Source organism: Rana temporaria, chromosome 2 (genome assembly GCF_905171775.1).
Source record: "Rana temporaria chromosome 2, aRanTem1.1, whole genome shotgun sequence".
Taxonomy (NCBI): domain Eukaryota; kingdom Metazoa; phylum Chordata; class Amphibia; order Anura; family Ranidae; genus Rana; species Rana temporaria.
In genome coordinates, this window is record NC_053490.1 from 201,790,370 (window position 1) to 201,909,470 (window position 119,101).

The 119,101-nt window shown below is 43.3% G+C and overlaps 1 protein-coding gene across 1 annotated transcript; it reads right to left on the reverse strand.

Annotated features, from left to right (window-relative positions):
* Positions 1–6,421: 6,421 nt before the first annotated feature.
* On the reverse strand, positions 6,422–91,529 carry GRTP1 (growth hormone regulated TBC protein 1). Its single transcript, XM_040336253.1, has 9 exons — positions 91,287–91,529; positions 84,098–84,177; positions 74,784–74,935; positions 61,446–61,607; positions 58,400–58,524; positions 43,760–43,856; positions 15,673–15,845; positions 9,034–9,219; positions 6,422–6,838 (listed from the first exon to the last, which is right to left on the reverse strand). The coding sequence occupies exons 2-9, from the start codon at positions 84,136–84,138 to the stop codon at positions 6,749–6,751; spliced, it is 1,026 nt and encodes a 341-aa protein (XP_040192187.1). The 5' UTR covers positions 84,139–84,177; positions 91,287–91,529; the 3' UTR covers positions 6,422–6,748.
* Positions 91,530–119,101: the final 27,572 nt, after the last annotated feature.

Consider the following 119,101-nt stretch of genomic DNA (forward strand, 5'->3'; position numbering starts at 1 on the left):
ACAACATCAATAGTTCTGGAACAGGAGACAGAAATCTGCCTGTTAGGATTGGTAGGAAAAGATAACGTCTGGGAATGAGAACACAGCTGGGTTTATTATTATTTTATACTAGAACTTAAACTGGAAAAAGGCAGAAGCTCCCTCGATAGTATACTGGAAAAATCTAGTAAATACAAATCTGCCATTGTATAGGGAGACATACTGCAATAGAGGTCATGGGGAGAAATACAAGAGAGTATGGGAAAGCTGGATAGAAAATCCTATGACAACTTCTGGTTAAAATAAGGTCTAAGGGGAGGATAACCACACCATGGAATAAAGGAAGAAGGGTGTAAAAGGTATATGAGTTAGGTGAAATGAATGTGAAATGGAATTTTAAGGAGGCTCCAGAAGAGAGCAGATATGTGTTAAATGTATATGTGTATGTATGTTACTACTTTTTGTATGGGGGAAAAAAAAAGAAAAATAAGTAATAAGGCCGAGCAGCGGCCTGTGTTTATGGGAGGAGCCCGGGGAGCCTATATAATCTCCTCGCCTCCCTCCGGGCTCCGTCGGCTTCCTGTCTCAGCACGAGACTTCCGGCACACTTCGCCCACTTCGCCCCCCATCCCATTTCACAGGAATTCCCAGGTTCATTCCTCTCCACAACATCTATCATTTAACAGGGTATGCCCCCTTATTCTGGCGTACCGTCCATTAGGGCCAGCGCACACTTCAGGTCCATTGTATGTTGTGAGTCCTAGTCAGTCTGTGTCCATGTCCGTGTCGGCCGTAGGGCTCCCACCATAATAAAGAGATAAAAAATAAAAAAAAAAGGAAGGATCCAGTTCGTCCTGAAGCATTGTGTAGCACATAAGCGTTCAGCAAAGCCAATTGGAATAAGTATACAGACCCTTTTTCTTTTTGTACCAGCATCTGGCCTTATGGGAAATTAAGTACGGTGCTATCAATAGGTTGTTGAAGTCGACCCCTCCCATATTAAGGTTATATCTGCGTAAAGAGAGGACAGAATGAAAACAGTATTATTATCCCACCACTTCACTGTGAGCAAATGATTACATCTCAAGCAGGCTCTCTCCCCAACCTAAGATGGGATCCTACAAGCCGCTGGGGTAAGCCCTGGCGATTGGATCACACAGTGCCACATGCGCCATTTCTATGATCGAACAAGTGACTAAAAAGTGGCACACTTGTGTAATAATTGTCCATGTATCGTATTCAGGGTCACCCCGAGGACAAGAGTTTATCGTCATTAAAATGCATCAACTGCAAGATTTGCTCATATTGTTTCCTGGTCATGGAGGCAGAGAACACGGGCATATGGTTAATTGGGTCAGTGGACTAATATGACCGAAACTCACTTATGTTTTATGCCCATGAGGAGGGATAGGTCCAGGAAGGTCTTAAGTTCGGAGACCGTAAAAGGTCTCCAATCTCTGGGGATTAGCGGCGATGAATTGACCAGCATACAAATTGCTTTGGTCCACAATAGATCTATAGAGGTCTTCCGTGAAAAACAGCGAATAAAAATCAAGTGACGTAAAATCAACTGTTTCCACCTGATTTCCAGGTTGGCCAGTGAATGAGGGAAGTACAGGTACTGCAGAAGTGGCTCCCAATTAGGATTGGCATATTCTGCAGGAAGGGCACAATGGGCATGTCTTTGTCTTCTCAGTGGCTGCAGGACAATTAATTGTGCTAGCCACCTCACCAGCTTGAACTCCACTTATGGGACTCACCATGTGTACTGCAGTGCTGGATGTATGACCAGGATGTACTAGGCAGCTAGTGCTTGCTAGTTCACCAGAAGGATGAGCAGCACTAATATTGACTCTTTGCTCCATGAGAGCCCTGCAGTTCTTGCACCTCAACAACAGCAGAAGAACGGGGTTGGGTATGCCTGACTTTGGCAGGGACCACTACTCCGTCGTCAGAGCTATATGTCTGGGTGCCGCTGCTATCTACAGGATCGTATTCCGAGCCTAAATCTGACAGATGGGTGACTTCCTCTTCATTCTCATCTGTCATCATGCTCAGAAACGTGTAGGCCGCTTCACTAGTGTACCTTTGATTGGACATTTTGGCCTCTAAATTTACTAGTACAACTAGTGAGACTCACAGGACAAAAAAGCACTTCACTGTCAGCGACTGCTTCAAAACACTACCAAAAAAATGGTTAGTGTTCGCAGGGATCAGGCACTTGGGTGGGCTGGGTGGAGCTGGGTAAATGCAGGTGCTAGCTGGTATCTGGACTGATCCCGCTAACACTGCGTTTTTGGGAACCCTAAACTACTGAAGACGCTAGTATAGTTCTGATCAGATCAAAAATATTGATCCGTTCAGACACTATACTACTAAAGAAGGTGTATGGTGCGTGCGTGTTAGTGCTACTAATCTGATGCTGCCTGGGGCGAGGCAGACCCTAACTGGCACTAAAAACCTAACTGATGTCACCTTTCCGGGTGATCAGGGGGTTAAACCTTTATTTAGGTAATATACGGCGGGTACCAACTCTATAAAAAAAAAAACTAACCACAGTCACCCGTAACACTAATACGGTGATCACTGGTGACGGGGTGATCAAGGGGTTAAACCTTTGTTGGGGGGGGGGGTACCATAAAGCTACCTGGGCCTACCACTAACTTCCCTAGCGCTGATTAGTGTCACAAATGACACTAGTACAGTGATCAGTGAAAAATATGACAACTGCACTAGGTGACACTGTGACAGGGAGTGAATGAAGGGGGGTTAACTGGGGGGGGGGGTGTGGGGGTGTGTAGACAAACACTAATCATGAGTGAAAGAAATGTTTTTGTGATAGAATTCATATTCTCTGAAAAATGGCCAAGAAATCATAAATTCGGTCAGGGAATGTAAACTTATGAGCACAGCTGTGTATCAAAAAGAGGCTCGGTCCTTAATTTGTTAATGTTGCTGTAAGCTTCTTGAAGGCCTCCCTGACCAGTTTTCTTCTCATCAATTTTGGAGGGACGTCCAGTTTTTGGTAATGTCACTATTGTGCCATATTTTCTCCACTTGATGGCGGTCTTCAACCGGCTTTTGCTGAACGATGGGACTAAAAATGTCAGGAAAGATCTACTAGAACAGCTGAATTTTATTTGGGGTTAATCGGAGGCACTTTAAATGATAGCAGATGTGTACCGACATTTTAACATGAGTTTGAATGTGCTTGCTTAAAAGGGGTTGTAAACCCTTGTGTTTTCTCACCTTAAAGCGGAGTTCCACCCTCTTTTTTAACTTTAAAGCTTTATATAGCATACTGCCCCCTTAAAAATATTTGGCATGTGTTTTTTTTTTATTTTAAAAACTCACTTTGTTATCGCCGTGAGTTTCTTTCACCCGCCGCGGCGCAGCGCTGCTATACCTCCTGGGACATGTTGGTGATCAATCCCAGGAGGCAGGGCTGAAGGATCGCCGCTGTTTCAGCTCGAGCGAGCGGGCTGGAGGGGGCGGGCTGGGGGGCGGGCTGGAGGGCGGGCGGAGGCGGAGAGATGTTTAACAGCCCCGCCCACCGCCAAGGGAAGCATTGCGGTTGTCTTTGAAACATACGGCCCCACCCCCTGTCACTCTCAGCATCCCAGCAATAATCTGGCCGCTGGACGAATGTGGGCGGGGTATCAGGGGGGGGGGGGGGGGGGGGGGGGGGCCGTGCGGCAGTGTGGGCTCCTCAATGCCGGCTGGCTGGGATGAAGATGACAGCAGCCGGGGGGTGTGTGTCCAGCCTGTCATCAGTGTTAGCAGAGATCAAACCATGTGTGTGCTGCCTGCTAGAGCTACGCCAATATACAGCCCCACCCCTGCCATCTCAATACTGCCTGTCACCGATCCCTGTCATCTCCATCCTCCCCGTCACCCACCCCTGTCATCTCCATCCTCCCCGTCACCCACCCCTGTCATCTCCATCTGTCATCTCCATCCTCCCCGTCACCCACCCCTGTCATCTCCATCTGTCATCTCCATCCTCCCCGTCACCCACCCCTGTCATCTCCATCCTCCCCGTCACCCACCCCTGTCATCTCCATCCTCCCCGTCACCCACCCCTGTCATCTCCATCCTCCCCGTCACCCACCCCTGTCATCTCCATCCTCCCCGTCACCCACCCCTGTCATCTCCATCCTCCCCGTCACCCACCCCTGTCATCTCCATCCTCCCCGTCACCCACCCCTGTCATCTCCATCCTCCCCGTCACCCACCCCTGTCATCTCCATCCTCTCCGTCACCCACGTCACTTCCTCTGACACTCCTGTTGCTATTGAAACCTGATCTGAAACCATTACATTGCTTGTACAGCACTGAGCATGTGCGAGGCTGAAATCCAGGAAGTCATACAGTCTGGCTTCATGATGCCCACACTTAAGATGGCCCCAGTCAATTTCTGTTTTATAAAGTGTCTAAATGCTGTAACAACCTAACAAAATGGACCTTAATTTACAGACTAACTGTAGTAGAATACATTAAGCTTGTGTATTACAGGGGTATTTATATTTAAAAAGTTTTTATATTTAAAATTGTGGCCGGAACTCCGCTTTAAAATGCATCCTATACATTAAGGTGAAAAAACACCTTGCAGTTTCCACCCCCCCCCCCCCCCCCAGCCGTTTTACTTACCCAAGCCCCGAATTTCCATGGGCGCGATCCCGCGTCGCTTTCTCCACAGCTTATCGGCTCTACGTTTGACAGATTGATAGCAGCGCAGCCATTGGCTCTCGCTGCTGTCAATCAAATCCAATGACATGGCTGCCGGGGCCAAGTGTATGACACAGGAGCACACGCCCGCAAGGTAACCCCCTAGGGAGAGATCATCCCAGAGGGGGTTATCTAATGCAGGGAGGAGCCGTTGTGGGACCCCAGAAGAGGACGATCGAGGCCACTCTGCAAAACGAACTGCACAGTGGAGGTAAGTATGACATGTTTGTTATTTAAAAAAATCAAAGCTTTAACCACTTCAATACAATGGCAATTGCATGGTCATGCAACACTGTACCCATATGACATTTTGATCGGTTGTTCCTCTGTACTGGGAACACACCATCGGTCTCCTCTCACCTGACAGGACGTGAATCTGTGTGTTTACACACAGATCCGCGTCCCTGTGCCCGGCGGACACACGCATCGGCTCCCAAGTGACGCAGTGGGCGCGCACCCCCCCTAGAGGCTCGGGAAGCCAAAGACGTCATATGAAGGCGGCCCGGAGGGTCCCTGCAGCCGTCATATGACTATACCTCGATAGGGAAGTGGTTAATATCACTTTAATTCTGAACACCACTACATCCCCAGTTATAGAAGGATCCTAGTGCTAACAAATGGGGATTGATTTTCTGATGTTGAGGTGGGAGAAAATTTGGGATCTAGTGATCACCAATTTCTTTGGTTTGATATTAGAACATGAAGTAGATACTGCCATGGTGAGGATGGAGACTTGTACTTTAGCACTAGCAGCCATTTGCAGAACTGAATACAACTGAGCTGTAGTCACTGTTGGGGAGAGGATTTAGGCCTGCTGCACAATGACCAGTAGAATCAAGCCTTAGAACTCATACCTTCAGTCGCCTTACACTCTTGGGGTAGATCTGCAACGCTTAATAGTTCCTGTTTTGCTACGAACATGGGTACCCTTATCCATATGTTATGGTGATACCCCAAGCTTCATCACTATTGATCTGACATTTTTCAGATACTTGGCGGTATTTGTTCCACTAAAATCCCTGCTGAACCTAAAATATCTATTCTGGGTATTATCCCAGAAGATATACTTCCCACGTTTAAAATGTCCACTTTGCTGCGTTTACATGGCGCATTTGCGTTTACAAGAATTTCAATAAAAAAATAAATGTAATGGACAAAAACGCCTATAAACGAAATGCGTTTAGCATATGAAACGTTGAAATCTGCATCTGAACCCATTTTTTTTTTGCTTTCAAAGAAACACTGTTAAACGCAGCTGCCTAAAAACGGCAGTAAACGAGACTGTGTAAATGGTTACATAGGACAGTGTTTCCCAACTCCAGTCCTCAAGGCACACTAACAGGTCATGTTTTCAGGATTTCCATTATTTTGCACAGGTGATTTGATCAGTTTCACTGCCTTAGTAATTACCACAGCCGTTTCATCTGAGGGAAATCCTGAAAACATGACCTGTTGGTGTGCCTTGAGGACTGGAGTTGGGAAACACTGACATAGGATACCATTGAATGAGTTCAGGGGCAGTTGAAAAAAGCATCCAACTGCCTCTGAACGTACGTTTAGCAGCGACACATGTACATGGGGCCTTAGGGCTTTACACTAGCTGCATTTAAAAATACATTTAAGATTTTTTTTGTTAATGCATAGTTAAATTATTTGGGGGTTTATTTATACATATCTGGTTATGAAATAAACACACAGAAATAATTTCAACAAATATCAGAGAAATAAATATTTTATTACAAGTATTTAACTGGTAGTGTGTATATTATACATTTATTTCACTGAATCAGTTGTATGTTAACAAGAGATCACATAAAAAAGAAAACACACAACTGGTCACGTCTACCAGTATCAGTACAGTACAAAACAAGTGAATAAAGCACTTAGACAGGTCCAAGGCCTGTGCTAACAGTCAGTGCCGTCTGTTAACCCCTCACTGCCACGTCTTGCCAAGTACAGCATACCCACCAGACAGGGAGGGGTTAATCTGTGCAAACATTATATTGAAGGAATGCATTGCTAATAATTCTCCATCTGCCAATTATTCCTGAGTGAGTAACTGTGATCTGTGTTTCTCTCGTAACTTGATTATTGACGTTTTTGATAAACGTCCCGGATCAACAAAGATTTTCTGCAGCAAAAAAAAAAAATATTATTTAGACAGAACTAGCATAAATTTACCTCCAAGGCCTTCTCATGTGAAAAAACAAACTCTCATTAACGTGTCATACCATGCTAACCTGCTATGACATTTGGTAAAGGGGTAAAGCGTGCGCAAGATATAAAGACCTCTTGAAGGAGAACAAAAACAGTGGGGTTGTAAGTAAGAGCAAGGAGCATACTCACTTTGAAATTTCACTTAGCTTAGTGAATGAGGTGAAGCTGTGTAAAGGTTCGTGTTTTTTCAGCTTAACTCATCCTATGCATTAAGGTGAAAAAAACAACTGGCCCCAGCCCCCCGTTTTACTTACCCGAGTCAGTTCACCTGCTCGGCGCATGCCTGGAATCCTCTTCTCCATTGAGTCCTGGCGTTGATTGGATAGATTGATAGCAGCGCAGCCATTGGCTCCCACTGCTGTCAATCAAATCCAATGACACGGGCCCCGAGTCATACACTCGGCGTCTATGGACACAAGGTAACCCCCTCGGGAGAGAGCTTCCCAGAGGGGGATTATCTAATGTGGGGAGGAGCCGCTGTGGGGCCCAGAAGAGGAAGTTCGGGGCCACTCTGTGCAAAACAAACTGCACAGTGGAGGTAAGTATGACATGTTTGTTATTTAAAAAACATGGGAAACTATAGTATCATTTTAATCAACCAATCCAGAGTAAAAGAAAAAATATGATTTTTGTACTTACAGTAAAATCTTTTTCTTCAAGTCCATTGAGGGACATGGGAATTCCGAAACAGTTGGGCAATACTGCTGCTGAGGTTGGGCCACTGGCAAAACAGAAAAATGTAACTCTGTCCCTATATAACCCCTCATTTGACCAGCATGCTTCAGTAGGGTGATAAAAGCCTTACACAGGAGGGGTGGGATCTGTGTCCCTCAATGGACTTGTGGGAAAAAGGCTTTACAGCAAGTAAAAAAAAAAAAAATCTTATTTTGTCCATTATTTCTTAAGGGACACCAGAATTCAGAAACGGTCAGGACCTCCAAAAGCAGTTTAACTGAGGGGAGAGCAACAACCAGCGATAGACCCAAGGTTTTGGGTATTACCTGGACCACAGAGGTACCTGAAGGACCAACACCCAAATATGACTAGAAATCTACCGCAGCCAAGGGCGAACCCCCCAGAAAATCGACAGTGCCACAGCCCAGGATAGAAATGCCATTGCCATCAGGAATGACACATAAATAAGGAACACTGGGCCTGAGTCAGCACATGGCTATGGGACGCTACACACAGTGCACATAATAGGTGGAACAACAACCTGAAAAAGAGGAACTATACCAACCATAAAGTATGGTCAACAACAAAAGACCAGTGGAATAACTCCAGTATAATAGATTCCTGAAGAGAAATTTAGACAAAGAAAAAAATCAGATGGTCTATATGAGAAGACCCAAGCCTCAAAATATTAATAACCCTTCTATTAAGGGAAGGAGGTTCTGGGACAAGATCAAGCATTTCCACAGGCAGGCAAACAGCCTCACAGAAAGGTTACAATGAAACATAAGGGTCCTCTAAGCATGATAGCCAAATAACCCCAAAGATTGAGAGAAAAACCGCAAAGGGCACATTCTTCTAGACCAGAGGCTTTGGAGCTTATTTAGATGACAGCGGGTAGCCCATGGGAGTTAGCCGAAGAAGAGTCGTCCTCAAACGCGTACTGCTACCCCACTTTTGCAGGAGACCATCATCCACTAAGTGCTGTCCTTGGGTTGGGATTGAGTGATCCTAGCAGGAGCAGCTTTACAGCAATGAGACGGGGATTCGGCAAAGGAGAGGAGCAGTCACGTGATCTCCCTGGCTGACGTCAGAAGGATATCACGGCCCCTCCCTCAGAAGCCATCCGTCTGAGCTGGAAAGCGGCCGTGAGTCATGTGATTGTCCTGAAGACAGCTAAATATCAGTATTTACAACATTCGTTTAAAAAATGCTTAACACAATGTGCTATAACAGCCTCTAATAGAAAGGCTGGCAGAGACTTTGACAAATGGGTTCACAAACCCTTTAAGCCAAGTGAAATTACACTTTGCAAAATGTACATTGCTCTACTCCTTTAGTAAATGTCACGTACTGTGTTAACAACTATAAAATTTCATCTACAAACTCTGGAACATCAAGAGATGACGTTCATAAGAACGTATACATATGAAATACCTGCATGAAGAGGTGGCATTCTGTGACCAATTGTCCTTTGGTTATTTCCTTAAACTTGTCACACACATCTGGAAAGTTTCGGCTTTCTAATATGAAAGCTTGGTACTGTTTTATTAGTGTTAAGGCTACTCGAAAAATTATTTTTGATCCCTCGTAGAATAGACAGTCCCATATTCGTAACACAGTCTGTGAGTACAAGAACAATATTCATTATACTTTTCCAACATTTTAGCCATCTTAAATTAGAATTATAAGCTGGCAATACTCTATAGCAGTGATGGCGAACCTTGGCACCCCAGATGTTTTGGAACTACATTTCCCATGATGCTCATGCACTCTGCAGAGTAGCTGAGCATCATGGGAAATGTAGTTCCAAAACATCTGGGGTGCCAAGGTTCGCCATCACTGCTCTATAGGGTCTCAGCACCTTAGTTCAGGGAGTGCCCACCCTCTGAAAAAATTACATGAGCTATTTTTCGGGCAGATTGGATTATTTTTGGCCCCGTGGACTTCATTGGAAACATGCGACACATGCATTTTACGCACATTTTCTGGCTAAACAGCAGCCCTCCTCCCCCCAAGGCTTTTTTATTGGCTAAAAACAAAAAAGGCTTGAATCCACTTGCAAAACATTTGTAATACACTTGTAAAATGCTCATATACGCTTGCAAAAACACTCAAAACTCTTTTAAAAAACTCTCAGAAAATTGCTCTGCTCAGGTGTGAATGGAGCCTTAGTGGCAGATCCACAAAAGGATTACGCCGGCGTATCTACTGATACACCGGCGTAAATTTTAAATTTCCTGCGTCGTATCTTTGTTTCGAATCCTCAAAACAAGATACGACGGCATCTGGGATCGATCCGACAGGCGTACGTCTTCTTACGCCGTCGGATCTAAGCTGCAACTTTTCTGTGGCCGCTAGGCGGCGTTCCCGTCGAAATCCGAGTCGAGTATGCAAATTAGCTAGTTACGGCGATCCACGAACGTACGTCGGCCCGGCGCATTTTTTAACGTTGTTTGCATTCGGCTTTTTCCGGCGTATAGTTAAAGCTGCTATATGGTGGCGTACTCAATGTTAAGTATGGCCGTCGTTCCCGCATACAATTTAGAATTTTTTACGTAGTTTGCGCAAGTCGTTCGCGAATAGGGATTTGCGTAGAATGACGTCACCGTCGTGAGCATTGGCTTGTTCCAGGTTAATTTCGAGCATGCGCACTGGGATACCCCCCACGGACGGCGCATGCGCAGTGTAAAAAAAACGTTGTTTTTGTCGGGTCACAACGTATTTACATAAAACACGCCCCCATCACTTCCATTTGAATTCCGCGCCCTTACGCCGCAACAGATACACTACGCCGCCGTAACTTACGGCGCAAATTCGTTGAGGATTCAAACCAAAAAAAAGTAAGTTACAGCGGCGTAGTGTATCTTAGATACGCTACGCCCGGCGCAATAATGCGCCGTTGTCTCTGGATCTACCCCTTAGTCTTTCTGCAGCAAGGTTTTTTGAAGAATGCAGACACTCTATGCTATAATATAGATGAATACCAGGTCACCGGAAAAAAAACACCATACAGCATTGTACATAGTGTATAGGTCCTCTCTCCCTGAATTGCGGAAAGAAGCCAATACTAAAGTGTAAAATTGTTTCTACTAAAAGTAATCAATTTTATGCTTTGTTGCATAGGCATTTCACAGCCAATACTCGGTAGAATCACCTTTGGCTGCAGTTACAGCTGTTAGCCTTTAGGGGTCAGGCTCTACTAGCTTTGCATATCTGGATAGTGAAATTTTCTGTTTGGATATTTTATTGTGTTTTCAGAAGGAATAACAAGTCATAATAATAGTACCATTCATGTTTGTACAATATCAAATATGATGGGAACTGGGGAAGGGCACACTTATATATAGGTAATTGGTGTAATTACCTATAATTGATCATATACCCAGTTGGGTTCTGTTGCTGTAACCAAATTAGTAATAACTACAAGGGGAGGGAGAGAGAAGGCCTAAAGGGGTTACTTATAGCAACAATGAATGTTTTTACAATACAATTAAAAGAATAAAATTACAAAAAAATAAAAACAAGCAATTTTAACTATACTTCTCTTGTTAAGTATATAGAACCAAATGTAAGGAGTATTCTTTAGTGTAACATTTCAGTTATCATTACAATTTAGTGATGCAAGTATAACTAATAATATTAACAATCATATATAAATCAAGATAGGAGAATATAAAAGGTAATATTTAATTATAGCGAAAATGAAAGATAACGTTTGCTCGATATAGCGGGTCAAATAACCTAAATAGGAGAAATTAGAAAACTTTTCCAGGGTCAAGTTCCTGCTAATTGGCTTTGGAATTATTTGGAGATTAAGTTATATTCCAGACAACCCTTGTTTTAATTGGTTAAACTTGTTGTAAGAAAATAAAGTAAAAAACTAAAACTAGTTTTGGGTAAGGGTACGATAACGTGGAGAATGAGGAATTTTTCCAGAGAGGATATTTATAGGATAAACCCCCTCATGGAAACAACAATGTTTTATCAAAACCCGGAGGTAGGAAATGCTCAAACCACCGTCTCCACATGTCTTCATATTTGGATATATTGTCAAGAAAGATTACTTCTGATTTTGCATGGTTTCTGACTGATAAAATACATAGCGAGTCAGATTTCCATGCTGTCGCAATAGTCTGCTTTGCTGCTGTGGTTACAAAGAGCATTAGTTTAAATTGACGGTGTGAAAGGGTGTGGGGTTTACTGTTCGGGAGTGCCGTGGCTGGATCAGGTGGTAGAATTGTGTTAAACATTGTGTTAAGAATTTGAACACTTCCGACCAAAATATTTTGACTATTTTGCATTCCCACCAAATATGCATTTGTGTACCCAGGGTAAGGCAGCCTCGTAAGCAGTGGGAAGGATATTGTGGAGAAATATTTGAAATTCTGGCAGGGACCAGGTACCACCTAGTGAGCACTTTGTAGTTTGGATACTGAAATTGTCAAGCAGTCTTCTTGACCAATTATTAGATGGAAACCATTTGTGATCCATATTCCTTAAAGCGGGAGTTCACCCATTTCTAAAAAAAAATTTTTTCTTCCCCTAGATTCCTGCTCGTTCGGTCTAGGGGAATCGGCTATTTGTATTAAAATATGAGCCGTACTTACCCGTTTTCGAGCTGCATCTTCTTCCGTCGCTTCCGGGTATGGGTCTTCGGGAGCGGGCGTTCCTTCTTGATTGACAGTCTTCCGAGAGGCTTCCGACGGTCGCATCCATCGCGTCACTCGTAGCCGAAAGAAGCCGAACGTCGGTGCGGCTCTATACTGCGCCTGCGCACCGACGTTCGGCTTCTTTCGGAAAATCGTGACGCAATGGATGCGACCATCGGAAGCCTCTCGGAAGACTGTCACTCAAGAAGGAACGCCCATTCCCGAAGCCCATACCCGGAAGCGACGGAAGAAGATGCAGCTCGAAAACGGGTAAGTACTGCACATATTTTAATACAAATAGCCGATTCCCCTAGAGAAAACGAGCAGGAAGCTAAGGGGAAAAAGTGCCCTCTAAGGGTGAACCCCCGCTTTAAAGCAGAGTTCCACCCAAAAGTGGAACTTCCGCTTAATCCACTCCTCGCCCCCTTACATGCCACATTTGGCATGCCATTTTTTTGGGGGGGGGGGGGGAGTGGGGGCTTCCGGAGGAGTGGGACATCCTGTCCCACTTCCTCCTTCCGCCGAGGGGCTGCTAAGGTGATACATCATATCGCCTTTTGGCAGCCCCTCCCTGTAGGCGATCGCCTGGGACACGTGACAGGTCCCAGGCGATCGCCTGTCCAATCGGATGGCGCTCAGGCATGCGCAGTGGGTGCCCTGCTGTGAAGCCGAAAGCTGTCACGGCCAGGTGCCCAAACTTAGAATGAAGACGCCGGAGAGGAGGGGGCAAGGAGCGGACCCCCGGCCGGCGCGTCGTTGGAACGTGGAGCAGGTGTGTGTATGTTTATTAAAAGCCAGCAGCTACACTTTTTGTAGCTGCTGACTTTTAATAAACATTAACAATGAGTGGAACACCCCTTTAAGGCTTGCCACAGGTTCTGAGTTGCATTAATGCCTAGGCTTTGATGATGCCATTTTAATCACTTCAGACCCGGAAGGTTTTACCCCTTCCTGACCAGAGCACTTTTTACAATTTGGCACTGCGTTGCTTTAACTGACAATTGCCCAGTCATACAATGCTGTACCCAAATGGAATTTGAGTATTTTCCCCACAAATAGAGCTTTCTTTTGGTGCTATTTGATCACCCCTGCGGTTTTAATTTTTTGCGCTATACACAAAAAAAAAAAAAAACAATTATGAATAAATTATTTTTCTTACTTTTTGCTATAGTAAATATCCCCAAAAATGTTTTTAAAAAACAAAAAAATTCTTTATCCGTTTAGGCCAATCTTCTACATGTTTCTAGTAAAAATTTGGTTCAAATTGATTGATTTGCGCAAAAAAAGTTACAGCGTCTACAAACTATGGGAAAGATTTATGCCATTTTTATTATTATTTTTGTTTTTTACTAGTAATGGTGGTGATCTGCGAATTTTAGCTGTATTGCGTTATTGTGGCAGACCATTGACATTTATACAGTGATCAGTGCTATAAAAATGCACCGATTACTGTGTAAATGTCACTGGTAGAGAAGGGGCTAACACTAGGGGCAATCTAGGGGCTAAATGTGTGTTCCCTTGGTGTGTTCTAACTATATGGGTATAGGACTGAGTAGGAGAGGAGACATATCATGTTCCTACTTACTAGGAACTAAAGACATGTCTCCTCTCCTCTGACACAGGGATTTGTGTGATTACACACACAAATCTCCATGCTGGCGCTCATGCACATGATCGCCCTCTGGCAGCTGTTAAGGAAACCCCCTACCTGTACAGGGTTTTGCGCAGGGGAGCCCCCGTAAATGTATGCGAGCTGTTCGGAAACTGGTTAAGAACTTTAGTTTCTTAAATTGAAATCACTTCATTGTAGCTTTGGCGGTGGATCCAGGCTCATGCGCTTAAAAAAGTTTCCCTGGCTGCTGATAAAAATATTGCCTTCAACATAATGCCGTCACCGCCATGCACTGTTGCCATGAGCATGCCCTGATAAACAGGGTTGTCTTTATTTCGCAGACAGCAGTTTCTATTAAAGTGTTACTAAACCCTGGACCCTGCATTCACTATATCTGGTCTCCCGCAGTAGTAACGCACACATGTGACTTTTCTAGGTAGGGGTGCGCATGTTGTCTGCCGGCGGCTCGCTCCCGCTGTGATCACACAGTGGGAGCCTAGCAATGGGTAACCACCGATGATCAAACAGAGAGGGAAGAATGGTGGTCTGCCTATGTAAACAAGGCAGATTGACGTTCTGACAGATAGCAAGACATGGATACTGTGTCTCTGCAAAGCAGGTCTTCCCCTAGTCAAAGCACCTCCAAGAGTTTAGAAAAACACAGGCTAGGCACACAGCCCTGCATCTGATGTTAACCTCTTCCCAGCCAGTGTCATTAGTACAGTGACAGTGCATATTGTTAGCAGTGATTAATGTATTAGTGTCACTGGTCCCCAAAAAGTGTCAGAATGCCCACATGAATATCCCAGTGCCACTACAAGTTGCTGATCACATTACTAGTAAAATAAAAATAAATAATCCCATAGTTTGTAGACGCTATAACTTATGCGCAAACCAATCAATATACGCTTATTGGTTTTTTTTAACCAAAAATATGCATAACACACATTGGCCTAAATTCATGAAGAAATACATTTAATTGGATATGTTACATGGCAAAAAGTAAAACATTTTTTTAAATACCACCAAAAGAAAGCTCAATTTGTGGGGAAAAAAGGACATCAGATTTATTTGGGTACAGCGTTGCATGTCCGCACAATTTTCAGTTACAGTAAAGCAGTGCCATGTCACAAAAAATGGCCTGTCATGAAGGGGGAGGGGGGTAAATATTCTGTAGGTCAAGAGGTTAAAGCCAAATGTGTCGTTTCAGAAAATCTCTTATAATTTGCTATTTTTGCCCTAAAAATGATTTTAGTATATACATTCAATATATATATGTAGGCCCAAGGATAGCCACTGCACTATGTGTAAGGTAAATGCCCAGGTGTTCACCCACAAAGAAATACATACAACGGGGAAAATTAACAGGAGGGAGGGAGAGGGAGAGAGGGGGAGGGGGAGAGAGGGGGAGGGGGGAGGGAGGGGGAGGGGGAGAGAGGGGGAGGGGGAGGGAGAGGGAGAGAGGGGGAGGGGGAGAGAGGGGGAGGGGGGAGGGAGGGGGAGGGGGAGAGAGGGGGAGGGGGAGAGAGGGGGAGGGGGAGAGAGGGGGAGGGGGAGAGAGGGGGAGGGGGGAGAGGGGAGAGGGGGAGAGGGGGAGAGGGGGAGGGGGAGAGAGAGGGAGGGGGGAGGGAGGGGGAGGGGGAGAGAGGGGGAGGGGGGAGAGGGGAGAGGGGGAGGCAGCAGACTACAGGTCTAGGTGGAATCTGTGCAATTGAAGTTTTTGATTGGGCCAATTTGTGTAGGTCAGCGACATAAAAAAGGGGGGAATATTAGCTAAGAATCATAAGACCATAGAACACTCAGCTGACTTACCTCTACTGGAAGGACGTCTATAAACAAGCAAATAAACCAACGGGAGACCACAAGAGTCCACATCACTCCATGTTTCTCCATTAAATCAGCCACAGCTGGGATCTTCAATTTAACAAGATCTCCCAGTACTTCCTGGTCTACTTTAAGACCAATCATCGCAGGGCTGTAATAGTCTAGTGGAATGAAATAAAATTCATTAATATAGAAAATAAAAAAAAAGGTGTCTAAATGATGCATTTAACATACCATCCATGCTAAAGTTTATGAATATTAGAAGTCCCACTGAAATTCTATATAAATCCAAAAGACACAGCCCAAGTACATTAGAATGGTAAAAAAAGGTTACAGACATGTTCTAAAACAATCTCTCAACTCCAAACTTCAAGTGCCTACAAAAGATTTCTTCTGGCTTTGATTCAGGCCAGAAAACATCAGACAAAAAACTTTGCATGTCTAAGAGAATCAAAGCATTTCCCCGACCTTTACTATGATTTTCAATTGAGGAAAAAATCCATGGTGTGCAAGACTCTATAGATTTGGAAACCTTGAAAACATGAACATCTGGATCTGACCTAAGATTTCTAAAGTGTCTAGCCAGGGAGACCACACAGTTTGGCATTTACCTGGGCACCCTCTGTGTTGGAAAATGTATTTTTCTAGGCGTAGTGTGTTGCCTATTTGTACCACCCACTGCTTGCACGAGGGAGGGTCATTTGACTTCCAGTGTCAAAGAATCAGTTGACTGGCCTGAAATAGAGCCCTGGCTATAGCTTGTTTAGTGACATCTTCCACCACATACCCCAAGAGACAAAGTGTAGGATCTGTATTAAGATCAACTTGAAATACTCTAAGGCCCCATACACACGATAGAATCCATCCGCTGAAAAATGCCAGCAAATGGGTTTCAGCGGATAGATCCTATGGTGTGTACACTCCAGCGGATCTGTTTCCGCGGATATTTCTCCCCTGGGATGGATTCCAGCAGATCGAATATTTGCTGACATGCCAAACAAATCCATCTGCTGGAATCCATCCCAACGGATGGATCCGCTGGTCTGTATAGACTCACCGGATCCATCCGTCCGAAGGGATCCCCCGCATGCGTCGTAATGATTCGACGCATGCGTGGAATTCCTTATATGACAGCGTCGCGCACGTTGCCGCGTCATAATCGCGGCGACGGCGCGACACGTCATCGCCAGAGGATTTCGGCGCGGATTTCAATGCGATGGTGAGTACACTCCATTGCATAGAAATCCGCGGAAATCCTCGAGAGGATTTATCCGTGGAAACGGTCCGCTGGACCGTATCCGCGGATAAATCCTCCCGTGTGTATGGGGCCTAAGAGTATCCATGACTTTATTCCAATATAGGTGTAATTTCGGGGCATCTCCATAAAGGTTTAAAGGATAACTAAAGGTTCAGTTTAAAAAAAAAAAAAATTGCCTCCTCTGTGCAGTTGGCCCCGATCCTTCTCTTCTGGGGTCCCCCAGTGGTGCTCCTGGCTCCTCCACTTCTTGAGTGCCCTGTCGGAGAAGCGCTCACCCTTGAGGCACTAACGTGTCCTGCTGCTGAATCCATTGACAAAGACAGCAGGGCTCTGTCCCCCACACCATTGGATTTGGTTGACAGCGGAGGGAGCCAATGGCTGCCCTTCTATAAATCTAACCCATCAAGACCCAAGACACCGGCTGGAGTGGGTGCGCTTGTCCCTGGCGCAGGAACATTCAGGCTCAGGTAAGTAAAAGGAGGGCTCTGGGGGGGCTTGTGGACTACAAGAGGTTTTTCACCTCAATGCATAGAATGCATTAAGATGAAAAACCATGAAAAGTTTTACAACCCCTTTAAGCCAGTGTTCTTGTGAGCACCTGGTACACACAGGGTCCTCTCTCATGCCCATTTTTAAAAACATCACAGGGGTAAGGTGAACCCCAAGAAGAATATATAGCTGTAAGAGCAGCTGGGTGACATTAACCACTAGCCGACCAGCCGCCACAGTTATACGGCGGCAGGTCGGCTCGGCTGCGCGAGATCATGTAGCTATACATCATCTCGCGATTCAGCCGATAGGGGCATGCGTGCCACTGGAGGCACGCGCCCCCGCTCACCCCTGGTGCAGATGCGCGTGCCCGGGCGGGTGCGATCACCGCCGTGCACCCGCTATCGCTCGTTACAGAGCGAGAACCGGGAGCTGTGTGTAAACACACAGCTCCCGGTCCTGTCAGGGGGAGAAATCCTTGACCGTCTGTTCATACAATGTATGAACAGCGATCTGTAATTTCCCCAAGTCAGTCCCACCCCCCCTTCAGTTAGAACACACACAGGGAACATAATTAACCCCTTCCTCGCCGCCTAGTGTTAACCCCTTCCCTGCCAGTGGCATTTTTATAGTAATCAATGCATTTTTATAGCACTATAGCACTTTATAGCAAAAAAAATGCCAATGGTCCCAAAAATGTGTCCGAAGTGTCCGCCATAATGTCGCAGTACTGAAAAAAAAAAAAAATGCTGATCACCGCTATTACTAGTAAAAACAAAAAATATTAATAAAAATGCCATAAAACTATGCCCTATTTTGTAGACTCTATAACTTTTGCGCAAACCAATAAATGCTTATTGCGATTTTTTTTATGAAAAATATGTAGAAGAATACGTATCGGCCTAAACTGAGGAAAAAAAATTTGGGGATATTTATTACAGCAAAAAGTATTCATTTTCTTTCAAAATTGTCGCTCTATTTTTGTTTATAGCGCAAAAAAACAAAAAAACGCAGAGGTGATCAAATACCACCAAAAGAAAGCTCTATTTGTGGGGAAAAAAGGATGCCAATTTTGTTTGGGAGCCACGTTGCACGACGGCGCAATTGTCAGTTAAAGCGCCGCCGAATCGCAAAAAGTGGCCCGGTCATTGACCAGCAATATGGTCCAGGGCTGAAGTGGTTAAAGAAACACAACTGTACAGCCTGCAGGGGTTCCTCCCACTGTTCCTCCTCAAAGGATCCCACATCTTGCTCCCATCTGTACTCAGCTCTAGTGAGCAACAACATGGATATAAAACCCTTGTATACTTCCACCTCTGACATATAATTAAATATAGGGGTAGGTGACATTACCCAAATGCCTACTCTGGTCTTTGCCCTAATGGCGTGTTATAGTTGCAAGTAATAAAAGTGCATAGCTTGTGGGAGACTATACTTGGTATGTAGAATGTGGAAAGGACACAGACCATTATCAAGTGCATAAGACAGATGTGGTATACAGTAAGCTTTCCACTTGCCGCCATATTGTAAAGACTTCAACCCTGTGTAATGCCAGTTTTTCTTATGTTCTTATTCAAGAATATAATTTTTATCTACAGGCATTTTTTGATTCCTATATATTGCCTGTTCAAATATTTTGAAAAAGTCAACTATTTCCATGGGGGTGTGCTTAATTTTTCACACGACTAATCCCCCCGAACAAATTCATAGAAGTTAATTCATCCTGCACTGTGTATATTCCAGTATGAGGATGTTAATAAGCAACACATAGCGATGTTAAATCAAATGGGGGATTTTATATCGGCCTACCTTTTTGCAACACTTGTTTTTTTATGAACACATTTGAGCACAGTATATACTGCATTTCTTTTTAAAGCTTGACAACATGAACTTGTGAAAGGCACCATTAACAATTTTATATACAGGGAGTGCAGAATTATTAGGAAAGTTGTATTTTTGAGGATTAATTTTATTATTGAACAACAACCATGTTCTCAATGAACCCAAAAAACTCATCAATATCAAAGCTGAATATTTTTGGAAGTAGTTTTTAGTTTGTTTTTAGTTTTAGCTATTTTAGGGGAATATCGGTGTGTGCAGGTGACTATTACTGTGCATAATTATTAGGCAACTTAACAAAAAAAAATATATACCCATTTCAATTATTTTTACCAGTGAAACCAATATAACATCTCAACATTCACAAATATACATTTCTGACATTCAAAAACAAAACAAAAACAAATCAGTGACCAATATAGCCACCTTTCTTTGCAAGGACACTCAAAAGCCTGCCATCCATGGATTCTGTCAGTGTTTTGATCTGTTCACCATCAACATTGCGTGCAGCAGCAACCACAGCCTCCCAGACACTGTTCAGAGAGGTGTACTGTTTTCCCTCCTTGTAAATCTCACATTTGATGATGGACCACAGGTTCTCAATGGGGTTCAGATCAGGTGAACAAGGAGGCCATGTCATTAGTTTTTCTTCTTTTATACCCTTTCTTGCCAGCCACGCTGTGGAGTACTTGGACGCGTGTGATGGAACATTGTCCTGCATGAAAATCATGTTTTTCTTGAAGGATGCAGACTTCTTCCTGTACCACTGCTTGAAGAAGGTGTCTTCCAGAAACTGGCAGTAGGACTGGGAGTTGAGCTTGACTCCATCCTCAACCCGAAAAGGCCCCACAAGCTCATCTTTGATGATATCAGCCCAAACCAGTACTCCACCTCCACCTTGCTGGCGTCTGAGTCGGACTGGAGCTCTCTGCCCTTTACCAATCCAGCCACGGGCCCATCCATCTGGCCCATCAAGACTCACTCTCATTTCATCAGTCCATAAAACCTTAGAAAAATCATTCTTGAGATATTTCTTGGCCCAGTCTTGACGTTTCAGCTTGTGTGTCTTGTTCAGTGGTGGTCGTCTTTCAGGCTTTCTTACCTTGGCCATGTCTCTGAGTATTGCACACCTTGTGCTTTTGGGCACTCCAGTGATGTTGCAGCTCTGAAATATGGCCAAACTGGTGGCAAGTGGCATCTTGGCAGCTGCACACTTGACTTTTCTCAGTTCATGGGCAGTTATTTTGCGCCTTGGTTTTTCCACACGCTTCTTGCGACCCTGTTTACTATTTTGAATGAAACGCTTGATTGTTCGATGATCACGCTTCAGAAGCTTTGCAATTTTAAGAGTGCTTCATCCCTCTGCAAGATATCTCACTATTTTTGACTTTTCTGAGCCTGTCAAGTCCTTCTTTTGACCCATTTTGCCAAAGGAAAGGAAGTTGCCTAATAATTCTGCACACCTGATATAGGGTGTTGATGTCATTAGACCACACACCTTCTCATTACAGAGATGCACATCACCTAATATGCTTAATTGGTAGTAGGCTTTCGAGCCTATACAGCTTGGAGTAAGACAACATGCATAAAGAGGATGATGTGGTCAAAATACTCATTTGCCTAATAATTCTGCACTCCCTGTAGTAGAATATAATCTTTCCCTTCTGATTTGTGTGACAGGAGTTGACAAATGTTTCTAGTGCCCTCAAGTCATTCATTTTCATTGTCTACTAGTAAACCAAATCAGATTAAGCGAAGTTCAGGAAAAGGCTTCATCCTGCCACCTTTGTCTTGTCACAGGTCGGTGTAGATAAAGTAAAATGGGATTTGCACATTTGATTCCTGGTAACTTTAAACAAAAAAATAAAGATGGTTTTGCCAGAAATAGTCTGAAAACAGAAATGCTATCTGCATAGCATACACCAAGAATTGTTAGAATTGTTATGAGAATCGTGTGCCTGATACATCTAACGGAAGAGAGGATATGCCCAAGGTCCATGTTTATCTGCTACAAAACTATCTTCTCCAAGTGAGTGCCCTTGTACTTTATGACTGTTTCACAAGGTTATCACAATAGGGTCTCCATTTTTTTTTTAGAAATAGCGAAAATCTCAAAGGGCTAGCAGACTTGGAAACAAATCTGCCTATATAACTGCCACCAGTTAGCCCATTATTAGCTAATAATGAACACAAAAATGATGGGGTTTGTGCAGACTGCATTATTGAGCGGTAGGATATGATGCATACAATACAGCAGAAATGATCTGCAAATATGCAAAACTATAAGCTTGGTTTAACTGCCCCAACTGTTTTTAATAAGTTTGTTATGATAAACTACATATTAATAGTATGGTCCAACATGCATCAAAGAATATGCAAGGTGCAATCAGCCAATGCAAATACAATATTTTACTTGATAAGAATACAGGTTTTTTTTTTAATGCGTTACTGCACTTTGTATAAAATCAATGCTCTTCTACCAGGGGCGGACTGACCATTCAGGCACTGCCCGAGGGCATCATGCCACTAGGGGGCCCCATCAGGGTTGCCAGCCTCAGTAAAACTAGGGACAGTATGTAAAAATCTTTTTTTTTTTTTTTTTTACATCTGTCCCTGAAATGTCCCTTACCGACATCCTTTTGGTCTAAAAATCCCAAGATTATAGCTGCCCCGCCTCTCCAGTACCTTCTCAGCGTGTGTGTGTGTGTGTGTGTGTGTGTATATGTGTATTCTGTGTGTATGTATACATTGTGTGTCTGTGTGTATATACTGTGCATGTATGTGTGTGTGTGTGTATGTTTGTGGCCCCATAATCTTCTATTGTCCGGAGGCCCCATAATCTCCTATTGCCCGGGGGCCCCATGAGTTGTCAGTCCGCCCCTGTCTTCTACCATCTTACAGAGTAAACCCATATCACTCTGTATGGTGCAAGGGATGCAATTTCTCTCTAAACAGCATTCTGCAACAAATCCGTCTTTTCCATTAATGTGCTTATCACTGTAATCAACATGTGACCTTGCTCTATGTTACTTGGGGCTTAGGAACATGCTACAAAAAAAATAAGACCTTCACTTACTTACTAATACTAGTAATCTACTTACTGCAATCTGCAGATGAGTAGTGCCCTGAAATACAATGCTAATCTTTAAATTCCCAATTCCCTCTTGCTTGCACCCTTCCTTCTTGTTAATGACATATACCCAAAGGTTAAAGACTAGTATACTTAATGTAGCTTTTCACCTCACAAGCCTACAAGTATGAACTCATTTCTTAGCTTCTTCCTCTATGCACAGTAATATATGAATATCCACATGTGCAATCCTGTTCCTGCAGCCAATTAAAATGGTCAAAGAAAATATAAAAATGTACACTCTACCCAAACCTAAAAAAAGGGACACAACCTACCTACAAAGTACACCAAACCTCTCTCTATGCTCCTCCATCTCTGATCACAAGCAACTTGGTCCTCTGGAACTTCCTGTTCTCAAGCTTTAAAATACGGCTACTGAGAAAGTCCCAAGCTCTCTGCTAAAATTTGTTGTGTTGGATATACATTAAATCCGCATGCTCATTCTAATTATACACTTCACCAACAGTTCAAGGAAAAATGTATATCCAGTTGTGCCATCTTGTAGTGAAGTTGCACAGCAAAAACAGATAGTAAAACAAAAAGATAGATTGTTACTTAGAGGCCATAGTAAAGCACTCTTCAGTTTGATTACGGAAAAATTATATTACACGTAAACTATAGTACTGAATATGACAACTGTTGGAGGGCAACATGGTGTAATGTTAAAGTTTCTACACACCTGTTTTTACAACCAAGGTCAGCCATGCTGACACTTGCAGTCCCATGGTATTAAAAAGGCACAGAAGAATTAGGCCCCAGGCAGAATCTGCATAGCAGGGGGGCCTAGCTCATGTGTGTGTGTAAAACAATAAAGCCTACAGGCAAGCTTGAGAAAGACTGCCCTGTGACCAATGATTGGGCCAGAGGCAAATGGGTTGGCGGGGGGGGGGGGGGGGTTTGAATGGTGACTGTTTTGTAAAAATGGCTGTTGGAGGGAGCTCTTTCGCTGAAGACCTCTGCTGGTGAGGGCCTCATAGAAGCCTGTGCATGAGCCCAGACTGGCTTGGGTCTAAACACCATGCGGCCCAGGCCTTCTCTTTTTCCATCTGGAGCTCAGCCAGCAGGATTTACCTAGAGGAGGGGATAAGTATCTTTCATTATTATTGTTATAGACTTTATAGATATCTGTTGTTGGTATAGGACATTCCTATTTTTAAAGGAAATAAATTTAACTTGTTTACTAGCTAACATTATATCATTAGGCCTAGCATATTCTGGCATATTAGTTAATTATAGGGACTAGGCAAGTTAATACATATATGCAATAGCTATATAGGTTACATTATAGTGTATATTATTGCATAAGGGTACATCTACAACTCTTAAATGAAATACAGTTTAGCTGCTCCTAAATACAGTAGTGTTGTGGAAAATTCTATAAATGTATGTTGTCAGATGTCCCCCCAGTGTCGATTTTGCTGTAATGCGCTCAAGTGAGCGAATTCACGCATACAGACGTTGGTGGAAGGCCTTTGGCGCAAACACCTTTTCATGCACACAGCAGATTTGCGAGCTCCTTTTAGGCATGTCCATTTATGCCTCAGCAAGGACTGGCCACTTCTTGTCGACTGCATTAAATTACTCCGAGTGGACAGATCTGCGTACGTGTAAACTGTAGCATAACTATACGAAAATTATGGTTATCTGATCCATGATTTAAAGCGGTCCTCCACCCTAAAGTGGAGTCCCGCTGATCGGAACCCTCCCCCCCTCCGGTGTCACATTTGACACCTTTCAGGGGGGAGGGGGGTGCAGACACCTGTCTAAAGACAGGTATTTGCACCCACTTCCGGCCACACGCTACGGGCGAAAGACGGGCATTCCGTCACATCCCGTCTGTCGCCCGTTGTGTGCTGGGAACACTCGGCTCCCAACACACAGCGTGTGAGCCAATCGGCGGGCGCAGCGCGACTCGCGCATGCGCCGTAGGGAACCGGGCAGTGAAGCCGCAGCGCTTCACTTCCTGGTTCCCTGAGCGTGGATGGAGGGGGGAGCAGCAGAGAGACGAGCGATCGCTCGTGCTCTGCTGCGATCAGCGCTGGACTCCAGGACAGGTAAGTGTCCCAATATTAAAAGTCAGCAGCTGCAGTATTTGTAGCTGCTGGCTTTTAATATTTTTTCCCCGTGACACATCCGCTTTAAGTATGGTTTGCAACAATGGCAATGGTGGTTTGCACGCGGCTCTGTGCAGTGGCCATGCTTTCTGATTCCTTTGTCTCTCACAGAGCATGGCCGCTGCCCCCAGCCGTTTGTACACACCACTACTAAGCATTGTTTGAATCACATATCTGTGATTGGTTCTTTTGAAAGTATACAACATGTCTGATTGGCTGTTTTGTGAAGCCACATCTTTTGTTACTGATGTTGACCCTATATAATAAACAAACAAGCTGATGGAAGTCAGTGATGGCTGGGAGCTAGATGGAATGAGAACAATTGCTGAGGTCTCTTGACTTGTATGAATGACAGAGAATGATGGTGAGTGAATCCATTTACCTTAAATATGGATTATTTCATTAAGACGGATTCTGTGCTTAATAGCACAGGGCAAAATGGCGGTATGCTCTGCGTACAGACGATTTTGCCGCTACAGTAGATAGCCTATGTTTCCATGTTTTTCTAAATATGCACGCATAACCTTTATTGTTTTTATATTTACTGCAGTGATGCAACCCCAGAGGACTCAATAGTCCCTCACCTTGCCTGTGTGGTGAGTAGGGACCAATAGTGCTTGTATATCACTACAGTATAGCAGAGAGAGAGAGAGAGAGAGAGAGAGAGAGAGAGAGAGAGAGAGAGAAAGACAGCGACTTCTGAGCATTAAACCTGTAGTTGAAAAGACCTTTAGGGCCTGTGTAGACAAGCTCTGGGTTTGTGTCAATGGCATCAGTTTGACACGGCTCTGAGGTAATGGAGATCTTTCAGAAATCAGTGACAGGTGTATACGATCTGCAGTTGACCCACGTCAAGCAGGTTTTGCATACATATGGACTTATGTGATCACAATACTCATTTGATGCGAACAAAAGCTTGTCAACATAAGCCCCAACAGTGGTAAAAGAGTTGAGATGCCCCCCCCCCCCGACTGACAATGCTGCTGTCTGCTGTGCTTCCTGTGCCAATTACTCCAGTGTGTGGGAACTCCAATACTGGAGGCGTGTTACTGGCCAGATCACCAGTAGAAAACAGGGGGGAGGAGCAAAAATAAAAAAGAAAACGGAGAGAGCCACCACATCTGATTTGTAAGCTGCATTATAATAGATATTTGGTTTTGGGTTTAATACCGCTTTAACTTTGTTTTAGGGGTTAGGTAAAGTTAAGGTTAAGCGATAGATTAAAGCTGATCAAGTGTCACATTTTTTTTATTTTTTTATTTTTTATATATATAGTTACATTTTTCACTAAAAGGACATGGATAAGGTCAAAGTATATATTTGTATTATATTGTGTATCAACATATTACAATGGACAGGTATAAAGATCACTTGTTGAAAGTTCTGCCAGGTACATCAAAGTAGATGTAGATTGTCAGCACAGTATGCATACCTTCCTGGATCCAACAATTGCACAAAATACTAATGGACTTTTCAGTCCTTCGTATTAAAAACAGAAATCAAGAGTATAATAATAGGGACTACCAACCTGGTAGCCAGGAGTTATGGAAGAAGAAATAGAAAAAGGGACATTAAATAGGATAGGGGAGAGGCAAGAAAACAGGGATAGAAAGGAAGGCGAGTGGGTTGGTAGGTGAACAAAATCATGTGTTAAAACCAAGAGAAGCTTGTGCTCTTTTATTTTAGGGAAGCTGTGCGATTTTTCATGACTAATATTTATGAAGGTGAATTTTAAGGGAGCACTTGTACCGGTTTCTGGAGACCAAAAGGTGGAGGGGAAAGGCAGCCAAGTTAACACCAAGATAACATCACATCATGCAAAAACAAACAACAAATAGATGTCAAAAGGAGGATGCACCCTCCAAAGTGATCAATGGCCTGATCATTGCAACCAGAGTACATATAAGACAAGAGAGTCAGGCCGAACTAGCAGGCTCTATCTTATAGAACAACCTTTTGTCTAGGGCAGGGGTCTCTAAGCTTTCTAAAACAAAGTGGCAGTTTAATATCCTCCAGAATTTAGGAGGGCCAAACTGTGGTCATCGGGAGTAAACAATGCATCTTTGGTATTAGGGGGTGAAATAGCACCCTATTGCTGGTGTTAGTGGAAGGAATAGTGCCCCATCACTGGTTTCAGTGGCATTAATAGTGCCCCATTTTTGTCAGTTTGAGGACTAGTGTACCATCATTGGTGTCAGTGGGATTAATAGTGCCCCATTGTTGATGTCAGTTTGAGGAACAGAGCCCCATCATTGGTGTCAATGGGAGGAATAGTCCTCTATCGTTGGGGTTAGTGGGATTAATAGTGCCCCATTGCTGATGTTAATGGAAGAAATAATGCCCCATCATTGGTATCAGAGGGAAGAATAGTGTCTTGTATCATTGGAAGAAAAAGTTCCAAGGGCCAGATAAAGGCAAGCAAAGGGCCACATTCGGCCCCAGGGCCACACAGTCAGCAGGCCAATACAAATGCCAAGAAATAGGAACAATTTTGAAAGTAACATTGCAGTAAGCTGTGGGTCACACAACTCAAATAAATGGAGGAGAGGTAGGGAAAAGTTATTGCCGGTCATTTTGACAATTTCACTCAGTCTCCATATCTCGTGTTTTTAATATCAAGTGCATACATTAAAGCCAGCTCTGGACAACTCTTCCCAAAATCTAGAAGCTAGATACAAGATGGTAGGAACCAGTGACTGACATCTTGAGCCAGCATTAACTGAACATAAGAAAAGGGAGGGTTATAAAAAAAATAAAAATCAGGGTCCAAAAGGGTTAAAGTGGTTCTAAAGGTTGAAGGTTTATTATTATTTTTTTACTAGTAATGGTGGCGATCTGCGATTGTTACTGGGACTGCGACATTGCGGCGGACAGATCTGACATTTATACAGCGATCAGTGCTATAAAAATGCACTGATTACTGCAAAATTACTGATTACTGTAAAATGGTAGAGAAGGGGTTAACACTAGGGGTGATCAAAGGGTTAAATGTGTTCCCTCATGTGTGTTTCTAAGGCCCCTTTCACACCGAGTTTCTCAGGCGGTTTAGCGCTAAAAATAGCGCTTAAATAACGCCTGAAAAACTCCTGCCAGCATTCTCAATGTGAAAGCCCGAGGGCTTTCACACTGAGGCAATGCGCTGGCGGGAGAGAAAAAAATCTCATGCAAGCAGCCTCTTTGGAGCGGTGAGAGGAGCGGTGTGTATACAATATAAAACAATGGGAAACCGCGGTAATACCGCCCGCAATGCGCCTCTGCAGAGAAAAAAATCTCCTGCAAGCAGCATCTTTGGAGCGGTGTGTATACAAATGTAATACAATGGGAAACCGCTGTAATACCGCCCGCAATGCGCCTCTGCAGAGGTGCATTGCGGGCGGTATTAACCCTATCGGCCGCTAGTGGGGGTTAATACTGCATCACTAGCGGCCGAATCCCACGGCAATTCCGACAGTATATCGCCGCTATTTTTAGCGGCGCTATACCACCACCGCACCTCCCGCCCCAGTGTGAAAGGGGCCTAACTGTTGGGATGAGCCAAATTGCTGTTCCTAATTGGTAGGAACAGATGATCTGTCTCTCCTCTCCTGTTAGAACGTGGAAGTGTGCGTTTACACAAACCTCAGTGTTCCAGCTCTCGTGCCCGGCCAGCGGACATCGCGCCCACCGGCTGTGTGCATCGCCCCCCTCCCCCGCCGTGCAGCCATTGCCCCACCGGGCGCACACGTGCCTACTATAGCCGTTTAAAGGGCCAACGTACAGCTATAGCAGTTCGCGGGAACGAGCCGAACTGCCACAGTATAATGACAGCAGGTGATTTGCTAGTGGTTAACTGTGTAAATTTGCTGTCCCCTCATAATAACTCAACACACAGCCATTAATGTCTAAACCACTGGCAACAAAAGAGGGTACACCCCTAAGTGAAAATGTCCAAATTGGGCCCAAAGTGGCAATATTTTGTGTGGCACCATTATTTTCCAACACTGTCTTAACCCTCTTGGGCATGGAGTTCACCAGAGCCTCACAGGTTGCCACCGGAGTCCTCTTCCACTCCTCCACGACGACATTATGGAGCTGGTGGATGTTAGAGACCTTGCGCTCCTCCACCTTCCATTTGAGGATGCCCCACAGATGCTCAATAGGATTTAGGTCTGGAGACACGCTTGGCCAGCCCATCACCTTTAACCTCAGCATCTTTAGCAAGGCAGTGGTCATTTTGGAGGTGTGTTTGGGGTCGTTATGTTGGAATACTGCCCTACGGCTCAGTCTCCAAAGGGAGGGGATCATGCTCTGCTTCAGTATGTCACAGCGCATGTTGGCATTCATGGTTCCCTCAATGAACTGTAGCTCCCCAGTGCCGGCAGCACTCATGCAGCCCTAGTCCATGACACTCCCACCACCATTCTTGACTGCAGGCTACACACACTTGTCTTTGTACTCCTCACCTGGTTGCCGCCACACACACTTGACACCATCTGAACCAAATAAGTTTATCTTGGTCTCATCAGACCACAGGACATGGTTCCAGTAATCCATGTCCTTAGTCTTCAGCAAACTGTTTGCAGGCTTTTTTGTGCATCATCTTTAGAAGAAGCTTCCTTCTGGAAGGACAGCCATGCAAACCAATTTGATGCAGTGTGCGGCCTATGGTCTGAGCACTGACAAGCTGACCCCTACCACACCTTTAACCTCTGCAGCAATCCTGGCAGCACTCATATGTCCATTTCCCAAAGACAACAACTGGATATGATGCTGAGCATGTACACTCAACTTCTTTGGTCAACCATGGCGGGGCCTGTTCGGAGTGGATTCTGTCCTGTTAAACCCCTGTATGGTCTTGGCCACCATGCTGTAGCTCAGTTTCAGAGTCTTAGCAATCTTCATGTAGAGCAGCGTTTTTATTTTCTCAGATCCTCAGAGTTCTTTGCCATGAGGTGCCATTATGAACTTCTAGTTACCAGTATGAGAAAGAGTGAGAGTGATAACACCAAATTTAACACACCTTCTCCACATTCACACCTGAGACCTTGTAACACTAACTAGTCACATGACACCGTGGAAGAAAAATTTGGACATTTTCACTTAGGGGTGTACTCACTTTTGTTGCCAGTGGTTTAGACATTAATGGCTGTGTGTTGAGTTATTTTGAGGGGAGAGCAAATGTATACTATTATACGAGCTGTACACTCACTACTTTACATTGTAGCAAAGTGTCATTTCTTCAGTGTTGTCACATGAAAAGATAGAATAAAGTATTTACATTTACTTTTGTGAGATACTGTATATATGTTTTACAAGGTTCACATACAGTATATATCATATTAACCCCCTGGCCATCAGTTGGGTGACACGGAAAGCGTTAACACCTCTCTAGGTTTGCAAGCAGACCACGTCACAAAACATGTATTTTTGTTAACATTTTATCTTGTTACTTTCATTGAATTCTATATGGAACTGTAATTACTAATACAGAAATACAGCAATGTAGAAAACGGCCTCTAAAATGCATGAATTTTTATTCCCACTTTTCCTCAACTGGAAAAAAAAAAAAAAAAAAAAAGACAGAAGAGCACATGATAAATGAAGTATTTCTTGCACAAAACACTGATAAGCTGACTGTCTACAAGTTGCTCAAGTTATGTGACAAATTCAAGGACAAGATAACATTTACAGAAAAGGTCATTTTCTTAATTTACTGAGGTTTTGGCAAAATGATTAAAAAAAAATGTATATTTTGTTTCCACTTTCTGTATTTCCAGTATTGTGTACAAGAGAAATATATCTATCACATGATAGCAGTTTTGTAACCAAATGACAAACATCATATTGTAACGACAATTTGTTGCAGAAAAAAAAAAAAAAAAAAGATACACATTCCGATATCAAGCATGGAATAAAACCTGACAAACGTTTATGTTTTCTTGTTTTTTTTTTTCTTGTGATATACTCATGTGCACTTATTTAAGGAGGGGATAGATTAAAATATTTATGGTGCATTATTAATACTTGTGAGAATTAATAAACAAGATTGTAGCAGTTATTAATCCAGTTTGGTGTGCTTAGTGTCCTTTGTATGACTAAGCACTGAATTATTGTGAAACGCGTCGGCTGTCCCTTTCTTTGGCTGTATTCTGTGATGCATGTCCATTTTTACCAATAAAGACAACTTTTGAAGTTCCTTTGGAGTGAGGCTGTCCATCCCTTTTGAAATTCTACATTTTCCTTTGTATGTTTGGCGTTTATGCCGCCTACCGTCCCATGTTATATCACTTCCGCTCTACCCCTGTACTTCCTCGCTCAGTGACCTCCATTACTGGGATAAAAAGTAAGACAGTTTACCAATTGGTGTTACAAATGGCAACAATTATCCAACATAAGAAAAAGTTAGCTAGAGTTTCACATTCACAAGCAACTCTTTAAATGTGGAGGAATAAACAGTTCTATAGGAACAAGATTTTCTCCTTCATTTTGAAACTTGCACCACAGAATGACACTTTTAGCTCTGTAGGTATGTCAACGCTCCATATCTTGCAATGCTTTAACCACTTAAGGACCGAGCCTCTTTGAGATTTGTTGTTTACAAGTTAAAAAACATTTTTTGCTAGAAAAATTACTTAGAACCCCCAAACATTATACATTTTTTTCTAACACCCTGGAGAATAAAATGTCGGTCGTTGCAATGCTTCCACACTGTATTTGCGCAGGAGTCCTACAATCGGATTTGTTTGGAAAAAATACACTTTTTTTACTTAAAAAAAGACAACAGTAAAGTTTGCGCAATTTTTTTATACTGTGAAAGATAATGTTATGCCGTCTAAATTAAAACCCCACATGTCATGCTTCAAAATTGCGCCCACTCGTGGAATGGCGACAAACTTTTACCCTTAAAAATCTCCATAGGCAATGTTTAAAAAAAAAATTTCTACAGGTTGCATGTTTCGAGTTACAGAGGAGGTCTAGGGCTAGAACTATCGCTATTGCTCTACCGATCGCGGCAATACCTTACATGTGTGGTTTGAACACAGTTTTCATATGCGGGCGCTGCTCATGTATGTGTTCGCTTCTGCACGTGAGCTCTTCGGGACGGGATGAGTTTAAATATTTTTTTTTCTTATTTATTTTACCTTTTATTTTAATTTTTTACACTGTTCTTTCAAAAAAAAATTGGTGTCACTTTTTTTCCCATTACAAGGAATGTAAACATCCCTTGTAATAGAAAAAAAGCATGACAGGTCCTCTTAAATATGAGATCTGGGGTCAAAAAGACCTCAGATCTCATATTTGGACTAAAATGCAATAAAAAAAAATAAAAAAAATGGCCCTTTAAGATCTATGGGAGCGGAAGTGAAGTTTTAATGCCGCTTCCGCCCTGCTATGGTATAGAGAAGGGTAGGGGCCCATCTTCCTCTCACTCATATCCATACCCAGAAAGAAGGACCCGATCGCCTCCGCCGCTACTGACGGCTCCAGTAAGCAGCGGAGGGCACTGGAGAGCGGTGGGATGGGGCCTCCTCTCCCGTCGCCGATAACTGTGATCTCACTGCGAATCCACCGCAGAGACCATCATTATCGGAAACCGGACCGCCGGCTGAAGACGAGGATACCTGGGTTATGGCAGCTAGCTGCCATAACAGAGATATCCCTCTTCAAAGTGCCAACATATATAGTCGTGCGGCAGTCCGGAAGTGGACATAAAAAAATTAAATAAAATCACTGTAAATTACTTATGTAATGAAACATCCTCATTTTTTAAACCTTCCTGCAAAAGCCAAAATACAAAAAGAGGAACTTCGACTTATCTGTAAATTATAAATCATGGAGTACAGCACAGGACAAGGGTCATCACTAAACTCTCCTGGTTACTCTGCATTGCAAATCTAAATTCCTCTCATCTTCAATTGTACAGTTCAGGATACAGGCAAATTGTTCAAATCCGATGGGATGTCCCCCCAGCATTGAATACAAAGAGTGAGCAACAACTAGGCAAAAACGGACTAGGCCCAAGAACCATCAGGGGTTCAAGACCCAAGTTCAGAGTTGTATGCATCGAATGATACTCCGTTTGCAAGCCTTAAAGCGGAGTTCCAACCACAATTAGCATTTTTTAAATGCATGTCCTTTCATCATGCGTTTTTATAATATAAATCTGGTCTCTTACTATTTTACAATCCGCCGCCGATCCGCATAGATATTCAAAAAAGATAGTTTATGAAACTATATCTACACCGTTGTCATTTTGCTTGTGGGCATTGTGAAGCTCACAGGCACTTACTTCCTGGAAGTCTTGGATGGGGAGTGATAATTGGACAGCGCACTGCATCCTGGGAAATGACGACACACATTTCCCAGGAGCATTAGAGGGAGAGGTCAGTATCCTAGGTGGTTTCAAAGGCAGATTTTGTGGGACTGCATAGCAACAGGCATTTCCAGATGAGTAAAAAAAAATATATATATATTTTTTTTTCTTTTTTAGTCGTAAGCTACAGTTTAAAGCAAAATAGTTTTTTTGATGGAACCTCCACTTTAATTCTAAACTCTGCTTATAGATTTCCATCTACACTGACTGTTTGTATGAATATCCTGTACAAAGGATATCCTGTAGCTGCTGCACTTGTTCTGTGTGTCAATAAAAAAAAAAAAAAAAAAAAAAAAAATAATATTCTCAGCAGAATCACTGAAAGAAAGAACATCTTCAACAGGTACAGCGAGATGTGGATTTAACATAGAAACCGCAGGAATAACCTTTTTTTTTGTTGCAAATAACCCTTTTTTTTTTTGAGGGGAGGGTAAAAATCCCTTTAGGAGTGAACCAATCATTAGAAACATAAAACATATTCTATCTATTCATGAACAAGGAATGCTTTGCAAGTTTTTCTAGGTCTCTTAGCCAAAGGAACATGGTGTGATGGAGAGACAATTTTTAGAATGCCTGGTTGAGTTGAAGTTACCTCTTCAATACAGTGGCAATGTGGCGGAGAGAAATCTACAGCAGCTTTCGCCAACACCCTATTCCTTCCTTTCTGATCCTGTGTCCTATGGGACCAGCAATTCCGGTTGAGAAATGGGAGTGGGAAAAGAGGTGGGGCATTTTTGAGCCCTGAACAAAAGATGTCTGTATTAAGGTGAGGATCGGTCTGAGGAATTGTGATCGGTCTGAAGGTGCTTTAAAATCAGGTAGAAATCTGCTTATTTTTATAAAGCACAGGCACTATGACACAGGCTACCTTACAAAGGGGATGGTATAAAGATCACATAGTTTTGTAGCAGCGGAGAGGGGACCAGAGCGGTGCTAGCGAGAGCTGACAGGCAGGGAGGGGAGGGGGGAGGAGGACAGAGCGAGACAGAGGAAAGCTGCAGATAGCAGTGGATGACAGAGGCACGTAAACTGACCACAGCAGCCATGATACACAGTGGTCAGTTTACAGGGGGGAGAGCATAGCCAGGCAGGATCAGCCAGGTATTTCAGGTGACACTGGGCCAAATTACACAGCACACGCACTGTGCAACATGCTTTAAGGGAACAGGATCCATTTTTTTTCATTTTAGGGTAACAAAACACTTTAAAGTATCTGTAAAGTCACATAATTTACTAAAGGTAAATAGTCTGTGCACTGCAAGTGCACTTGCTCTAGATCTGAGGGGAACATGCAAGGGGAAAAAAACAGCATTTTTGCTTGTACATGATTGGATGACAAACATCAGCAGAGCTTCCCCTTCCTTTTAGAGCTTCCTCTCAGATCTAGAGCAACTGCACTTGCCTTTAGTAAATCAACCTCTATATTTTGTTGTATCTAAGCACATTTATGGTCTCACAGGATTTAATAGCAGCAAAAAAAAGGAAGCACAGAACTGCAGACACCAGGGTGTGAACCTAGTCTATAAAGCTCCCTCCAATTGCCAAGTTTGTAAGGGTGTATACACATCTGCATTCTTTGGACACCACTTCAAGCTGCACCCAATTACACACTGCATGCCACATCTGGACCATACTATTTTAATTTCAACTGCTTTTCCTATCAAAAAAGAGAGAACAGTCCATATGAGTCGCATTTCAGAGAAACCCGGGCTCTGAATGTTCTGCACATAGTGATGGTGCGAGTATTAACGCTGTTTCAAGGATGCTATACCCTTTGGCAAACACCACAAACAGGTGTGCCCTCTAGTGGCTACTGTTTGCATGAAATATGATCTGCTATGCCATATTGTGAAAATAGGCCATATGGTGAACTAGGAAAAAAGGAATTTTCGTTCCCACACTTGGCCACTACTTTCTAAATGCATTTTTGCATAGACAGCACCCCTATGGACTTCATGTTATAAGTTATCCAGCAATATATCCAACGAAATTTGATGGTACTGGTTTTGATTGTAACTTTATTTCTATTCATTTTAGCAACACAAAATATCTCTCAAACTGACATTTACACACGTGTGTAACATTTGAGACAGGTATTGGTATTAGTATACTCAAGAGCGAATGTAGACCATAAAATATGGCAAAGTTGTAGAAAATACGCTTCAACTTTACAGATTGGCACCAAGAAAAATTAAACCTACACATTCTAAATGTATCAAAACTGAGATGTAGTATTCATCAAAATTTTCAGTAGGCTCTGTGCAATCAAAGAAAGTTAAAAAGCAGCACACTCTGCCACAAGTTGGCCGAAATGGCCCCCCAATGCAAAATAATGCCAAAAGGTTTACAGATCCACAATAGATTCATTGCAGCTCAAAAACTACCCAAAAAAATGAACCGTGTCTTCACTCATCAGTCTCAACCCTATGGCCCCTTTCACACAGGGTGGATTTGGTCAGTGGACACTACTAGCTCAGCGGGAGATCGCTCTGTTGATCCCCGCTGAGCCAGCAGATGACAGGTCCCTCTCTGCTCACTGAGCAGGGATGGACCTGTCAGAGCCACACTGATCTCTATGGGAAGATCGGATGAAAAATGGACAGCATGTCGGAAACGGATCCCATCACTATACGTCTGTTTGCAGCGTATCTCATCAGATCTGATGGGAGGCAGTTGTCAGCGGACACATCTCCACTGATATCCGCCTGCCCATAAGGCTAGGTTCACACTGCTGCGAATTCAAAATCGCGGTAAAGTCGCGATTTTACGGCTGCGGTTTTGCCGCGATTTTGCCACGATTTAAGAGACATCTGTGCAGGGTTCAATGTATATCGCGGAACGAAATCGCAAAAAGTAGTACAGGAACTACTTTTTGAAATCGGTGCAGCGCCGCAGATGTGGCATTGCACCGATTAGGACGGTGCCATTGCCGACAATTGCCGGCAAATGCCGCCGATTTGAGATGCGACAAGTCACAGTGCAATGTACTCAAAGGGCAAATCCAACAATTGGAGCCAAAGTAACATGTCACATCCAGTCTGGCTCTTCTCTACCAGGCATAATATTGCAAAAATAGCTTCACAAGGGTAATAATAAAAGAAAGACAGTTTGTCTACTTGGACGGAGGACAAAAATGATCAATGTCCCTAGAACAGGTAAAAATGCTAGACCAATCAACACACTTTAAATGATAAATTAAATGGCATATTAATAAATATTATTTAAAAAAATTAACGTAAATGGGCGGGGCCCCCTATTGGGCTAGGCCCATGGGCTTGAGCCCAGTCAGGCCCAATGATAAGTCGGGCCCAGGGTATGCACCTATAAAAAAAAGGGGGGGGGCATTCACATCATTGTGTTTTATGTGCACTACAACGCACTACAACGCATGATAACAGCACAATAAAGCACATAACAAAATCTGCTTGCTGCACCTTTTGTGTGTTTTTTCTAAAAAAGTGCATTACATTATTATCAATGGCAAAGCCGGTAAAACACACTGAAAACTCAATGTTTTAATTAGTCACATCTCCAAAAAAAAAAAAAAAAGACAATCCACAAAATGGAGACAAAATATCACAAGAAAGAAACTAAAGAAATTGCATGCACAATGGGGGTTATTTACTAAAGGCAAATCCACTTTGCACTACAAGTAAACTAAAAGTGCAAAGTGCACTTGGAAATGCACTTGGAAGTGCAGTCGCTGTAAATCAGCAGAGCTCCCCCCTCATTTCAGATCTACCCTTCAGATCTAAAGCGACTGAACTTCCAAGTGCACTTTCACATGTACTTTGCACTTGTAGTGCAAAGTGGATGTGCCTTTTCGTAAATAACCCCCAATGTGTCTTGCATTGCAATGTGCATACAACACATTAAAAACACACCAAAAATGTATTATGCATGGAAAATGCATTGAACGCAATGGTATGACTACGTCCTAAGACAGTGTGACTGAATAAATACCTCACAAATAGAGCTGTAGTGAGAAGAAAAAGAATGGTGTAATATATAGGTAGCAGGTACATTTCTTGAGCCATGTACCAGGGGAATATATCATGAGTGTTCTGTTTCAAGCATCGGTTGTACCTGTGACAAGCTTCTTGTAGACCCAGTCTGTAAGGATGTATGCAGCAGGTTGAATGATGACTTTAACAGACAGCTTACTCAATGAATAAAGACTCCAGAGGTGTTTTCCAATGCTTCTTTATGCTTCAAGGTAACAAGGATATAAACATAGAGGCTTTTCCATAGGTAAATTTCCAATGAAGATACACAGCTCCCACACTCTGCAGACTTTTCAAGCAACTAAGCAAAGATGGGGTTTAGAGCAGAAAATGGTGGGTGGGAGCAACCAAACTAGTCAGAACAGCAGGGGGGTAAGGATCATACCAAATAACATAATAACATAACATGTAATAACTGCTAGACAGTAAAAGCTGCGTGACAGCACACTCCCCGCCTGGTATCGTGAGATACCACTATACTCTGTTTTCTTTTACATATTATTAACATTGCATACAGTAACATGCTATCTAGCCTTCTCAAGTCTATAAGCTAGCTTTATTAAAGGTCTTAAGTGGCTCCTTCACATAACACTGAATCAGAATTTTTGGAAGCAGGCATTATTAGGACTGTCTCTGTGACTGGTCTCAGGAAGGTTTTTGAAGCCCCATCCTTAACGATCCTGACTTCCACACTTCGGACTCTTCCATCATCACTGGTGATGGCCTTTGTAATAAGTCCAACTGGCCACTGAATTTGGTGAGCTTGCTGGTCTTTAAGCAGGTTTGACTTATTTAGTCATCCACCGACTCGAAGCATGCCTTCATTGTCGATTATTGGGTTCAGTTTGAATAGTGGGCTACTCCTTGAGACTGGTCTATTGCCTCTCAAGCATTTAATCTCTTCTGCAAAGACTTCTTCTTGCACAAGACGTATGACGAACAATTCTGCGTTCTCATACTCTAACGCATTGGGTGACTCCTTGCAAGTGTGCCATCCATGACAAGACGATGTCTGATTTGGCTTGCGGAAAGTCTGGGCAATATGACTCAATCTTGCTATAGTCTTCACCAATCTTTTCCAAGAAGAGAAACGTTCAAAGCGTCTTGATCCAAGTTTCTTCTTGAGCAGATGTTGGAACTCAATGTTATCACTTCAGGGCGGATTTCTGGATCAGTATCTGGATCCACCAGGTGGAAATCGATATCTTCTTTTGAGTTTGTAGAAGACTGGTCCGATAAAAACTTGGGTCCTGAAAACCAAATGGTTTGCGTGAGGACACCTGCTGGCACTGACCTCGTTGCAATGTCTGCGGGATTCAAACCAGTTGGGACATAGTTCCATTGTTCAGGTCTACTGACTTTTCTTATTCGTTCTACCCTGTTAGCCACGTACACATAGAACCTCCTTACGCTGTTGCATATGTAGCCAAGTACGACCTTGCTGTCGGTGTAGTACTTAACCTGATCAATTTCAGAGTCCATTTCATTTTGCAGGAATTCTGCGACTTCGACAGCTAGGGTTGCGCCACACAATTCTAATCTTGGAATAGTGTGAGCAGGTTTTGGAGCTAACTTGGCTCTTCCTAGTAGAAAACCGACATAGGATCTCCCGGAGGGATCTATGATCTTGAGATAAGCCACAGCCGCTATAGCCTCGGTAGATGCATCGCAAAAGACGTGAATCTCTTTTCTCAGACTTCTTGAAGTTGAAGTGGGTGAATAGCAGCATGGGATATTAAGTTCTTTCAGTACTTTCATGGAGTTTCTCCATTTCTCCCATTTAGGCAACAGGTCTGGTGCTGGCTCAACATGAAGGTTATCTAAAATCTTCTTCATAAATACTAGAAAGTGCTCTTGCATCTCAGGTTTGTTACAGAGAGTCTTCTTAAGTGCAGCAAATCTGGTTAAAGCTTGTCCTAGATTGTTAGGGAGGGTAAGCCTTGGTACTCGGAGGGGTAATGGAGCTACCCAACTGTTGGAATTGTCCTTGGAGAACTCTTCATCCATAATCTTGATGAACTCCTTATCTTCGACTGAAGGGGCAATCGTGTTGTCATCGCAAGTAGTCTGGTACACTGAATCGCCAAGGTCCTTCTGAGAAGTGAGCTTGCAGTTTATACCTTGGAGTGCTTGATATGGAACTTCGTTTTTAAAATCAAGTCTTTCCTTCACATAATGATGCAATGGACATTTCATCGACCGATAGGCAACATTGGTTTTGTAGGAAGCTACATCCAAGAGCTTGTGAGATTGGTCTAAACAGACTTCTCCTATTATCACCCATCCAAGATCAAGTTTCTGGGCCTGAGGAGCATCGTCTGGACCGTTACATAACTCTCTTATTTTATGGACTCTAGGAACGTCTCTCCCTAGTAGAATCAAGATCTTAACATCCTTGTTAAGTGGTGGAATGTAGTCAGCAATGTGGCTTAAATGGGGGTGATGACGTGCAGCCTCTGGTGTGGGGATTTCTTCTCTGTTGTTCGGTAGCTGATCACATTCGATTAGCGTTGGAAGAGGAAACTCTATGTCCTCATATTCTGATGCCACTATGAAGCCATGGGCTCTTCTTCCAGAAGTATTGATCTTTCCTGCACATGTCTGCAAGGTATAGGACCAGGCCTCTCCATGAATGTTGAATAGGTCAAAGAATTCTGGACTGGCCAATGAGCGATTGCTCTAATCGTCGAGTATGGCATACATTTTTATGGAATTTTGTGGGCATCCTTTAGGAAAAACCCTTACAGGACATATCTTGCTACAAGACTTGCTATGAAGCCCTTCTCCACATACCTCTGTACACCTTGTGGTTACGGGGTTGGCATGTTGCTCAGTTCTCTCCCCGCCATCATCTGATGTAGGCTTGGGGTTGCTGCAGGGTGAAGGTTTCCTTTTGAACAGGTCTGAATGAAGAGCGTCCACATGTTTGGCACTGTTACACAGAGAACATCTGATGGTGATCTTACAGTCTCTTGCTAAATGATCGGAGGATGCACAACACTTGAAACAGATATTATGCTCTTTGAGAAATGACTTGCGTTCTTCAATAGGCTTATCCTTAAATGCACGGCATTTGGAGAGAGAATGTGGCGCATTATGGATAGGACACTGTTGATTGAGATTGCTTGCCTTAATGCCTGTAGCCAAGACGTTGGATGCTACCTCTGTCTTCCTCATGGCAATAGGATACTTTAAATCCTTGAACTTACTGTTGGTGGCAATACCCCTTGAAGTGGTTAAAGGAGTGGTGGTTGTATCTGGATAGAAGAAGCTTGGGTCATTCTTAGATTTTGCAACCTTCCGCACGAACTCTGCAAAATAAGAAAAGGGAGGGAAGGAAACATGATGTTCATACTTATATTTTGATCCTACACTAGTCCACTTTCCCTGAAGATAACTAGGCAACCTTGCTACAATAGGATTCACGCCCTGAGCAGTGTCTAAATAGCTAAGACCTGGTAAACTAGGATCTAGCTTAGCAATTTCAAGTTCATGAAGGAGGTCGCCTAACTCTCTAAGCTTATGATTGTCCTTAACAGAGATCTTAGGAAAGTCGTTTAGTCTCTGGAATAAGGCAGATTCAATGACTTCGGGACTCCCATAGTCTTGATCTAGACGTTCCCAGGCAGCATCAAGGCCTGCGTTAAAGTTATAGATGTAAACAGATTTAAGTCTCTTTACTTGTTCTGAAGATTGTCGCCCCGAATACCTTATTAGTAAATCGAGTTCTGCTTGAGGTTCAACGGGCAAGCTCTTGATTACCGCCTTAAATGTAGATCTCCAACTCCTGTAGTTCTCTGGGCGGTCATCACATTTATACAGTCCAGTTGTGATCAATTCTTGTAAAGCCATACTCTTGCTGAGCTCCGTAGCGTTGATGCTTTCAGTTTTTATAGCCACCGGGGATACTGATGGTGCGCCGACTTGATCCATGGTTGGTATCTGAAGTTGGCTGGTTGGTGGAGCGAAATGTGTTGCAGATGGGTTCAATCTAGGTAAGGGTCTGATGTCTGAAGGTCTCTGAGCATTTGAAGTTGAAGAGAACTGTATCACAGGGGTCATAGAGTTCATCCTGTAGTCTTTTGCTGTACCCTTGTAATCTCTATTCGCATAGGGTTGCGGTGGCACGTGAGCCGCGTAGGTTGACTCACTTGATTTTGTGACATGCGGTAGTTGCGCAGTGTCTCTGTTAGCAGGTGTGTCTAGTTGACCAGCTTGATTTTGTGACACGTTGCCTTCTGGTCCACATGCTGGATGATTATGAGAAAAGTCTCCAACTGTAGGTGGGACTGTGATGTCGTGGTTCTGGCTTAAGACGAACTGTAGGGTTCTTTCAATGGGGTCTTGACAAGCAGCCAAGCTGGGACAAGCTGCTCCTTCTTCTTCCAATAGGGCTTGTTCCAAGACGGATAATTCCGCCAATGCTACTTCCTTTTCTTTACTCTTCTGAAGGATTTCTAGCTGAGCTTTGAGGCTGCTTCTCTTTCAGAGCAGACGGCTTGAACCTGGGCTGCTGCGACCTTCTGGCGAGCTTTGACTATTTGGTCGCTCAGTGTTGACCTTACAGAGCAGGACCGCAGTGACTTAGATGAGGATTTATGATAGGAGCGGGCAGATCTAGAAGATTTTCCTGAGTGTCTGGAAGAAGCAGATTTACAGGATGTAGTTTCATGTAGCTGTGCTAATCTACCTTCTATCTGTGCCTTTGCTTCAAGATATGTGCTATGCCTCTGCTGGTCAGTAGAAGTAAAGTCCTTTAATTCCACTGCGGCTTCCTCTATGCTGTAATGTGACAATAGGGAATAGAACTTTTCAGAAAGTCTTTTATAATTCTCAAATGCCTTCTTAACCCTTGAGAGAGCAGTGTTCAATTGCTCAGGATTGTTGCTAGTTTCATTAGCGGTTTTTATACAACTTAAAGTCTTATGCCATAATGCAGTCAGGTTACTAAATGTTTCTTCCTTACTTGCTTCATAAACCTCTTTTGCCTTCAAGGATGGATGAGGGCCTCTAGCGGGACGAGCAGAATGAAGTAAGGAGTCTGCTTTATCTTGATTAAATGCAGGTGACTCTGTGGGATCTCTGTCAGACATAATGACAAGTGCTGTAGTTTTGGTGTCTTGTTACAAATCTGCCAGAGCTGAGCTCTGTAGTGACTTCTGATATTAGGCAGATTGAACTGAGGAGCTGGATATTTGTGACATCTAGTGTTGCAACTGTTTCAGACTGGATGGCTCAGCTCACTATCACTTTATACAGGCAGGAATACACAGTTATTTCAGTAGATTCAGGTATTGGATTCACAACCAAAAACAGCTTGACAATGATAAATCCTAGGGACTTGATGAAGCTATGATACAGTCTTTGAGCAGTTCAAAAGGTACTTATTGCTCTCCAATAAAGGCAAAATCCCTGGCAGTGAACAGTTATGGAGCATTCAGTAGAAGGCTGCAGGAGTCACACACAGGCCTAACTCTCAGTGCACAGCCTGCAGATGGTATCCTGTGTTAGGATGTTTGTTCTTCACACACACATGTGGTTACTCACGTTTCTGAAGCTGCAGAGATAGCTGTGTGATGGATTCTTCTGGAAATTTACTGTTCTGTTTCAAGCATCGGTTGTACCTGTGACAAGCTTCTTGTAGACCCAGTCTGTAAGGATGTATGCAGCAGGTTGAATGATGACTTTAACAGACAGCTTACTCAATGAATAAAGACTCCAGAGGTGTTTTCCAATGCTTCTTTATGCTTCAAGGTAACAAGGATATAAACATAGAGGCTTTTCCATAGGTACATTTCCAATGAAGATACACAGCTCCCACACTCTGCAGACTTTTCAAGCAACTAAGCAAAGATGGGGTTTAGAGCAGAAAATGGTGGGTGGGAGCAACCAAACTAGTCAGAACAGCAGGGGGGTAAGGATCATACCAAATAACATAATAACATAACATGTAATAACTGCTAGACAGTAAAAGCTGCGTGACAGCACAATGAGCTAGAGCCACACACTTTTATAGTCATGTCTAGAGGATATGCATTTGCTCTATGTGTTAAAGTGACTGCATAGAATGCATTAAAGCGGAGTTCCGGCCACAATTTCACTTTTTAAATATAAATACCCCTGTAATACACAAGCTTAATGTATTCTAGTAAAGTTAGTCTGTAAACTAAGGTCCGTTTTGTTAGGTTGTTACAGCATTTAGACACCTTATAAAATAGAAATTGACTGGGGCCATCTTAAGTGTGGGCATCATGAAGCCAGACTGTATAACTTCCTGGATTTCAGCCTTGCAGATTTCGCACATGATCAGTGCTGCACAAGCAGTGTAATGGACAGTACAGGTGCTGAAACCTGATCTGAAACCCAAGTCACATGATTCTTCGAGACTGGGGAGTGCACAGACTCCTGGAAAGTTACACCCACTACATTCCCAGGAGTCTGTGCGGTGTAGGTTAGGAAGCTTAAGCACCTAGGTGCAGGAAGAGGGAAGATTAACTATTCTACCTAGCAACAACACTTTGAAGGCATCTAAAAAAAAAAAAATAATTCTTAAAGGACTAATGAATTTTTTTAAAAACTACTGATGTAATGTTATATTTATGGGTGGAACTCCACTTTAAGGCGAAAAACCAAGATGTTACAACTCCTTCCAGGGACACTTTATCCTTTATAAATATTAGTTGCATTGTATTCCCCCAATATAGTCACACTTCCTAGTCTGGTTCTTCTCTTCCACGGCCCAGTATCCCCGGGAGAAAGGTTACCATAGAGAATATTGAACTTACGGTATTATAAAAGATTCACGTATACATGTCCATAAGGAGATTAGATTGATCTGACAATTTATCCGACACCAAAAAGTGTTTAGCAAAAAAAAAAAAAACATACCAGGCAAAATGTGTCCAAGAAGAGCATCCAACAACCAGAAGGCCTTTTCCTCATCTTTAGTAACCAAAATAAGGTATCCAGTGAGAAAATTCATACCCTGCAAAAAAGACACATCCCATGTTTTCTTACACAAATAATAATCCTGGTAATACAAATCGGAAATATAGAGAAAATAATAATAATAATGTACACAAATACTGTTCCTTAGGGCTCATGCACACAGGGCATTTCATTTTCTCTTCTGAACGCCTTTTATTCCTGGCAGGAAAAAAGCTGCTTAAAAACACTCCTGAAGCCGTGTTTAGGCCGATATATTTTATTTTTTACCAAAAATATGTATCGCAATAAGCGTTTATTGGTTGGTTTGCGTAGAAATTATTAGCTTCTACAAAATAGGGGATAGTTTTATGGCATTTTTATTAATATATTTTTTTTACTAGTTATGGCGGCGATCAGCGATTTTTATCGTGACTGCGACATTATGGCGGACACATTTGACACCATTTTGGGACCATTGTCATTTTTACAGCGATCAGCGCTATAAAAATGCACAGATTACTGTAAAAATGACACTGGCAGCGAAGGGGTTAACCACTAGGTGGTGCTGCAGTGGTTAACTGTTCCCTGGGAAGAGATTCTTACTGTTAGGGGGCGTGGCTACACGTGACACGTCACTGATGACTGTTGCCGATCACGGGGAACGGTCATCAGTGACAGTGTCAATAGGCAGAATAGGGGAACGCCTTGTTTACAAAGGCATTCCCCCGTCTGCTCTTGCCGACCGCAAGCGAATGACTCCTGGGACCCGCGGCCCCACTCGAGAGGCACGCGCCACGTGCCCGCTGGGCGGCAGATTCAAATAGATGTACCTGTATGCCAATCTCCCTGCCCTTGCCATTCTGTAAATAGGCGTGCGGTGGTCGGCAAGTGGTTAATGCATTCAATTGGCCAGAATATTAATTTATTCTGACAATTGGAATGAATGAATCCTCAAGCGCTAAACACCTCTAGCATTTAAAGTGGTTGCATATCCTTCTATAGTGTGTACTTATCTCAATTAGGAGCACTAAGGGGGCGATTTACAAAAACTAGTGTGGCCGTGCATGGTAGCCATTCGACTTCCAACTTCAGCTTGTTCAATTAAGCTGTGACAAATAAAATGGAAGCCGGGTTGGTTTCTATGCACAGCTACACCAGATTTTGCACTTTTAGTAAATCAACCCCCAAGTGTAGTTTCTATCAGCTGCTTAGTTTCTCTGTGATCTGCGTGAATTACTTCTGACAAGTTTTCCTGACACCAAGAGGAAAAATAGGTGACAGGGGAGGGAGCTCCAGCAGATAAGCCTCAGCTCTGTTCCTGTTCCAATCAGCTCAGAGAGCTCTCCTCACTGAGCTCTGCAGAGTGCAATTTCACAAGCTTTATAAAGTCTGCACTTTGAACAGATGTAGAGAAGACAAGACTGCAGATAAACAGTACAATGTATATAGGAGGATTCATCTCCATGTATCACCTGAGGCCAGTCACTTCACTGGGTATATGTAAGGATTTACAACCACTTTAGGTGCATTTAAAAAAGGAAATTCACACATATTAAGGGGTTTTCCTAAATGTGTGAATGTTGGTTTTTTTTTTTCTGCATGTAAATGCCTATGTGTGGCATGAGGCCTTAGGGGTATCTAAAGTCAACTTTCTTTTGAGTTTTGGATAAAGTGAAGTAAGGGTGAGAACCTCTGTTACATTTTAAAATGCTAGAACAGAGATCACAGACCGTTGACAGCAATGCTTTACAGATCATTTCCCCCATTTTTTCCTATCCTGCTCGGAAAGAAGGCTATAATCCAATATCTCAATCATAGTCTACATGCACCTACACACGCCTAAGAACAATTCTAGGTTTTAACTAAGTAAACAAATACAAATATTGAGAGAACATACAAAGTACATTCCAATACAGCCCAACTAAAGATCAACCCCCAGACTCTAGTACAGTGAAGACCACAGGACTAACTACAAAGCTACCCTTCTTATTTTTGTATAACAAACAGGGGGTGATTTACTAAAACTGGTGCATCTGTGAATGGTAGCCAATCAGCTTCTAACTTCAGCTTGTTCAATTAGACTTAGACAATATACAGTGGAACCTCGGATTGCGATTAACGAGCGTTTTGCAATATGAGCACTGTATTTAAAAAAATATCCTAACTCGATTTGCGAGTGTTGTCTCGCAAAACTAGCAGGATTCAGGCCAAAGCGGTGTGCAGTACTGCATTTGGCCTGAGGCGGGGGAGCGCCGGAGCTGAACGGCGCTGTTCAGAAATGTACGGAAAGGCCTGGAGGACAGCTCGGCTGACCTCGGCAAACCTCGAAAAGGCTGGGGAATGGAGTCTTTCCGAGGTCAGCCGAACGGTCCTCAGGCCTTTCCGACTGTTTCCGTGCGCCTCTCCGGTGCCCCCCTGCCTCTGGCCGCATGCGATATTGCATGCCATGGAAGTCAATGTGGAACAAATTATTTTCGCTTCCATTGACTTCAATGGGGAAACTAGCTTTGATATGCGAGTATTCTCCTGGAACAGATTATGCTCGTAATCCCAGCCGATTGGTTTCCGTGCAAAGTTGCACAAGAGTTTCAACAGTGTTCAAAAAGAAAACTACTGAAGTAATGGAAAGTAAAACAATGGCCTTTCACCATTCACGGCTCAAACAAGAGAAAAAGCGATGATCTTCACAACTGCCAGCTTTAGTATTGAGGTAGCTTTTTACTTCCACGGCCGCTTCAACACCCAGAGACTGCATCTGATGAGATGAAGTCACTTAGTCAATTTTTAAAGAGGTGCTTGCAGGGTCACTTATGGCCAGATTAACAATCCCATGTATTCAACAGCAGAATTATTAGGGTCAGTGCGCCCTATGGCAAAGTGACTGAATCGCTCAAAGGATTTTATTCCTTTGGGTCCAAGAAAGACCTGCTATTAAGACCAGTCTAGATATTGTTTAAATGAGGTGGTCCAATGATGGCAGTGGATTAATCGACATTCTCCTTCTCCAGTTTTTTATTCAATTATTAAAAATAAATAAAAAATCATTGGTTTGCTATATGGAAATTCTTAGCACTGGTATCAGTTTGCTGAATTCGCCATCATCCCATGTACTCACTTCTGTGAGGCGAGCTAAGAGAGAGAACAACATAAATGTGTTTAGTGTTTCACTGTGAACTCTGAGGATTACATTTTCCACAGTGCCTGTACCTATTGAGGTTGGCAAGAGCTTGTTTACTACTTGATAAGAATATAAATAATGCACATCTTTAGCCTTGCTACATATTCACTTGAAGTTGTTAAAATTTACCCAAACTTTAAATATTGGTTTTAACAGATAAGGACTGCAATATTAAAATATGTAAAAGCACAGCATAACCACGCTAAATACTGGATATTATTTGGACTGGGGACTGCTGATTTGCCCTTGAACTGCTGAGAAGTGAATTTCACTGCAATGCAAGGTTTTTAATCTATGACACGATTAAGATAAGAGCACTGTTTGACACTGTGTATTCAATCCATCACCAAGAATTACATGCCAGAAGAAGTAAAAACACCAATTCTCCAGTTGCATGACAATGGGACAAATTCTACATTTAAGAGCAGATCAAATATCCTGCATTCATGCACAGCAAATAACATTCATTCTCATACCAAATAATTAAATAAGTTCAAAAGCATAGACCTTTTATTTCTAAAAAATAAATAAAAAATGATCTGCATTAGGCTTGGTTCATACCTATGCGTTTTTTGGGGCTTTTGCTAAAAACGTACTACAATCCATTTAACATGCTTTCCAATGGGACACGTTCACATCTATGCTTTTTTTCAGCCGCTGTGTTTTTGGAAAGGGTCAAGGACTTATTTTTTCTTTAGCAAAATGGTGCGTTTTTGGTTGAATAGACTTCAAAGGAGAAGCTGCAAAAAAAAGCATGTAGCGCGTTTATCCCAACCAACAACAAATTTGGCAAAAAAAAAAAAAATTTGAAAAGCACAAAATGCAGCAAAAAAACGGGCAAAAAATGTGTCAAAAACATGAGTGCAAAACCGCAAAAAGCAATGCAGAAATTGATCAAATGCAAACTGCATAGGTGTGAACAGAGCCTTATGCCGCGTACTCACGGTCGTTTTTCGGCATGAAAAAAAACAGAATTTTTAAAAACGTCATTTAAAATGATCGTGTGTGAAAAAACATTGTTTTCGGCTTTTGAAAAATTACAACAAAAAAATTCAAACATGCGGCATTTTTTAATGTCGTTTTTTAAAATGTTGTTTTTCGGCTTGTAAAAAATGATCTACGAAGTTTTTAAACCCGCGCATGCCCAGAAGCGAGTTATGAGATGGGAGCGCTCGTTCTGGTAAAACTACCATTCATAATGGAGTAAGCACATTCATCACGCTGTAACAGACAAAAAAACGCAAATCGTCTTTTACTAACAAGGAATCAGCTAAAAGCAGCCCAAAGGCGAATGGAACTTCCCCTTCAGAGTGCCGTTGTACGTGTTGTACGTCTCTGCACTTTGTTCATAATTTTTCAAAAACGATGGTGTGTGGGCAACATCGTTTTTAATGATGAAGTTGGAAAAACGTTGTGTTTTGGACATGCTGAAAAATGTCATTTTTTTTAATGCCGAAAAACGACAGTGTGTATGCGGCATTAGACCCCTTTTCACACTGAGGCAGTTTTCAGGCATTTTAGCTCTAAAAATAGCAAATGAAAAAAAATGCCTCTCATGCCTCCCCGTGTGAAAGCCTGAGTGCTTTCACACGGGGGCGGTGCACTTGCGGGACAGGAAAATAAAAATCCAGCAAGCAGCATCTTCGGGATGGTTTCAGAGCACCATTTCAGACGGTTTCTTCAGCCGCAAGTTAAGGTTAAAAGCTCCCCACTTGCGGACGAAAAACGATGACGGATGAAGGCTGCGGTGTGAAAGCAGCCTTAAAGTAAAAAAATTCCTCCCACTAGTTGTTTGCCACCCTCACCTCCCTTTATACTTACCCATGTCCGATTTCGATTTAGCAGTGTACCCCTCAGCAGCAATGCTGGTCTCTCTCTCCTCATAGGCTCAGAGAAAGCAGCAGGAGCCATTGGCCCAGCCAATGTAACTACCCTTCACAACCACTTAAAGCCCTTACAAAAAACATAAGTCTGCTGTGATGTGATGACAATTTTTAAGAGCTAAACCACACGTTACAAAGAGAATACAGTACTGTATGTCTTTGCTTCTGCAATAAAACATAGCACATCTAGAACTTGCACTAATATTTTGTAATAGTAATGTGTTGTGGATGAATGCCATGAGTTTCTCTTACAGCAGAACTATAGCTGAAAATATGACAACAATGAAAAGCACAATATTCCAGGTATTTTCCCCACAGTACTTTTTGCCATTAGATGTCCTCAGTCTGATTCTCAGCATCCTTTAACCCACTTCCTCTTACCCCAGCCTGAGACAGGACAGTGAAAGGAGAAGACGAATGGACCGAAACATGTCCCAGAGATTTATAAGGAGACCTCTCAGTAGAAAAGATAACATGAAATTAAAGTACCATCATCCTAGCATAATTTTGAATAGAGATAGGGTTCATTGGGACCCCAGAGGCCCAAAGAAGCCGAAGGGGTAGATCGGGGCAAGTGGACTATATCGGTACTAGGTAAATCAGTTAAGCAGAGAAAATATAGTAAAGGTAAAAAAGGTTCAATTTATTAAAAGTAACATAAAAGGAGATAAGGAGTACACAATTTTTAAAAAATTACATCAGTAATAATGTAAAACAGATAGATTATACGACCAGCCAACACATCATAGAGATGGTATAAAGCCCTAATCTGAGGGCGACATATAGATCAGTCAAGTATACACACCTGGCCCTGAGACATACTTGATGGTACACCTACTACAAGTGGTCTATGTCTAAATTATCCCTAGTGCTGGTACCCTTTCACTGGCTTTTCCCAGCATTGTACTTGGCGGTTCCCTAAACGGTCTCTGCACACTTATCTTACTATATTTTCTCTGCTTAACTGATTTACCTAGTACCGATATAGTCCACTTGTCCCGATCTACCCCTTCGGCTTCTTTGGGCCTCTGGGATCCCAATGAACCCTATCTCTATTCAAAATAATGTCCCAGAGGTATTCTTTTGGATTTAGGTCAGGTGAGCGTGGGGGCCATTCAATGGTATCAATTTCTTCATCCTCCAGGAACTGACTGCATGCTCTCGCTACATGAGGCCGGGCATTGTCGTGCACCAGGAAGAACACAGGACCCACTGCACCAGCGTAGGGTCCGACAATGGGTCCAAGGATTTCATCCCGATTCCCAATGGCAGTCAGGGTGCCATTGTGTAGCCTGTGGAGGTCTGTGTGTCCCTCCATGGATATGCCTGCCCAGACCATCACTGACCCACCACCAAACCAGTCATGCTGAACGATGTTACAGGCAGCATAAAGTTCTCTGCGGCCTCTCCAGACCCTTTCACGTCTGTCACATATGCTCAGGGTGAACTTGCTCTCATCTGTGAAAAGCATGGGGCACCAGTGGCGGACCTGCCAATTCTGGTGTACAATGGAAAATGCCAATCAAGCTCTACAGTGTCCGGCAGTGAGCACACTAGAGGACGTCGGGCCCTCAGGCCACCCCCATGAAGTCTGTTTCTGATTGTTTGGTCAGAGACATTCACACCAGTGATCTGCTGGAGGTAATTTTGTAGGGCTCTGGTCCTGCTGATGGGTTAAGGACCTTCTACGGGTCTGTCCAGTAACTGCCTGTCTTCTGGAATCTCCTCCATGCTCTTGAGACTGTGCTGGGAGACACAGCAAACCTTCTGGCAGTGACACGTATTGATGTGCCATTCTAGAGGAGTTGGACTGCCTGTGCAAACTTTATAGGGTCCAAGTATCGCCTCGTGCTACCAGTAGTGACACTGACCCCAGCCAAATGCAAACCTAGTGAAAAACAATCAGAAAAGATGAGTAGGGAAAAAATGTCAGACACCTCCACCTGAAAAAACATTCCTGTTTTGGAGGTTGTCTCATTGTTGCCCATCTAGTGCACCTGTTGTTAATTTCAATTAACAGCAAAGCAGCTGAAACTGATTAACAAACCCCTCTGTATACACCCCTCCCCCTCTGCTACTTAGCTGACCAGATCAATATCCCAGTTCTGATTCAAAAGTGTTCCTTTAATTTTTTTGAGCAGTGTATTTCTGTGTGTTTTGATTTTAGGATTTCCTGTTAGTTATGGCCAAAGGCTTGGAAAGATTCACAGGTTAGAGAGGTAGGGCTGTAACTGATGGAAACATTGGCATTTCCTAAGTCAGAATGCCTAGCAGTTAGTGGACCAGCTAAAAATCCCTGTTACATTCCAAACTTGTGCCAAAGTCAGGCTTGCAAGACTGTAGTAGATAAACAGCTTGAGCGTCATTACTAACGTTCCCCACATACCTATGGTAATGTAAAGTAAGCACCCAACGAATTCCTAAATCTCCATGTAAAAAGCCTTGCACACCATTAAAAAGTTTCTAGTTTGTTGTGGATAAAGTCTATGCATGTAAATTTTATTTTAATTTTTTTGCTTTTACAATTGAAAAGTTTAAGTGGACCCAACAGCTGATATTTTTTATGCAAAGTCATTTGTAAATCTCTCATTTATGCTCCATGCACACTAGACGCTGAAATACTGCTAAAAAAAATTGGATAAAAACGCTAATGTAGCAAGGTCCCAGGCCTCCCTTGAGAACCTTCATAGCCAGGAACAGCTGACATATTTCTGTATAGAGTGGGTTACAAGGCATAGTGGGTGTAATGCAAGGTAGATTCATTGGCGCCAGACACTTCTTGAATGCAGAGATTTAATTTCTCTTGAACAGAACTATGGGAGAGAGGGTTTAGGGTCAGGACACCCTTAGGTAGTTGCAATGTCAATTGGCAAACTCTAAGACTTCTACAGGTAGACAGCCATGCAGGGAGACAGCCATGCAGGGAAAGGCACCCAGCAAGACACCACACCTGCACGTGTAGAAGCAATGTCTCCTATGGCAACAGTCTTAGAACAGTTCCTAACACAAAGTTACAAGCAACAAACTCCTTTACTTTTATACAATCAATTCTTGTAGATCCTTAGCCCACTGAGCTCCCAGTCTCTCTCACTTGACTTGCTGATTCACTGCCACTGAATCCTGTGAGCTCTTCTAATCATCTTACTTTGGCATCTTCCTAAAGGGTCACCCCTGCTTCCCTGCTGGATCCCTAGCTTGGTACTCCAAATACTCCTCAAGCGTCACCCCACTGGCTGGGTTCCTGACTTGGCACCTGCTGAAATTTCCAGATTCTATACCGCCCCCGGTTTGTGAGAATACTGCTCCGGTACTTGCTTCAGCTACTCACTGTGGTCCCTGGTCACAAGCTGGATGGTCCCTTAGTGGCGACAGCTTCCCTCCTACCTCCGACCAGGACAGGTTCTCCAGCCGGCAGAACTGTCACTTCTGGTTGGACTGCAAGCCGCAATCCCAACCCTACGCTGCTCTCCTGCTTCTGGATAGGCCCTCAGACAGCCTAGCAGCCAGATGTGCCCGGGATAGGCCAAAACTCCAGCCTAGTGGCCCGGGTAGCACAACACACATCCACCTAGACAGCCGTCCATGTGGCACAGAACCCTGATCACCTAACTCACCTGAACCCCTGTCCATAGGCTGAGACAGCCCATATACTCCTAATCTGTTCATGCATCGCCCTTATCTTATCTAATGTCACCAGGTACCCGGCCACCGAGTGACAGAAGAGAGAAGTGAAGCAATTACAGACTTTGTCAGCATTTTTTCAGTGTTTAGAAGCGATAGCATTTTATTTATATATTTTTTAAGGAGGGGGCGACCATCTGCATCCTTAACAGCCAGTGAATAGCTGGTTGTTAAGAAGGGGGCTGGGAAGCCGGCCGCCGCATCCTTGACAACGGGTGACTCAGCAGGGTTCCCCGCTGACAGCTGAACGTAAACAAAACAAGTGCCAGCGTAAAGAATTGAGAATCGCGCTGTTTCCCGCATCGCTTATGTGTTAATCCAGGCTTAAAAACACTTCTAGCCTACAATAGTGTGCACATAGATTAATACTGTGCTTCTAGGGGCAGAATTTTTTTTAAAAAACATGGCTGCTAGGAGCTTAAACATAAGCTTGTGTGCATGGAGCCTTGTCGTTTTTTTAATATTTAATTCAAGCCTCCACAGTTACAATGTTGCAAACTTATCACTAGGGAGGGGGGGGTGGTATACTAAGCAAATGCCACTGCGGGTCGGCACCTGGGTTAGTTCACTCTTACAAAAGAACTGTAAAAGTTTACACCGGACCCCTCTCCACTCCTGCTGTGTTCACTACCAGCAGACCCCCCCCCCCCCAAGACCTCAGATTTTAAATCCCTGATGCGCTTTACTTCTCTGTCACGTGCTACCAGGATGGTCTTTAAGTGGTCAGTGCCATCACATGGACAGCGCTAATTTGATACCATCTAGTCCGTCCTGGCAGCACATGGCAAAGATGAGAGAGTCCAGAGGGGATTTCAAATGCCCAGACCAGTGGAATGGATACAGGAGCCCTGACAGCTGAAGAGCAGGGGGGTGGGGAGAGGGTCTGGTACTGAATTACTTTTACAGTTTTTCTATGAAGGAAAAAAAAAATAAAAAAATTTGTAACTTCACACAAACTGTTTTTATTATTACTACAAACTTAAACAGCATTAGATTTCTAAAAATACAGAAAACCGGCACCAGGGCTTATTGGTGCTAGCCATTATTAATGACTTTTTACAATATCGATCAATCAGTGGAATGTTTTCAATCATGCATAAAGAATTAAGAGTCTGAATTATGCAGCTCACAAAACAACTTTTAAATGAACCAACATAATCCACTGTTGAACTGATTGTGTATAAGGAAATGCAATCAGGTTTAATAGGATTCACATTTCAAGCTGTTTTTTCCAGAAACTTCATTGAGATACTTTGCACGGTCTGGTTCCTTCTAGGGAAAAGAATTCCAGCAAGCCATGCTTGCCAACTTTACAACTGCAGCCATAGTGACAGAGTTGCTGAGCTCCTGGGCAGAACAGAACAGGATATTTACGAAGAGGGACTTTCAGCAGCCTCTAGCCATGCATCCAAGTCCCTGGATGGCTGAAAATAATATAGACAGTTTTCTATGTAGTTAGACACACACAGGCATTGAAATTGGCTTATATGAAATGGTTTCAAAGGCAGAATACAAAATATTTGTTTGAATTTGTTTGTGCTCACCTTTGGTTGGAGTTTATTGAGGGACATAGGAAGTCTTAAACCTTTGGGTCATTTCCATGTTGGCTGGACATTGGCAAAAAAACAACAACTATAGGTCAGCCAAGGATAACCTCTCCTATCAGCGTGCCTCAGTTTAATGGCAAAGCAGTACCCAGAGCATGATCATAACCACAGTAGAGCTGCACTATTAATCGTTAAAGCATTATCGGGATTCAACCCCCCTCACGATCTTAATACAGCATTTCCCTGATTCATGTTAAACAAGTGCAGAGACATTCTCTGCTCAGAGCTGTCAAAAGAAGAAAAAAAAAAAATGTTTGTCGTGATAAAGAGAAACAACGTATCTCTGGGATGTTTTAGATCAAAGGAATGTAGTTAAAATCTGTATTTGTTGCTATATATTTACTTAGAACCCCCAAACATTATATATATTTTTCATCTGAGACCCTATAGAATAAAATGAAGATCGTTGCAATATTTTATGTCACACTGTATTTGCGCAGTGGTCTTTCAAAAGCAATTTTTTTAGGAATAAAATATACTTCAATGACTTAAAAAAACGAAAACTGTAAAGTTAGCCCAATGTTTTTGTATAATGTGAAATATGATCTTGCGCCGAGAATTGTGAGAGAATAGTGACCTTTTTTCCCCCCCAAGCAAAAAAATTGAAATTCCAATTTTATCCAGAATCGTGCAGCTCTACAGCACAGTAAACAACTCCCAAGAAAAAAAAAATACAACTGTGTGCCGCCTTCAGCTGAAAGAGCTACCTGAAGAACCTCTTGTCTGCAGCTGGCATCAGATGAGAATGTGTAAACAGAAGACCAGTTGCCAGCCCTGCATATCGGAAAAACTGTTGCCGAAAGCCAAGAAGCAATCGCAGATCTAGTAGAGTGCACTGGCATTTAGGTTGGCGATGATGCTAAATTCTTAAATTTTCTTTATTTCTTGAACAATATTTTCCCTGGGGTTGCGTTTAATTCAGACATTTCACCATGCAGTATTACAAATTCTCAGGATACCTTGGTTACATCTCTTCACACTAAACCCACTGATAGGAACACATTACTACACTATTGAAGTGCACATGCCAAACAAATAGCCTACCCATCTCATAGTTAATGAGGGTCTCACGGATCTGTTCAGACGATGACACACAACAACTTATTAAACTGTATAATAAATCCTTGGAGCGGAGATACCCTACTAAGAGACACGCTTTCAAAAGTAAATATAATGTAGGCCGACAGCTTCCTGGACACCCAAACTCAAAACAATCCCCTTAATGCCACATAAACACAGCAGGACTCTGAGATTTTCTTGTTCAGGCTTACCTCAAACATAAGTATGCAAAATCCCCACCCAGATTCTCTCAGAAAACCAGTTGTTATAAATGCCATAATTGGAACAGGTGCAAATGACTCATGCATAGGGATTTTTTTGCATCCACATAGGGGAATACAAATACTGTATAAACAAGTACCTGAACTGTAACAGAATTCTGTGTTTAGATCCTAAAATGTCCTTGCACACTAATACATGCTGGCAAAACAACTGGTCCATTCAAAAGATGCTTCTGAAGACAAAGGAGTGACTTTAGGGTGGCCCTATCAAAAGCAGGGAAGGAGGAACAAACTGACCTAAACAAACCAGTAGACTCACAAATTCAGGGGTATGGTGATCGAACATGTCACGTGACCTGATAGAGGTGCAGAACCGTGACCATCTCCTGCTCTGACAGGAGAGTACAAGGAGATAGTCTGTTCCTAGTGATCAGGAACAGCGATCTCTCTGTACTCCCAGTGAGTCAACTCCCCACACAGTTAGAATCACTCCCTAAGACAGACTCAACCCCTTGATTGGCCCCTAGTGTTAACCCCTTCCCTGCCAGTGTAATTTCTACAGTGACTAGTAGATATTTTTAGCTCTGATCTCTGTTATGTCACTGGTCCCAAAAAAGTATCAAAAGTGTCCGATCTGTCTGCTGCAATGTCGCAATCCCATAAATAAATAAAGACAAAAATATATCTGTAGCGCTCACCCCCGAAGAAGCCGCTGTTTAGTTTGGGATCGGCCTATTTAAGTTACCTTCTTGACTTGGTCTAGGGGTAATAGCTGTGAGTGTGAATAAAAAGCAAGTGTCCAGATGTCAATTGAGTTTTCAATGCTTTATTTCAAGGCCTAACATGGCCAACATCAACATGACACACAAGAGAGAAAAGTTGATGAGCGTAGAGAAACTTTAGTATCAGGCCTTGGATATAAAAGAGAGCAAGCCTGCTCTCAGCAATAATGTAACACAATTTGTCGCCACCATAATCAGGGTGGGTAAAGTGTCCCCGGACAGGCGTCTATCACAGGCCTGGAAGCCGGAGCACCACTTAAGAATCACTGGGAGGAACAGGCCTCTGCCACAGGCTCGACAATTTGAGATTTGTGAAATTAGAGTGAATCCTCACAGTCAGTTCAGATGGTGTCACCCACTGACAGCTTAAGCATACCTGTCATACCGTGTGGTGACCGAATCCCCGATGGTTCGTCTAGGCCTCCTGGACAACCTTTGATTCTAGGTTCTCCCGAGCCAATGCCCCATCGCACAGCTCCCGGCTTAGGATCATCTTAGCAGAAGGTTGGGACCCAGCCAGTCGCTGGGGCCCCTCTCTTGGTTGGGATGAGGCTCCGCATGGTGCGTGACCCCAGTAAAGCAGGCCACGGTGGCGGGGCCCATGGATGCGTGCACCCTGAAGGTGGGTACCGCACCTGGAACTCGGGCCCCGCACAGAACAGAGCGGCCAAAAGGCGGTTGCCCAGATATACCCCCCCAGCATGCCCAACAAGTGCAGAACTCCTTTGATTGGCTGCTGAGAGAAGGTGGTTCTGTCAGAACCCCTCCAGCGCCAGCTGCCGCCCAGGGGTGATAACGCACCCCCGGAGCGCAGACCGACCCACAGGACAAATCCCAAACATTGGCAACAGCCCAAATCTCCACAAACTGCGAATAGGAGCAAACTAATCCTCCCATTCCAACTCACTCTAGCGTAGCGCCCATACTGAAAAGCAAGGGGGCGCTACATATCCCCTATTTTGTAGATGCTATAACTTTTGCGCAAACCAATCAATATACGCCTATTGCAATTTTTTTCACAAAAAATAAGTAGAATACATATTGGCCTAAACAGATGAATTTTTTTTTATTTTTTACACAATGGTTGTTTTTGTTTATAGCTCAAAAGATTAAAAAAAGTTTGTTTCAGAAAATTTGCATTTGATTACCCGCTGTACACAGAAAATTGCAATAATCACAATTTTTTTCTCCAGGGTCCTTGTGTTAAAAAAAAAGAGTAATTATAGTGCAGCTGCTGACTTTTAAAAAATGGACACTTACATGTCCAGCGTGCCCGCAATGTCGGTACCCGAGGGAATCAGGAAGTGAAGCGTTGTGGCTTCACTGTCCGTTCCCTACTGTACATGCGCGATTCGCGCAGCGCATCGTAACTGGTCCCGCTCTCTCCTGGGTACAGTGTGTTTCCCAGAAGACAGCTGGGGGGGGGGGGTGTCGTGTCTATGCCCGGAAGTGGGTGCAAATACCTGACAGGTATCTGCACCCCCTCCCCCCCTGAAAGGTGGCAAAATGTGACACCGAAGGGGGGGGGGTTCCAAAAAGCGGAAGTTCCATTTTTGGGTGGAACTCTGCTTTAAGGTAAAAAAAACATGCCACACTACTTATCTTACCATACCATATTTCTAAACGCTTACCTAACTACTGTCACTGCTCCAGCACCGTCTCAGGTGCAGCACCACTCCTGTCACTTTTTGGTTTCACAGGACACCTTCAGAGCCATAGGCTCCGGCTGCTGTCACTCAAACATTTTGAGACGAGGGAGTGGCTTACCGGCACTGTGGGTCTATGGACGCCACAGCCCACCTCAGGAGTGCACCCATGGATTCCTTCTATCCATCCAGCTTAGTGGGGAGGTGAGGGACTGCTCTGTGCAAGATCATTTCACAGAGGATGGAAGTACAACTACTTTTTATCTTATTGCTGGTCCACTCTGCATGTTATATGGTTTAGTAAAACCTTAATGATACATTTCTGGACTGTGGCCTATTTGATCACAGAAGAAATGTCATTGATCTGTATTCTGTGTAATGTATGCCTCTAATGTGTTCAGTACTGTAACACCCTGTCTTTCTGCATGTTTACTGTATGCATATACAACCAAAACAAATAGCAACAAGAAAAAGAACAAAAAATAAATAAATAATAATATTAATAAAAAACACACGAGTGTCAAGTCAAATTATAGAGACCTACCTGGCAATAGCCCACACTGCTATTATGGTGGCCATAAGCCACTAAAATATTATATAGCATTGGCTGTAAACATTGGCTTGCATCTTTACGGAACTTCACATTATCAGGAAACGTTCTGTTTAGATCTGGAAGAACATAAAATGAAAACTGAATTTTGCTTGAGCTTTCTAGATCCTCCAATACAGGAAAAAAAAAAATAATATCACACAAAGCTGTTAAAGAAAACTCGTATTAAAATAACCTCCTGCACCAACACCCTAATTGTGTAGAAGGGACTCCAACAGTGCCTTCCTTTATTTACCTTTGCCACTCCAGTTCATTTTATTCATGTCTTGTGAAAACTTGGCAATTGTGAATATAGGGAAGGTGTGTATGTTCCTTCTACCCAGCTACAATACAGTACAGTATGCAAAGGATGGGGGGATGTGTAATATGGTTCAGTTGCAGTGATAATATAAAGCCAACAACACCAATGAAAAAAAAGGAGACTTATTTCAATTTTTTATAAGTGGTGTTTTGCTTCTTCAAAACAATGTTGCAACATCAGAGCACAAGTCACATGACATGTCAAAATCAATGGTTCCCCATGAGAGTCGTCTTAACTGGTCCGACTTGTGTCAATCCGACTTTGAAAATAGTCCAACTTTTTCAGTTGATTTGAATGGAAGTCGGGATAATCATCTTAACTGATCTGACTTGTGGAATGCGAATTGTGCTCCGAGGATCTTGAAGGGGAGCCCCCCCTCAAGACCATACCAGACCCTTTGGTCTCATATTTTGAGTGGAACCCCATGGCAAAAAAATGTAATAAAAAAATGGCGTGGCGCACCCCCAAAATCCATACCAAGCCCTTATCCGAACATGACGAGCAAGCGCCCCCCCCCCCCTCCTGGACCATACTCAACATGAGGGCCCCCACCCCAAAGCACCTTGTCCCCATGCTGAAGGGAACAGGGGCTTCTTCCCGTGCTGGCGACACATTTCGAAGAAGATGCCTCAAATGTGAGTTTTTAATGCACCCTTTTCCATTAAAAATTACAGTCTTTACTCAGAGGCACCCGTGTCTCTCTTTTTTGCCATTTAGTGATGCCTGCTATATTATATTGTACTTAAATAGCTCTGAAAGCTTTTCTGAATTGTGATTGACATTATGCATCAGGTTCCTGTGGCCTTAGCTTTTCCTCTTTTTTAGTAAATCTCCATTAAGGTAAATATAGATATTAACATTCAGAGGTATTTTGGCTTGTGATGAAAGCACCACAAATAGTACTTGTTATAGTCTTTTTTTTTTTTAACCAACTATAAGTGCTTAGTTTTCTAAACAAATTTTGCCAACTTTAAACTACTAAAGCTGTAGTAAATATTACCAGCAATGTTCAGTTAACATTAGCAAAGTATTAATGCTGTCTAACAAGACTTTTGAAGTGCATTGTTACAATATACACGGTGGCGTTGTTTTGATGTTCAAGTTTATGGCAGTTAAACTTTTACGCTGGTCAGATTAATTAAAATCCTATTTATGATTTTTATTATTATTACTGCTACACAAGGCATTCTGGGCCTGTAAATGAAAAATGTGATAAGTTAGTCTACAACTGCAGTTCCTTCAGTCCAGAGTGGGCAAATAAACAGATAGAAGTGGTTTCTATGGGCAGCTAGAATTTTTTGGTACATTTTCATACATAATGCCATTTGTAATTCAATGTTATTAAACAACCTATTTATTTCAATGTGCAAGCACTGCAGTTATCCACACCTGTCAACAAAAATTCTAACATTTCTACTTTGCAATATGGCAATCTAATGTATGCTGTACACTACTGATGTACAGAATGCTCACAGAAAATCTCATTGTGCTTCTTTGAATAGCTTACTGCTTTTCTCATAAGTCTGCACTGAGCTACAAGCCAAATTCCAGGCATCCTCTGTGTTAGCAATTTTATTTTCCGTAAGTAGTCTCTATGGCTGGACTACCAATAAAGAGATACAAACACTGCAGCTTTTCAACACAGAGATTGCTCTGGTTTTGATATTAAGAGTAGGCATTCCTATATGCAGTTTAATGTAAAAAGGAACATGGAAAAACAAAATGTTAGTTGTTTTAGAAAACAGAAACAGCAATATGTGATATATCTGCAGTGCATACAGTTCAATTTAATTAATAATGAATCGAAGTGTGAAGTTACACTTTAAGGTGTACTTACTCCCAAAGAAAATGCAAAGTTGAAGCTAGTCTTATGAAAACCATCTACATCTATAGCCCAGCCAGCTAACCAACCAATATGTAGGTTAGTAGGTTCCAATCAATAAGTAGGTTCTAACATACTTCAATCAATATGTAGAATAGTGGGATCCACCATATTTTAACCATATGTAGGTTGGTGGGTTCCAACATACATTACCGAAACTAAAATGAGGGTTGTTTGGTTCCAACAAACTTCCTCAACTATGTAGGTTGGGGGGTTTCCCAAAATAATTCAATATGTAGATTCCAACATACTTCAACCAATATGTCAATTGGTCATTAGCAAAAACTACGACTAGGTTCCAACATATCTTAACCAATATGTAGGTTGGGTTCAAGCATGCTTGTGTAACATTTTTATGTATTGTTCTTTTTTTTTTTTTTTTTTTTTAACTCATTCATTCATTAAAACCATAATGAGATGCTCCTTGGAAAAAAAAATTGAATTAATGCAGGATTCCGACTTTGGTGATGTTATTTAATCATGTGCGCAAGAAAACACCCAAACTCTTCCGGGTTTTTAAATGTACCTCAAATTTTGCAAACCTCAAGCTTGTTAGAATTGAGGACCAAAAAAAAAAAAAATATTTCAAAAGGTAAACTCATTATACTGGAGTGAAGAACTTCATATGACTGTCTCCAAATGGAAACATCTCTCAATCAGGTTCTCTTTTCTTTTACAGGAAAATTTATAAATGCCGATTGGTCAATATGGCCACCGACTATTCTCATTTTCTTTTTTTCTTTTTTTCAACACTAAAGCTGGAAAAGGGAGGTAGACCAATATCATCATGATGTTACCTGTAATGACAGTATCCACAAGCTTGGTATTCTTCTTTCCCTCTACTAATGCATTGTGATAGTATCCTGGGTTCTTCTCCATTCGGGCCTGTGCGCCACTCACGAACATCCACACGTGACAGCGATGTTCATTAGGAATGCCTTTCCTAATATATCTCTTTACTGAAACAAGGAAAGACTTTAAGGGGCTTTTCTGCAAATCACTGGTAATACAGCAAGACAAATGTCACAGGTATTAGTAATCCCCGTTAATCTTCTGTTTATGTATTATCAATGTATACAGAGCTCATCCTCAAAAGGTAGCTTAATAAACCAAATGAAAACACAGATCCTTCTCTTTCCACATATTTCTTGTATCCTCTGGGATATGCAATCCATTTTCTAAATTTAAAATTCACATAATCCCAAAGGAATACTTCTCAGACCGATTGATTAAACATCATTTCATATTTAGATTTATTCAGGGCTGGTCAAAGTCCAATAGTCAGGTTAGCAAATGCAACTTGGTAAACGGCACCTGCCACCCAACCTTTTATCAACCCTTCATATTTATGTCAATGAAAGAATGTGTTACCGAGCTTGTTGTGTGGCCCAAAATCTATATTTACTGGTTTCTGGAAGTCGTGTTGATTTTTCCAGTTCTTGTATATCTATCTAAAGTGATTTTCTGTTTCTCGCAATATTAAAAAGAAACAATGTAATAGGTGTTCTAACAAAATCCTGAATTTAGGCATCCTTGTAGGTCCTATCCTTGTTAAATCAAATAAATTTCTGTGTATATGGCTAGCACCCTTGAACTTCAGCTCAGGCTGTATATACAGAAACAATAGCTTTTGGCTACAATATTTTAAGCCAAAACCTGCTGGAAAACAAACTCCGACCTCCCCCAATTTGTAGCCAAGTGGCATATGATGTGCTCACAAAAAATGGCCCGGATTCACATACATTGGCGCATATTTATGCCGGCGTAGCGTATCTAATATACACTACGCCGACGTAGCGCAGAGAGGCAAGCACTGAATTCACAAAGCACTTGCCTCCCAAACTGCGCTGGGTTCCCTCGGCGTAAGCCGTCGTAGGTGGAAGTGGGCGTGAGCCATGCTAATGAGGCGTGACCCCATGCAAAGGATGGGCCGAGTGTCATACAAGTACTTAAAACGAACGGCGCATGCGCCATACCGTGGACGTATCCCAGTGCGCATGCTCAGAATCACGTCGGAACTACTCTCTAAGATACGACGGATCACTGCCTACGGCGTGAACGTAACCTACGCCCAGCCCTATTCACGTACTACGTAAACAACGTAAAATACGACGGCTGTGTTCCCTGGTCCATACCTTAGCAGGAGTAGCGCCTCATATATGGGGAACAACTTTACGCCGAACGTACGACTTGCGCAAACCGCGTATATTATGCGCCGGGTGCAAGTACTTTCGTGAATCGATGTATCTTCCTCATTTCCATATTTGAATAGGAAATCAATGGGAGCGCCACTTGCGGCCAGTGTAAATATGCGCCCACGATACGCCGGCGTAGGAAAGTTACGTCGGTGGGATGAAACCTATTTTCAGGCGTATCTCAGTTTATGGGCACGGCGCATAGATACGACGGCGCATATTTACACTTACGCGCCGTATCTCGACATACGTCGGGCCAATGTGTGCTAAAAGAGCTGTCTGGAATAAGGGACTAGCTGTGACCCTCTGGATCTCAGCTTTGTTCAGCACAAAGAAACATGGGACAAAAGCAACATAAAACCATGAGATTCAGGGGAATGCAGCATGCAAAAAATACAAAGTGAAGGTTTTTATGCTTTTTCTTTTTACCCAAACAGGTTACTGACCGGTTTCCAATTCGTTGCAAAACGTTCTTTCAGCTCTTCCTTGTTAGTACCACTTAATTTGCAAACTTTTTTTTGCCCTGCCCCAACTTTTCTGAAGACTGTTGCTGTCATAGATTTCAAAATTACCTTAATTTTTTTTTCTTAAAATGGTACCTTTTCTCAGTTTAAAAAGGATAGGATTTATATTTTCTTTTGTGAATACAATGTGGGTTTATGAGATTTGCAAAGCAAATGCATTCTGTTTTTATGCTGATTTTACAAAAACGTCTCTACTGTTTTGGAATTAGGGTTGTAATCAGTAATACTGCATTGGTAAAGATTTTTCTGTTATCATAGTTACCAAGATCTCTTTATTCAGGAAAGCCTCATCATTTTGTAACTTGACCTGGAACCCCCCCCCCCCCCCGCTCTTTAAATCCCAAGAGTTGGACAGGGGGGGCATGGGGACATATATTGGTTGTTTAGTGGTTCTGATGTAAATATACTGTATATAAAATATACCTAAAAGTTGAACTCTAAATGAATATAGAAAATACAATGTGTTGGCAGCACACCTGCACAAAAATCAGATTTGTACCTTTTTTTTTTTTTAAACGCAGCACGCTGTAACACATGGTATTTTTATTGTTTTTATTGTATTTTCATTACCCACTAGTATTATAGGGTGTTGGATGCCAGACAGAAAGGCACTGCAATATGCATTAAAGTAACTTTCCAGTGCAAAAGGGACCCACAGTGTTTTTTTTTTTTTTTAAAGCAGCGTTCTACCCTAAAGTGGAACTTCCGCTCATCTGATTACTCCCCCCTCCGGTGCCACAATTGATAAGGTATCCATTCCCACCTTTGGGAGCCTCAGCCGCCGATATTGATTTCACGGCTGATGCTCCGCTATAGGCGTTTCCAGTGTGAAAGGGCTCTAATGGTAGTTTTTTCACTGCGCAAGGATACATTTCTTATGTTTTGTATGAGAAACAACATGCATAAGAACACTCAGAGGAAAATAACAGGATCATTGGCAGATGAATTGGTAGCTAGCAGGAGTGCTTATTAGGAAGACTATCGTCTGATAGCCAACACCTTGCACAATCAAAAACAGGTCTAACTGATTGGTGGACTTATTGTACCATTATATTGGTCTTTCATATATGCTTCACTGGGACATACCACCAGAATATTCATTTGCACTTATTTCATTCTAACACACATATTTATATCTATATGTATTTCATCTTGTGTTTAATAAGAGGTTGATTGTAGAGCACCATTATTAATTTTATCACATTTATCTAGGTGTCAGAACACTTTAATGGTTGCAGCATTTATCTTTTATTAATTATCATAAATGTAATATTCATATCAGCACTTTAGTAAATTATATACCACAGTACAAATACAACTGTTCTGTGAAGCCCTCAGAGGTTTGTTAGAGAACCTTAACCAGTTGCCGCCCACCCACCGTCAAATGACGGCGGGGAGGTGCGGCTCCCGTTCTGGGACACTGTCATGACAGCGTCCAAGATCGGGCGTGGTAGCGCACAGCACCTGTGATCTCGGCTATGCCGCTTTGCTAGGACACTGCGTGACCCCGATCTCTGTAAAGAGCCGCGTCCACAGCTCTTTAACCATGTGATTGGCTGTGTCCAATCACAGCCAGTCACATGCAAACACAGATGCCGGTAACTGGCGCTCATTGTCTCACACTGACAGTGTGTGGCTAGGAGAGCCAATCAGTGGCATCTCCTCGCAGGGGACAACAAAACATGTAATCAGGGCACCAATCATCAGTGCCCTGATTACATCATAGTGCCAACAGTGTCATAAATCAGTGCCAGCAATTAGTGCCCACCATAGCTAGCAATCAGTGCGCATTAGTGATGCCAGTCAGTGCTGCCCATCAGTGCCTCATCAGTGCCACCTCATCAGCGCACATCAGTGGAGAAAATATTTACAAAAAAAAAATTCTAAATAAAAAAACCCAGTGATTAAATACCACCAAAAGAAAGCTCCAATTGTGTAAAGAAAAATTATGAAAATGTCATTTGGGTACAGCATAACATGACTGCGCAATTGTCAAAGTGTGACAGTGGTTAATGAACAAACTGCATCGTGAAGGACAAGGAACACACTAGACAGGTCAGGTAAAAAGTTGGAGAAGTTTAAAGAAAGGTTTGGGTTACAAACAAAAAAAAAAAAAAGGAAGGAAGGAAGAAGAAGAAAACAATATATCCCCAGCACAACTGCAAAACCTACCAAGACGTGACTGTCCACCTAAAACGGACAGGCTGGGCAAGGAGAGCATTAATCAGAGAAGCGGCCAAGAGGCCCATGGTAACTCTGGAGGAGCTGCAGAAATCCACAGCTCAGGTGGAAGAATCTGTCCACAGGACAACTATTAGTTGTGCACTCCAAAAATCTGGCCTTTTTGGAAGAGCGGCAAGAAGAAAGCCATAACAAGTCCCATTTGCAGTTTGTGAGAAGCCATGTGGGGACACAGCAAACCTGTGGAAGAAGGTGCTCTGGTCAGATGAGTCCAAAATTAAACTGTTGGCCTAAAACCAAAACGCTTTGTGCAGCGGAAAACTAACACTGCACATCACGCTGAACACACCATTCTCACCGTGAAACATGGTGGTGGCAGCATCATGTTGTGGGGGTGCTTTTCTTCAGCAGGGACAGGGAAGCTTTTCAGAGCTGATGGGAAGATGAATGGGGGCAAATACAGGGCAATCTTAGAGTAAAACCTGTTAGAGTCTGCAAAAGACTTAAAACTGGGGCAGAGGTTCACCTTCCAGCAGGACAACGACCCTAAATATACAGCCAGAGCTACAATGGAATGGTTTGGATCAAAGCATATTCATGTGTTCGAATAGCCCAAAGTCCAGACCTAAATCCAATTGAGAATCTGTGGCAAGACTTGAAAATTGCCAGACTGTTCCCGGCGTCACTTCCAGGATGTGAGGGGTTACCAAGACAGCGCTGTTGCGGAGCATGTGCTCCTTCTTCAGGCCTATGCAGCGCCATCTTGGATGTAGGATTTTATACAGAAGATTTTACCCCGATTTTGAATTCGCAGCAGTGTGAACCTAGCCTTAAACCCATTTCCATCAATGTCACTAAAAATATCATCGGGACTCTGCGCAACAGCGCAGCACCCAATGACATCATCCCCACTAAACTGGTGAAAGAAAGTGCCGATATACTGGCACCAGCTATCACGCAGCTCATAAACCAATCATTCAAGGAGGGCATGGTGCCCTCCTTGCTGAAACAAGGTACAATAAAACCAATTCTAAAAAAACCTCGACCCCAAAGACCCAAACAACCGGAGGGCCATTACAGCTCTAAATGTTTTTTCCAAGGTAATGGAGAAAGAAGTTGTACAACAGCTACAACTGCATTTAAACACCCATAAATTACTCGATCCGTTTCAATCAGGTCTCCGTCCGGGTCACGGAACAGAAATGGCGCTGCTCAAAATATGGGATGACGTTCTAGAGGCCGCAGACGAAGGAGAATCCTCTCTCCTGATACTGCTGGACCTAAGCGCGGCTTTTGACACTGTAGACCACGGACTACAACTGGCTAGGCTAGCTGAAGTAGCTAGAGTCTGGAAGGTGTTTTACCCTGGTTCTCCTCCTTCTTGGAAAACCGTTACCCAAACAGTGAAACTGGGATCCTTAATTTCTGAACAAAGTACGGTATCATGCGGAGTCCCTCAGGGATCTCCCTTATCGCCCGTATTGTTCAATATCTATTTCCGCCCTCTCTTTGAAATCACAAGTTACTTTACCACTCCTATGCAGATGATACACAATTGTATTTCCGCATTTTTAACAAAAAGGATCATTCTCTTGGACTAGAGAAATCCCTTACTTTAATAGATAACTGGATGACAAACAGTTATCTTAAACTCAACGGTTCGAAAACAGAAATTCTCCTGTTTCACGCTAACCGGAAAAGTCACCCCACGTCAACCTGGACTCCCCCGCCCATTCTGGGTAAAACTATCACCCCTAGCACCAAAGTCAAAAGTCTCTGGGTCATTTTTGACACCTACATGACAATGATGCACAAATAGGGTCAATAGTCAGCGGATCGCACCATCTGCTGCGCCTACTACGCAGACGCACCCCCTTTATCCCGAAAGGGGACATAGCATTCGTGGTGGGAACAATTATCAATTCCAGACTTGACTACGCAAATGCCCTCTATCTAGGTCTCCCCAAATACCAAATCACTCGTCTGCAAGTCGTTCAAAATACGGCCGCGCGATTAGTGACTGGCAAAAAAACATGGGAATCAATTTCACCTTCACTGAGATCCCTTCATTGGCTGCCAGTAAAAGACAGAATCACTTTCAAGGCACTCTGCCTAATGCATAAGTGTATTCAAGGAAACGCCCCCCAATATCTATGCGAAAAATTAAAAGCCCATAACCCCAATCGTATTTGCGATCCACTGATCAAAACCTTGTCCAGATACCCAAAGCGAAATACAAGTCCAAAGGAGATCGAAGATTTGCAGTCCAAGGACCTCGGCTGTGGAATGCGCTACCAACCACCATCTGACTGGAGTCGGACCACTTGGCCTTCAGGAGAAAGATTAAAACCCATCTCTTCTGAGGTTAAGGGGTCTTCCTTACCCATGAAATCGCTACAGCGCCCAGAGGCGATTCAGTTTGCATGTGTTGCGCTTTACAAGTTTCTCACTCACTCACTAGCGATGCCACTGGCAGAGACCATCTTTCCTGTAAGGTAGACAACCTCAAACCTTGAACCTAGCCCAGAAACATTCACTGTTAAATAATTTTTATTGAGTTTTCACATTATACAACAAAAGAACACCTCCCCTCCTTAACATTGTAATCAGGTGGTACATATATTATGTAATTATTTCCCTCCAAGATTCTCTCTCATTAATTTTCCATATCATTAATATACTAAACTGATTGCTGAGGCAGATTGGAGACTAACCACCAATCCCAGATTCTCACAAATGTTTTAGGACATCTCCTATGTTTATATGTCAGTTTCTCGCGTCTTAAATTAGGATTAATTACTTTGATCCATTGGTGGATAGTTTGATATCCATTTTTGTAGTATAAGTTTACAAGCCATATACATAGTTCTCAACCACATCACATGTACTTTAACTGGAAGGGTATCTTTCGGTATAATCCATAGCAGTGCTATTTTTGGATAAGGCTGTACTTGTGTAGCGCACAAAGAACTTAAATCATCAAAATACAGACTTCCCAGTAGCGATGCAATTTGGAACATCACCACAGCATATGTATAAGTGTACCTGTACCAGTAACGCATCTTGGACAATTTGATGTAGTTGCTTTACCCCATGAGTACAGTTTTAAAGGAGTGTAGTGGGCTCTATGGATTATAAATAATTGAGTCAAACATTGCATGTATGATCAGGAAACCTTAAATACATTTTTCAAAGCTTTCCCCCATTCCTCATTACCAAGTGTCTCTAGATCTCTACGCCACCGTCCAAAATTACCCTCTTGTGAATTAATTCTAACTATCGTTTGCAGGGCCACCATCAGGAATTATGGGGCCCCTTACACAGCTTCAGGCATGGGCCCCCTGGAGCAGAAAAGCGGGGAGGGGGGGGGTGCCACAAATTGAGGTCGAGGGGGCTTTGGGTGCCGACGAACCACCTCTGGGCCCTTTAATAAAGAAAAAAATATATACAAAAAGAATTAAAGAAAATATATATATAATTTTTTTTAAGGGGGGGGGGGTTGTTGCCATCCGAGGCCCTGGGAAACTCTGGGCCCTTTAATAAACACAAAAAACAAATATATATATATATATATATATAAAAAAGGGGAGTTGCCATCCGGTGGCCTGAGGACCTCCGGGCCCCTTACAGGTATACTGCCTGTACCCCCCTGATGGCGGCCCTGATCGTTTGTGTAGAAGAACATTTATATCCTATGAGTCCATGTTTATTACGTCTTGTAGTTACTGCCAAAACTAGAATTGATGAAGGATTATATTTTAATAGAAAGGCCTTTGCTTGGCTCTGTAAAGCATGCCATAGCTATAAATATTAAAGAAAAAAAATTACTGGACAAATGGTGTTTCGCTGCCAGTTTATCAAAGAATTGAAGATCATCATTATGATCTAAGAAACAAAATACCAGACTTTTCCCACAAATCAAAATGTTTAAGCTTCGCCACTTCAGGTAATTGTGGATTATTCCATATGGGCATATATTGAGTATATCCCTCATATTGAGTATCTTGTTGAACAGTGGTCCAAATCCTATGTCTCAAATAGAATTTAGGATATCTACCGTATTATTATAAAAGTGGTAAGCAACTATTGAGTGGATCTATCGGCAATTGAGAGAATAGAATTTGTTTGTTGTATGGTATCCTCACGATCTATGGCATTCCATCCATATAGTTGCTGGAGCTGGGATTCCAGATAATAAAGACCTAGCATAAGGAACAGCCAAACCTCCTCCATCCTTGGGCAACTGCAGAGCTTCCAATCTAATCCGGGAATGTTTATATCTTCAAATAAGATCTCTAAACAGGGTATCTGTTTAAAAAATTTCCATGGTAGTCTTATGGGGCAATTATGCAGCAAATATATTAATTGTGGCATCCATATCATCTTTAACAGATTAGCTCCACCTATTATTGTTAAAGGCAATTTACTCAAGATTTTCCCCACTTGCTCAAACCGCTTAAATAGGGGGGCCAGATTGCTCTCCACATATGTACTCACTTGTGATGTGATGTGTACCCCTAGATATTTAAAATGTAGAGACTACAGCAATTTGAGAAGCAGAAGAAGTTGGCAGATTGGTCACCAGGGGGTCCACAGGTAAAAAAACCGACTTGCCCCAATTTATATTAAAGGGGTTGTAAAGGGTTTTTTTTTCCTCAATAGGTTCCTTTAAGCTAGGGCATTGTTGATTCACTTACCTTTTCCTTCGATTTCCCTTCTAATAGTTTTTTTCTTTGTCTGAATTTCTCACTTCCTGTTCCTCCTCATTAAGCTGTTCTGGCTGACTAACCCCCAGCCAAAACAGCTCGGATGATGGGGGCAAGCTTACAGAGAAACAAGTAGTGAGAAATTCAGACAAAAGAAAAAAAAAAACATTTAGAAGGGAAATCGAAGGAAAAAGGTAAGTGAAACCAACAATGCACTAGCTTAAAGGAACCTATTTAAAAGATAAAAAAAAACTAACCTTTACAACCACTTTAAAGTCTGAAAAGGAGACATCACTGCCTCCAACGAAGACAGTGTATCTTCCAAAAATAAAAGTGCATCATCAGTGTATAAAACAATCTGGACCTCTCCCATAGATCTACAAAACCCGATAATATTTGTTGATTAACCACTTTAGGCAGCTAAAGGACCTGGCCAGTTTTTGCGATTCGGCACTGCGTCACTTTAACTGACAATTGCGCGGTCGTGCGACGTGGCTCCCAAACAAAATTGGCGTCCTTTTTTTCCTACAAATAGAGCTTTCTTTTGGTGGTATTTGATCACCTCTGCGGTTTTTATTTTTTGCGCCATCAACAAAAATAAAACGACAATTTGTGAAAAAAATGCAATATTTTTTACTTTTTGCTATAATAAATATCCCCCAAAAATATATAAAAAAATATTTTTTTTCCCTCAGTTTAGGCCGATACATATTCTTCTACCTATTTTTGGTAAAAATTTATAGCGTTTACAAAATAGGGGATGGTTTTATTGCATTTTTATAAAAAATAAATTTTTTTACTACTAATGGCGGCAATCAGCGATTTGTTTCGTGACTGCGACATTATGGCGGACACTTCGGACAATTTTGACACATTTTTGGGACCATTGTCATTTTCACAGCAAAAAATGCATTAAAAATTACTGTGAAAATGACAATTGCAGTTTGGGAGTTAACCACAAGGGGGCACTGAAGGGGATAAGTGTGACCTCATTTGTGTTTCTAACTGTAGGGGGTTGTGGCTGTAGTTGTGAAGTCATTGATTGTGTTTCCCTAAAAAAGGGAACACACGATCGATGATGGCGCCACAGTGAAGAACGGGGAAGCTGTGTTTACACAGCTCTCCCCGTTCTTCTGCTCCTGGGACCGATCGCGGAACTCCAGCGGCAATCGGGTCCGCGGGTACGGAGCTTCGAACCAGGTCGCGGGCACGCGCCCGCGACTAGGCACTTAAAGAGGACATACCTGTACGTGCTTGTGCCCAGCCGTGCCATTCTGCCGACGTATATGTGCAGGAGGCGGTCCTTAAGCGGTTAATGGACAGAGGCAGCCAAAGGTTCAAAGGCCAAAGCAAACAACAAAGGTAATAATGAGCAACCCTGTCTTGTTACTTGTTGCAGTGAAAAAGGTGCCAATATATATGTCTATTTACCTGCACCCATTCCACTGGAGCAGCATAAAGAAGTTGTATCCGTCTTATAAACGGAGGTCCAAAAAACAATTTTTTTTCTAGACAATGCCATAAAAAAGTCCCATTCTATGCTAGCAAAAGCTTTTGCCGCATCAAGCGACAGTATAGCTCTATCACCCAAGTTTTCAGACGGAACATGTAAATTAAGAAAGTAATGTAATTGAACGATATGATTCAGGGTTGTTAGGAATTTTATCAGGTTTCAAACAACACTATAATAATTGCTAGCTTCATGGAAGATGGGAGATGACCACTTTCCAATGCTGAATTAAAGACCTCCAGCAATTCAGGCAACAAGTCACCTCCATAAACTTTATAGACCTCCCCGGTAAACCATCTGCACCTAGGGCTTTATTATTAGGCAAATTAACAGAGACAATTTGAAGTTCCTCGAATGACAAAGGCTGGTCACTCACGGATAGTTCTGCGAACATAATGGAATTCAAAAAAGTTGCAAAATCAGTCTCCTTATAGGATACTTTACTACTATACAGGTCTGTATAAAAATCAAAACACACTGATGAATTCTCCAAGATAGTTCGCGCAATTTCAGTTGAAGAAATTCATAATTCTACTACTTGTGTCATTGGTTTCTGGGATTTTACAATTGCTGACAAAAGATGACCCGCGTTTTCCCCATCCTCAAAATAAGGTTGTGGATGGAAAAAACATTTCCGCTTTGCTTTTTTTACGAGAGATACCAGCATATAATCTGTTTTTGTATCCACTTCTGCTGTGTTTCTGTAGTAGGGTTCGCTATATATTGAAGTTCGGCCTTTAAGACATTTTCAGTCAGTAAACATTCATAAGCCCTAGATCTTTTTTGATCCTTGAGATTTGAGAAATAAACAAACCTCTCATATAAGCTTTTGAAGAATCCTAATAGATCTGTGAAGATACAGTAGGTTTATTAACAGTACCATAGGTGAAAATAGAGCATCATTTTCTGTTTTGAAGGAAAAAGATCAAACCAATAAGGGTTGACTTTCCAAAAAGTACAGGTCCAAGCTAAAATTAAAGCAACTTAGCCCTTAACTAATGGAGGAATGATTGACCAATCCTCTAGAAGCTGTAGCTTCATATATCACGGGTAGCATCATAGATATAACCGATGCCAGGTCTATTCTTGATAAAGTCCCATGGGTGCTAGAGAAGCAAGAAGACACTATCATTAGAACGTAACATTCTCCATACATCCATAAGGCCCATCTCTTGCATATATCTAGCAAAAGGAGCTCATACAGAAGTTGCTGGAGCTATATCCAAACTTTATCTAAGGAAGGGTCAAAGTAATTATTGAAATCTATTATTAACCAAAGGAACACCCGTTTTTTCAGAAGCAAAAGTACCTCAAAAGGAATATGGGGGGGGGGGTACATATTAGCTAGCACATATGATTTTCTATACATTGTACAAAATAGAGAAATATACCTAGCACATATGATTTTCTATACATTGTACAGGGAAATATAGCGACCTTTAGTATCCATTTGCACCTGTCTGCAGGAGAAATCAACTTCCTTTGCTATATTAGATACATCTCTAGAATATGTAGTATAAGTAGAGTGATATTGCCTATTATACTGTGCACGCTTCAAGTAATTTAATTTATGTATCTTTAAATGAGTCTTCTGCAGGGTCACTAAGCCCCCTAATATTCCAAGATACCAATACTTGCGTTAAAGTTGACATATTACTAAAATATCGGATTTTTGAGTCATAACCATGGAGTAAAAAAATCTCCTTTTAATAATATCAAACTAATCGCTAATCTCAAACTAATCTCTTTTATGATTCTTTGTGAGAATGTATTCTTTTTAACTGATAAACACATAAAAAATCTATTATGAATATAAAACTACATTCATAGGAGAAAAAAAAAATCCCCAAACTTGTGCAAATCCCATATACATCCGTGGGAAGCTGCCCATCCCCTCAATGGCCTCCCCCAAAGGGATTTATATAAAACAAACATTACAGTGCACACCTAGTATTCCCCCCCCCCCCATTATATATATATATATATATATATATATATATATATATATATATATATATATATATATATATATATATATATATATATAAAATCTTGAAAACTATTTATAAAAACCACATACTCGAAATTTAGCGTGCTATTTTTGAACTTCAGGAGAAAAATCTGGAAAGAACATAATTTTAGTTCCATTAAACATGACTTCCTTCAATACTCTAGCTCTTCAGAGAAAATGATCTGTCTCGTTGGTTAAGTAGTCTAATTACAAATGGACATGGGGGGCTCCTGTTAGTAATGACCTACTAGGTACTCCGTGTGCTCTTTCAACCGAGAAAGACATAGAAAGATATTATTTTCCAATCCTCTCCCAATTTGGGAAAAGCAGAGATAAAAAGCAGCAGAAAATATTTAAAATAAAATTAAGCAATAAATAAATCAAGAAAGGGGAAACAGGAAGAGAGGAAGATAGGAGAAATGGAGCGAAGGGGTGGAAACAAAGTGGCCAAATTATGGAAAGAGGGACAGGGGGCTTTAAATGCTGTAGCCCCTATGCAAGATGATGGCGGATTTTTCACACCAAAGACAAAGTGGTAAATCCACAAAAGAGAATGCAAGAGAAGTTGCACCTGCTAAACTTGTCCCATTTGTTTTGATATTAAAAGAGGGTGAATATAAAAACGCCACAGCATGACGCTAGTGAAGTTTCTTGCATCGATAAAGTTACTTTGCATGAACACTCAGACCAAATGATATGTGAAGTGGAATAAATGGATAAAAGTGTAAAACTGCATGAATGTCTGTTATGGAAGATCCTGTTAAACAATTAGAAGACTCCTCACAGCCACTGGGCAAAGATATTAAAAAGGCAATGAAAAAAAAAAAATCTGATAGATACTAATGCTCTTAAGCTGGAAAATCTCGAAAATAGTTTTTGACGTAATATTATAAGGCCGGTGGGAGGAAACCCTACAGAATTAGCCCAGAAATATTCAGATAGCCCAAGTGCGGTGTCAGATGTCAATTTACAAACATTGCAGTAATCCTGTTCATTGATATTACATACCTTTCATGCTCTGCTCAACAGCTGTAGACGTTTGCAAAAGTTTCGACCATTTTATAGCTCTTCTGGTGAGAACTACTAAGTATCTGGATTGAAATTCTTCATAAAATGTATAATCAAAACCGTCAGGCCTTTGAAATCCATAGGTATCGATTCTATGAACATAACAGACAGCAAAATAAGACACGGTAGAAAACATGCTTTAGCATTAATAACAGATTATAAACCAGTGTTGTAGGTTTGTGTCATCAATGGAAACCTATACCAATATAGCTGCTAAAAACGCTAGCTAAAGTGACTTTATACCTAGAATTAGGAATATGCAAATGAAACTGCACCTTGAAGGTGAACAAGTCACAAAAAAGTAAATAAATATATATAGTAAGGGGTTAGCTCGGTAGCGGGGGTGTGTGACCTCCTGAGTGGGTTCACTACACACTGAATTATACAGAGAGGCAGCCGTGGGTGGTTGAAAAAAACAAGGGTTATGGTTTATACTTCCATATTACTGGAAACAAGTGCAAGCATCCAAACAGCACAAACAAAACACAAAATAAACCCTGGCCACTTGGGCCGTCCACCCTCACAACACAGGAACCTACCTATGGAGTCTGGCACAGCCTACTGCCGGGCAGACACTGCTGGTCTTCCAGCAGAAAACAATAGTCTTTTTGATTGTCTTATCACACAGCAAAAATATCAACAACCACTTCACCTTCAGAAGTCTTCCTCAGCTCACTGCTCTCCTTAACTCAGTGTTTCTCAACTCCAGTCCTCAAGGCACCCCAACAGGTCATGTTTTCAGGCTTTCCATTATTTTGCACAGGTGATTTGATCAGTTTCACTGCCTTAGTAATTACCACAGCTGTTTCATCTGAGGGAAATCCTAAAAACATGGCCTGTTGGGGCACCTTGAGGACTGGAGCTGAGAAACACTGCCTTAACTCAACAAGCCTCAGGATGCAGCATTCAGTGGTAATCCTCTGGACAACTTATAGAGGCCTTAATTTTCTCATTCTGAACAGCTGAAGCTATCCAACGTCCTTAAACCTTTCTGGCTACCTCTGCAGCCGCCACCTGATTGTAATTGGTGAATTTTCTAAACAGGGCAGAAATGTATCTCCCGTCTGTGACAACACCCCCAGATTTACCTGACTTCCTGTCACAATATATATATATATATATATATATATATATATATATATATATATATATATATATATATATATATATATATATATCTCTATGCTAAGCATAAAAAAGAGAATATACAGAATATATAATGAACCAAAATCATGAGCATATATCACTACAAAAACACATACCCGTATTTATCGGCGTATAACACGCACAGGCGTAAACCACGCACCCTAACTTTAAGAGGGAAATTTCAGGACAAAAACTTTCCACAACCCCCTGCATATAACACGCAGGCACAGTTTACCCTCTATTTTCAGGGTAAAAAAGCGAGTGTTATACGCCAATAAATACAGTATATATTGTTGAACATATAGCAAGCTAAAAAGTCTATTAGCGATAGTGTTCCCAACACAAAAAAATAATGCTTTTAAAATTAAACTTCGAATTCCTCCACCACATGTGCTCAATGGAAAGGTGGAAACTCACCACAGGTGTTTGACCACTTTTTAAGGTAGGTCAAATTTCGCATTTGGAATTGATTCCCACTGCCAACACCACTCGCTCCAATGGACCCTCCAGATGAAGCTAGGGCATAAAAATGTACTCCACCGTAGACGAGAGAGAAAGGGCTCTTTCACATGGGTAGACCATTCAGGTCCGCCTGCCAGTTTTTTAGGTGGACCTGAATGGGCGCTCCGTGCTCCTCTATGGAGCCACGGAGGTCAGCGGTGACATGCCCGCTGACCTCAGACCCGCTGCGATCCGCCAAATTTTGACGGAGGAAAAACCTACTTTTCCATCTGTCTCCCATAGGGGAGAGCAGAGAAAAGACAAGGCGGTCCCTGCACAGCGTGCGGGGACCGCCCTGTCATCCACCTGCTCAGCGGGGATCAACGGAGCGATCCCCGCTGAGCAAGCGGAGGTTCACGGGGCGGATCATTACTCATCCGCCCGTGTGAAAGAGCCCAAAGTCTCATAGTGTAGCATATTTACAAAAAAATTTAAAGCAATGACAAAGTAGTAGGTTGCACTCACATGTAAAAGTGCCTGCCTGGCACTAGGGAAAAAAAAGCTTGTGCGCATCTGGCTGGTTCCCAACGCAGTAGCGTGAATGGTTGTACACACTGTGGTATTTGTACCCCTTTCTTTATAAACGGGACGCGGAATGCACACTAATGCGTTAGGAACCAGCCAGATCCACACATGCTTTTTTCCCCTAGTGCCAGGCAGGCACTTTTACATGTGAGTGCAACCTACTATTTTGTAATTGCTTAAAAAATGGTATTAATATATACTACACCGAGACTCACTCGCTCGTCTCCCGTGGAGTCAATTTTTATGCCCTAGCTTCATCGAGCGGGTCCATTGGAGCGGAGTGGTGTTGGCAGTGAAAATCTATTTGTTTTGCCAAATGCACAATTTGACCCAATTTAAAAAGTGGTCAAACACCTGTGGTGAGTTGCCACCTTTGCACTGAGCATCTGTGGTGGAAGAACTAGAAGCTTAATTTAAAAGCATTATTTTTGGTGTTGGGAATGGACTTTTTAGCTTGCTATATGTTCAACAATATATGTGTTTTTTTTTTTCAGCGATATATGTTCATGATTTTGGTTCATAATATATACTGTATATTCTCTTGTTTATGCTTAACGTCACCTTTTATATTTTTTTTCTAAAAATGCTAGCTGCCTATCTGGTGTTTCTCTCATTTTGTCCTGGACTCTCAAAATGAACCAAGCTGTAGACGTTCAAATATATCCTTATATTTATTCTGCTTTAGTAATGTCTCAGTATTACACCTTATAGCTTTTAGTGTCTATAGTCTTTCCCAAAATACAGTGCAGCTGGAAAGTTTTCACAGCGCTTCGCTTTCTACATATTTTGTTATGTTACAGCCTTATTCCAAAATAGATTAAATTCATTAGTTTACTCAAAATTATACAAACAATACCCCATAATGACAACGCGAAAGAAGTTGGTTTGAAATCTTTGCAAATTTATTCAAAATAAAATAAATAAATCACATGTGCATAAAGTATTCACAGCTTTTGCTCAATACTTTGTTGAAGCACCTTTGGCACCAATCACAGCCTCAAGTCTTGTTGAGCATGATGCTACAGGTTTGTCACACCTATTTTTGGGCAGTTACTTCCATTATTCCTTGCAAGACCCCTCAAGTTCCATGAGGTTGGATGGGGGAACGTCGGTGCACAGCTATTTTCAGATCTCTCCAGAGATGTTCAATCGGGCTCAAGTCTGGGCTACTCAAGGACATTCACAGAGTTGTCCTGTAGCCACTCCTTTGTTATCTTGGCTGTGTGCTTAGGGTTGTTGTCCTGTTTGGAAGATGAACCTTCGCCCCAGTTTGGAGGTCCAAAGTGCTCTGGAGCAGGTTTTCATCAAAGATGTCTGTACATTGCTGCATTCAAATTTTCCTTCATCCTGACTAGTCTCCCAGTTTCTGCCGCTGAATAACATCCACACAGTACGATGCTGTCATCACCATGCTTCACTGTAGGGATGGTATTGGCCAGGTGATGAGCGGTGGTTTCCTCCAGACACGACAGGCCATTCAGGCCAAAGAGTATAATCTTTGTTTTATCAGGCCAGAGAATTTTGTTTCACATGGTCTGAGAGTCCTTCAGGTGCCTTATGGCAAACTCCTGGCGGGCTGTTATGTGCGTTTTAATCAGGAGTGGCTTCCGTCTGGCCACTCTACCATACAGAGCTGATTGGTGGAGTGCTGCAGAGATGGTGGTTGTTCTGGAAGGTTCTCCTCTCTCCACAGAGAAACGCTGGAGCTCTGCCAGAGTGACCATTGGGTTCTTGGACACCTCCCTAACTAAGGCTCTTTTTCCTGACTGCTCAGTTTGGCTGGGAGGCCCGATCTAGGAAGAGTCCTGGCGATTCCAAACTTCTTCCATTTACGAATGATGGAGGGTACTGTGCTCATTGGGACCTTCAATACTGCAGACATTTTTCTGCACCCTTCCCCAGATCTAAAGTACAGACCAAAAGTTTGGACACACCTTCTCATTCAAAGAGTTTTCTTTATTTTCATGACTATGAAAATTGTAGATTCACACTAAAGGCATCAAAACTATGAATTAACACATGTGAAATTTTACATAACAAAAAAGTGTGAAACAACTGAAAATATATTTCATATTCTAGGTTCTTCAAAATAGCCACCTTTTGCTTTGATTACTGCTTTGCACACTCTTGGCATTCTCTTGATGAGCTTCAAGAGGTAGTCACCTGGCGCAGCACCCCATCACTCTCCTTCTTGGTCAAATAGCCCTTACACAGCCTGGAGGTGTGTTTGGGGTCATTGTCCTGTTGAAAAATAAATGATGGTCCAACTAAACGCAAACCGGATGGAATAGCATGCCGTTGCAAGATGCTGTGGTAGCCATGCTGGTTCAGTATGCCTTCAATTTTGATTAAATCCCCAACAGTGTCACCAGCAAAGCACCCCTACACCATCACACCACCTCCTCCATGCTTCACGGTGGGAACCAGGCATGTAGAGTCCATCCGTTCACCTTTTCTGCGTCGCACAAAGACACAGGGGGTTGGAACCAAAGATCTCAAGTTTGGACTCATCAGATTTCCACTGGTCTAATGTCCATTCCTTGTGTTCTTTAGCCCAAACAAGTCTCTTCTGCTTGTTGCCTTTCTTTAGCAGTGGTTTCCTAGCAGATATTCTACCATGAAGGCCTGATTCACACAGTCTCCTCTTAACAGTTCTAGAGATGTGTCTGCTGCCAAAGGTGGCTACTTTGAAGAACCTAGAATATGAAATATATTTTCAGTTGTTTCACACTTTTTTGTTATGTATAATTCCACATGTGTTAATTCATAGGTTTGATGCCTTCAGTGTGAATCTACAATTTTCATAGTCAGAAAACTCTTTAAATGAGAAGGTGTGTTCAAACTTTTGGTCTGTACTGTATGTCTCAATACAATCCTGCCTCAGATCTACAGAAAATTCCTTGGACTTTATGGCTTAGTTTATGCTCTGACATGCACTGTTAACTGTGGGACCTTATACAGACAGGTGTGTGACATTCCAAATCATGTCCAATCAACTGAAGTTACCACAGGTGGACTCCAATCATGTTGTACAAACATTTCAAGGATGATCAGTGGAAACCGGTTGCACCTGAGCTCAATTTTAAGTGTCACGGCAAAGGCTGTGAATACTAAATAGGACATGTGATTTCTTCATTATTTATTTTGAATAAACTTGCAATTTCAAACTTCTTTCGTGTTGTCATTATGTAGTATGGTTTGTAGAATTTTGAGGAAATTAATTAATTAATTTAATCCATTTTGAAATAAGGCTGCCAACATAAAATGTGGGAAAAGTGAAGCGCTGTGAATACTTTGTGGATGCACTGTGCCATGCATGGTTTTCGTGGGACAGATAGGAATTAAATTTTCTGGTAGGTAGGAAGTATCAGGGTATTACCGATGGTTCCCATTATAGTTCATATGACTGCTATGTTTAAGTAGTTAAAGCGGAAGTCCACCTAAAAAAAAAAAAAATTATTAAAAGCCAGCAGCTAAAAATACTGCAGCTTCTGACTTTTAATAAATGGACACTTACCTGTCCAGGGTGCCTGCGATGTTGGCAGCCGAAGCCGAGCAATCGCTCAGCTCTCGGCTGCTCCCGCCGCCATCCTCAGTGAGGGAATCAGGAAGTGAAGCGTTGCGACTTCATTTCCCGGTTCCCTACTGTGCATGCGCGAGTCGCACTGCGTGTCTTTACTGGTTCCATGCTGTCTCCTGGGACCAGTGTGTTTCCCAGAAGACAGCGCGATGGGGGGGGGGCGCAACTCATGCATATTATACCAGTATCTCTACCCCCCGAAAGGTGCCAAAAGGTGACACCGGAGGGGGGGGTTTCGAAAAGTGGAGGTTCACTTTTTGTGTGGACCTCCGCTTTAAATGCACCAAATGCAGAAAAGGGTTTAGTGGCCTAAATTCAATCTATAAAAAGGGCCCAACTTGCTAAAAAATAAACCAGTTAATGCCTACGTCACTGCTCTGGGACTAATCATTCACAACCCTAGACATCTGAAGGTCTATATAAAATGTACACAGTAGGGTCAAAGTCTAGTGAAGGTGATATGAGAGCTAGGAAAACATGAAGTCACATTCAAATCAGCCCAACAGTTAGTTATATTACGGACTTCTACATAAATGACAAACAAAATGTGTGACAAGGAAACATATAATTAACATTTGCCTACTTAATTTGTCTCCATTTCCTCTTATACCGATAGGGCTTTTGGTATGCAAAAAAGTGAAAGGTAGTGCTTCAAACCAGTATTGTATAACTGCCTTTAGCCCAGGTTCACACTGGGTACGTTTTGCTTCGATTTGAGATGCGATTTCACATGTGAAATCGCATCTCAAATCGGCGGCATTTGCCGGCAATGACACCGTCCTAATCGGTGCGCCGCTGCACCGATTTCAAAAAGTAGTTCCTGTACTACTTTTTGTGATTTCTGGCCGCGATTTACATTGACATCTGTGCAGAAACCTGCACAGATGTCTCTTAAATCGCGGCCGACATCGGGACTGCCGGCGGGAGTGAAATCGTGTGGCTTCACTCGCACGGCTTCACTCCCGCAGCCCAGTGTGAACCAGGGCTTAATCAATGAAGAGTAAAGCCCCATACACACTATCAGTTTTCCTGACGGTTTTCTCATCAGGTTTACCAAAACCATGTAGTGCAAGGGCCTGCCTGATTGCATACAAATTGAAACTCTTGAGGTTTGACCTCATATTAGATGGTTTTGGTAAACCTGAAGAGAAAACCGTCAGGAAAACTGATAGTGTGTATGGGGCTTAAGAGTTGTAATCGGTAACACATAGGGGTCGATTTACAACAAAACAAAAAAAAAAACTGGAGAGTGCAAAACCTGGCGTAGCACTGCTTAAAAAACAATCAGCTTCCAGGTCTTATTATCAAAAGGTTAACTGAACAGGCTGAAGTTAGAGGCCGATTGGCTACCATGCACAGCTACTCCAGATTTCGCACGCTTAAGTTTTAGTAAATCAACCCCATAGTAACCAATTTACACAGCAGGGAAAAGAGACCAGGAGAAAGTAAATGTGGACAAAGTGTGAACCCTCATACAGGCATACTGCTGTGCTTTTTGATCACAACGAGATAGTTCACTATGAGTTCAAAGAACATAGTACAATGGTCAACCAACATTGTTATTGGGAAGTTCTGAATAGGTTGTGGGAATCTGTTTAGAGGAAAAGACTGGAACTCTGGCCTGACTAGTGGACCATGACACTGCTCCTGCACAGGTTTTTTTTTCAGTTCATGCCAAGAGTTAAATTGTCACACCTCATATAGTATCTGCTATAAAAGATAATTATCAACCTTGCAACTGCGCTAAAAGCGAAAACATAAGAATATAGCAGCAAGCACAAACATGTTATCTATGCCCCGGATGATGCTTTTTGTAGTGTAATGCTTAGGACGGAGTCTACGTTCGTGATGTCATCATGCTTTGTGAACCTGGAAGCGGCCTGCCTCTTAATTGGGGCCGGCTGAAATTATTGTATATGCCGTTTTATGGCTTTTTAACTATGTTACTTGGTTTACTGTATATTAGAAAAAATTATTTGAGGCAAAAATTTACTTTTATACATTATAATATTTTTACTACAAAAGTATATAAAAAACAAAAACACAAAATGGTCATATCTCAGGAAAAAAAAAAAAAAACATCCTAATAGCGCTCTCCAAAAACTGGACTAGTATTCGTCATAAAACAATACTGTTTTACACTATGCTAGGTGTGCCCAACAAGTGGCCTGCGGAGCCCTCTGATGTAGCCCAAACTCCTGCTCTGGAATGGAATAAAAAAATAGCACACTGTTATTACGTTAGGTAAGTTTTTATTACTAAAATCAGTGTGTGTATATATATATGGGCATATCTGTTCTGCAGTGGTTACTGGGCTGCTTTCAAACTGATCCACAGGTACAGAGAAGTGCACCCGTGGGTTACCTGTACTGAGCCATAGACTTCTACTACCTGCGAGTTTGGTGTACTGGGAGTAGAGTGGGCTCTATAGAGCCGAGTGGCCTGCCATCCACCCACTCCACTCCACTCCACTCATTGTGGCCTGCGACCGGTTGCCAAGTCGCTTAAATGGCCCTTGCTCTTCAAAAGGTTGGGCACGCCTGCACTATGCGGTTCCCCTGGTTTTTCTCTTAATTATGATACACTGTTATACTGGAGGATGATCCATGAGTCCTGGTCTGAAGTGGAGATTGTGGGCTGCTCTGTAATGGAAGCCCAGCCTGATAACAAGCTGGTTTTGACTGCTCTGTAATAGGGGGGTCAAAGCGTTCTGGTAAGCAGGAGCAGTTTAGTGTTTGGTGGAGGTACACATTAGTGTATGAATATATGGACACTTGCTGAAGATTTCACACTGTTCACATTTGGCACTTTATTGGACTTTATTATTCACTTTTCTTTGTTATTTATAATTTGCACTATATTGTATATGTATTTGCACTTTTGGATACTATCGACTTCTATGCATGAAGGTGCTGGGCAGAAATAGCGGGTACAGTCGGGAAGTCTTAGGGAGAGCCTGTCAACTCTCTCTCAGTTCTGTTATCCCCCATAGCTTTCAAAAGACAAAAGGGAAGCAAATTCGAAAATGTCATTATCTGGGTTTCCGTATACGTCAACCTCTATAGGAACTGTAGTCTGGAATAAAGCAACCACACTTGTATTCTTTTCTCTCTGTGTAGAACAGAGTCTGCACTCTGACAGGTACGTGTCACATTATGCAGTGACAGTCATAATAGGGTGTGGTAAGGCTTCAAGGATAAACCAGGAAATAATTCATCTCTTTATTTATAATGCACCTGTGTGCAATGTGGCCAGACTACTTTCCTAAGCTTTGTTTAGCTACTGTTCAGGTGGTACAAATTCAATACATCCATAAAAATAAACATAAAAGAGAAAAAAAGAAATCAACACAGAAGGCTCATGTAGAGAGAGTGAACAAAGAGGCTTTTCAGGCTTTTTACAGACAAACGGAGAAGCTTGTGTACAAAAGAAGAAAATATATTAGCAAATGCACACTGGCATCTCCAACGTGATTCATCTGCCAGCAAAGTCTTGTTATTACCTGGGTATTCTGTCCTTAGCAGTCTCGTTATCGGTTTCCATTGGTGCCCGATTTATTTTGGAAAGGCATACAGCAGATACCTACAAAACACAAGAACGCCTTTGTATTATTTTAATTAGAACAGCAAAATAGGTGTGTTTTAATGACAGGGTATGCTTTGATTTTAAATGGAACAGTTTTTTTTTTCTTATTCAGCAGATTTATAATATACCGGTAGTTACCCATTTCCCTAGCTATTATCAGACAAGTTCTGGGATGTCACCTAGTTTTTCGCCTCCAGCTTCGAATCTCTTCGGGGGCTATAAAAAATCTCCAGGGGTGGCAAGCATCTCCCTGGCACCCCTTGGGTTCTTTGTCATCTACTGTTCTAGAGGGGAATTTACTGGGGCAACTGTGTATGGCAACCAATCAGCTTCTAGCTTGCATTTTCAAAGCTTCACTGAACAAGCTGAAGATTGAAGCTGATTGGTTGCCATGCACAGCTGCTGTAGATTAGGTCTTCTCCAGTTCTGATAAATTCCCATTTAGTGTCTATGCACAATGCATTGCCTTTGTCTCTATGCAGTAGTCATGCTACTGGAAGTGGCACAGAAATCGAGCAGTGTCCCCCACTGAGGAAGACAATTTTCTTTTCCATCTTAAAGTGCTTGTAAAGGCAGACGTTTTTTTTTTTTTTTTTTTATCTTAATGCATTCTATGTATTAAGATAAAAAGCCTTCTGTGTGCAGCAGTCCCCCTAATACTTACCCAAGGTCCCTCTCTAGCTGTGGCAATGGCTCCTGTTGCTGTCAAAGTCAGTCAATGAGAATAGAAAGGGGGCGAGGCCGCAGCTCCATGTCTGAAAGGACACAGGGAGCCGTGACTCGGTTTGGGTGCCCCATAGCAAGCTGCTTGCTGTGGGGGCACCCAATAGGGGGGAGGGGCCAGGAGAGAGAAAGAAAGGAGGAGGATCTGGGCTGCTCTGTGCAAACCCACTGCACAGAGGAGGTTAAGTATGACATGTTTTGTTATTTTCAATAAAAAAAAAAAAGAAGGCTGAGCCTTTACAATCACTTTAGGCTTGCTTTAAACACAACAAAACAAGTCACACTTACCTTCTCCGTGCAGGTTTTTTTTATTTTATTTTTTTACACAGAGCAGCCCAGATCCTCCACTTCTCAGGTTCCTCTTGGCTGCTCCTGGCCCCTCCCTCCGGACGAGTGCCCCCATAGACCAGCAGCTTGCTATGGGGGCACCGAGCCCAGCTGCAGCTATGTGTGTCCATTCAGACACGCAGCAGCGGTTCAGCCCCGACCCATCTCTCCACTGATTGGCTAACTGATTTTGATTGATGCCCCAGCCAATCAGGAGGAGAGTCCCTGATGGCCGAGGGAATAGTAGACATCACTGGATAGATAATGGGCTCAGGTTAAGTGTTGGGGTGTGCTGTTACACACAGAAGGTTTTTTATCTTAATGCATAGAATGCCTTATTAGATATCTAAAAAAAACAAACAAAAAAAAAAAAAACACATCATCCATCCGCACTGCTCTGTAGGAATCTGCTGCTCTTCATCAGGTCCCATGTCCTCATCTTGTTCTCTGACATCATTAAGAGAAGGCTTTCTTTTCTGGGTTCTTGCAACTGATCCCTGAGGACACATATGTGACATGCAATGCCATCAGGGGGCCAGCCACAAGGACCAGGAAGGGACAGCCCCCCCCCCCCCCCCCCCCAGTGATGTGCTATGTACATCATGCATTGTACTGTACCCAAAGTCCTCCTGGGATGTGTGATGCGAGCGTTCCAGGAGGCCGCGTATAATGGAGTATATTATTCCTGCCTAGTAAAGAATCCAGAAGGGTGGAGTTGGGTTCGCCAAGAAAGTTATGGAGAAAAATAAAAAAAACTTTGATTTTGAGAAAAGGAGTGGGTAGGAGTAGAATAGGGGAGGATGGAAAGTCTACTTTAAAAAGGAGCTGTAAAGCCAAAATATTTTTTTATCTTAATGCGTTCTATGCATTAAGATTAAAAAAGCCTTCTGTGTGTAGCAGCCACCCCAGCACCCCCTAATTCTTACCCAAGTCCCATCTCCATCCAATGATGTCCACAAGTCTCTTGGCCATCCGGGACTCTCCTCCTGATTGGCTGAGACACAGCAGCGGCGCCACTGGCTCCCGTAGCTGTCAATCAGAGTCAGTTAGCCAATCAGGAGAGAGAGGGGGCAAGGCCAAATGGCAGCTGTCTGAATGGACACACAGAGCTGCAGCTCAGCTCGGGTGCCCCCATAGCAAGCTGCTTGTTGTGGGGGCGCTCAACAGGGAGGGAGGGACCCGAGAAGAGGAGGATCCAGGCTGCTCTGTGCAAAACCACTGCAACAGAGAAGGCAAGTATAACAGTTTTTTTTTTAAAATAACACAAACCACACACACACACACACACACACACACACACACAATGAGAAAATCAGATAAAGGGTCTTTTTTTTTTTTTTTTTGCATGCTAGTCTCATATCAAAAAGCAATAGGTTACTAAAGTTACGAAAATTCTCGTACAAAATAGAAGTTTGGAAGTGAGGTACTGTAATGTATTCTTTGTTTCCGTGTATGCACAGGTCCTGATCATTTTTTTTTTTTTAAATGGACGAATAATGTGCCGATTAAACAAAAAATGTGGCGTTATCGCACGAGAAATTTTTTGTTTTTGTTCCTTCAGATAATTCGGCATGAACTGTCGTGATCGGCTCTTGAAAGCTGTGTACCAACAATCAGATTACCGTACAATCGATTTGAAAGCGGTCTTTTGCGTTTGATTTTCTCATTGTGTATACTAGGCATAAAGCTTAAGTCAGATGAGCGACTCTGCTGAAATGTTCCTGCAGCTTTGATGATATCACCAGTGGCAGGATCGACAAGAGGCTGTATGTCTCTGTAGAATCAATCCCTCTGTAACCAAGGCAGCGAGATGTCATTCCCATCGCTAACCAATGAGATTCAGCAGCGTTTGGGCCAAGGACAGAGCAACATCTCACTTCATCTGGCTACGGAGGGAACGATTCCATAGGAACACACAAGCAGTCTTTTACTCATCCTGCGATCGGTGATTTGTCTCTAGTGGCAGAATGGCTTCTGTGTCATCAGCCTAATGATGCAGCACTGGTTTAACCTGCAGCAGCAGCAGCAACTCACATGTGACTATAGGGATTAAATAGCTAGTTACACAATTACAAGTATTAGGGATTTGTTGCCAGGATTAACGTTACAAAGTAACAATATCGTTTATTTATAAACAGACATGACACAATAATGCTTCTGATTCAGTGTCTGTATGGATGAATTATAGTAGTACCTCTTTGGTGTGAGTTTTTCCTAATTAACCACAGAAGAGTTCACTGCTTCCTATCCTTACAGTTCTACATATCCACTTCAATAATCACCCCCTTCCTGCCCAGGACACATTTTCACTTTTCAGTGCTGTTGCACTTTGAATGACAGTTTCGCAGTCATACAACACTGTACTCAGATGACTTTTTTTTTTTATTAGACATATAGATCTTTCTTTCGGTGACATTTATTCACCACTGGCTTTTTTTTTTTTTGCTTTTTTTAGTTTCGGTTATAGAATTTAGCAAATAAGTAATTTTTCTTCTTCACTTATGTGTGCTGATGGGGCTGCATTGATAATCAGGGCACTGATAAGCCACACCAACAGGAATGTGTCCTGTCAGCCTTGCTGGTTATCAGCTCTCCTCACACGTGTGGCAGCGTGTGAGGAAAGGAGTGCAGATAACCGGCAAGTTTGTTTACATGTGATCAGCTGTGATTAGACACAGCTAACCACATGGTAAAGGGCTGCTGTGATTGGCCCTTTGTCTAAAGTTCACTGCGTGCACCCAACGCATGCCCCAGGGGGTGCACAGGAGGCATGTTCTGGGAGGATGTTTATGGATGCCCTCCCAGAACAAGATAGCGTTGTTCTAATCGTCTTTTGGCTGTGGTGCTGTACCAAGATGGTTAGGGTCACCACATGCGTTATTATCTGACCATGCAATCTTTGAATCATCAACTTTAGAATTACCAAAAGTGTGTTAATAGATGACTAGGAATGAGATTGGGCATGTTCTGATCTTAGGCTTATCCAATGAGAGTGAACCAGCCAGGTAGCTCTCTCCTGTATCAGGCCAATCATGTGTGGCTGGGGCATTTTGCGCACAGGTACACGCCCCCTGTTTAGTGTACGTGTGGCTGGCGGACTAACTCACATGGGTTCAGACCAGGGTCCAAACAGTCGGCAACACTTCCTGAATGAATAGTGAGGAGCTTGGGCGTGTTCGGACTAGAATCTGAACCCATGTACGTGAGCCTGCCAGGACGCTGTCATCTGTACAGGCCAATCATCTGTACAGGCCAATCATCTGCAACCAGGGCGTTCCACTCCCTGCAGCTGCATGTATACAAAGGATGTGCATACCTGTGGGGAATTACCTGGCCTCAGATGATTGGCCCATGACAGAATCCTGACAGGCTTGTGTACATGGGTTTGGACTAGGATCTGAACATGCCCAACGTCAGCCATAATGAGAACCTGCCTAATCTACCCAAACAGATCTACCCAATCAAACAGATCCTTGCACTACATTAGGTATTGGTAGAGCTAAAGGAGATTGTACCATTAGCCTGCATGGTGAGCTTTAGATTAACACGTTGATAGTACACCAATCAGCCATAATGTTATAAGCACCCACCATAACCAGTCGAGGCATGGACCTGAGCTGTGTTATCTGTCACCAAGCCATCAGTAGCAGATCCTTCAATTCTTGTAAGTTGTGAGGTGGGACTCCATGGATCGCACTTGTTTTTCCTGCACATCCCACAGATGTTCAATCGGATTGAGATCCGGAGAAGTCGGAGGCCAAGTCAACACCTCAACTTGTTGCGTTCCTCAAACCATTATTGAATTCATCAAACCAAGCCGCCGTCTTCCATAGCTCTTTTGGCTGGGGACATGGGTCAGCACGAGCACCCTGACCAGTGTGTGGCTACACACAGCCGATACACAACAAACTGTGATGCATGGTGTTCCGGAACCTATCAGAACCAGCATTACCTTTTTCAGCAATCTGAGCTACTGTAGCTCTTCTATTGGATCGGACTACATGGCGGCAGGCCAGCCTTCACGCCTCAAGTGTATAAGTGAGCCTTGGCCATCCATGATCCTGTCTCGGGTTGGCTGGTGTTCCTTCCTTGGACCACTTTTGGTAGATCTCGACTACTGCAGATCGGGAACATCCCACAAGATCTTCAGTTTGGAAGATGCTTTGACCTAGGCATCTAGCTCAGTGTTTCTCAACCTATTATCAGCCAAGGCACCCTTTGAAATTCTGCACCCCATTCTAAAATGTAAACTAATATTTTTACATATTGCAGCAGCATCCACACATAGCACATAGGCTCCCCAACATTAGAGGTGATTTATTTCCTCCACCTTTGCCCACTCAGTTTCTCTTCCTCTCTGCTAAAATGACCCCAGTGCTGACAGAGAGGGGCAAACAACGATACCAGTAGCAGGCCCACACGGTGCCCAAAGGTTATAATGCTTTAAAAATAAATACTGTGGTTGTAACAAAAAGGCAGGCTTCATCCAATCGCTGGTTTGTTGGCATTTTGAGAAGGCACCCCTGAAGAGCCCAGAAGCCTCCCTGGTTGTAAAAGGCTGGTCTAGCTATTACAATTTGGTCCTTCTCAAAGTTGCTATAGTCCTTACGCCTGGGCATTTTTTTATGATTTCAACACATCAACTTTCAGACGTCAATGAAATTATTTGTTATGGCCGATTGGTGCCTATGTACAGACATGTAGAATCTCAGATTAGGATTGCCGAGGAATACAGGGATCTTCTAGTGTATGTAGGGATTGGGATTGTAGAGGAATACACAGATCATGTATGTAGGGATTAGATTGTACAGGAATACACAGATCATGTATGTGGGGATTAGGATTGTAGAGGAATACACAGATCATGTATGTGGGGATTAGGATTGTAGAGGAATACACAGATCATGTATGTGGGGATTAGGATTGTAGAGGAATACACAGATCATGTATGTGGGGATTAGGATTGTAGAGGAATACACAGATCATGTATGTGGGGATTAGATTGTAGAGGAATACACAGGTCATGTAGGTAGGGATTAGATTGTACATGGATCTTCTACTGTATGTAGGGATTCGATTGTACAGGGATCTAATACTGTATGTAGGGATTAGATTGTACAGGAATACACAGATCATGTATGTAGGGATTAGTTTGTACAGGGATCTTCGTGTATGTAGGGATTAGATTGTACAGGGATCTTCTACTGTATGTAGGGATTAGATTGTACAGGAATACACAGATCATGTATGTAGGGATTAGTTTGTACAGGGATCTTCGTGTATTTAGGGATTAGATTGCAGAGGAATACAGGGATATTCTAGTGTATGTAGGGATTAGATTGTACAGGAATACACAGATCATGTATGTAGGGATTAGTTTGTACAGGGATCTTCGTGTATTTAGGGATTAGATTGTACAGGGATCTTCTACTGTATGTAGGGATTAGATTGTACAGGAATACACAGATCATGTATGTAGGGATTAGTTTGTAAAGGGATCTTCGTGTATGTAGGGATTAGATTGTACAGGGATCTTCTACTGTATGTAGGGATTAGATTGTACAGGAATACACAGATCATGTATGTAGGGATTAGTTTGTACAGGGATCTTCGTGTATGTAGGGATTAGATTGTACAGGGATCTTCTACTGTATGTAGGGATTAGATTGTACAGGAATACACAGATCATGTATGTAGGGATTAGTTTGTACAGGGATCTTCGTGTATTTAGGGATTAGATTGCAGAGGAATACAGGGATATTCTAGTGTATGTATGAATTAGATTGCACAGGAATACAGGGATCTTTGTGTATGTAGGGATTAGATTGTACAGGAATACAGGGATCTTCTATCTAGTGTATGTAGGGATTAGATTGTACATGAATACAGTTGCTCTAATAGGAGCTCTATTGATACAACACGTAGGTAGGTGTCCCCCGCCCAGCTCTCCCTTCCCAGGCTCCTCATGTAGTCACACAGCTCCTACACCTGTCCACCCACAATGACCTCAGCCCCAGCACACAACTTTCCATGTCTTGTATACCCCATAGACTCACCTGTAGAGGTGCCCGGACGAGGTCTTACCGCTCATACACACATAACTTCCCCTTGTTGTCCATTTCACCTCCACACCACACCACTCTATCCCCCCGCCGTACAACACTCCGTCCGTCGTACACACAGCCTGCTGTCAATCATCCGACCTCGGGGCGGAGCTGCTGGTGGATCCAGGAATGGAAAAGGGGCGTGTAGGTTGTGCTGAGTGGGCGGGGACGAGTTATTCTAAGCCGGGGTTCGGGGTGTGATTGATGGCTGCCTGTCAGTGGAGGAGGGGGAGGGGGGATTTGTAGCACGGGGGTCTCTTTCATAAAGTGCTGGATAATAATATGTGCGGGACAGGGGGGAGGGCACACGCTGCTTCTGTTATCTTACATCAGTTCATAGATATACCACACACCACCGTTATGTAGTAGTCATGTTCTTATAGTAGTAAAGTGTACGTGTAGATAAGACTTCCTTTTTATAGAATAATGTGTGTTTATTTGTATTTATTTATTGCAATCTGTATCCAGTTAAGGAGATTTTTCTTGACTTCCGGTACTGGAGATGCAACAATGTATCTGTGCAAAGGTAGAGGAACTGTCCTATTATGCTGCTCATACATTACACAATATATTTAGATCTACCATCAAACTATACAGGTATCATAGGCTGAACTGCCTTCATACTAAATAAATAAGTTGTTTACATGTGTCCATCAATATTTTGGTATATCTAAAGGAGATTGTACAATACATGGTCATCTTTATGGGGGCCATACACGCTTTGATCAATGATCAATTTCCTTTCTGATAGGAATAATCAATCTATAATCAACAACTCATACAGTGGGAAATGTGTATGATCACTAGTGGCGGCTGGTGTTTTTTTAGTCAGCCAGTGGCACCCCCCCACAATGCTGTCGGTCGGGTCACCCGCACCCACCCCAACAGTGGCGGCTGGTGCTCAAAATTTTTAGGGGGGCGCAAACAAATGAAAAAAAAAAAGACAATTGCAGCCTCACTGTGCCCATCAAAGGCAGCCACTGTGCCCATCAAATGCAGCCACTGTGCCATGCCATCAATTGTCGCCGCTGTGCCATCAATTGTCACCACTGTGCCATCAATTGTCACCACTGTGCCATGCCAAACGCAGCCACTGTGCCATGCCATCAATTGTCCCCACTGTGCCCACATCAATTGTCCCCACTGTGCCCACATCAATTGTCCCCACTGTGCCCACATCAATTGTCGCCACTGTGCCCACATCAATTGTCGACACTGTGCCCACATGAATTGTCCCCACTGTGCCCACATCAATTGTCGCCACTGTGCCCACATCAATTGTCGCCACTGTGCCCACATCAATTGTCCCCACTGTGCCCACATCAATTGTCCCCACTGTGCCCACATCAATTGTCACCACTGTGCCCACATCAATTGTCGCCACTGTGCCCACATCAATTGTCCCCCACTGTGCCCACATCAATTGTCCCCCACTGTGCCCACATCAATTGTCCCCCACTGTGCCCACATCAATTGTCCCCCACTGTGCCCACATCAATTGTCCCCACATCAATTGTCCCCACTGTGCCCTGTAATATGCTGCCAGCCAGCCAGATTGCATCCCCCCCCCCCCCCGACCGGCACTTACCTTTCTGGGGTTCGCCATCCTCCTTCCACGGTCCCTCGATGTCTTCTGCCGCCCTCGATGATGCTTCAGCCAATCAGGTTACTGATAACCAGAATCAGTGAAACTGATTGGCTGAGACGGCCGTCAGTCTTATCCAAGGGACGTAGCCCACTACGTTCTGAGGATAAGACATCCGGGAGCTGAAGGGCTGTACTGGGAAAGCCTATCAGAGCCCTGATAGGCACTTCCTTACAGCCAACCAGCTGTCCTTATTCAGATAATCGGCGCCCAATGTCCGGTTATCTGAATAGGCTGGCCACAATAACATACACTCATGCAATGCATGAGTGTATGTTATTTGCACGGCGCCGCAAAACAAATTTTTAAAAGCCTTAAAGGGCCCGTTTTTTTCTCTATGACTACAGGGGGGGGGGGGTGGCGCCCGGGCGCCCCCTATGGACGGGCTGCCACTGCACCCCAATGCTGTATCCTGGCTTAGGCCAACAAGGCCCAGGCCTAGGGCAGCACCTTGAAGGGGGGCAGCATGGAAAGAGTCTGCGCTGGCATGCGCTACACTGTTAGTGTAGCGCTAGTCTTATGGGACGGACAGGGCTGAGAGGCGAATTAGTCTAGCGCCCCCATAAAGCGGTAGGCAGGCGGCCGGCGTTCTGCAAACGTTGTGTGTGTGTGGGGGGGGGGGGGGGGTGCTGCTTCTAATTTTAACTGTCCTATCATCCTGGACCGCAAACCTTCCTCATATGTTTTCTGCTGCACCATTGGCATGGTTATATCTTCTTAGTCCTCTCCATAAAATGTTTAGAAATTTGTTGCCTATAGTTCTACTTTAAGGTCACTTTTATTTTTTTCCATTTTGGATAGAGTAATGCCCCGTACACACGATCAGAAATTCCGACAGCAAAAGTCCCATGTGAGCTTTTGAACGGAAATTCCGACCGTGTGTATGCTCCATTGTGTATGCTGTTGGAATTTCCGCCAACAAAATATTGAGAGCTGGTTCTCAAAATTCCTATCGGAAAATCCGATCGTCTGCAGCAATTCCGACGCATGCTCGGAAACAATTCAACGCATTCTCGGAAGCATTGAACTTCACTTTCTCGGCTAGTCGTAGTGTTGTACGTCACCGTGTTCTTGACGGGCGAAAGTTCCGAGAACTTTTGTGTGACCGTGTGTATGCAAGCCAAGCTTGGAATGTTTTTTCCGACGGAAAATCCGATCATGTGTACGCAGCATTAGCCTCTGTCAGTTTTTTTTTACCATCCCTGTCCCATTGCAGAGATTTCCCTTCACTTCCTGCCCCATAGCCAAACAGGAAGTGAGATGAAATCTATGCAAATTAAGGGAATTCATTCCACCCCCCCACCAAGGCATTGAGAACTAGTGTCCCCACTCAAATTTTTTAGAGCGGGTCTTAAACACTAAGGGGTGTGGTCTTGACAGAAAGGGCTGGGTCATATATAAATTAGGGGGTGCACGAGTTTGGTCAGGCCTAGGGCAGCACAAAACCTAAATACACTACTGACCCTACCCCCACACTGTTGATCGGGTCACCTCCCACATGCGGGCAGTCGGTCGGTCATCCAGCCCTGCACTTACCCCATCTTGGTTGCGGGTGGGCAGCAGCGCTCACCCCCCTTCATGCTGTCGGTCAGGTCACCCACAAACCCCCACGCTGTCGGTCGCATTACCCGCACCCCCTCCCCCCCCACATTGTCGGTCGGGGTCACGACCCACACGTGGGCAGTCGGACAGTCATCCAGCCCCACACTTACCCCATCTTGGTTGCGGGCAGCAGCGCTCACCCCTCCCCATGCTGTTGGTCGGGTCACCCACACATCCCCCCACACTGTCGATTGGGTCACCCGCACCACCCCACACTGTCGGGTCTCCCGCACCCCCCCACGCTGTCAGTCGGGTCACCAGCACCCCCCACACAGCCAGTTGGGTCAATCCCCACACATGGGCAGTCTTTCGGTCATCCAGCCCCGCACTTACCCCATCTTGGTTGCGGGTAGCAGCACTCACCCCCCCATGCTGTCAGTAGGGTCACCCACACATCCCCTAAGCTGTCGGTCGGCCACCCACACCCCCCACGCTGTTGGTCGGGTCACCCGCTCCCCCCCACACTGTCAGTCTGGTCATCCCTCCCCCCCACGCTTGGGCAGTGGGACGGTCCTCCAGCCCCGCACTTACGCTATCTTACACTATCGTGCAGCAGTGCTCACCCCCCCATGCTGTCGGTTGGGTCACCCACACATCCCCATGCTGTTGGTCGGGTCACCCGCCTCCATCGCGTCTCCTCTCTCCTCCTCCTAGGCGTCCAATAGTATCGCATGTCCTTATTGTCCGGGAGGAGGATCAGTGTGACAGTAGCGAATATTAATTTGCTATTGTCACACAACTGGGTGGGCTCAGGGCACAGTGCTCTGTGCCCCGAGCCCACCCTTTTTTGAAACCTATTAGAGCCTTGGGCTCTAATCACGTGCTTAAAAAAAAACTATTGGAATCAATGCGTTTGGCGCGCCCTCATGTGGATTAAGGGGGCCAGACGCATGGATGGGGGGGGGGGTGGCGGCGCTGATGACCACCATTACAGCTGCTTTCCAGGTTTGGGCTCAGGGCCGGCCCTACCATGGGACACGATGGTACCATTGTACCATTGTACCAGGCAGCACTTTCAGGGGGGCAGCAAATTTCCTGCCCGCACGCCATCCCATTCCGCCAGCTCCACTCTCCACTCCACTGTGGGGCTAATTGCCGCCCGACCGCTCCTCCCGTTCCGCTCTCCGCTCCACTGTGGGGTTAATTGCATGAATAGAGCCATAACAGGTCCTTTTTATACTCCTATATACATGTATAGAGCCATGATAGGTCCACTTTAGTTATCATGATATAAAATAATGGATGTGGGGGCATTTTGGTGGGCGTATTTTTTTTTGGGGGGGGGCAGCATTTCATTCTTGGTACCAGGCAGCACAATGTCTTGGGCCGGCACTGTTTGGGCTGAATATAGGTTTGCTTATAAACCTGTTTGCATGTATTTGGACATTTATACTTTGTGTGTAGTGAGAGAAAAATTCAGAAGAGGGATTTTCTATGGGTGCCAATGCATTAAAAACACACAAAAACCGGCATGATACAAGAATTACTGTATTTTGCATTTTCCATTCACTTTAATGGGCTTGATGTGTATAAACACATCAAAATTGCAGCATGTCGTACACTTTAAAAATGCTGCACTTTAAAAAGCTGCAATCACTGTGGTGAACTATCGAATAGGATTTCTATTTGAAATTCATTTCATGCAGTAAAATGAATGTGTTTTCCTGAAGGGAACTGGAAAACTGTGAACAGACCCCAAATTGTGTACATTTTTTAAAACACCCAATTTGCAGTTTTTTGCGGTGTAGAAACCTCCTAGCGTAGGATGCTAGGTAAATATTTTTTTTTGCTCCTTCTGTAGGAGAAGCTATTTTTTGGGTCTGGCCTGATCAGGGTCTCACAGGTTAAGAAACTGATTGCTTCGCCATGGCCTTGGAAGACGTTTCCAGAATTTAGGGTGAGTGATTCAAATCAACCATCCTGAATATTTATCAGGTTCCAGACAATCACTGTAGATGACTGTCCAGTAGGGGGCTGAAGATAAAAAGTCACTGCTATCAAGCAGTTCATAGATCATGCAGCTGCTTTTGAAGCTTTATTTTTCTCTTATCGTCCATGGACGGACACGGCTCCTTAAATCTTGACAAGTGGGTTATGTTCCCTGTTTACAGGAGAGGACTAGGCAGAAACATGTTAAATAGTTAAATACATGTTACATTAAGAGTTGAACAGCCCCGCCGAGGGGGCGGTCCCTCCAGACATAACCCTCCTCACTGTAGCATGCAGCCTCAGTTTCGTTCTGCCTAGCAAGGAGAAGGACGTATGGCTCCCTTTGGGCCCAGCGCCCTGAGGAGAAATTTGATTTTATTTTACTTTTTCTTGAAGAATCTTCTTTCAACTGTCGGCTGAGAGACAGGCTAGATAATATAGATCCTTGTAGTCTACTCAGTCCGACCAGCAAGCGTGGACACACCTTTGCAAAGAGGCTGGGTCTGCCATACCCCATGACTCCTGGGGTGGCCGGTGAGCTTTGCTCCGAGGTCCACATATGACTGGGCTGTGGTGTTGTCTCACTCACAGTGGACCGGGCCGACAGCTACCTCCTTTGCCATTGTAGTTCTGTCAGGAATGCGTCAGCGAGTCCTCGCTTGGACGGGTAAGTACAGTCCCTCCTGCTTCGGTGGGTTGGTACGGCTGGGCATTCCTGGGGTTCGGGGGTCCCTTCTACTCCCTTCCCTGCTCCTTTCCCTTGCTGCATTGCTATTATTTCCGCTGTCAGGGGGGAGGGGGCCTTCCTGAGGGGACTGTGTTATCTGGCCTGTGTTTTATTTTTTTATTTTTTGTATTGGGCTTTCATGTGAGGGGTTTTTGACTGTTAAAAAGCCCTGTGATGAGCACAGATGTTTATGATTATACTTCAGCGAGTATTAAGATGCTGACTGATTGGTGACACCTGTAAAGGTTTTGCTTTTTATGCTGTATCTGTGTTTTATCCTTAAATAAAAAAGCCCTAGGAGGCTTTTCCTGTTTAAACACAGGTCCCTGCAGATGCCGCACAGTTACCTCACGGTTCGTTTCCTCTCACACGCTGTGTGCTGAGAGCGGACGGCAGCGCTGGGCAGTCTCCTCCTGAGGTAAATCCCCTGGTTACTCCTGGTCAACGCAGCAAGTGGGTGAGAGGCCCTGAATAGGGCTCTAGGAGCTTTTGTTTATTTGAAAGGTCTAGTGATCTGGTACAGACGCGTCAGTCGCGCTGGTGGCCCTGTGGGGTCTGTATCGGCGACTTTTTTCCAGTTCCTCCATGGTAGTTGCTTCCTCGGCCACTCCACAGAGTGGAGGCTGAGGAGATCCCGATGATTCTAACCACTCCAGATTGACCTCGGCGTCCTTGGTATGCCGATATCCGGCGCCTGGTAGCGGAGGTACCCTGGCGGTTGCCAGGGCAGGATGTTCTCTGTCCTCTGTCTCGAGGTCCCAAGCTCCTGTTGTACAGTCACTGACTTGCTCAACATGGTTATTGGAAGCCAGACTTTAGGTGACCGGGGTCTGTCTGACTCGGTCATCTCAACAATGCTGAGGGAACCATAGTCTTCTTCCGGAGGATCTACCGTCGCACCTCTCTTGGTGCGAAGGGATGGAGTGATGTCCACGGACGTACTCGGTTTCCAGGGTCCTGCTGTTTTTAAAGCTTGGAGTGGATCAAAAAATTGCTTAAAGCACCGTTTGGGGGCAGATTTCAGCCGTGTTCTTTCAGTGGCCTTTTTGCAGCCCGTTCCCTGGTGGGTCCCCTTTTTTTGTGTGCAGGGGGTTTGTCATATACTTTCCCCTCTTGGCCCATCTCTTCCCCCATGAGTTTTGACTCTGGTTCTCTCGGTTCTTCAGGAACCTTCATTTGGAAACATCAGAGAGATTTTCTGAGGTGTTTCTGAGTTGGCGGTCTTGTCTTGCAAGCCGCTATGCTTGATCCTCCATAAGGATTAGGTGATGGTGCGCCCGCGACCTTCCCTTCTTCCGAAGGAGGTTTCGGCCTTTCATACTTTAGGCGTGGTACGCACTTTGCGGGTATACCAGCCTACTACGGCTCCGTTTTGGAGCTTCTGACTATCTTTTGTGTCGGTGTCTGGTCCACAAAAGGGCCTGGCGGTCTCGTCGACCACCATTTCTCAGTGGATCATGCAGGCCGTCATACAGGCCTATGCTCCTAAGGGGCGGGCCCCCCTTTCCGGTCACGGCACTTTCGACCAGGGCAATTGGTGCTTCCTGTTTTTTTTTCCAACATCATGCGTCGGTCTCACAGGTGTGCGAGGCGGCGACTTGCTCGTCCGTTCACATTTTTTCCAGAATTTACATGGTTGCTGTGAGTGCATCTTATGATTTTTTTTTTTCAGCCGCTAGTTTTTGCCGGCGGCTGTTTAAAGTTGCACCTCCTCCGTTGAGGAGCTCTGCTTGTTTTGGGGTGAAGTTAAAATTGGTTTTACTGATATATTTCCCACCTCTCGTTTTTTTTACACTGCTTGGGGACGTCCTACTTGTCAAGATTTAAGGAGCTGTGTCCGTCCATGGACGATAAGAGAAAATAGGATTTTTTGTACTCACCGTAAAATCCTTTTCTCTGAAGTCCATGGACGGACACAGCTCCCACCCCTCCTTTTTAGGTTTGTACTGCTTGTTACGAACTGAGGCTGCATGCTACAGTGAGGGGGGTTATGTCTGGAGGGACCGCCCCCTGGGCTGGGCTGTTCAACTCTGTTAATGTAACATGTTTTAAACTATTTAACATGTTTCTGCCTAGTCCTCTCCTGTAAACAGGGAACATAACCCACTTGTCAAGATTTAAGGAGCTGTGTCCGTCCATGAAAAGGATTTTACGGTGAGTACAAAAAATCCTATTATTTCAGGTACTTTTATAGCACAGTCAATTTACATACTGTAAGATTGGGGTGATCAGACTCCAGCGGTAGGTGCGTTTTTAGTGAGTACGCCAGTCCAAAACTGAGTTTTTAAGGGCCTGGTAGCCCACTTTTATTTAAAAGCACAAAAAGTTTACAAAGACATCAGTAGCCCTCACAGGGGGTTCCACCATTACTGTATCTTGCATATTCAACACTTTAGCCTCCTGGCTTTCATTCTTGCCATCCGGCTGTTTCAGGCCTGTAGCCTAGGCCTAAGTTCTGTTTCTCAGTACAAACAGAGTTTACTAAAGATAAGCTCACTCCTCGCTTACTCCTGGCCAGCGCCTTGCTGCTTAATCACCAATGACGTCTGCCTCCTGCAGACATGCATACTCTAGCTGCACCCATGCAGTGTCTCTGACTCCTCTCAGAGGGATGGGAGTCCACCTGACTCCCAGGAACAGACTTCCTGTCTGTGGGGTGGGGCTCTGAGCCATGTCAGGTCAGAACTAAAAAGCCCAAGACACAGCTGTGCAATTGAATGCGTCTTTCTCTCCAAAATCTGGTGTAAACCAGCAACCTTTCACGTAGCACAGAGTCCCACCATCACAATATACATTGTACGTTCACATCAGTCCCTGTCCTCAAGGAGCTTACAACCTAAGGTCCCTAACACACATTCATACATACTAGGGCCAATTTAGACAGAATTCGATTAACCTACCAGTATATCTTTAGAGTATGGAAGGAAACCGGAGTACCCAGAGGAAACTCACGCAGACACAGGGAGAATATGCAAACTCCAGGCATATGGTGTTGTGGTCAGGATTTGAATCAGTGACCCTTTTTGCTGCTAGTAGAAAGTGCTAACCACTACACCACTGTGCTGCCCAGAAATACATTGATTTTACTCAGAAACTAACCGTAGAATTGCACCACATCAAAGGAAAAGCCTTCTCTAGTGGCAAATATGTCACAGCAAATGAGGATTTCTTTTCCAGATGCTTCTGTCTTCAAGAATCTAACACCAAAACTCTCCAAATGGGTATCAAAAACTCTTGAGTCTTTCTCCCCTCTTGGTATGACCAATTGTGTATGCTTTCCTACACCATGAACTTGTCTAACTAACTTTGGAAAAATAATAATTCGCTATGTTCCATTTAGTTGTGGTATTCAAAAGTGAGAAAATTCGGAAACTAGAAAATTCGAATTACATTTCAGATTACATCCACGTGCATGCTCCTGAAGAGTGGATCAATCTACGAAATGCGTAGAGATGCTATATGCCGTGTCAATCCATCATGTGCACTAGATTTTTCCAAAATTTGTACTATGTGATCGTTGTTTGCAACTATGTGATTCCTTTTGCCATTGTATGTGTATGTATATATATATATATATATATATATATATATATGAATTGTAATGTAAAGTCCCATTCCCTTCTCCGCTGTTCTCAATTATATAGAGATGGAGGCACAGGACCTTACCAGGTTATTGCCTCATTTAAAGTCCCTTTGTTCTTTTTTTCTTATTTTATATTAATTATAGGGATGAAAGCACATAGTTTATTTCTAGTTAGGTCTGATAATATTAACTTATAATATGCCTTTATAACTTTAGTTTATTGCCTTGCCCAATTCTCCCCTCTCGCTATAGGGTCCACACCCAACGGCTGGGGTTGTAATCTCCCATCCTTTGATGAGTTATTTAGCCATTTCCTTTGCAATTATCCATGTGCCACATGATCTGGATTCAAGGAACCTCCTGGCTCCCATCTTTTCCGGGAGCTGCGATGCATGCCGCGGGCTTCCCTCCTCACCTTCTCCTAGGGTGGGTGGGTGCTCCTGAGCTACGCATCTACATCACGCTCTCTTGCAACGAAAATGTAGCATCACGTGTTGTAGTGCTGCTGTTCTGTCAAGTTCTCCAACCTGTCAGAAACTCCAACGGCTTAACTTCCGGTTTATTTAAAACCAACAGCAATTGGAGTTTTTGACGAATTTGTGGTTGGACACAACACTGGCAACTGAATAGAGTCCAGTGCAGGATATTATGAGCGGAGATTCTTACTTATAGGGATGAAAGCACATAGTTTATTTCTAGTTAGGTCTGATAATATTAACTTATAATATGCCTTTATAACTTTAGTTCATTGCCTTGCCCAATTCTCCCCTCTCGCTATAGGGTCCGCTATAGGATAACATGTAGGGAAGTTTACTGGTTGTATAAAAAAAATGTCTGAATCAGCTGCTATAAAAAGGTCCAGTGTGTGTGAGGCCTTGAGAATTGTTATTCTATTATGAGATACAATAAGTGATAGGGCTCATGCACACTTGATGTTTTTACAGCAGCTGTTTTTGGCTTCTGACTTTTTTTTTCTGCAGCCAATAAGATCTCAAGCATGTTATCCTATGTGTCCATGCAAACATAGGCTGTTATTACCAGGTTTTGGCTGGGGGTGTTTTCTGGCTGGAGTAGCAGAATAGCCAAGTTTTACAGTGATTTTTGGGCGTTTTTAAGCTTTTTTTTAAAGCTTTTTTCAGAGTTAGAGCGTTTTTTTTTTTTTTTTACAGCTAAAAACCTCCTCACAGAAGCCACTATTTCGCCCCCAGAACTAGTGGCTTCTGAGAGGAGTTTTTTAGCTGTAAACTTTTTTAGCTCTAACTACAAAAATGCTGAAAAAGTCATTCTACAGCTACAACTTTGATGCCGCATACACACCATCACTTTATGTGATGAAAAAAAACGACACTTTCTGTGAAGTAAAAAACGACATTTTTGAAACTTCAATTTTCAAAGACGAAGTTGCCTACACACCATCGTTTTTCTCACAATGTTCTAGCAAAGTGAGGTTACGTTCCACCACGTTTTACCATTGAAGTTTGCTTCATAAGTAGCTTCTGGGCATGCGTGGATGAAAAAACGTCTTAGAAAACGACGTTTTTTGCTACACACGGTCAATTTCTGTGAAGTAAAAAGTGCACTTTTGAAAAACGACACATAAAATTGAAGCATGCTTCAATTTTTTTTGGTCGTTTTTTACAAGACATAAAACGACGTTTTCACCCACACACAGTCAATTAAAGTGACGTTTTTAAAAACGTAATTTTTTTTCATCACATAAAGTGATGGTGTGTACGCGGCATCACAGTCGTTGGTAAATTTTGCTGAAATAACTTTGCATGGCACGCTTTGGTTTTTACTAAAGGTGAGCTCTACCAAAGACTATTTTCCAGCTAAAGAAAGAATAGTTTTGTAAAAATAAAATTGCACACTGGTGTATGAATAAGAGCCCCAGTTACATTATTAAACTCTGGTTGTCAGTGTATACTCCTGACAACAAAGTGTAAAAGTATCAAATACCCGCTCTTTTTTTATATATAGTGGTAACATTTCGGGAAAGGAACATTTTCAAATTACAGTGAATAAAGGAGACGAAGTGCTGAAAGCTCAATGAATGAATGTGGAACAAAGTGGATATTTGAGAAACAGATACTACTGTGAGTTTCAAGGCCAAACATCAAATGGAAAAGAATTGCATTACATGCTGTGTTACACAAATGCAAAACCTATAAAGATAGACTGAATATAATTTTTTTTTATCAGTTTAAGTGGATTGACATATATTATATTTTGGAAAAAAATTAAGATTCTTCTTTCATAGAATATATTGCTAATTGTAACATAATATTAAAACAACTGCATTAATTTATTAAAGCTGAAATTTAGGTATGGCAATTTTTCCATAAACTGGACTAATGTAGTATCAGTGGCGGCCCGTCCATAGGGACGCACGGACGCCGCCCCCCCCTCCCGCAGTCACACAAAAAACAAAACAAAAAAACGGGCCCTTTAAGAACTTTTATTCGGCTAAAATGTCATTTTGACATTTTAACCGCAGTTCTGGCGGCCGTCTATAGAGGGCGCTGCAGCGCCACCCCCTCTCGCAAATAACACACATTCTTGCATAAATGCACGAATGTATGTTATTGTTGGTTGCCAGCTGCCTGGTCTATTCATATAACCGGACGTGGGACGCCGGTTACCCGAATAGTGGCAGCTGGTTGGCTGAGGGGAACTGCCTATCAAAGCCAACGGCTCTGATAGGCTTTTCCAGTACCGCCCTCCGGCTCTCGGATGTCTATACTCGGAGCGCAGGCAATCTGCGGTCCTTGCATAAGACTGACGGCCGTTTCAGCCAATCAGGTTCCCGGATTCTGGTTATCAGGAACCTGATTGGCTGAAGCTTCACCACGGCGGCAGAAGATATCGAGGGAGGACATGGAAGCTTCAGGTAAGTGCTTTTTACAGGGAAAGGGGCGACAATGGGCACAGTGGCATCATGGGGCACAGTGGTGACAAAGGGCACAGAGGTGACAATTGGCACAGTGGCATCATGGGGCACAGTGGTGACAATGGGCACAGTGGCATCATGGGGCACAGTGGTGACAATGGGCACAGTGGCATCATGGGCCACAGTGGTGACAATGGGCACAGTGGCATCATGGGGCACAGTGGTGACAATTAAAGGCCACAGTGGTGACAATTTGCACAGTGGCAACAATTGAGGGGCACAGTGGCTGCGTTTGATGGCATGGCACAGTGGTGACAATTGATGGAACAGTGGCTGCGTTTGATGGCATGGCACAGTGACTGCATTTGATGGCATGGCACAGTGGTGACAATTGATGGCACAGTGGCTGCGTTTGATGGCACAGTAGCTGCGTTTGATGGCATGGCACAATGGTGACAATTGATGGCACAGTTGCTGTGTTGCATGGCACAGTGGTGACCATTGATGGCACAGTTGCTGTGTTTGATGGCATGGCACAGTGGTGACAATTGATGGTACAGTGGCTGCATTTGAAGGCATGGCATAGTGGTGACAATTGATGGCACAGTTGCTGTGTTGCATGGCACAATGGTGACAATTGATGGCACAGTGACTGCATTTGATGGCAAGGCACAGTGGTGACAATTGATGGCACAGTTGCTGTGTTGCATGGCACAGTGGCTGCGTTTGATGGCACAGTAGCTGCGTTTGATGGCATGGCACAATGGTGACAATTGATGGCACAGTTGCTGTGTTGCATGGCACAGTGGTGACAATTGATGGCACAGTTGCTGTGTTTGATGGCATGGCACAGTGGTGACAATTGATGGTACAGTGGCTGCATTTGATGGCATGGCATAGTGGTGACAATTGATGGCACAGTTGCTGTGTTGCATGGCACAATGGTGACAATTGATGGCACAGTGACTGCATTTGATGGCAAGGCACAGTGGTGACAATTGATGGCACAGTTGCTGTGTTGCATGGCACAGTGGTGACAATTGATGGCACAGTGACTGCATTTGATGGCATGGCACAGTGGTGACAATTGATGGCACAGTTGCTGTGTTTGATGGCATGGCACAGTGGTGACAATTGATGGCACAGTTGCTGTGTTTGATGGCATGGCACAGTGGTGACAATTGATGGCACAGTGGCTGCATTTGGTGGCATGGCACAGTGGTGACAATTGATGGCACAGTTGCTGTGTTGCATGGCACAGTGGTGACAATTGATGGCACAGTGGCTGCGTTTGATGGCATGGCACAGTGGTGACAATTGATGGCGCAGTTGCTGTTTGATAGCATGGCACAGTGGTGACAATTGATGGCACAGTGACTGCATTTGATGGCATGGAACAGTGGTGACAATTGATGGCACAGTTGCTGTGTTTGATGGCATGGCACAGTGGTGACAATTGATGGCACAGTTGCTGTGTTGCATGGCACAGTGGTGCCAATTGATGGCACAGTTGCTGTGTTTGATGGCATGGCACAGTGGTGACAATTGATGGCACAGTGGCTGCATTTGGTGGCATGGCACAGTGGCTGCGTTTGATGGCACAGTGGCTGCATGTGATGGGCACAGAGAGGCTGCAATTTTTTTTTCGTATGCGCCCCCCCAAAAATTTGGAGCACCAGCCGCCACTGATGTATGTGCCATGCCTGTGGGACCATCGTAGAAGCTGGAAATCACTGTGGTGGGCATCGCTTGTACCGTGATTGGCGCTAGCTTCTAGGGTCTTAAGTTTAGTGAATGAGGTAAAGCTTTTTTTTTTCTTTGCACGTAATTGTGTGAAAGAATACTTTGCAAAAATAATTTTCACGCATTGACTAAACTAAGGAAAAATCCCTTTCAGAGTGATCAGCCTACAGTGTTTGCCTTTAGTAAATAAACCTCAGTGAATAACTGGTGAAGGGCTTACCATATTGTATGAATTTGTCTCTATGCCCCACATGAATTACAGCGGCAGGGTTTGGGCTTGGGATGCAGAGCATTGCGTCTGAAGCCCACCCAGTGAATGAATATTCCCTGCTGCAACACTGATCCTCCTCCCGGCCAATCCGCAAGCAGGTCTGATACCTGTCACAGAATTGACTGAAAGGACAGGCAATCCTATTGGATGCCATGAAGAAGGGGACGAACGGCGGAAACAAGGAGGAGAAGAGCCGCTAGCCGATGCCTGGCTGCCCGATCCCCGCCGATGCCTGGTGCCCCGATCCCCACCGCTCCTCGAATGCCCGCCCATGCCCGATGCCCGCCTCCTAGATGGGGTAAGTGCCGCTGGACCAACCCGGCAGGCAGTGGGGGGAATGGGGGGGGGGGGTTTTAGTTGCTGCGGGGGAGGGGGTGATTGTTTGGCGCCCCCCAGACAAAAACCACCAGCCACCACTAAATCTAAGGGGTTGATTTACTAAAGGCAAATCCACTCTGCACTACAAGTGCACTTGTAAGTGCAGTTGCTGTAAATCTGAGAGGAAGATCTGAAATGAGGGGAAGTTCTGCTGATTTTATCATCCAATCATGTACAATCAAAAATGCTGTTTTTTTATTTTCCTTGCATGTCCCCCTTGGATCTACGGCAACTGCACTTCCAAGAATATTCGCTGTTGCAACACTGATTCTCCTCCAGGCCAATCGGGAAGCGGGTCTGATACCCGTCACCCAATTGGCTGAAAGGACAGGTAATCCTATTGGATGCCTAGGAGGAGGGGAAGAGACGCACGGCAGAAGCGAAGAGGAGAAGAGCCGCTAGCCGATGCCTGGATGCCCGGTCCCTGCAGATGCCTGGATGTCCAATCCCCGTCGCTGCTTCTTGGATGCCCGATCCCCACCGCTGCTCTTCGGATGGCCGATCCCCGCCGCTGCTCCTCGGATGTCTGCTGCCTAGATGGGGTAAGTGCCGGTCACAGAATTGACTGAAAGGACAGGCAATCCTATTGGATGCCATGAAGAAGGGGACGAACGGCGGAAACAAGGAGGAGAAGAGCCGCTAGCCGATGCCTGGCTGCCCGATCCCCGCCGATGCCTGGTGCCCCGATCCCCACCGCTCCTCGAATGCCCGCCCATGCCCGATGCCCGCCTCCTAGATGGGGTAAGTGCCGCTGGACCAACCCGGCAGGCAGTGGGGGGAATGGGGGGGGGGGTTTTAGTTGCTGCGGGGGAGGGGGTGATTGTTTGGCGCCCCCCAGACAAAAACCACCAGCCACCACTAAATCTAAGGGGTTGATTTACTAAAGGCAAATCCACTCTGCACTACAAGTGCACTTGTAAGTGCAGTTGCTGTAAATCTGAGAGGAAGATCTGAAATGAGGGGAAGTTCTGCTGATTTTATCATCCAATCATGTACAATCAAAAATGCTGTTTTTTTATTTTCCTTGCATGTCCCCCTTGGATCTACGGCAACTGCACTTCCAAGAATATTCGCTGTTGCAACACTGATTCTCCTCCAGGCCAATCGGGAAGCGGGTCTGATACCCGTCACCCAATTGGCTGAAAGGACAGGTAATCCTATTGGATGCCTAGGAGGAGGGGAAGAGACGCACGGCAGAAGCGAAGAGGAGAAGAGCCGCTAGCCGATGCCTGGATGCCCGGTCCCTGCAGATGCCTGGATGTCCAATCCCCGTCGCTGCTTCTTGGATGCCCGATCCCCACCGCTGCTCTTCGGATGGCCGATCCCCGCCGCTGCTCCTCGGATGTCTGCTGCCTAGATGGGGTAAGTGCCGGTGGACCGACAGGAAGACAGTGGTTGTTTGCCGTCCCCTCAAACAAAAAAACACCAGCCACCACTGGTTGCAACATAAACCACCAAAGCTGGGCAGCTCCCTCTGGCTGCATTCGTACACATGTGCTGCCATGGTTCACAGCATGGGGTCCCTGTTCACTGAATCAGGTCAGAATTGTTGCCTGAATTTGCACCTGAATCAGACCCAAAGACACACAGGATCCTTTTGGAATGCAGACCACGGCCGGCTGGGACCTGTGTGAACCGGCTCCATTGCAAGCCATGCACACTCTTCTGTCATGCGAGTTGGAAACACACATCCAATTCACACATATGTAAACCCAGCCTAACTCAACTGCCTGTTTTTACTGCCCCCTGGTGACCCATATGGCCTATATGTGAGAGGCCCTAGTGCAGTGATGATGAACCTTGGCACCCCAGATGTTTTGGAACTACATTTCTCATGATGCTCAACTAAACTGCAGAGTGCATGAGCATCATGGGAAATGTAGTTCTAAAACATCTGGGGTGCCAAGGTTTACCATCACTGCCCTAGTGAATGAGGTGAGGTTGTGCTGAGTTCAATCATCCAGTCATGTGCAAGCAAAATTCCTTTTTTTTTTCTCCTTGCTAGTGATTGGGCATCCTTTGCAAAGTTAATTTTACTTTTGTCCCTCCTCATTTACTCAGATAAGTTAAGTGGAAATTCAGTATGAATGTGAACTTCTTTAGTAAATGGGCCTCATTGTCTGGCTCTTTACAGGTAATTGGGTATTCTGTATGAGAAATGTGAGACCTCAGTTATACAATTGTACATAGAAAATGACTCACTGCAGCCACACCTGCCATTTTACATCACATTTCAGTCCGCAGCACGCAATGTCATGGCAGCTGCAACTTGTTTTCAAATATATGTAAGATGATTATGGTAAGGCAAGCCAAAAGTTTTTGTTTTGTAGGAAATAATTAACATTTCCGTTTTTTGCTAGAACTGTGTCATTGCTATCAGGAAAATGTCATATAATATATAGGCATTATATTCTAAACACAAATCTATAGCTCTAAACCAGGGGTGTCAAACTCAAATTCATCAGGGAACACATCAGCAATATGGTTGCCCTGAAAGGGACGGTTGTATCTGTAGGACTATGTGTCCACTCTTTATTATCATAAATAATTGTCACTGCATGTGTTTATTACTGGTTTTATGGAGTTCAGGGGCCAGATTCAGATAGAATCGCCTATCTTTAGGCGGGTGTAGCGTATCTCAGATACACTACGCCGCCGTAATTTAGTGAGGCAGGTCCCGTATTCAGAAAGAGCTTGCACCCTAAGTTACAGCGGCATAGTGTAAATGGGCCGGCGTAAGCCCGCGTAATTCAAAGTAGGTTGGAAGTGGGCGTGTTGTATGTAAATGACTAACGAACGGCGCATGCTCCGTCCGTGAACGTATCCCAGTGCGCATGCTCAAAATCACGTGGCAAATAGTCAATGCTTTCAACGTGAACGTAACTTACGCACAGCCCTATTCGCGTACGACTAATGCAAACGACGTAAACCACGTAAAATTCTACGCTGTTCCGACGTCCATACTTAACATTGGCTACGCCTCATATAGCAGGGGTAACTTTACGCCGACAAAAGCCTTACGTAAACGATGTATATCAATGCGCCAGGCGCACGTACGTTTCTGAATCGGCGTATCTAGCTCATTTGCATATTCTATGCGTAAATCTACGGAAGCGCCCCTATTGGCCAGTGTAAATATGCAACTAAGATACGATGGCGTAAGAGACTTACGCCGGTCGTATCTTAGACATCTTCTGGCGTATCTGATTCTTTGAATCAGGCGCCAAGATACGACGCCTCACACTCAGAGTTACAACGGCGTATCTGGAGATAGGCCGTCGTAACTCCTTTCTGAATCTGGCCCCAGGAGTGCAGGGTACAGGAGTTCAGGGTACAGGAGTTTGCTGCGTACGGAGTGCAGGGTATAGGAGTATGCTATGCACAGTGTGCAACGTCTGTGTGCTCTTTCCTACCTTCCTGCCTGGCCCAGCTCTGGTACCTTCCTGTGTATGAGGATCTCTGCGTTCAGCACCACAACACTGCAGCAAGTCCTCGAATAGCCCGCAACCCACTGGATAAAAAAACAAAAACATAGCAGTCGGAGCTGTCAGGAACCTTCGACACTGATGGGCAAACCGCACATGCGCTCAGATCGGAAACATTCAGCGCTGCTAGAGGGACTGAGGAGGAGAGAGAGCGGGAGATGTTCCCTTGGAGATCGGCTTGCCGCACATGTGCTCACACAAAGTCAGTGCCACTCACATTATGGAGGATCTTTTGTTGCCTGGGAGACAAAGGAGATGGCGACCGTTGCATAAGTCACACGACACGGCCTGGCGGGCTAGATTCGGCCCATGGGCCTTGTGTTTGTCACCTGTGCTCTAAACCATCATGCTGCATCTCTTTAAGTGTAACTAAAAGCAAAAAGTTTTGGATAGGGTTAAGAGAAGGTAGAACACCTGTTATTTTTTTTTTTTTTGCTGTCTGTGTCCCTGTTCGGGTTCATACACCCTGGGCTAAAAAAAACACCAGTTATTTTGGCAGAAAAAAATGCTCATTCAGTATGTAGCAATTTTGTACAGCGTTTTTTTCTACCAAACCCTCCCCCTTTGAAACGCAAACCAGAAGGCTCCATTCACATTTGCTGGGAATCCCACCTAATACTAGTGTATAGTACTCTTCCTATATAAACAGGGGGGTTGTAATCAAAATATATTAGACAAGAACAAAAAACAAAAAAAAAAAAGGATTCTACACACCCTATAGATTTAACTACATAATGTATTACATCAAAAAGCTATACAAAACATTTCTAGCACAAACCCCAAAGTCCCCACATATCCAAAACCCCCAAAAGTTTTCCATCCCCTCCCTCTAAGTACCACACCCTGTGTGGGACGATGGTGCACCACCCCTCATACAAGAAAGCGAGGGGGGTTCAACCCACCCTACCCAATACAGACACCCCCCCCCCCTTTCCCTTTAATGATGGCTCTAAGCCGACTTGTCAAGGACCCCCATAATTCGTTCCCAAAATAGGGCAGTAATCAACTTTGTAAATACGAAGGACATATGGCTGCTCTCTTGAATCCAAAGAGGTGGTCCCAGCGTCAAAAGTTTACATGTTTCGTTCCTATACACCGGAACTTTGTCAGAAGTTCTGACGAAATTCCGGTGTATAGGAACAAAACATGTCAACTTTTGACGCTAGGACATGCACCACCCCCTCTTTATTTGGCTTAGCCACGTGCATTTCAGGGACTTTAACCCAGAGTGTTTGATGCACTGACCGGAAAATTCCATCTGACCACCTCTTTGGATTCAAGAGAGCAGCCGCCTCTGATAATAGTGGAGTACGCCAGCTGACCGGCACAGATAAGAGTACCCCAGTGTAACGGAATGACCCATGACACCCAAAGACTTTGTGAGGATGGAGGATACTCCTGTGTCAGCGTCACTGATAACTCTTGGGTCTGAGTCCACTCTGTGCCCTTTGGGCATGGAGTGGTACGTGAATCATAATTCATGTATTACATGAGATTTGACATTACTGATAGTTCGTATTGCAGGCTTTTGAGATACTGCAGGATGTTGACCCCAACCAGTCAATGCAGGTTAGGATGAAGGAAAAAAAGCTGGGACAGCCGCACTCCAAAAAAACTCCTCCTTTAATTAAAAATCACAAAATACATGCCACAGCAAAAAACAGCACAACAAAAGAAAAGCTGACGTTTCGCACTATGCCTTAGTGCTTCTTCATAGCTAGTGTGTAAACAGTAAAATGAGTGAATATATACCTTACAACCCAATGAGTGGGAGGGGGCTCTGGAAACAATTAAGTTAAACAGGGTCCCCTGTGAAGTTTGGGTGTGTCTCGACAGACAATCAGAGAGTGTCTCATGTGGACTATGTCTCATGCAAATTCATAGTGAATGGTGAACATTGGATAGAATGATGTGTTGACCCAATAGAGAAGTGGGGTGCAGAAAAATGTGAAAGAGAGTGTAGGAGTATGTGTAGGTGTGAAGAAATATATTTGAGTGTAAGAGAAGTGAATTAAAGTGGACAGGAAATGGAATGATATGTGTAAAACATGTATAACTTGTATAAGTAACAAATAAAATGAAATTAAGAAAACAAAAAATATGATATGAATTTAAGTGCGATGAAGTAGAGTGAAATTAATTAAAAAAAAGAAGAAAGGAAAACAAATAAAAAGTGAAATGGGGAAAAAAGGGGAAGAAAAAAAAAAAGGGAAAAAAATAGGGGTGAATATGACGGTGAACCATATAAAGGACGATGCATAAACCATAAAATAATATGGTGTAATGTAGTGAACAAAAAATGCCTAAAGATTGAGCATAGTGTAAAGGTGCACCTTAATTCTAATGGTCTTATTTGTTTTATAGTATATTAACTTGTGTTTTTTATTATTTTTATGATTATTATTATATTATTTTTGTTTTTTGTATTTTTGTTGCCTGTATGTGTTTGTGTACTTACTCATTATTGAAATAATAACTGAGACACCGGGCATCTATCTGGACTGGTTAAACATTCATTGTGAGCTGAACCATTAATACAAAGACAAAAACAAAAAGATGTGAACATGTGTGGCCGTTTATAGAAGAGTTCTAAAATATCCTAAAAATCAGTAAATGAGTAAACAAGCAGAGTAGTATGGAATGATAGTAAAAAAGAGGCACTTGAAATGTCGGGAAGTGTCAATGTGGCTATATGAGGCTAATGAAAAATAACCGCTATTAGCGGACAATTGCCAACATGTGAACCTCAATCTAAATAGAGAAACTCTCTAGAGAATGATAGCGATCAGGGTATGGGCATGAAGTGTGTGTCAGGTTGCATAGCGGAATCGATATATTGGTATTACAATATTTTAATGCTTTAATGTTAGACTGGAAAGGGAAAAGTAAAACCAAAAGGAAACCAAAAGGTTAGTGAAGGGTTAATGAAAAACTCCCTAGGCAGTAGGTAAACATGTGTTGAAATCGAAAATACGCTATCTGATTCTCTGTCTTGACACATCCAATTACAGAAAAAGCCACATTTGAGGCCACCACATCTCGCCGACAACAAAGACATCGCCATACATGTCGCGATGACTGTGCGATCTACATGAATTAAATACTTAAATGTGTATTTACAAGGAACAAATAAAATTCGATAAAACGGAGAAGCCGAACATTGCTGTTGACAGCTGTATATACAAAAAACAGTTAATACAGTAATAAGAACAAAAAACACACAATATGCATATGAAATGTCCCAATAAACATGTTAAGATAACAAGCAATATCGTATGAATGGCTGGGAAGCCAGCAGAACTGTAATTGTGGGACATATCTTACAATGTATGTTGGTTGGTTCTCTAATGAAACCCAAAAAGAAAGAAAGAAGAGAGTATAGGATACTGAGATCTTGTTAAAAAGGGTGCCAAGAGCCTAGGTCATGGAGTGGTACATGAATCATAATTCATGTATTACATGAGATTTGACATTACTGATAGTTCGTATTGCAGGCTTTTGAGATACTGCAGGATGTTGACCCCAACCAGTCAATAGTGACTCATCTCTCTGGATAGCCTAGTGAGTTGTAAATTAGGCTAGCTCTTGAATGGCCTTCCATTGTGTGAGGCTGTTGAGATGCTAACGAAGACTGCTTCTGTGCATTGAAACTAAGAGTCAGGCTGGCTCCTAGACCCTCTCATTATGTATACTGTTTATGTGTGGAATGTACTTGCGGAGACGGAGTGGGTGAAGGTGTTTTGTTGTTATTAATTAAGGAATGTTAAGTAATTAGCCTTAGTGTGGGATTAGGGGGGTGGAGATCTCATTGTCCCTTTGAATACTGTCACATGCTTGTACTGTATAAAAAGCTGAGAAGAAACCATTAAAGTTGGCATTACATTTGGAACAAGCACATAGCTGTGTCTCGTCTTGATTCTGGGCAAATGAAATGGGATCGGGTCCTGTCGGTTGGAGTGTCGATAAGCTGTCGTGACTGGGATGGAAGGTCGTAAACGGTGGTGACCGTTACACCCAGTCAAGGAGATAATTTGCAGGAGAACCGTATATACTGGGAGTATACCACATGGCCTGCTCTTTCATTCACCTGTGGAAGACTATGAATGTCGATCTGTGAGGTCTGTGAGTACACTGAGCACATTGAAGCTGTGAGAAGTTCTGTTTACATTTGTGATAGATCGGAATTACCTGCACGTTGTGGGAACTCCCTCATGCTGTTATGTTTTATCACACTTGATACTGTGGCAACCTTTCAAGTGCGGTGTACAGACAATTGACCTCATACAGCATTTATTTCTTGCTTCAATAATTTCCGTACTTCAGCCTTCCCTCTTTCCACATGGATAGTCTCTTTTCAAGTAATAGTACTCGGGACTGACCAGTTATTTGGTTGAACCTTACCTGTGTTTCCAGTGTGTATCAGCTGGATATTGGGCGAGCTGACATCGATCGAATATCCGAGTGTCTATTCTATAAATCTTTTTTGATCAGCCCCATTTTTTTTCACATGACTGACTGACTTATGTCAGTGCAGATTTTCCTGGGGGTCTAGTTGAGTGTGGACATATATCGGCCAGTTTATCTCCATTTCATTATGGGGTAGTGTGCTATATATCCTTTGTATTTACAAAGTTGATTACTGCCCCATTTTAGGAACGAATTATGGGGATCCTTGGCAAGTCGGCTTAGAGCCATCATTAAAGTAAAAGGGGGGGGGGGTCGATATTGGGTAGGGTTGGTTGAGTCCCCTGTGGGGATTGTGTCCACTCCCCCCCTCGGTTTCTTGTATGAGGGGTGGTGCACCATCGTCCCACACAAGGGACAGGATAGAAAACTTTTTTTTTGGGGGGGGGGGGGGGGGCTCTGGGGTTTGTGATAGGAATGTTTTGTATAGCTTTTGGATGTAATAAATTATGTAGTTAACTCTATAGGGTGTGTAGAATTCTTTATTTTTTATTCTTGTCTACCTTTCATTATCAATGAAACCTAGGCATGGTGCGGTTTTGCAGCAAACCACAACGCGTGAAGCTTGTCATCCCAAAAATCCTGCATTGCTGTTTTATGTGATTGTTGTGTGATTATTGCGGCAAAATCATACTGCGTTTTAGGTGCCTTTGAAAATTAATGGCACCTGAATATGTGCTTTGTGATTGCTGTGTGATTTGGGATTGCGGACAGAATCACTGCGATTCTGTCCAAGATCCCAAAACAGCAAATGTGAATGGAGCCAAAGTTTTTTTTTCTGCCTCTAAATGCTGAGCTTATTTGTCCTTTTTATTGTTATCCCGAAAAGTGAAAGAAAATCCATAATAATGTGTTGTCACCAACAGGACTAGAGGGACAATCTTCCAAAAAAGGCACACCAGTTCTGGTAACCCTGATGTCAACAAGGGACTCCCTCATTGGATCGATTTCTCTTTCTTCCTGTTTTAACTATGGAACAAGAAGTGAAGGGAAATCTCTCCAGTGGGAAACAGATGGCAAAATACTGACCTGATCAAAAAGTCTCAGTTAGTGTCCAATTGTCCACCACAATATCGCAGTCCTGCTATAAGTCGCTGATTGCCACCATTACTGGTTAAAAAAAATAAAAAAAATTGTAGACATGATGGGGCAGATCCTCAAAGAAATTACACCGACGTATCACTTGATACGCCGCGTAATTTCAAATTTTGCGCGTCGTATCTTTGTTTTGGTATCCACCAAACAAGATACGACGGCATCTGTGTTAGATCCGACAGGCGTACGCCTTAGTACGCCGTCGGATCTAAAATGCTTTTTTTCCGGCGTCGCATTCTTTTACGTTGTTTCCGTTCGGCTTTTTCCGGCGTATAGTTAAAGCTGCTATCTGGTGGCGTACTCAATGTTAAGTATGGCCGTCGTTCCCGCGTATAATTTTGAAAATTTTACGTTGTTTGCGTAAGTCGTCCGTGAATGGGGCTGGACGCCATTTACGTTCACAACTAAAACAATGACGTCCTTGCGACGTCATTTGGAGCAATGCACCCTGGCAGTTTTGATGGACGGGGCATGCGCAGTTTGTTCGGCGCTGGGACACGCTTCATTTAAATGAAACACGCCCCCTACTCGCCGCATTTAAATTCCGCGCCCTTACGGCGCGAGAAATACACTACGCCGCCGTAACTTACGGCGCAAATTCTTTCTGGATTCAAACCAAAGCCAGGTAAGTTACGGCGGCGTAGCGTATCTCAGATACGCTGCGCCGGTGCAGATCTTTGATGATGTGCCCCGATAACTTTTGTGCAAACCAATCAATATACCCTTATTGGGATTTGTTTTTCATAAAAGATAAATAATAAAAAAATTACAAAAATGCGAGGGTTGTACTCACTTTTGTGAGATACTGTATGTAGCAGAATATATATCGGCTTAAAATGATGAAGAAATTTTTTTTTTTTTTTTTTTATATGTTTTATAGCAGAAAGTAAAAAAAATTGTTTGTCAGTCTTTTTTTGTTTATAGCGCTAAAATAAAAACTGCAGAGGTGATCAAATACCACCAAAAGAAACCTCTATTTGCAGGAAAAAAGGACACACATTTTAATTGTGTACAGCATTGCATGGCCATTCAATTGTCAGTTAAAATAACGCTGTGCCATGATACGAAAAATGGCCTGGTCATGAAGGGGGGTAAATCTTCTGGCTATGCACACTACAAATCTCATAGTCCATAATCCATAGACCATCCAAGGAGTGAGCACGAGAGGGTGGCTACATTCCTACATTCAGTGGGACCAATGGATAACAAACAAGAAGTCACATCACAGCAAGAAGAAAAAAAAACGTATTTGTCGGTTTGGAGGAGGCCGAGAGCAATACTGTAGAAAATAATTATAGAGTTAAGAATATGTACTGGATTCGATTTTTTTAAACACAATTTGATTATTACTTTAGGATATGGTATACTATGACTAAATTGCAGCTTTAGGCCTGGTTCACACCTGTGCATTTTTTAGTGCGTTTAGCAGAAACACACTACAGTCCATTTAACATGGTTTCTTATGGGTCACGGTCACATTCACATCTGTGCATTTTATCAAAAGGGCCAGGGACATTTTTTTTTTGTATGGTTTTTGGTTCCATAGACTTCAATGGATCAAAAAAAGTGTATAGAAAAGTGCAAAATGCACTTAAAATATGCAAACTGCAACCTGCATAGGTGTGAACCAAGCCTTAATATATACAAAAAGTTCTAACCAGAAGCTGGAGAAGCTGTTGCTATAATGTAAGAATACCAACTTCTTAGGATTTCTGTTTAATGCATTTATATTAACACTTAAAGGGCTAGATTCAGGTAAGGGCGCGCATAGTTACGGCGGCGCAGCGTATAGTATTTACGCTACGCCGCCGTAAGTTAGAGAGGCAAGTGCTCTATTCACAAAACACTTGCCTTCTAAGTTACGGCGGCATAGCGTAAATGGGGCCGGCGTAAGCGCGCGTAATTCAAATGTGGATGAGGGGGCGTGTTTTATGTTAATGTATGATGACCTGACGTGATTGACGTTTTTTACGAATGGCGCATGCGCCGTTCGTGTACATATCCCAGTGTGCATTGCTCCCAAGTACGCCGCAACGACGTATTGGTTTCGACGTGAACGTAACTTACGTCCAGCACTATTCGCAAACGACGTAAAAAATTCAAAATTCGAAGTGGGAACGACGTCCATACTTAACATTGGCTGCGCCTCCTAATAGCAGGAGTAACCTTACGCCGAAAAAGCCTAACGTAAACGACGTAACTAAATTGCGCCGGGCGTACGTACGTTTGAGGATCGGCGTATCTAGGTCATTTGCATATTCTATGCCGAAAACAACGGAAGAGTCCCTAGCGGCCAGCGTAAAATTGCACACAATTATACGCCGCCGTATTCAAGTTACGTCGGCGGAGGAAGCCTATTTTTTGAACGTATCTGCCTTTGAGAATCGGCGTAAAGATACGACGGCGCAGACTTGAAATTACGACGGCGTTTCTGGAGATACGGCGGCGTATCTGCTTGCTGAATCTAGCCCAAAATGTTTATGTGAGAGTAGACAGATGATTCCACAGTATTGACAGTTCTAGAATTATACCACAAGGTGGGGCAAGGGAGCTACTGAGACGCTCATTTCTGATCAGTGTTTTATTTGGGAAGCAGCATCATCTTTCATACTGAATTGATATTTTACCATTTTAACTACTCATTTCTACCTCCTACCAAACTGGAACATTTTGTTATTTTGGACATCTGTCAAGATTGCACCAAATCACTTTTCACCTTTTGATGTGTAGGTCCCGGGGCCCCAGAGGCCTAATGGTGACATCCTTTTTTGTAGAGTGGGTTACAAGGCATGTTGGGTGTATTGCAAGATAAAATGATGGACACCAATCTCTTTTGAATGAGAACAAGAGATTTATTGTCTCTTAACAGAACTGAGGGAGAAAGGTTAGGGCCAGGACAGCCTTGAGTAGATGGTAAGTGGCAGACTCTGAGACTTCTATAGGTAGACAGCTATACAGTGGAAGGCGCACAGCTGGATAACACTTCTGTATAGGTAGGACCGCTGTCTCCTATGGCAACTCATTTTGCAACAGTCACTAAAGGTATTTGCACACTCTTGGTAACAAAGAATAGTTCTTCTCTTATCTCCCAGGATCCCACTGTAGATATTCACTCACTGAGCTCCCAGTCTCTCACTAGACTTCCAGATCCCAGTCGTCACTGGATCTAATGAGCTCTTTCACAGCCATCCTGCTGAATACTCCTCCACTGTATACTTGTAGCGCCCCCTTGCTTTTAGCATGGAAGCTACGCCTAAATTTAGTGAAGAAGGGAGAGTTACTTTGCTCCCTTCTATGAGTTTATCTAAATTTGGGACCTCTGTCGTTTCAGAAGTACACTGGGTCAGACTGTGGTCAGGGAGTGCAATGCCACCTTTGGTCAGCAGTTGGCACCAGAGGGGTTCTGACGGAGCAGATCTTCTAGCGGCCAATCAGAGGACGTTTAGTCTTGTGGGGCATGCTGGGAGAGGGTATATCCGTGAGGGAGATCAGGTGTCCGTGTGCTCTTTTTCCCCGTTCCAGGTGCGGTACTCACCTTCAGGGTACGCACATCCATGGACCCCACCGGCGTGTCCCTCCTGGCCAGGACCGAACCTTGCAGTGCATCGCATTCTAGAGAGGGAGAAAGTCTCCACGCTCCGCTGGGTTCCAGGACTTGTTGACAGGATCCTTGTTTGAGATCGGGAGTCCGGTAGCTGACAGGTATGCTTACTGTCAACCAGGGACTTCCTTTAAATCAGCCTATTGGGAATGTTTTCACTTACTAAAGTTTATATATTGAAGATGGCCTATGATGGGGCCTAGAGAGAGGTCTGTGTTTTAGACCTACTTATCCCAGAATTATCCAGTGACGCTTCGGCTGCCAGGCCTATCATAGGGGTCTATCCGGGGGGTACTTTACCCACTCCGAGTAGAGTGGCAGTGTATTCTCTAATTGATTTAACGCAGAGCAAAG

Bases quoted from the DNA above. Each gene is read 5' to 3' on its own strand.
- GRTP1 (XM_040336253.1), bottom strand. From the start codon at position 84,138: ATGGAAACCGATAACGAGACTGCTAAGGACAGAATACCCAG. The intron at 74,936-84,097 runs GTAATAACAAGA...TTATGTTCATAG, and splicing joins GCTAAGGACAGAATACCCAG to AATCGATACCTATGGATTTC. The intron at 9,220-15,672 runs GTAAGTCAGCTG...TTGTACTCACAG, and splicing joins TAGACGTCCTTCCAGTAGAG to ACTGTGTTACGAATATGGGA.